The sequence below is a fragment of the Bos mutus genome, chromosome 2, assembly GCF_027580195.1.
Source record: "Bos mutus isolate GX-2022 chromosome 2, NWIPB_WYAK_1.1, whole genome shotgun sequence".
NCBI classification, from domain to species: Eukaryota; Metazoa; Chordata; class Mammalia; order Artiodactyla; family Bovidae; genus Bos; species Bos mutus.
In genome coordinates, this window is record NC_091618.1 from 7999049 (window position 1) to 8141003 (window position 141955).

The window sequence follows — 141955 nt, forward strand, 5'->3', positions numbered from 1 at the left end:
ATTCACCTGTAAACCGGGAAGGATGAAGATGGTAGTGTGTGTTAAATCATATGTGGATTAACTGAGTTAATATGCCTAACATCCTTGGCATGTGGTATGTTCTGTTATTGTTCAGTTGCTCAGTCATGTTCGATTCTTTGCAACCCACTGGGCTGCAGCACTCCAGGCTTCCCTGTCCTTCCGTATCTCTCAGAGTTTGCCAAACTCTGGTCCACTGAGTCGGTGATGCCGTCCAACCATCTCATCCTCTGTCTCCCCCTTCTCCTCCTGCCTTCAATCTTTCCCAGCATCAGGGTCTTTTTCAGTGAGTTGGCTCTTCTCCATCAGGTTATGGAACGTCAGCATCAGTCCTTCCAAAATGAATATTCAAGGTTGAGTCCCTTTAGGATTGACTGGTTTGATCTCCCTGCAGTCCTATGTGGGTATTGGTATTACTACACTGTGCAGAGGGTAGTCAGTGATCTGAGATCTGTGTAGAACTGTAATGCAAAATGCATTTGTGATTTTCAAAAAATGCAAACGTGGTTGACGTGGAAAGTGAGTTTCTTCTCCATCACCTACTCTCACACTCCAGAAATAACCACTGAGAATAGATCAGTGGGCCACCTTCCAGAACATATGTAGGGACTGTTTTCTCTTAAAAGCATTACATATTGTTCTGCAATTTGCTTTTTCACTCAGGATGTTATTGAACATACTTCCATGTCACAAGGCGCAGAGACATGGCTGTTAAATTTATGCCTTCAACTCCCCGTAAATGGACAGTTAGACTATTTCCATTTTTTGACTATGCAAAGTACAGCAAGGAACATCCCTCTTTAGAGTTTCTCATTCCCAAAAGAGTACCCTGGGAGGAGGGCGTGGGGGGCATGAGCTGCTCATTGCTCCTACCCTGGGAAGGTCCTGTCAGTGCCACTGAGTGTTCTGAGTGGATCTGCTGTGTCCCCCATATCCCCAAAGGAAACAGGAGTCCGCCCAGGAGGGTCCCTCCTGGAGGTGAAGACAGCAGAGCACCTTGAGGAGAGGACAACGGGCACTCAGGTGACTCAAGAGCCCCTTTCTCACCATTCCCTTCTTAAAAATTATTATTTGAATATCTTTATTATAAAATTATCAAGCACATAAAAAGATGCAAGACTAGTCTAACATATATGCATACAGTAGTAGTAGAAGTGTTAGTTGTGTCCCACTCTTTGCAACCCCACGGACTATACAGTCCAAGGAATTCTCCAGGCCAGAATACTGGAGTGGGTAGCCTTTCCCTTCTCCCCAGAATCTTCCTGACCCAGGGATCTAACCTGGGGCTCCTGCACTGCAGGCAGATTCTTTACCGATGAGCCACTGGGGAAGCATACATGCATACATCTACCATTAAATGTGACGACTGTTGTCACGTGGTCACGTGTGTTTCCCCATTTATATTATACCTTTCTTTATCTCTAGCCCTACAGTTCGGCTGGAATATTTCAAAGTAAGCTGTAAACTTCACAACATATCCCTCCTAAATAACTCAACATTCATCTGCTAAGAATATAGATATTCTTCTATATAACCCAAGACCTGAGGAAATTAACAAGCATTTCCTAATATCATCTAATAATAAATGGATTTTCGAATTTCCCGAGTTGTCCTCCATATAAATAATTTTACGAACCAGGCAGGCTCCAGTGACCCGGGGCTGGATGACAGTCCTTGGCAAAGGCTGATACCGGCCCCGTGATGGGAAGTAGCCTGAGCTCCGCAAAACCCGTTGCTACCCGTGTGGTGCTTTTGGAAAGAGTAGAAAACATGGCCCTTGTGGGCACAGCTCACATGCCAGCGTGCCTGGCTCAGTGGAGGCAGGTTGGATTCCAGGCCCGACAGTGCCGCCGACAGCACTTTGTGCAGTGCGCAGACTAGGCAACTGCATGTGGCAATCCGACTGGGAGGGGCAGTTTGGTCAGCAAGGCAGGGCAGAGAGAGCTTCCAGCCTGAAAGTGAGCAAGGTAGTGGTTACCAGCAGGCTGCCGAGCACCCAGCGACTGCAGTGACAGCAGCGGTGTTTACTGGGCGTCTCTCTGGGCTGAGCCCTGCACTGGGCGCTGTCTCGAATTGTTTCATTGGTGCCAGTATTACCCTCACTCGAGGGATGAGAATACAGGCTCAGAGAGGTTCAGTTGTTTGCTCAAGGCTGCGCTGCTCATAAGGGGCTGAATCAGGGCTCCATCCTGGGTCTGTTGGCTCTTGGGATTGTGCCTTAAGAACTGTGGCCTTGTTAGGGGCCCAGGGGCATATTCCAGGGCCAGGACATTAGGGGTTCTGTTTCACAAGTCCAAAGTGGGGTCTGTGTAGTCAGGTTTCGAATGAGGCCCTCTCCACCCACTCCAGGGCATACTCATGTGCCCCCCCACCCCCACCATTTAGGAACCACTGGGCGACAGAAATATCTGGAAATCCAGGGCCCCACCCTCTCTTGGAGACCGTTGGTGGCTGTGTGCTGACCTGTAGGTCCCCAAGGCAGAAGTCCCACCACTCGGAGGTGCAGAGGGGCGTCAGGAAGGCGGTGGGGATTCTGTGCTGGGGCCACAACGGGTCCCAGTCTTGTCGCTCCCCGCTCCCTGGGGCATCAGACATGGGGCAGGGTGGCAGGAAGGAGGTGAGGTTGGGTGTGACCCACAAAGGCACCCAGTTGTCCTGCCTTGCCAGCTGCGTGGCCCCTGAGAGACTGGGGATCACAGCTTGCCCTGGGCTCCCCCAAAATGCAGTGATGCTGCTGGTTCCTCTGGCTGTGACCATAACTGGGGCCTCAGAAGCCCTGCAGAGGGGGGTGCAGATGCTAAAGTCTGCGGCCCTGACGCCACCCCCCGCCCGCCAGGCCCCAGGCCGTCTTCTAGACAATGAACAGTTTACCACCCGCCTGCCCAGAAGTTGGCTTACAGGGATGTGGGTTCTGACGGGCACTCCCTCTTGGCAGAACCCGTTGTTAACTTGGATGAATTGACTACATGGCCTCTGCAGTCTGGGTAGGTGCTTGAGAAGGCTGGGGTGCGGCCTTGAATAATTTCAACTCTGCACTCACCAGCCTGGGACTTGCCAGGTTACCTGTTCTCCAGAACAAACATCAGAACCCGGAGCTGTTTCTCAATTGTCAGATAAAGTGATGTTTTGTATAAAGGGGTCCTAAAAGAAACCAGGCGGGACTTCAAGGAGATCCACAGCAGACCCAAAAGACACTTGGATCATGACTCCTGGACTGTTTGTTTTGGAGGGAGAGGCAATTAGAAATTCTTGGCTGCTGCCTAAGCTAGGGAGGCTTGGGGTGAGGCGGAGGGCACAGGTTTGGGTGTGCAGGAACCACGCTTGGTGGGGCCAGTGGGAGGCGTCAGACTGAGCCACAGATGGCGGGCATGAGGGACCCTGAGATTCTCAGAGAGGAAACTGAGCCTCGGAGTGGTCAGATGTGACCCCAGGGTCACACACTTTGGGGCAAATCTTCTAAATACAACTGAGCAGACACCAGACATCTTTCCAGGCCACTCCCTGTCCTTCCTCCTGACAGACCACCCCCTCCCCCACCACCCATGCTCAGACTCCATCCTCAGGGGACCTGGGGGGTCCCTGCTCTCATCCATGTCCAGTTTTCCTTTCTGACTGCTGTCTAGGTAACCTGCGGTGACTCAAGCCTCACCCCAGCTTCCTAACCTTACTGTGGACCCTCGCTGAGTTCCTTGGATGGGCCTGGTCTCTGCTGGGACACTGCTCAGCAATCCTTCCCTGATCCCTTGTGCTCCAGCTTCCTCAGTCTTCTTCCATCTCCCTCACCTCCCCCCACCTCAAATACAGGGTCTCCCAAGGTCCCTGCTGATGATAATAACATGACATAAAAATAATATCTCCCATTTACCAAGACTGTACCAGGCCCTGCAGCTGAGCGCTTTCAAGTCTCATCGGGCCCTCAGGCCACATCACGTGGGGAAAACTGTCTCTTCCTGCAACCCAGGGGGTGGGGTGCTGGCAGTTTTGGACACTACCCCTCACCCCCCCATGGAGGACCTTCTGATGGTTTTGACGGTTTGGTCAAGATGTGTAGATGAGTGTGAGGGAGAGAAGTGGAGCCAGGCCCAGCTCCTCCGCGCTTTGGGAGGGGCAGGGGGACAAGAAGTGAGACCCGGCTGTCCCGCACGGGTGACCCTGCCCTGGAGGGTTCTAATCAAGGGAGTCTGCTTGGGATGGTCCCAGAGTTCTGACCTTGCAGGTATCTTTTCTCCCTAACCCCTTTCCTCTGGGACCGGTTCTGTGTGTGTGTGTGTGTGTGTGTGTGTGTGCACGCGTGCGTTTGTATCCACCATGATCTGATTTCCTGCATCTCGCAACTCGCCATCCCCTAGACTTTACGGAGTCGTCCTCGTTAGCAGCCGCATGGTTCGTCGTGTGAGGGGATTTAATGCGGCTTGTAAAACACCGGCTTGACGATGTTTACTTTTCCCCGCTTTTCTCTCTCCTGGCAGCCCGGGTTTCTCCCCTGCATTTGGCAGATCTATAAAATAAATACATCCACTGCACGGGAGGAAGTGACCTTCGGGTCTGGGGGCCTTTTTAATGGGGCCTGAGCTCTGCTGACAGCTCCTGGCTTCCCGGCTTTACCCGCTGGGGTAAAGCCTTGCGAAGCCCTCCAGTCACCCCCATTTCTTGCTCCAAGTTACCAGCTGAACCTCTGTTATAACTTCTGACAGGTTTGTGCTTTCTTTCTTTCTATTTTTTCCTTTTTTCAAGTAATAAAAAAATGTCTGTCTGTCTTTAAGACTGTAAAGAACCCAGACCCGAATGTCCTCGTCTCTTCTTGTCTGAATGGCCTGCACTGTCTTGGGAGCAGGTATGGATTTATCATCCCTCGTCTGGAGTAGAAATTGCTTGAGGCCCCTGTTGGAATCCTCTATGCTCCTCCCATCCTCTGTGGCGAGTGCTTAGCAGGGGGCTTATATATCCAAGTCAGGAGGTGGGCATGTGTCTGAGGACATGTGTCATTTCCTCGAAGCAGGAAGCCTGGCTTGCTACAGGCCCCTGGCAAAGGTTGAGTGAATGAATGAGCAAATGAAGCAGTGAATGCATGAGTGAGTGAATGAATGAGTGAGTGAATGAATGAGTGAGTGAATGCATGAGTGGATGAAGGTGCGCTGAGCAGCCTGTCCCCACGTGGGTGGATCATCCCAGGGGACACCCTATTCAGCTTTCCTGTGGCTCCACCCCTTCCTCCTCTGTAACCTGGGGCAGTTGTCGTTTCTAGAAACTTCAGTTCTTCCATCTGCTGACTGGGGATATCACCTGCCTGTTTCCCATCGGGGCCTGTGAAGGTCAAGGTAGAAGGCAGGAGGGAAACACGTCCTGGAAGCACCAGAATGTCTCTGAGACAAAGTGCTGATGGGAAAATAAAGTTCAGGCCAAGCCATACAGGATGGTGATGCTCATTTTTTTAACTCACCGCCCCCCGCCGTGCCCCTTCCCCTGCCTGTCTCTCCAGATGCAGTGGAAAGGTCAGGAATGGAAATTACTCACCAAGCCAACAGCGGTTGCTAGGAGCCCATCAGCTTTATTTGCAATGCTTTGGTAACAGGAATGTACTGAGGTTGTACTTTTGTATTGAAAACCTTTTAATTTATTTGCAGAAGAATACATAGCATTAATCATGGTCTCCATTGATTGGACTCTGGCTCTGTAGCAGACTGTGAGTGTTATTAAGATGTCCATTTTCCAGGTGAGGAAACCAAAGCTCAGAGGAGTGGGTGACTGTCCCAGGGTCACACAGCCAGGAAAGGCCGAGGCCTATTCTGGCCTCCTGCACAGCTGACCCCTGGGGGACAGTTGGTCCCTAAGCAGACCTTGACCACAGCAGCCCCTGGGTGACCGGCTGGGCAGGGCAGGACTCAGTGTGGCTTCCTGGCACAAGGCGAGAAGCAGCCCACAGAATGTGTTACCAGGGCCGGAATTCACAACATCCTGTCGAAGAGCGGGCAAGGGCTTTAGCATCAGAAAGACAGGCCTGTGTCCGGTCTGCCGCTTGCTGGCTGTGTGACCTCAGGCAGACAGGTCCCTTCACCTCTCTGAGCCTTTGTTCATCTTCAGAAGGGACGAGAGACCACCTGCTGCTGGGCTTGTGTGGACTGAATGTGTGGTGGGCTGGAGGGCAGCGTGTAAACTGCCAAGTGCTGCTTATGTGTTCCTGAAACAAGCATCTATAACACTCCTGCTTTCGTGCCTGGCAGGCCCTTCTCACAACAGACAGTCCTGGTCCCCCGAGGTGACCTCCGATGCTGGGAACCGACAGTCAACCCGGAGGCCAGGGAGAGTTTTCCAGGCTGGTGACCCGGTGTGGGGTGGAGGGTGGGCATGGGTGGGAGAGCTGCCTCCAAGGCTGGGTGCTGAGTGGGCGGCCAGAGAAGGCCTCTGGGGAAGGTGACCTCCGACCGAGGCCAAGACGTGGGAGGTCAGTGTGGGAAGCTCTTCAGGGGAGTGCCCGGGCAGGGGAGGAAGGGAAGAGCTGGTGTGGTCGAGGTGCTAGGAAGGCCAGGGCAGGGACAGCAGAGAGAGAGGCTGGGGGCCGGGCCGGAGCTGGAAGGCCTAATGGGAACAGTAGATGGCTTTCCCGGGGTGCTCGTGTGCCTCCTCGATGCCCCCCATCCTCAGCTGGGGGCCCTTCACAGGGGGCTTGTGTATCCATCTCAGGAGGTGGGCGTGTGTCTTAGGACATGTGTCATTTCCTCGAAGCAGAGAGAGGCTATCCTGCTGAGATCGGGGAAGAGCAGGAGGGTTTTGGGCAGGGCTGCTGGGAGGCGGGAGGAGGAGACATCCATCCAGAGGCCTTGGTCCCCGGGAGTGGGCAGGGTGGATTAAAGGGCGGCAGTGGGGTGCAAAGTAGGGGAGCTCAAGGGGCAAGAAGAGCCTAATGTTCCCAGATTTGGGAAGATGTGAACAGACCAAAGTGGGGGGCCAGCGGGGGACCCAGGAGGCCCCCAGAAAGGGGCTCAGAGACGTGCCCAGGGAGCCTCTGGAATGTATTCTCCCAGGCACCCCCATTGGAGGCAGGGGTTTGGACTGGTCCCTGGAGTTGCCACACCCTCAAAAAACCCCAGACATCTAATGCCCATCCGCAGCTCATGATCCTTAGCAAGATGGGTCTTTCTAGAAATGCCATTTTCTCCCCAGTGCAATCGGTCTGATGGGGGTGCCCATGGGACATCTCTAGGAAGGCGCTCTGCAGGGGTGGGGCCTGCCAGTGTCACTCTGGGACCCTGAGTTTCCTCCCTGCCTGCGACTTTGCTGGGAGGCTTGAGGGACTTGTGCTCGCAGAGCCCTCTGCTTAGCACTTGGCCCAAAGTGAGGAACCGGCAGGGGGCTGTTCCAGTCCTGGGTCCCCCAGTCACAGGATCACAGACTCTCAGGGTGGAAGGGAGGTCCCAGAACCCACCCCTCCATCCACTGACTGGTCACTTCTACAGAGTCCTGCTGGGCATCACCCACCTCAGCTTGGTCTCCTCTGATGACAGGACGCTCATCCCCCACCCCTCAAGACAGCTCAGTCCAGTCTTAGGCAGGTCTGTTGGCAGTTCTCTCTTTTGCAGAGCCCAGCTTTATATCCTTTATCTCCTCCCAGGGGCTCCAGTCTTTCCTCTTGGGACTGCACAGAGCACGTGGGGCCTCGTGCTTAGTTGCTCAGTCGTGTCTGACTCTGTGACCCCGTGGACTGAGCCCGCCAGGCTCCTCTGTCCTTGGGATTCTCCAGGCAGGAATACTGGAGTGTGTTGCCATGTCCTCCTCCAGGGGATCTTCCTGTGTCTCCTGCATTGGCAGGAGGATTTTTTTGACCACTGAGCCGCCTGGGAAGTCCCCACATAGAGCACATCATGTGTCTAATCCACACACAGATTACGGCTACCTGGGTCTGTTCTCTGGTCCCCCCAGCCACCCTCCATCAGGATGCTCTAGCTCTGATTCCCCACCTCCCACCCCTTCATTTGCCTGGATTCCTTTTCCATGCAGGGCTAAGCATGAGACTAGGTGCAGAACGCAGAGAAGACACAGGAGCCTCTGACCTCCTCCATGTACGAGGTAGGCTTATGTGACATCGGGGCCTTTGCCAGCCCTCTCCCATCCATTCCTTTCTCTGTTGTCCTAAAAGCACAGACACAGCTGTCTGGGGCATGGAGCGGGCTCCTAGACTGCCCCTGTCCTTAGCCAGAGGAGGGTCAGGCTGAGCCAGCCACGTGCCCGGAGACCAGAGGAGACTCCAGCCAACCGTGGGCATTTTAAACTGAAAACGTGTTTTCTTCCTCTCGTCTTTAAGTGACAAAAATAAAACAAGCTCGCTGTAAAACTATGAAGCAATTCCGAAGTGTATAGAGTACAAAGCAAAGGCCCCCTTTCATAGCTCTCTCTCCCCAAATCTTAACCTCTGTCGACAGATTGGCGGGGCGCCTTCAAACATTTTTCTTTCCTCATGGAAGTAAATCTCTTTTGCTCCCAAAGGGAGCACTACCCACAGTGATCGTTCATTCATTAGGAAGAGGTTTTCGCGTCAGCACCTTGAGCACAACCTCATTCTTTTTCTTAAAAAAATCAAATATGAAAAACAACTTTACTGTTCTTAGAATAATGCTGTGCCCATTTCGGCCATGTAAATAGCATAAAGGATTTATTGTGAAAACGAGTTATCCTTCCATCTCATCCCTTACCCCCGCCCCCGCCACTGACCTTTGCTCTGAGGTCTCTGCACCCCAAACACACAGGGCACATCGAGTTTGGTCAAACAGCTGCCTAGGGGTGGGCCGACTGTGCTTTGTGACTGAACTCCTGCTGATGTCACTTAAGTTATCTCTAGCTTTTCACTTCTGTTCTTGTATTTTTGGGGCTGCTCCGTGGCATGTGGGATCTTACTTCCTTGACCGGGGATTAAACCCATGCCCCCTGCATTGTAAGCGATAGTCTTAACTGCTGGACCAGCAGGGAAATCCCTAGCTTGTCACTTTTAAAAACTTAGGGCTGTGTAGAACACCTTCTCAAGGGGGGCTGGCCAGGCCACTGCAGCAGCAGTCCCTGCCAGGGTGCCAGCAGCCCTAAAGACCCCTGGGAGGTGCCCGGGCATAGGACAACACAGGAGGAGAAAGGGCACCAGGCCTGGGTTTGGAGGGCGCCACTTCCCCATTCTGACCTCGTTCTTCCTCCTCGAATGCGGATGCTGGCCCAGAGGGCACTGGTGGATTTTCCGGGCTTGCATCAGACGCCAGTGTGTAAAACAGCGCGGTCCCCTACAGTGCCCTGCAGTTATTCCCAGCCATTCAGAAGGACTCTGTGCTCTGGTGGCCGCGAAAGGCTACTGGGCTTGTCTGGTGGTTTAGAGGAGGCTCAGTCTCTGCTCTGGGACCTACCTGTCAGGGTGGAGGCAGCCGGTCCGGTGCCACATCAGAGGGAAGATGGCACTGGGATGGGAGGGGAGGACCCGGGTGAGAGTCAAAGGCTTACGAAGGACCTTCTGGATCAACCTCTATCCCTGATTTCTCAGGACAAGGCTTTTCATGTGGCTTCAGTAAGGACTTCCCTGGTGGCTCAGACTGTAAAGCGTCTGCCTGCAATGCGGGAGACCTGGGTTCAATCCCTGGGTCAGGAAGATCCCCTGGAGAAGGCAATGGCACCCCACTCCAGTACGCTTGCCTGGAAAATCCCATGGATGGAGGAGCCTCGTGGGCTACAGTTCATGGGGTCGAAAAGAGTCAGACACAACTGAGCGACTTCACTTCACACTTTCAGTAAGGAGTTGTGTCATTTCAGGTTTAGTTAAGTAACAGACACACTCTAGATATTTCAGATTGTTGTCGTTCAGTCACTAAATCTTGTCTGACTCTTTGTAACCCCATGGACGGCGGCACGCTAGGCTCCTCTGTCCTCCACTGTCTCCTGGAGTTTTCTCAAATTCATGTCCATTGAGTCGGTGATGCTATCTGACCGTCTCATCCTCTGCCGCTCCCTTTTCCTCTTGCCCTCAAACTTTCCCAGCATCAGGGTCTTTTCCAACGAGTCTTTTCACATCAGGTGGCCAAAGTATTGGAGCTTCAGCTTCAGTATCCGTCCTTCCAATGAATATTCAGGGTTGATTGACTGGTTTGATCTCCTTGCAGTCCAAGGGTATTTCAGATAGATGTACTTAAAACAGGGTGCTGGTTCCCTAGGTTGTTTATAGGGGAGCTGAGAAGCCAAAGCGGGGAATGATGAGTCAACCCAGAGATCAGCCATCGTGGGAAACTGCCACCACCCATGGGTGGAGGGACCAGGGGAGGCGCTGGGGTGTGCAGGGCCCAGAATCCCGGGCTGCTTGGTGCCAGCTGGAACCTGGCTGGGTGGAGCGCAGAGGAAACACACCAGCCTCCAGTGACCCGCCCCTCCCCACCCCACCCCCGGGGCAGACTCGAATGTGGGAGGAATAGTCCATCTTCTCCCTTCATGCCCCCCTCCTCCATCTGCCTCGATGGGGCAGAACGTAACTGAAAACTGGCTGGCAAGGGAGCCTGGGCAACAGAGCCCACAGGCATCAACCCGCTCTGCAACATAGACAGGAAAGTGTTTGAGGCTGGAAGCCCACACCTGGCCTATGACTATTTGTGCTTAAATGCTGCAGGTGCCAGGGAGCTCACTCTCTAACCTTAGGGGCAGCAGCAGGAGTCCGTTTCGCTGCCTGCTGAGTACGAACACTGGCTCGGGATAAAGGAGAAGTGTCTGTGACTCCCCTCCTGAAGATGAGGGTTTGTCTTTGTAGCAGGAACCCTTTGTGTAAGACAGTTGCCTCATGCTTCCCAGCTTCGCTAGTGCCGCCATAACTGCCAGGAATGCCCCTTCCACCCAGTTGACTCTCACCCATCTGATGAGATTCGGCTCCTCCAGAAAACCTCCCAGCACCCCATACTGGGTGATGGCACCCTGTTGCCCATTCAAAGCACCTCGTGCTTCCTTTCCTATTTAGCACTAAGTACATGACGTCAGGCTCGAATCTCCCTGTTGGTCTGTCTGATTCATCAGGGAATAGAACTTGACAGACTTGACTTTGCTTCCCCAGTGCTACTTTGCATATATTATTTAATTCTCCCAACTACATGAAATTAGCTATATTATCCTCATTTCTCAGCTGGGGAATCTGAGGTTCAGAGAGGAGAGCGTCCACGCCCACTTGGCTCTGGGAAACAGAGCTGGGATCTGAACCCACTTCTCATCTGTGAAGGCCTGGTTCCGTAAGTGCCAGGCCAGCCCACATGGTCTTGCCCCGGTACGGCTGGGCAGTGGGGTGGAAATGCACAGGATACCTTCCTGGGGACGTTTTCAGTTCAGCTCTGGTGCCTCATCCCTCACCCTCCATCCAAGCCCCTACGTCAGTCCCCTGCAGATGAGGAGGCCGTTCCCATGGCCACTTCTCCATTCTGAAATGACCAAGAGGCTGGGGCTTGGGCGGCAGGTCTAACCACAGATTGGCAGATGTTTCCACGTGTGGAAGTGGAGTTTGAGCCTTGACGTGTGTTTTCACGGTTCCCTTTTCACTCTCTCCCTTGGGTAATGTGTCTAGTCGTGGTCTTGATGCTCTGAGGTGTTTCATGTCTGTTGCACACACTCCTTAGACTGTTCTTACCACTTTTTCTCGTTAGCAGAGCACTTTCTAGTTTGCATAGCACTTTTATACGCAACAGCTCAGTGGATCTTCCTGGCAAACCTGGGACCTGTGTCTGTTTGATAGATGGAGGCTCAGAGAGACTAAGAAATGACAGTGACAACAATTTGTTGCCCTTTGTTGAGCTTTTTTATGCCTTTCTAAAATTAAGACTCTCAATCACGCTGCAAACAGTTCTCCTTTAATCTTCCCAGCAGCTATATAAGGTAAATGATATTTGCGACCCCATTGACTGTAGCCCACCAGGCTCCTCTGTTCATAGGATTTTCCAGGCAAGGATATTGCGGTGGGTTGCCATTTCCTCCTCCAGGGGATCTTTCTGGCCCAGGTATCAAACCTGGGTCACCTGCATTGCAGTTGGATTCTTTACTGACTGAGCCACCAGGGAAGTCCCCAAAGGATATTATCATCCCTATTTTATTTTATTTTGGCCACCCCCTTGGGGAGGCATGTGGAACTTTCCCAACCAGGAATCGAACCCGTGCCCTCCTGCAGTGGAAGCTTGGAGTCTTAACCACGGGACTACCAGGGAATTCCTCCTCCTTATTTCAGAGGTAGGAAAACTGAAGGTCAGAGAGGATAACTGACTTGCTCAAGGTCACACAGCAGCAAATCTAGACCTAGAACCCATCTTGTGATTGCTGGCCCAGAGTTCTAACCAGCTCTTGAGAACAGCCGTAAAACTGGAAAAAAGCACATTAGTATATTTCAATAAATCCACATGATTGAACATAGACATACTAGTATTTTATATATCTTAGGAAATAGGAATGCTGTCAGTTACACTAAGACATGGTACTTTATCACTTAGAGTTTGTTTCCTATTTAGTGAAAGAACCCTTTTAGACTTAGATGCATATCGTATGTATGTATATTTATATACAACAGTCTTGTATATACATAAGAGGAAATTTGTATGAAAACAAATTTATGTGAAAAGAAACTAAATTTATATAAAAATAAACTTCTTCACATACAAAATCTGACTCCGACTCAGGGAGCAGCCAAGGCTCATGCTTTTTCACACAACATCATCCGCTGAGCCGGCCAGCACTGGTGATACAGACCTCACTCTCCCTTTCTGTTTTTTAGAAACATTTTATGGAACCAAAGTTCTCATATAATAATATGCACAAATCGTAAGTATTTCTGATGGGCTTTTACCCATGTATGTGTACATGTATGATCAGTGATGGGCTGATTGTTAAGTAATAATAGCTAGGACTTTTGCAAACCAGTTTTTAAATTAAACTCTTAGTCGCCATGGTGGGAATATTTACACCATGGAAACTGGCAAGTGCTATAGTTCAGGGCTCCCTCTCCCCACCACCCTCAGAGGTTGGTATACCAGCACCCCCTCATTGACTGTAACCACCATCAGGAGGTGGGGCAGAGGATGAGATGGTTGGATGGCATCACCAAATCGATGGACATGAGTTTGGGTAGCCTCCAGGAGTTGGTGATGGACGGGGAGGCCTGGCGTGCTGCAGTCCATGGGGTCACAAAGAGTCGGACACGACTGAGCGACTGAACTGAACTGAACCGAACTGAACCATCAGGGTCAGGAGCGAGTTTTCCAGCTGCCTAGAAGGCCCCTCTGTGCTCTCCTAGCCCATCTCCACCAAGGAATCTCTGAAGCAGCACTTTTTTTTTACAAGAATTCCACAGATAGACTGAGAGGTGAGGGTCCTTACACTGGCCCTGCCTTTTGCAGCTCTTCCCACATTTGATTCCCAGTGAGGAATGCGGCTGAACACGTCTGTCTGCTTTACCCACGATGGGGTTGTTTCCTAAAGGTTAAAAGAATGCTTCTCTATTGTCTCCAGGGTTTTCTTCCAAGCCACAGAAACCCATCCCAGAGTGCTGGGCAGGCAATGGTGACTCCATCCAGAGGGCTCCTGGCCAGCAGAGACTGGGAGACGCACCCTGATTTCAGAGCTATTAAAATGTGAAGGCCATGCCTCTTAGGATGGCTGAGATACAGGGTATTATTACTGTTTTGAACATCTTCCTTTGCGGAAGCAGTTTCCTTTGAGAAGTCGCTTGTCTTGATGGTTAAGCCCCGTGGAGCGGAAGCATCTCGATTTCCTCGTGGCCAGCAGTCTCAGTGGTGATCCAGTCCCTAAGCTGCTGGCATCTGCCCATTTCTTCAGGGTCAGCTGGGTGTTACTACCTCTGGCTCTGACCTGGAAAGACAGGGAAACCACGGCTCTGACACCAGACTGCTTCTGGATCATCTTTTCTGGGTACAGACGAAGGTAGGGCTTGTGCCCTCTGGGAATGGTTCAAGGTGTTCTTATGGGCTTCCACCACAGACACACCCCTGTGATGACTATTTCAAAGGGTCAGCGTCCTCTTCCCAGCCTAGCAGTGACCTTCTGCAAATCTGCGTGTGTGCGTGCCAAGTTGCTTCAGTCGTGTCTGACTCTTTGTGACCCTATAGACTGTAGCCCACCAGGCTCCTCTGTCCATGGGATTCTCCAGGCCAGAATACTGGAGTGGGTTGCCATGCCTTGCTCCAGGGGATCTTCCTGACCTAGCAATAGAACCTGCATCTCTTATTTCTCCTGCATTGTCTTCTTTACCACTAGAGCCACCGGGGAAGCCCCATATATTATGTTCCTTCAAAGTCCAGCATGCCATTGACGTGGAGCAAGTGCCAGGAAATATTTAAATGAAGGAGCCCATGACAGACCTGGGTGGAGAGATGTCATTCTGCAGCCTGTCTGATTCCTTGCCCTGGAGAAAAACCACTTCTCTGAAATTAGCAGGAACAACTAGGATGGTGTGCATCCTGGCTTCACCCGAGCTCGGAGGGGTTCATTGAAAGCATTGTGTGACCCCTTTGGAGACCTCAGGACCACTCCTTCCTTCTGTGTCTTGGTTCAGGCTGGCCTACCCCAACCATGCCTGCCAGGGCCAAGTCCTGGGTCTCTGGCAGATGGGGCTGAGAGTGACAGGGAGGATCAGGCTGAGACCTGCTCTGGAGCTGGGGGAGGGTGTGGTAGGACGCAGCATCCAGAGTGAAGCCGATCCAGAGCAGTGGGTTTAGATCAAACTGCAGAAGAGCAAGGAGGTTGCTGGAGATGGACTGAGTGGGTTGGAGCACTGGGAGTTTGGAAAGGACCTAGCATGTTCTTCAGGAGCTGGGGGGCGGGGGAGTCAGAGGGAAGTGCATGGACCAGAATGTCCAGGCTCAAGTCCCAGCCTGGCTCCCTCCCATCGTCATGCCTCCAGGTGGCTACTGCCTTTTCTAGACCTCAGTTTCACCACTCAGATAATAACCCTGGTTCTGCAAACCTCCCAGTTGTGGTTGTGGGGAAGAATTAAAATGTGCTTATGTGATAGTGAGTCCTTGTTCAGGGGCCAGACCCACAGCACTTTTCATGAATTAATTCATTGCTTCTCAAAGTGTGGTCCCCAGACCAGCAGCATTATCAGCATCACTTGGGAATTTGTTAGAAATGCACATTCTTGGGCTCCTGCTGAATCTGAAGCCCTGGGAACACGGCCAGCAGTTTGTATTTGAACAAACCCTCTCGGAGATTCTGCCGAAACCTAAAATTTGAGAACCGTGGCGTTAGCTTCTTGGTCTGCTCATTCTGCTGTGAGGTGAGTGTTGGTATTGTGAAGAGTAAAAGCCTCAGTCCTGCTGGATGGTGCCCAATTTTTCCAGACTCAAAATCAATTCTTTGACAAACGATATGATTCATATATTGTAGAGTTAAACCTTTCACAGAGTGTGCAATTCAGTGATTTTTAGTGTATTCACATCATCATATAGCCATTACCACTAATTTCAGACTATTTCCACTGACCCCCAAAGAAATGGTGTACCATTTAGCAGTCACACTCCATTCCTCTTTCCTCTGAGGCCTTAGGAACCATTAATCCATGCTGTTTTAAGGATAGACATTTCTGGACATTACGGACAATAGACAATGTTAATGTCAATGTCTCTTCTGGATATTTCCAAACGGGATCATAGTAATACTGCTCTTTTGTTTCACTTAGCATAATGGTTTCGAGCTTCTTCCACGTTGTACTGGATTTCTTTTTACGGCAGAATAATACTCCATTGTATGGATATACTACATTTTGTTTATACTTTCTACTACTGATGGGTGGTTGGATTTTTTTCCATTTTTTGTTAATCTCATTGTGCACTGAATGTACAATATTACACAACCATCACCTCTACCTAGTTGCAAACATTTCATCACCCCTAAAAGAGACCCTTGCACCTACTTCTCATTCCTCCTTCCCCTAAGCTCTGGCAACCACTCATCTGCTTTCTGTCTCCATGGATTTAACTATTCTGGATATTTCATATACAAGGAATTATTCAATATGAGATCTTCCGTGTCTGACTTACTTGACTGAGCACAATGTTTTCAAAGTTCATCTATGTAGCTAGCATGCCTCAGTCCTTCAGTTTTTTTAATGGCAGAATAATAGTTTATTGTACAGATAGACCCATTTTGTTTACCCATTCACCCACTGATATTTCCGTTGTTTCCGCTTTTAGCCAAGGTGGATAGTGCTTCCACAAACATTCATGTGCAAGCACTGGTTTGACTACTTATTTTCAGTTCTTTGGAGTATACATCTATATGGGTCATATGGTAACCTTGTGCACAACTTTTTGAAGAAATGCCAATCTGTGTTTTCAAAGTAGCTGCACCATTTTACATTCTCACCAACAATGTATGAGGGTTCCAATTTCTACACATTCTTGTCAGCACTTTCCATTTTCTCTCTGTTTTAAACATTACATCCACTCTAGTGGATGTGAAGTGGTATCTCATCATGGTTTCGATTTGCATTTCCCTAATGATTGCACCCATGCAATTAAAAGACACTCCTTGGAAGGAAAGTTATGACCAACCTAGATAGCATATTGAAAAGCAGAGACATTACTTTGCCAACAAAGGTCCGTCTAGTCAAGGCTATGGTTTTTCCTGTGGTCATGTATGGATGTGAGAATTGGACTGTGAAGAAAGCTGAGCGCTGAAGAATTGATGCTTTTGAACTGTGGTGTTGGAGAAGACTCTTGAGAGTCCCTTGGACTGCAAGGATATCCAACCAGTCCATTCTGAAGGAGATCAGTCCTGGGTGTTCTTAGGAAGGAATGATGCTAAAGCTGAAACTCCAGTACTTTGGCCACCTCATGCGAAGAGTTGACTCATTGGAAAAGCCTGATGCTGGGAAGGATTGGAGGCAGGAGGAGAAGGGGATGTCAGAGGATGAGATGGTTGGATGGCATCACCGACTTGATGGACATGAGTTTGGGTGAACTCCGGGAGTTGGTGATGGACAGGGATGCCTGCCGTGCTGCAATTCATGGGATCACAAAGAGTTGGACACGACTGAGCGACTGAACTGAACTGAACTGAACTGAATGATTAGTGATAGTAAACAACTTTTCATGTGCTGCTTGGCCACCTGAATATCTTCTTTCCAGATTGTCTTTTAAGTCCTTTGTCCATTTTTGAATTGGTTTGTCTTTTCATTGTTGAGTTTGAGGAGTTCTCTATATATTCTCAATACTAATCCTTTATTAGATATGTGACTTGCAAATATTTTCTCTCAATCTGCAGTTTGCCTTTTTACTCTGTTGGTAGTGTCTTTTGATGCACAACATTTTTTCATTTTGATGAAGTCAAGTTTATCTGCTTTTTTCCTTTTGTTGCTGTGCTTTGGGGTCATATATCTGAGAAGCCATTGCTAATTTCAAAGTCATGAAGATTTAAGTGCTCACATTTAGCTCTTTGACCCATTTTGAGTTGGTTTTTGTATACGATGTGAGGTAGGGGTCCAACTTCATTCTTATGCATATGGGTAGCCAATTATCCCATCACCACTTGTTGAAGAGATGAAAAAGAGGCAATAATTTAAAGATAAATGTGAAGTAAAATACTTATGAAGCTGATATGTGCCAGATATGCAAAAAGTGGGGATGTGGTACTTGAGTAAGTGAAGTTTGGGTGAAGCTCTTACTAGTGGATTTTTTGCTCTTTGAAGATTTCTTCTGGCCCAGGGGGATGCTCTGTTTAGTAACAGATGCCAGGATTGAGGTGACATGGCTGCTGCCTCCCACCCAGAGGGACAACTTGGCAAGATCCCAGCCAAGCTTCTTTTCTGCTACTCTTCTTAGGCCAAAACTCATGACTAGGGTCTCCAGGAGCAAAGAAGAATGACCCCCCGTCCCTTGCTCACCTGGTACCCGTCTGCTCCTTCCTCTTCCCCTAATTGGGCTGTGGTCCCACTGCCAGGCCCAGCGCCTCTCTCATCTGGCCAAGTGCAGTTCCAAAAACAACCTCTGGAGCACCTGAATGTGTTTCCAGCCCAGACTAATGGTGCTTCCATCCATGGCCCAGATCCAGGTCTCTGTTGGGTGGGGCAGCAGCTCCTCATCTCCTGGAAGGTGATGGAAGCATGTGGTTTTGCTTTTTCTCATTTGTTTTTGGAACATAAATATCTTTCCAAGGCTCTCTGGCCAGATGGGGACAGTGCGGGTCAGTTGGCTTCTTTGTCAAAGCCAAGTGCCTCTGTGAGCTGCGACTTCTGCCCATCACCCAGGCCCTTCCAGGTGTGCTCATGTCCTAGGGCCGCCATAACAAAGGACCACGAACTGGGTAACTTATAACAGCAGGAATGTACTTTCCCTCAGGTCTGAAAGCTAGAAATTCAGAATCAAGATGCTGGCAGAGTTGATTGTTTCTGGGGGCTCTGAGGGGGGAAGTCTGTTCCATCTTCTCCTCGAGCTGCTGGGGGCTGCTGGCAAGCCTTGGTGTCCCTCGCGTCCCTTGTTTCCGCCTTCTTCACCTGAGCTTCTTCCTGTGTCTCTGTCTCTGTGTCTTTTCTCCTCTTTTAAGGACATCAATCATAGTAGATGCAAAGCCCATCCCACTCAGGGGAATTCCCTGGTGGTCCACTGGCTAAGACCCCATGCTCCCAATGCAGGGGCCCTGGGTTTGATCCCTGGTCAGGGAACTAGATCCCACATGCTGCAACTAAAGATCCGGCATGCAGCAATGAAGATCAAAGATCCTGTGTGCTACAACTAAGACCTGGTACAGCCAGAGAAACAAATATTTTAAAAAAGAGGACATTGCATCTTAAAAAAAAAAAAAAGCCCACTCTATTCATCTAATGCTAATCTTTTGACCTCATCTTAACTAATTACATCTGCTGTGATCCTATTTCCGAATTAAGTCACATTCTGAGGTTCCAGGAAGAACATGATTTTGGAAGGGACGCTATGAAACCCCATGCCCGAGGCGAGGAGCTGTGGCTCCTGGGAAACTCACTGGAGCTGACATTCTGTGTCTGTGAGCCCCTCCTGGCTGCCTTTGCTTCTAACAGCCTGCAACTGCAGCTCTGTCAGCATCCCCTTGAGCTACTAGAGCTGTTTTGTTCACACATACACACACACACAGATCCAGAAGTGCCTGGGCATTTATGTCCTCTGGGCCGCCTTAGCATGATAATGACTGACTGGTCCTCATGCAGGAGTTTGAAAGCCCAGCTCATTTGCCTTCAGCTGGGGACTAACTCTGAGGTGGAGCTGACACTCCAGAGCTCCCCCACAGGTCAGGGTAGAGCTGACTAATTCACTCTCCATGTCCAGTTCCCCCAAATCTGTTTGTGACTTGTCTTAAGAAATTGGCTTTCATAAGGGTCCTCTTCTCAAAGTCTGTTCTGGGCATCCCAATCTGAGACGGATACACATACTTGGAGCCTGCTATGGCCAGGACTGATGTAGGAACCTAGCCCAGAGGAGCCACAGAGGGACCCATCTCACAGGTCCTGAGACTCAGTGACTTGTGACTGGTGGTGCTTTGAAAATGGACTTGACCTTTGGGGGCACTGAGGCATCTCCCACACATCCTGCTGAGACTGGTCTTCCCAGCCACGCCATCTGAGATCTAATCTTGTCCTTTCAGGCTTCTGGCCATCCAGTTAGTGCCTATAGGTGGTCCTTCTTCCTCCATGTGAAGGGAAGACCACATGGATAGCTCATCACTGTGCACCAACACACAACTTGGCCCTGACTCCTTGACTTCTCTGACAGTCGACTGTAGAGGACACAGGAGAGTGTGGAGGGACAGGTATAGACGAGGCACAAGTGGGTGACCTGGGGCCTGGTGCACCTCTTCACAGAGCTTGCCTGGATGCTCTGGACCACTCAGTCCCCATTCCAAATATATAATTTTAATTCTGTAATGGATCGCTGCTGTGCCTCCCTAATATTATGACCTGATGGATTTGATAATACCCATCTCAAAAGGGTCACTCTGGAGAGAGCTACCCTATAGCTGCTGAGTGTCTCATGGTCAGGCATGCAGTCCCAATTAGGAATCAGGAGAATGTCAGAAACTATTTTTTTTTTTTAAGAGTAGTTCTCTGCTGCAGGAAACCTGAGGAGTGTGCCCTAGCACTCTTTCACTGCTGCTGCTGCTGCTAAGTCGCTTCAGTTCACTAGGGTTTGCCAAAGACTCTGTCCAATATCCCTATCTAGCACTGTGGAATCTTCTTGGTCACATGGCTTAAATAACAAGGCAGCTTGCATTGCAGCCTCAGCCTCTACAGAGTTATCTCTTTCTTTGTCTCAGAAATGACAGTTTTTTAAAAAAATAACAAATGTTAGTGAGGATGTGAAGACACTGGAACCCTTGTGCACTGTTTGTGGGCATGTAAAGTGGTACAGCCACTGTGGACAACTGTGTTGTGTGTCCAGATCATCTTGAGAAAGGAGAACAGAGTTAGAGGCATCACAGGCTCTGATTTCAGACTATACTACAAAGTGACAATAATCAAAACAAGATGGTACTGAACAGACTAGACAGCCCCAAATTAAACCAATACAGTTATGGTCAACTAATCTATGACAAAGGAGACAAGAATATACAGTGGAGAAAAGACAGTCTCTCCAATAAATGGTGCTGGAAAAACTGGGTGGCTACATGTAAAAGAATGAACGTAGAACATTTTCTCACATCATATACAAAAATAAACTAAAAATGGATTAAAGGCCTAAATGAAGACTGGAAACCATAAAACTCCTGGAAGAAAGCATAGACATAACACTCTTCAACATAAATTGCAGCAATTTTTTTGGGATCTGTCTCCTAAGGCAAAGAAACAAAAGCAAAAACTAAATAAATGGGGCCCAAGTGAAAGTGAGGTCGCTCAGTCGTGTCTGACTCTTTGCGACGCCATGGACTGTAGCCTATCAGGCTCCTCCATCCATGGGATTTTCCAGGCAAGAGTGCTGGAGTGGATTGCCATTTCCTTCTCCAGGGGGTCTTCCCGACCCAGGAATTGAACCCGGGTCTCCCACATTGCAGGCAGACGCTTTACCGTCTGAGCCACCAGGGAAGCTGTCACACTTGGGGCTAATTAAACCTAAAAGCTTTTGCACAGCAAAGACAACTGTCAACAAAACAAAAAGACAACCTATAGAATGGAAAAAGATATTTGCAAATGATAGACTGATAAAGGGTTAATACTTAAAATATATAAACAGCTCGTACAACTCAACAGAAAAAATCCAAACAACTCAATTGAAAAATGGGCAGACATTTTTCCAAGGAAGACACACAGATGGCCAAGAAGAGCATGAAAAATGTTCTATATCTAATCATCAGGGAAATGCAAATCAAAACTACCTTGAAAAATCACAACTGTCAGAATGTCTACAGTAAAAAGGACCAGAAATGACAAATATTGGCCAGGATGTGGAGAAAAGGGACCATCTGGTTATTGCTGGTGGGAATGTAAACAGGTGTGGCCGCTATGGGAAACTATGGTGGTTCTCAAAAGACTGAAAACAGAACTTCCATATGATCCAGCAATCACTCCTGGATATATTTCTGCAGAAAATGAAAGCACTGATTTCAAAAGATCTATCCCAATGTTCACATGTGCTAAGTCACTTCAGCTGCGTCTGACTCTGCTACCCTACGGACTGTAGCCCGCCAGGCTACTCCGTCCATGGGATTCTCCAGGCAAGAATCCTGGAGTAGGCTGCAGTGCTCTCCTTCAGGGGATCTTCCCGACACAGGGATCAAACCCCTGTCTCTTATGTCTCCTCTGCTGGCAGGCGGTTTCTGTACCACTAATGTCACTGTTCATAGCAGCATTATTAACAATATCCAAGATACGGTAGCAACCCAAGTGTCCTTCAACAGATAAATGGATAAAGAAGTCGTGGCGTATATATACAATGGAATATTACTCAGGCAGAAAAAAGAATGAAAGTTTGCCATTTGCAACCAAATGGATGGACTTTGAAGGTATTATGTTTAGTGAAATAAATTAGCTCAAGGATATATTATACAACATAGGGAATATAGCCAATATTTTTATAACTTGAAATGAAGTATAATCTATAACATTTTTGAAACACTATTTTGTACACCTAAAACTATATAATATTGTAAATCAACTTAAAAAATATCTCCCTCCCCTAAGTATGGTGGCTTCTCAAATAATTAAAAATAGATTTACTGTATGAGCCAGAAATTCCATTTCTGGGTATATACTCAAATGAATAAAAAGAGGGGTTTTGAAGATATATTCTACACTCAGTATTATTCACAAATAGTTAAAACATGGAAGCAGTCTTAGTATGCATCAATGGATGGATGGATGGGCAAAATGTAGTGTATCCATACAGTGGTACAGTAGTCAACCTAAAAACGAAGGAAATCCTGTCATATACTGCAACATGCATGAACCTTGAGGATGTTAACGCTAAGTGAAATCAGCCGTCACAAAAAGTCAAATACAGTATGATTCCATGTATATAAGATACTTAGAGTAGTCAAAACCATAGGGACAGAAAGTAGAGTGATAGTTGCCAGGGTCTTGGGGGTTATCATTTAACAGATATAGAGTTTTCCATTTGCAAGATGAAAAGAGTTATGGGGATGGATGGTGGTGATGGTTATAGGATAATGTGAATGCATTTAATACCACGGAACCACATACTTAAAATAGTAAAGATAGTAAACTTTTGTTATATGTATTTTAACACACACACACAAAGTTGATAACTTCCTCATCACCTAATAAACAGATCCGAGTAATACTCCCAAGTGTGGAATACACTGTTTCGAAATTCAAAGAGGCCAAAGAAGGTGGCTTAAAACAGTAAGAGTTTACCCTCTCAAAGTTCTGCGGGTCAGAAGCCTGAAATCAAGGTGCTGGCAGGGTTGTGCTGTCTCTAAAGTCTCCAGGAACCATCCTTTCTTTGCTTCCTCTGGCCTCTGGGAGCTCCAGACACTCCTTGGCCTGTGACTTCTTTACTCCAATCTCTTCCTCTGTCATCACGCTGCTTCCTCCTTTGTGCATCACTTATAAGGATGTTTGTCATTGGATTTAGGACCTGCTCGGATAACCCAAGATTATACTCTCATCTTGAGATCCTTAATTACATCTGTAATGACCCATTTTCCAAATAAACTATTCACAGGTTTCAGGGATAAGGATATGGATGTATCTTTTGGTGGGAGGACTTTTTTTTAAGATTTTTTTTATGAGGACCATTTTTAATCTTTATTGAATTTGTTACAATATTGCTTGTGTTCTATGTTCTGGTTTTTTCGCTGGGAGGCATGTGGGATCTTAGTTCCTGCAACCCCTGCATTGGAAGGTGAATCTTAACCACTAGACCACCAGGGAAGTCCCTGGTGGGGAACTTTTTGCCTACTATGTGGTTAAAGGTGCAAAAATGTAGCAACTTCTCTTAGAGGTGAGGGTGTGACCTGCCTCAGCTCCATGTTCCTCTCTACAGCAGCATTTTGGACCCCTGAATTTTCACGGAGGTTTCCCACCCTCTGGCCATGTTCTTGCCACTTCCTGCTTCCCCAGCAGCAGGGGCATGGGGTGCGGGCCCAGGGAGGAGGGGTGGGTTATGCTCTGATAGCATTCATACCAGTGTTCTTGATCCTCTTGATGTTCCTGACGCTACTCTGGCCCGCCAGGTCGGCTCTAGCAGCTCGTATCTTCCCCCTCCTTTGGAGCACTGCACTCTGTCTCATCGCAGGGAGCCTACCAGGGAGGTCACTCCCCTGTGAGGGGCCGGTCAGTCACACTGGCCGCCTGGGGGGCAAGTCAGTGGTGCAATGCACCCTCCAGAGTCCCCCGCAAGACCAGAAGGAGGAAAATCTCCAGCCCAAATGCGTCACGGTAATTAGCTTTCTTCTCGTGCTCTGTCCTATTTGTCATTCCGCTTCTGAAACCCCCCTCCCCCCACAAAAATCCCTGCCTCTGGATCTGTGTCTAGGGTGCCTGAGTAAAGACAGCCCTGGGATTTCCCTGGTGGCACAGTGGGTAGGAATCCACCTGCCAGGGCCGGGGACACGGATTTCGATCCATGGTCTGGGAAGATCCCACCTGCCGTGGAGCAAGTGCACCCGGGCACCACCACTACTGAAGGCCGTGTCCCGAGAGGCTGTGACCCACAAGAAACGCCACCACGATACAAGCCAGCACACCGCAGCGAAGAGCAACCCCTGCTCACGGCAACCAGAGAGAGCCCGTACGCAGCAACGAAGACCCAGCCCAGCCAGAAATTAATTAATTAATTAAAGGAAAGGGAGAAAAAAAAGATAGCGCAGAGGAGCGTTGTTTTGATGATCAGATGGGGCCGGGAAGAGGGTTCTGTGGCCCCTGTCGGGTATAGGCAAACTGCTTTGCCCCCTCTCTGCTGTGGGACCTCGTGAACAGAGTCGGCCATATCAATGGCTGTCTGCCAGATTCCAGACACGCTGGACACCTTCCAGACGTCTTTCAGGGAAGATGCCACCTGGCACAGAGATTCGGCTGCACCTGGCTGAAGCTCCTGGCAGCCTGAATCCCCTCCTCAGAAGGCCCTTTGCTGACCACCTTTTCAAATGTCCTCCTGCAGCACTGCGTCTCCTGCCATCATATTCTCCCATCTTATTCTTTGTAGCCTTTATTCCTTTCTGAAATCATGGCACATGTTTATCTGCTTGATTATGGTCTTTCTCTCCTACTAGGGCCTAAGCTCCAAGGGGCTGAGGATTCTGGCTTATTCACAGCTGCATCCCAAGCCCCCATCCTGGTAGTAGGTGGTGAACCAATATGTGTCAAATGAATCTAAGAGTGGCCTGTGTTCCTTCACTTGAAATCAATAGGAGGCAAGCCAGAGGGTTTTCTGCGGAGATTTTAAAGTAGAGGCCACTTCTGGGGGTCACTGGGGTGAGAGAAGGGAGGTCAAGGTGGGCTGTCTTCCAGGTGGTGAAAATCCCCTTGGCCCGGCGAGCCCCTCCCTGGCCCGGGCTTCTTGTTGGGTCTGGCGCAGACCTCAAGGAAACATAACATTTTTAATAAAACCTCAGAGTCAATAAAGCCAAATGGTCCCGGGTGCCCCTCCTGCCGGCCCTAGCTGTTGATCTTAGAAGTCAAGAGGTTGGGGAGTCGCCTAATTCCCGCGTAGTTCGGGAAGACGTAAGCTAGAAGGGCCTGGCCCATTTTCTATGAAAAAAAACACACACGCACACACAAAACAAAACAAATCTCACTGGTCCTGGAAAGATTCCATCGCCAGCCAGAATCAAAGGTCCATTCAGAGCGATAGAACCACTCACATTCGCTGCTAATGAAAACCAAATTTCTCGTCCCCCTGAGCGTTTCCAGGGGCTGCAACTGGAAGGGGCTGCTGTGGGCTCCCGGCCACCCCTCCTGCCGCCCAGAGGGCCCCGTCATGTTAAAATAGTTTTATGATAATATGGGCCGCGTATTTTTCTAGCTTCAGGCGTCGGTGATTTAGAACTGAGTTGTTTTCATGGAAAGAGAAATAGCACTTGTTTGAGGAGGGGAAGACCGCCCCCTCAGCTGGTCGTCCCACTGTGTGTCCCCCTGCAGAGTGAGGGAGCTTGCCGCCAGGGGCTCCAGCCCCCCAGGGAGGCCTCATTCACAGGGCACCCTCACCCTTGAGGGTGCAGGATGGGCGGTGGGGTCACCGGAGGGTCTAGAGATGTCATTTCTGTCTTGATTTCATGCCTCTGTCAAATTTCAGGTTCACAATTCAGAAAGACAGATGCATTATTCTCAGATGCGGAGAAAGGGCTGTAAGTCTGTGTGCTTTCCGTTTCTGCTTTCCTTTTTTTTTTTTTTAAAGGCATATTCTCATAACTTTTTCCTTTCTTTCCCCCTTTAATGGGCAGCCTTTATGTCAAAGATGATTCATGGGGCACAAACTCAGGTGTGCAAGAAATAACAACTTTTTCCTAAAGTCAAGTCTTACTTTGAGCCACCTATACCTTTAGTTGATGGGACATTTAAGCCCAACTTTATCAGGTATCGAAAGAAGAAAGAAAGAAAGAAAAAGTCGCTCAGTTGTGTCCGACTCTTTGCAACCCCATGGACTGTAACCTACCAGTCTTCTCCGTCCATGGGGTTTTCCAGGCAAGAGTACTGGAGTGGGTTGCCATTTCCTTCTCCAGGGGATCTTCCCAACCCAGGGATCGAACCCAGGTCTCCCACATTGCGGGCAGATGCTTTACCATCTGAATCACCAGGGAAGCGCTTACTAGGTATTTTTCTACCCTTATTAGAAATAGGAGGGGATTCCTTTCTTGTTTCTCAGTTTTTTCAGCTTTAAAATGAGGATATTGATAGTATAGACCTTAAGAAGCTGAGTTAACATGGCAAAATATTTATAATAGTGCCTGACATGCAATGTTAGCTATCAAAGTTATTGTTTTTCCAGTAGTCATGTATGGATGTGAGAGCTGGACTAAAAAGAAAGCTGAGCGCTAAAGAATTGATGCTTTTGAACTGTGGTGTTGGAGAAGACTCTTGAGAGTCCCTTGGACTGCAAGGAGATCCAACCAGTCCATTCTGAAGGAGATCAGTCCTGGGATTTCTTTGGAAGGAATGATGCTAAAGCTGAAACTCCAATACTTTGGCCACCTGATGCGAAGAACTGACTCATTTGAAAAGACCCGGATGCTGGGAAAGATTGAAGGCAGGAGGAGAAGGGGACAAGAGAGGATGAGATGGTTGGATGGCATCACCAAATTGATGGACATGAGTTTGAGTAAGCTCCAGGAGTTGGTGATGGACAGGGAGGCCTGGCATGCTGCAGTCCACGGGGTCACAAAGAGTTGGACATGACTGAGCGACTGAACTGATACTGATTATTATTTCCAAGATAAATGCAGAGAAGGCCCCAAATTCAGCATGAGGTTACCAAGGAAGGCTATGTAGAACAGGTGACACCTTAGCTAATGTCAAAAGAGTTGGTCCAAGCATGATTTTGAACTCCTCTGCTTGGATATTTATCAAGGTCTAAAAGTTTAATACACTATGCCCCTAACAAATGTGCTCACTTTAGAAAACTTGAAAAAACACTGAAAAATATAAAGAAGAAAACAGGAAACAGCTATAACCACAATCTTCCAGTGATTTCACTCTAGATTCACTTGTTTTTTAATAATATTAACTGATATTCTGTATATACACTGTGTACTTGGCTAGAAAAAACTTTATTCCTGGAAAAATATTTATATATTTATAGAAAATAAAGATCTGCACGGAGGAAAAATTCCTGAAAATATGAACAATGGTTATCTTTGGAGAGGTGGGATTATAAGTAACCTTTCTTGTGCTTTTTCTTTTTTCTTGTGCTCTTTTTGATAACCTGTATAATCTACGTTTTCTCCCATGACTATGTATTATTTGGTGTAATTTTAAAATGTGATCTTATATCTGTGAGTCTGCTTTGTATACACATTCATTTGTATTCTTTTTTAAGATTCCACGTATAAGTGATATCATAATGTATTTGTCTTTCTCTGTCTGACTTGTTTCACTAAAAGGGTTTTCCAGGTGGTGCAGTGGTAAAGAATCCATCTGCCAATGCAGGATGCAAGAGACGCAGGTTCGATTCCTGGATCAGGAAGATCCCCTGGAGAAGGAAATGGCAACCCACTCCAGTATCCTTGCCTGGGAAATCCCAGGGACAGAGGAGTCTGGTGGGCTAAAGTCCATGAGGCTGCCAAGAGTCGGACATGACTAAACACGCACAGGCACAATATTCTCTAACAAACTAGAGGTTAGCAAAGGGGAGAGGGCAAGGGAAGGGACAAGCTAGGGGTATGGAATTGACAGATATAAATTACTATGTAGAAAATAGGCAAGCAGCAAGGATATACTATATAGCACAGGGAATCACAGCTATCCAGCTCAGTCCAGTTCAGTTCAGGCGCTCGGTCGTGTCCAACTCTTTGCAGTCCCAGGGACTGCAGCACACCAGGCCTCCCTGTCCATCACCAACTCCCGGAGTTTATTCAAACTCATGTCAGTGATGCCATCCAACCATCTCATCCTCTCTCGTCCCCTTCTCCTCCCACCTTCAGCCTTTTCCAGCATCAGGGTCTTTTCAAGTGAGTCAGTTCTTCGCATCAGGTGGCCAAAGTATTGGAGTTTCAGCTTCAGCATCAGTCCTTCCATTACAGCTATTATCTTGTAATAACTTTTAATGGAGTATCATCTGCAAAAATACTGCAAAATAGAGTACACCAGGCTACATACCTGAAACAAACATAATATTCTAAATCAACTATACTTCAATTTTAAAATTTTGATTTTAAAATTCAATACACAGAATCTGGGAACCTCAGACATTAGATCTTACAATCATTACATTTTTGAGGTGCCAGGACCAGATTTTGAGCCCTGGACTCTTAAGTCTGAGAGGCTGTATGTGACCTCAGGGATGGTGAGGGGTTGTCGTGAGTCAGGACATAAGGCTTCACTAAGACCTGTTCAGGGTAGGAGCCCAAGGATCACGGAGAGGGCAGGGCTGCTGTTATTACACACGTGGCAACAACAAAAACTATTATCAAAACTCTGTCCCCAGTGGCTCCATCAAATCCCATGAACCCAGGAAACCAAGAGACACTTGAGTCTGAGGTTTGGGGCACTGGATTCTTCCTGAATAAACCCTGAATATTCACTGGAAGGACTGATACTGAAGCTGAAGCTCTAATACTTTGGCCACCTGATGGGAAAAGCTGATTCACTGGAAAAAACCCTGATGCTGGGAAAGACAGAAGGCAAAGGGAGAAGGGGGCAGCAGAGGATGAGATGGTTAAATAGTATCACCGACTCAATGGACATGAATCTGAGCAAGCTTTGAGATAGTGGAGGACAGAGGCCTGCATGCTGCAATCAGTGGGGTAGCAAAGTGTCGATCGGACATGACTTAGTGACTGAACAACAACTACAATCCTTCCTGTGACTTTTGTGCTGGAGATGCCTCCTCCTCCAGCCATTTCGCACAGGCATCACCCTTCTTTGTCTGGACTATTGCAGTAGCCTGTGAGCCAGTCTCTGCACCCTCGTGCAGTCCACAGTCCCAGCTGCCGTGGTGATCCCCCCAACACACACCCATCTGAACATGCCCCCACTCCCCAGTGCCTGCAGAACCAAAATCCAGGCCCCTCAGCTCGACCTTCAGCCCCTGCGAGCTCCTGGGCTGCTCGCCTCCCATATGGTCCCCTCACCATTCCTCCGTGCTCCCCACCATCCATTCCAGCTTAGACGCACCTCTGTCCTCCAGGTGCTGCACGTGTGGTTCCCTCCACCCAGAGGCTCTCCTACTGCTTAGAGAACTTCTGTTCATCTTCCCATCCTGTCTCACTCACACCCTGTATCCCCTGGCTGAGCCCTCCTGTCTTCCTGCCCCATGAACTCCCCGGGGGCACACCCATGGGCCTTTTTTCCTCGACGGTCCAGCCCGTGGGGGTGGCATGGGGCTTGCGTCTCTGGTGAATGAGTGAATGAACTCTGGCCAAGGCCTCGAAGATACCAGCTCAGAAGAGCAGAGTGGGGTGTGTGGCCCAAATGGGTGCCACCCGTTAGGACACCCATGAGGCCACCCCGGTTTCAGCAGCTGGCCTGGGCACCAAGGGAGGATGGCTCCAGAAAGCGGGCTCTAGGGCTTGCTCCCCTCCCCTCCGCTCAAGGGCTGCCTCCGGGCCGGGCTCAGGGCCGGCTCCCTCTGCGGGCGAATATAAATGTATAAAACAAACAGCAGGCCTTGAGCTGCAAAACTAAAAATAGGAAGCCTGGAATCCGGCTCCCCGGCTCCTCTAGCTGTTGGGCCACACAGGTATGGATGCAGATGCTGGGGGACACGGCCCCTCACCCCGGCTCCCCTGGCCCTCATGGGGAAGAATGGGGGCACCCTGAGTTTCCGCAAGGAACAGTTCATTCTTTCACTCTGGCGCCCCACCCCCACCCCCAACCCGTCCGTTTGACAGCTCATTTCATTTACGACCCCAAAATGAACCGACCCACTGAGGTGCATTCCCGGTTCACATGGCCAATCTGGGTGTCTGGGGCAGCTCAGCACTGCCCCCTGGGCCACGCCACGGGGGCGGGGGCTGGCTGGCTGTGTTTATGGGGTGCAGTCTGGGGCAGCGGGGGAGAGAGGCAGGTCTGAGGCCCTTCCCCATAACACCGGGGCTGGCCCCACACCAGGCCGCCCCTCACTGCAAGTCTCCTCTGACCCTCACAGCTGCCCCCTGACCCTGGGCCTGGAGACCCCTGCCAAGGCGTTCATCTCTCACAATGAAAGTCCAAGTCTTCTCCAAGGCCAGAAGCCCAGAAGGCTAGGAGTATATCTGGGGCCACTCCATCCCTCAACAGGGGGTGTCAAGCACAGCCCGGTGCCCAGCAGGCCACCCCTGGGCGTCCCAAGGCCTGGACCACCTCTCTCAGTCTCTGGCCAGGCCGGATACAGGCCTGTGGGGCTGGGCAGGGGCCGATGAGCCTGTAGGCACTTTCCAAACTGGTCCAAGTCCTCGAGTCTCAAAATGGAATTCTAGGGTTCCGGGGCTCACAGACTCTGGAACAGAAAGGCCTTACCCTGGCTGGGAGGTGCAGGAGGTGGGGGGCCTGGGCCTGGGCTAGGGCTCCAGTAGTGGGCTGCAATTGCCGGGCCAGGGACATCAACCTTCCCTTCAAGCCAAGTAAACCGCTGTCCCAAAGCGGGGCCTCCAGGGGTCATGGGATCTGGGTTCTGCTACACACCTGGCGCATAGTAGGTGCGTATGTAATGTCTGAGTGAAAAGGGAGGCTCAGAGAGGGACAGGGACCTCCCACGGCCACAGAGCTCAAGAAGGAAAGAAAACCCTTTTTCCATATAGAGACATTTCCCAGGCCCTTCTGGGATGACTCTCCTGAGGTTAGGAAGTTCTTCTTAATACCTAACCTGAATTCTGACCGTAAGTGAGGCCACGTCCCTTTTCTTCCTTCTCTGAAGGGGAAGGTCCATGCTGTCTGCTGCCACCTGCAGGCTGATGTAGTCACTGCAGCGCTTGCCTCAACAGCCCCAGAATTGTGTGACCTCAGGCAAGTCCTCGACTTCTCTGGACCTCCCGTTTCCTTCTGGGAAGCTGAGTGTACTGGTCTGTGCCTTCTGGGGTGAAGGCGCTGGAGCTCTGAGTCAGGGGCTGTGGAGGCCACACCTCCTTTTCTCTCAGCTGTGGCACCCACATGTGGCTGGCGGGAAGGAGCTTGAACTGGGGCTCACTCAGAACCTCCCACATCCCCTCCAAGCCTGCTAAGTCACTTCCGAGTTGCATCCAGCTCTTTGTGACCCTGTAGCCCGGCCGGGCTCCTCTGTCCATGGGGATTCTCTAGGCAAGAGTACTGGAGTGGGTTGCCATTTCCTTCTCCAGGGCATCTTCCCAACCCAGGGATGGAACCCACGTCTCTTACATCTTCTGCTTTGGCAGGCAGGGTGCTTTACCACTAGCGCCACCTGGGAAGCCCTCCAAAGTGCCCCCACATAAACACATACACGGAAGCAGAGTGTTGGCTTATTATAGATGCTGCTTCGGGACCAGTCCTGCTCATCCGGGCAGAGGGCACTCAGAACACACCCACAGACCCAGCCTGCCACTCTGGCTGGACTCCTGCTCAGAGAAGACTCCGCTGGCCCTGGGGCAGAAGGGGTGCTGCAGGGCAGAGGGGCGGGGATCAGGGTTTGGCTGGGGAAAGGGGAACTTCCTGCTGGGTGTTGGGTTTCGGGCAGACCAATCTAACTGAACAAGGCAAAGTCTTGGGATTAGCTTTTGAAGTCTTTTTGCTCAGAAATAAGGTCTGTTTTATGAAATTTCCCCTCCACAAGTCCCAGCTGGACAGGCACGGCGGGCCAGGCCTCCTCGCTGGTGGGATGGGGAGGGAGGCAGCCCAGCCGGGTCCCCACACCATCACACCCACGGGCCCCGCCATAGACCACAAACAACTCTGCGGAGAGGCGGAGCCAGATGACACCCCCTCTTTGCACCTCAGTCCCCTCATCCGCATGCTGGAGGAGCTGCTGGCGCCCCTTGCTTTGTACTTCTGACTGCTGCCAGGTTGTCAAGTGTTGCAGCAAACAGTTCCCATTGAGGGGCCCTCACCGAGGCCACTTCACAGACCCGCCTTGGCCCCTCCCTAACTCAGGGCCTGGGGGACGAGCTGGAGGAGGGGCTCTGTTTGTCCTGTGGACTCGTGAGAAGTCATGGGTCGCCTGTGACGGGAGGAGGGATGTTGGCACCTGCAGACGTCAGTTTCCCTGGTGTTCCAGCCACACCAGGAAGAGGCTCGCGAGCTGCCCTTGCCAAGGGTGGCCATTCCTGGTGGAGCTGGGTGCAGGGAGGCCAGGGTGCTGTAGGCGGGTGGGTCTCCAAGACAGCGAGGTCAGTCCTGGTCTTGCCCCCTGGCTCTGCCCTCTTCCTCCTTGGTCATGGTGGGAGGGGTCCATCCTCTCCCACTGCCCCCCCACCCCCACCCCCAAGCCAATACACACAGCCCTGGAGGTCTGGCACTAGGCTCCTTTGACACCTCTCAGAGTCCTATTATTGTAACAAATCAGCCAAAATTCCATGTTACAGTTAAATAGTATAGAAGACGGTTTACTGTACAAGCAAGTTGTGCATTAAAAACAAACACACCAAGCAAATTATAGTGCAAAGCAAGTTTCCATCCCTCCCCCACCCTCTTCCCGGCCCTGGGACGGTTTTACGGAAGGTATGCGTATAGCAGGTATGAACACCTCAGCATGACAATATGTCACAACCAATCTGTACCCATCACCAATAGGCTTACAGTAATATGGTACCCAAACCCCTTGATTCCTTGTGCTCTCTGAGTCAGTGTTTGCCTCGTATGACTTTAAAGCAGCCTTGTACCACCCCAAGCTGTCTGCACCCACCATGGGCATTAAAAAACAAGACTCAGCACCGCTACCATCACTTTTAATCGGGGACTGGGCAGGGGGCGAGGGGGTCAATTTATTTTCCGGTCCCTGCCCCAGCCAGGGCTTGGATATCAGGAAGCGGGTAGTCATCTGTTGGGGGGGGCTACAAAGTGCTGGGCCCTGGGGACCCAAGGGTGCCTCCCCCTGGGGCCTGGGGCCCGTCCAGAACCACAGGGAACAGGAGAGAAGACACCAGGGCAGTGAATTTGTAGCTGCTTCCTGAGGAGGAGTGGGGAGCTCGCCACCCTCAGAACCTGCGCCCCGCCTGAGAGTCAGTGGAATCCCCCAGAAGCTGTTTTGAAGGGAGGAGACGTGCTTTTTTTCCAGAAGACAAACTGCAGCAAGAGGGGGGTTGAGTAAGACCACCAGAAGGACTTCCTAACCTGCCTGAGTGTGTATCCCGTGTGCTTCTCTGGCGGTTGCTGCAGGCTGGGGTGACGGGCCGGCCAAGGGCTGTTACAGAGACAACCGCCAAGGGGCGCTGTGTGGAGGAGATTCCCACCTGCACAGAAGATGGGGCCGAAAACAGTGACTAAATCCACATGCTGCCCAACGCTTCTAAGAGTTTTCTTGTCCTTTTCCACTTCTGCCTTTCTAGAATTAAAAAAAAAAAAAAAAAACCTCAGGAGTGGGTTTCTTATGCCTTTCTAGAACCAGAGCACTCAGACGTGCCTAAACCCGGGGGCCAGGACTGTCTTCCCATCTGCAAACTGTAGCACTTCCCGTGAACAGAGCTGGGGCTGAGGCTGCCAAGCCCTTCACAGCTCTTGTGATCTGCCGTCACTCAGCCACTGCGCCCCAGCTCACACCCTCTAGAACAAACGCCTGAGCGCCACAGACGTTGAGATTCCAGCCTTTCACCAGCGCCTCCTTTGTTCCGCAGCAGGGTTACCCTTTGGTGGCAGCTGGTGGGATGCTGCTGAAGGAATGTGACATCTTGAGGAGGTTTTAGGGGGGGCGGCTAACAATTCCACACCCTCGAGGGGGTGGGGGGAGTATCATTCACTATCATGGGACCTTTTCCTGTAAGGGACTGGGTGTCTGAAAATGTTTGAGAAACTTCTTTTTCTAAAATCAGCTTTGACAACTGGTTTTTTATTTTGCTGTTGTTCAAAACTGCTTTGGGAGCAGACTGGTTAAAGATGGAGGGTGTATGTCAGAGGTTGGGAGGTTTGGCGGGGCCTTCTCAGGAGGCTGGGGGTCAGGGGTGTGTGCAGCTTGGCTGGACCTAGGTAGGACAGGGAGGCTGACATCTGACCCCATGATGACCCCTCACCCCAAGGCTTTCTGCTGGGACCCGTCCAGTTCTGGTGCTCTCTCCAAAAATGGCAACGTGGAGACCAGCCTAGGGGAAAAGGGACCCTTCCCAGTCCACCGAGAGGAGAGAGGGCGCGTGGCTTGGATTGGTAAAGTGCACGGAGGACCCGTCTGCAGGTGCCTGCCCTGGTTTCAGGGACCTGCTGTCACAGGTCAGTCTGCTCTGGGGCCCTGGGACCAGGTTGGGGCCTCTTAGAGTTGTCAGGGAGCAGAGCTCGGGGAGGGGTGGGGCGGGCCTGGGGTGTTCTCTTTCCATCTCTGCTAGTGACCCCCTGGGGCCTCTGGAGGGGTTCCTTCCTCTTCCATACCATGAGGAAGCCCCCCTTTCAGGGCTGCGGGAACCTTCCAGTTGCGACTTGTGTAAGTGTGGAGGGAAGGGCTGGGCCCACGGGGTGAGGGGTCTCTGAGGAAAACTGCAACGGGAGGTCTTTGTAGGGCTCGGTGGATAAGAGGGCAAACCATATGGGCCAATACCACCTCTCTTTGGGAAAGAGATGGTCTCGGTCCAGGGGCCTGGGCCCCTGACAGCAGTGGGCATGACTGGGGGGGCAGGGGGTGGGTGGCAGGAGGGGGCTTCTCCCACAGGGACATGGGATGAGATGAACAGGATCTGGGCTGGGGGCGGGGTCCTGGAGGAGGTCCCCACCCCTCTGTACAAAATCGTGGCTCTGGGATGAGACGCTCTTAGAGCCGGCCACCAGCTCCGGGCCGCCTCTCAGGACAGTGGACCCGTCTGGGGCCCACGACTGCCCTGGAGCGTTAAGTCCAGTTGGCGCCCTGAGCCTTGGAGCTGGGCCAGCCGCACTTGTCTGGAAGGGTCTCGGGGGTATCCCCCCGCCGCGCGCCGCCGGCGAGAGCCGTCCACTCCGCCGCAGGCGGTCAGTAGGGCCGCCACACGGCCTCGTCCATGCGGCCGGGCGTGCTCAGCGCGGTGGGCGAGTTGCTGTGGCTGCCGTCGGCCTCCACGCCGTCGCTCTGGCCGCCCAGGCTGGGGTTCATGAGGCTGCCGGTGGCGACCGCGGCGGCGCTGCTGGTGCAGGAGGCCAGCATGCGGGTCGGGGAGCGGTCGCCCCCGCTGCCGCCGCCTCCGCCGCCGGCCGCCATGGAGAACTGGTAGGAGCCCGAGGACGCGCCGTAATAGAGGTGATAGGGGGACGGGCTGGCCGGGAAGGGCCCGCTCTGGTTCTGCGGGGCCCCGGGGTAGGGCGGCGGCAGGTAGGTGTGGTGGAAGCGGCCGCCGGCCGGCATGCTGGCCACGCTGAGGCTGCTGATGCTGGTGCCCGAGGGCGTGGCGCTGTACGGGAAGGCGGCTGACATGGCCCCCGGGTAATGCATTCGGGGGTCGGAAAAGCGGCTCTCCGTGAGGGGCGGCAGGAAGGAGCGGTCGAACTGGCGGGGGTCGGAGAAGGGGTTCAGTTCCGAGGTGCCTGGTGGAAGCGGGGGGGACAGCAAGGAGGACCGGTCATTCGCAGCCCGACGCCCACCGCCCTCCTCCCGCCCGGGGGCCCTTCTTCAAGGATGACCTCGGGCGACGGCCCTGGTTGGTCCAGGGATTAAGAATCTGCCTGCCAGGGCAGGGGACGCGGGTTCGATCCCTGGTCTGGGAAGATCTCGCATGAGCAAGGCAACTGAGCCGTCTGGCCAGGCTACCGAGCCTCTGCTCTGCCAACAAGGGAAGCCACCGCCGTAAGAAGCCTGTGACCCACAAGAACGGCCCTCACTCGCCACAACTGGAGAAATCCCACAGGCAGCAACGAAGACCCAGTGCAGCCAAAAATTAAAAAATAAATTAATTTTTAAAGAAAGAAAAAAAAAAGGACCTCAGGCTCTGGTTCGTAGGCCCGTGTGGGGGATCCCCTGGTTCTAGATCTGGCTCTGCTCTGACCCTTCTGGGCTGCTCGGGGGCTGGAGCCTGTGGACTCCAAATCTGGCCCCCACCTGCGGACAGGTGAGAGCAGGTATCTGGGCTGTGGGTGGCCGGGGGTCACCTGCCGGGACAGGGAGAGGAGGGGGAGGGCTTGTCTCTCTCCTCCCGGAGTCCTTGTCACAGCCTGGCCGGGCAGAGGCCCGTTGAGGGAGTGAAGCTGGGCTTCCAGCTGGGCTGCTGGTGTCAGAGACACTGAGGACAGGGCCAGCACCGGCCACCCAGCAGCCTGGCCCAACAGCTCCTGCCTCCCTCTCTCCCTCTGGGTTAAGTAAGAGCTGGGAAGACCATGGGTGCGAAGAGGGGCTCTGGTGGTTCTGCAAGATAAGGAGTTAGCCCTGCTTTTTGCAGATAAAGGAAACAGGCGGAGAGAGAAAGATGGCTTCTCCCATGCTGCACGGAAGGGACTGGAACTTGTCAGGGGCTCTCTGCTTTCTGCTCCTGCTGGGATGTACCCGTGTGCGTGCGCCCGCCTCACCTCTCTGCCCAGCGGGGCTCAGCGAGGCTACGGGAGCCGTCTGGCCTACATTTGAGGGGGCTGCGTCCACAGCGGTTCTGTCCTTTCCTGCCACCTGGCCTCTCCCTGGGCCTGTCATCTCCACGGCTGCCCGCAGGCTGGAGCTGCCTGGTGGCCAGACGAGGGTCAGATGCCACCCTCACCTGCCTCCACAACAAAGTGAGATGCACATAGAGGGGTCTGGTGGCCTGGACTCTGCCCTCATCGCAGAGAGACCCAGGGTCCAGCCCAGGCCCTGCCCTGACTCCTCCCGGGTTTGGCTCCAAGACGAGGGTATCCTCACCTCCGCCTTGCCTTTTGTAATCACAGACTCCCAAACCCTCAACTTCCCAAGAGGCTTCAGGAATGAGTCCAAATCCCTTAGTAGGAAACCTGAGACTCAGAGAGGGTGAGGCACTCGCCGGAGGGTCACACAGCAGGACCTGGCAGGGAACCCGGGGTTCTTGGTCCTGAGCACTCACACGTGCCTGAGGGGGAGCTGTCCCATCTCTGAGGCAGCACATTGGAAGTTAACTGTATCGTCTCCAAGCTTAGATACAGATCTTAGTTCTGACACTGACTAGCTGTGTGTTCCTGGGCAAGTCACTTAACCTCTCTGTGCATCGGGCTGTCCCACATGAAAAATGGAGACGATAATAGGCCCTAGGGATTTAATGCATGCAAAGTGCTGACACTGAGCCCAGAGCAGGGGCCTGATGAGGGCCTGTGCTGCCGCTGTGGCTGTGACACCTCCCGTTCTTGGCACCCAGGAAAACCGGCCCATTTGGGGCCCAGCAAAGATGAGCCCCTGACCCTGGTCCTTCCTTGTACCCTGGCCACAGGGGTGACTCTGGGCAGCAGTTGGGGGCGGGCAGGTGAGCTCCCAGCAGCAGTTCCACTGGGAAGTCAGTCAGTCCCCAAGCCCTTTGTCCACCAAAAACTAGGGGCCAGAGAGGACTCGGGAGGTGCCCAGCCCTTCCCCTGGCCAGCTCCAGGCAGGCACTTCTTGCAGGGCCTGAGGCACGGCTGGGATAAGAGCTGCAGGTGCTCTCAGGCTTTGCTTTCCCAGATCTGCCTGAGGCGCTGTGTGGCCTCAGATGACACCTGCAACCTCTCTGGGCTTTGGGGTCTTCCCGGCTCAGCTGGGGGTTGCTTCCTCAGCAGCAGGCTCTGGTCCTGGACATGGACCAGAATGTGACGTTGCACCCAGGCTCCAGGTTGGGAAGATGTGGGGGGCGAAGGTCCGGGAGACTGGGGTCTTCTGGCACACCTGGTACCCTCCCTAACAGATCTCTTGACTGGTCAGTGCTGCCCCGAAGCCTAGGGGGTCAGGGGAGCCTGGCTCCTGTCCTCACCTCCCAACCCCGGGGGAGAAGCTTTGCGGGCATCGCCTGGCACCCCCCGGAAGAGCCAAGCATGAGACTAACACCTTGCTCTGAGCTCAGGGAAGTGAGCGCTGCCCCTATGACAGGGAAGCCTTTTTTCAAAACAAAGGGAGGCCAAACAGGGACCCCAGGATGCGAAGACAGGACTGCAGTCTGGGAAACACAGGGGCTGTGCCGGGTGGGCCTGGGTGTATGTGGCACTCGGAGGGTCCCGTGGGCTGCAGGCAGGCCTGCCTGGATCTGCCACCATCCCCTTCTGTCTCCCTCCCAGGGCAGGGTGGCGGGGAGAGCATCTGCCCTCAGCACCCTTCAGCTCCTGCCCCCCCACCACCCTCACCCCCTCCAGCCCAGTAGCCCCAGGAAACCCGAGCTGGCCAGGCCGCTGTCGAGCAGCCAATCCCAACACTGGAAGGAAATGTTTATTTTCTTCTCCAAATTGCCCCAGCTGCTGCATGGTGGCTGAATGAGGCCTTTGAGCTGTGAGAAGCCCCCATTGTGGGCGGCTGCAGCCAGGGGGCTGGGGGCTGGGGTATGGGAGGGTTGGGGCCTCAGCGCTGCTTGCCAGTGACCAAAGCTGGGGGGTCAAAGCTGTTAACAGGAACCAAGAGGAGTGGTGGGGGGCGGGTGCCCTGAAGAGGACCCCCAGGATGGAGTCTGAAGGCAGAGATCTGTCCCACCAGGAGGGGAGGGTCAGAAAGAGGGACTCCCCAGACCTGGCTCTGCCAACAGCCCCTCTGTGACAGATACCTCCTTCTTCCCACTTTAGAGATGAGAAAACTGAGGCTCAGAGAGGGGAAACGACTTGCCTGAGATCACACAGCCAGTGCCTGTTAGAGCCTACCCGACTGCAAAGGTCAGGCTCCTTCCCTGGTCTTGGATGTCAGAAGCCCTTCCTCTCACTCCAAAGGGGTAGGGTGGGGTCAGCCGGTGTCCCACACAGGCCTGACCTCCTCTCCTCCCAGGCCCCGGGGAGGTAGGGCCTCTGGCTGTTGCTGGGCCAGGCATGGCCCTCTGGGGCTAGACAGGGGTGAGTAGATCTGTCTCAGACTCCGTCAGGTGCTGCTTCCCAAACCTTGTCCACACAGCTGGAAAGGGGAGGGGGGCTACCCTTCCATGGGAGCTGCTGGCCGGGACACCACTCTGTGCCCACCTGCTGGGGTCCAGGAGCTCCTGGCTGGGCGCCAGCCCTGCCCATGGCAGAAGGCCTGGCATCTTAGACCACTTCACCTGCACAAAGGCCGGCCAATGGGCGACGGAAACACGGACAGCTTCTGGGTAGGGCTGGGCACGAGCCCAGAAGACCTCTCCCTGCCACCTGAGCTCAGACCCCTCCACCCTGCAATCCCCTGGGCTCAAGAGTTGCTGAGTGTCTCAAAAGTGGACAGCCCCTGGCCCAGAGCTGCAGGATGGGCCGGGGAGCGGGGGGCGCCTCTCCCCACCTTCAGGGCTCAGTAGGGCCAAGGCCCAGCTCCCCAGGCCAGAAGGGAGGAAATTTCTCTTCATGCCAGGGGGCTTCATCAAGTGCTTCAGTGTGGCATCATGCCTGGCACACATGGCCAGGGCTGAGGGCAGGGCCTCCCTTAACAGAGAGACCCAGTAGGGACCCCCTAGGCCCTCAGAAGTACAGGAGGTGCCCAAGGGCAGGTGCTGTGGACGTTTTGAATCTGGCCAGTGATGGTCTGTGTGACCCAAGGGTGGCCCTTCAACCTCTGAAGCCTCAGTTCACGCATCTGCCAAATGGAATCTAACCAGGGCCCGGAGGGCCGAGAAAGGACACAAACCCGCGGCGCCTGATGGCAGCCGGCCCTCCCGTCCTCGGCCAGTGCTGGGGATGGATGCGCTCAGTCCCCGCCTAGCTTGAGGGTCAGCTGTGCACTCAGCCCCCAGCACCCATCCTACTGGCCAAGAGAACCCGGAGAGCTGCGCGCCAGGCCCCGTGCACCTGGACAGTCCGCCTGAGGCCGGGGTCCCATGGCCTGCCGCGTCCATCCGGCCACGGGGGAGACACTCCATCCCCCACCTCCGCCCAGAGGCCGCCCTCCTCCTCCCCCCTGTCTGGGAAGTCTCTGGGTCACCGGGGACCTTTCTTAGGTCAAAGTTCTGTGTCCCTCCAGGGCTACAACCTGACTTCACGAAGTTTTTCTGAGCGCAGTGAGATCATCTGAACATCACCCAGGCCCGGGCAGAGGCATCCACCAACCACCTGGCTTTCAGATGAGAAAGGCGAGGTTTGGGGGCCCACCATGTCCTCGGGAGACAGGTGTCTGCCTCAGGCTCTTGGGGCAGGTCCTGTCCAACTCCAACAGGCACGCTGGGGAACCAATGGCTATTTCCCGCAGGGGACAGGGAGCTCCTGGCGGGGCAGGGAAGGGACTCTGTCTGCCTATTCACATTGATCCTTGAGGCCAGGCACTGTGATGGCACAGGGAGGGCGGCAGTATCTATTTGCTGAGTGAAGGAAGGGCTGAGCCCAGGACCGGGCCGAGCAGGCCCTCAGAGTGGGCCGAGTGTCAGAGCAAGTGGGCACCCGCACTCCGTCGTTAAGACCAGGGCGGTACAGTCAAGGACCTTCTGATGAGCTTCCGGTCTGAGGCCCGGGGACCACGCCCAGGCCGCCGCCCGCCCCCCGCTCCCCCGCCGCCCCCGCCCGCCGCCGTCCCTGGGTGACGTACCTTGGATGGGGGTCTGGGCCTGGCTGCCGAAGTGGCTGGTGGTGCTGAGCGAGCTCCGGGGGCTGGGCGTGCTGGGTGTCACCCGCATGCGCAGACGCTCCAGGTCCCCGAAGCGGTCGGGGAATCCCTTGGTCTGGTCCTCCAGCTTCTGCCGATGCCCTGCAGAGCATGGAGCCCATGAGCAGCTCATCCCGGGATTGGGGGTGGGGTGGGCAGAAACACCTTGCTCCGTTGGGAAGTTCTCCCTGCGGTCTAACCTTAGGCCTCTGCAAGGGAGATCCCATTGGCCGTTACCAGCCTCTTTTCTGAACAGAGAACAGTCAGTACGGGCCGCCCTGCGGCTGCCATGATTTTACCCTGACCTTCCGACGCCACAGGTGAGACTCAAGAGAGCTTCCAGGCCACACAGCCAGTAAGTTGTGGAGTCAAGATCTGAACTTGGGAGTTCAACTCAAAGCCCGAGATCTACACCTCTATGTTAAACTTTTTAAAAATATTTACTTTCACTTATTTGGCTGTGTCAGCTCTTAGCTGGGGCATGCGGAACCTAGCTCCCTGACTAGGGATCGAACTCTGGCCCCTGCATTGCCAGTGGGCAGTCTTAGCCACTGGACCACCAGGGAAGTCCCTATGTTACACTTTTTGGCAGAAGAGAAACCTGAGGCAACAGGCATGCATAGGGGCTCAGGCAGGCTCTGTGGAAGGCAGGGAGAGAACCCAGGGATGGTACCACTCTCTGCCCCCAGCATTCCCTGCCCCCGCCCCCAGCATTTCCATCTGCAAGAGGAATGAGACAAGGCCCAGAATGGGAGTGCCGGCTCCTGCAGTCCAGAGCTACCTGGGAACCCCCAGCACATGCCTTCTCCCCTCTGGGCCTCAGACAGGAGGAGAAATTGACCAGGATGCCAGCAAGTGCTGCGGGGCACTGTGTGAGGGGCCGGACTCCCATCTTTGTCCAGAAGCTGGGGACAGGGGATCAGTGCACCTACTTGGGGCACTGAGCTTGGACAAACTACCAGCGTTTTCCAGGATTCTTCTGCCATTACCATACAAGAAGGACCCCAGCCTCGTCTCCAAGACCCTGGAGGAGCTAGCCGGGTCAAGATGGCCATGTCCTTGCCTTTAAGCAGCCAGTCAAGGCCACCCTCAACCCTTCTTGAATGACATCAGGCTTACAGGGATCACCCCCTTACACACACTCATACACACACGCACTTTTCCAATTACTCATTTTACATTTCACAAGCAACACGTGAATACCTCCAAAAAGAAAAGCATTACAGGTAAGGCTAATGACTCCTCGGACCCACCCTAAATCCTACCCAGAAATCCCCAAGTGATCAATTTGGAGGTCTTTCTTTCCAGGCCTTTTTTAGGGTTTCATGTGCATGGAAAACACAGAGCAAGTTTTTCATAGAACTTTCTTGAATGGTCTCAGCCTGGTTGTATCATTCTGTAACTTGCTCTTCCACAGCCCACCTGGGTGGGGGCCCCTCAATTTCGTCATCTGATAAATGCAGAGAGTACCCCCGCCTCAGAGAAACCACAGAGTTTCCGCAAAACCTTGGGAACCCACCCTGGGGCGTGGTGAGGAGCCATGAGTGGGGGCAGAGTGGCCTTGCTGAGCCCGTGTGTGTCCCAAGTTCCTGCTGAGGCAGGCAGGCTGGCCTGGTCCTCTTTCTGTAAGACAACAGAGCTGCGGCTCAGAGAGGTAAAGAAGCTTGCCTGAGGTCACACAGCGAGGAAGTGGGGAGGATTTTCTAGACCTGGGATTCTTGGAAAAGAAGAGTGGGGAATGGGCTCGGGGAGAGGAGAAGGCTTGCCTGAGTCCTGGGGTCTGCCGTGACAAGAGGAATTTTCTAGCTTGACAGAGAAAGAAGACGACAGTCTCAGAATATGGCCCCCCCGGGGGGCCTGGGTAAGTGTGATGGCACTCTTCACTGCTGTTGGGAACGAGGGGACAGAGCTGGAGGCTGCAGAATGGGCCTGATTCCTGATTTTCAAATGAGGATGCAATGGATTTTGGTACCCACAGGCCCCCAGGCTGGCTCCACACCCCTGCCACCAGCTCACATAGGCATCTGAGAGCCCTGAGGAATGGAACCGGTTGTCCTGGGGGCCACAGTGGGCTCAGCAAGCCACCAAGAACCAAGGAACCCAATTTCTCCTCCAAGGAGGGCCCAGGCCCAGGCCCATGGGACATGTGGCAGCCAAAATGGGCCCACTTGGCACCAGCCAGGCCCCACTACTGCCTCCCAGGACCCCTGGAAACAGGAAAAACGTGGGCTGGGGTAAATGTGGCTGGAGCTGAGGCTGCAAACTCAGATGCCTAAGGGGACCAGGCAAGTTTCATAAATCAGGCAGATGGGATGGGTGGAGACTGGGACAGACTGGAGAGGGTGGGCCTTGTAGAAGGGGCAGTTGCCATCCAGCCCAGCTGACTGGTGCCCCGATGGAGGTGGGCCCAGTGTTGCCAGTTTCCAATTTACCAGAAGCCATAAACCTGCTTTTCCGTGAAATCTCCCGTATTATATATGTCAGCGATTAACCCAAATACTGAAAGGTGAAAGTCACTCCGTCATGTCCGACTCTTTGTGACCCCATGGACTATATACAGTCCATGGAATTCTCCAGGCCAGAATACTGGAGTGGGTAGCTGTTCCCTTCTCTAGGAAATCTTACCGCCCCAGGAATCAAACCCGGGTCTCCTGCATTGCAGGTAGATCCTTTACCAGCTGAACCACCAGGGAAGCCTGGTATACTGAAACCAACAGCAACAACACAATAACCCACTTGGCACAATATGTCCTGCTCAGGGGTTGCCAGTTTGTAGCCTCCAAGTTTGAGGTTTCATTTTCTGGTTGGCTGTCTAACGTGAGCCGTCTAGGGCTGACTAATGGATAGCCCTGGGGAAAGGGTCTCCAGGGGAGTGCCACGGGGCTCAACCTCGGTCCTGGCAGGCCTTGGAGGGCGTGCTCTCGCCCTAGCTGCTGCGGCCACTGGGGACGGCAGGGTGACGTGGATGAGCTGGATCATGGATGCACTGAGAACAATCTCAACAGGGAGGAAGCCGGCTGGATAGATGTGGAGACCGCAGACTGACCTGACAGCAGCTCGGGTGCAAAGGATCCGGGTGTGTTAGTCAACCACAAGCTTGAAGTGAGCCAATGGGGCTACACAAAAGCTGCTGCAAACCTCAGGCCTTGCTGTTATTGTCACTGGCGGATAGAGTCCCGTTTCTGAGTCACACTGAGTACAGAGTGTTTACAGAGGCGCCTGCGGGCCGACGGAAGGAGGGCGGGGTTCACAGCCCGCCTGGGTTCAAGGACCGCCCGCAGCCTGGTAGCCGGTAGCTGAGCTTGAGTCACACCCCTTTCCCCCACCCCAAGCCACAGTGGGAGGGCCACACGGTGCCCTTGCGGGTCGTGGTTCCGACCAAACAAGGTCTCTGGATGCTCTCCACCCTCCCAGGTCACTGTCCCCTGTGTGGTCACTTCTACCCCAGCTCACACCGAGGGCGGCAGGATTATCGTCTCCACGTGGAGACAGGGACACTGAGGCCAGGTCGGTGAGTCCTGTCTGGGACACAAAGCCAGGCCAGCACCCAGAGTCGGCGTCAGCACCCAGACCCCTGACCCCAAGTCCAGTGCTCCTTCTCTGAACACCCCCCTTTCGTCCCCATTGTACAGATGGGGCCACTGAGGCTTCAAGATGAACCCTACGCTAAGTGACTGGTCTGGGATATAAAGCAGGTAATGTGGTCCCGGAGCACATGTTCCAACCACATGCTACCCTACTTTCGCAAAGGGCAGAATTCCTGGAGGGGAGTTTTCAGGGCACGTGGGGGAACCGCTTCCGTGTTGCTGTGGAACCCCCGAGTCAAGGCCTGGGAGGGGCAAAGGGGAGCCCAGGCGGCTCCATGGGGCCAGGGTGCCAGAGAGTCTCAGAGCCACAGGGCCCCGGCCTTCACACTGGGAGAACAGAACTCCCTGTGCCCGAGGAAAGAAGATGGGCCTTCAGAATAGACCTCTTTCATTCCGCCACCCACAGTGAGAGCTGGGGGCGGGGAGCTCTGGCCCAGTTCACCGGGTCACCAGGGGCCCAGCCCTTTCACGCCGGGACTCAGTTTCCCCTCTGTACATACTGCTCCCTGAGGCCCCTCCAGCTTCGAAAGTCCCTGACTTTAGACTCCAAGAACTAGCCACTGGCGAGGAAGCGGGGGTCGCTGGCTCGGGGCCCCTCCGTCTGCTCCTTCTGTTCGCAGGGTTTCTCTAGTATTCTCTGCCTCGCACACTTCAGGGCAGCGGCTCAGGTACAGCCTCTGTCAGGAGTCTTCCTATCCTTTGGGGCTCAGTCCAAGAGCCCCCCACCCCATCTAGGAAGCCACCTTCTCCCAGCACGGAGCCCCACAGCTCCTCTGCAAGGCTAAGAGCAGTAGCTAGCAGGGATGGAAAGAAAAACGGTGGCTGACACTTACTGAGCGCTTTCTCCACTGCAGGGTCTCAGCAGCTGCCACACTCTGCCTTGTTTCACCTGTGTCATCCCCGTGGCGCGGGGCGGGGGGTGGGGGGCAGCGGGGGGGTGCAGGTAGGTGGGGAGGTGTCCCACCACTGTCCCTAGTACACAGGTGAAGAAACTGAGGCTCGGTGAAGGCCAGTGACATGCTCGAGGTCACACGGAAGCACCTGGCCACCTTGCCTTCCTGGAGCCCACCCTACAGGGAACGAGCCTGGCTTTGCAAAGTCAGGGGGGATCCAAACGGTTGGCTGTTAGGGCCCAGCCTAGGCCCAGGGCCCAGTGCCACGACGGGCCCGGGAAAAGGCAGATGAGAGGGTCTCAGTGGACCCCAGCAGGAGCCCCGCCCCGCTCTGAAGCCCAGTCCAACCTTCTAAACTCACATCCTGCTCTAACCCCCCAAGTCCCTCTCCTCCCTCTGGGCCTCGGTTTCCAGTCCTGTCGAGTGGTTATCATACTGTCTAAGCCCTGGGCTGAGGCTGAGCCAGAGAATGGGCCCCCAAGTGTTTCCGAACAGATGGAGGATGGGACGCTGGGGGAGCACGCCCCCCTTGCCATCTGGGCCTGGCAGCCTGACCCCCTGCAAGCAGCTGGGCTTAACTCACTGAGGGCCCCTCTGATGTCACCTCAATCCGGGCTCTGACCTCGTGTGTGAGCCTCCAGGGCCCAGCGACCCGGGGCCTGTCCCGGGCAGCTCTCACCCACTGGTGACTAGGGCAGGCCACTCTCTCTCCTGGGCCTCCGGTGCGTCATCTGTGAAGCGGAGCTCACACTCTTAACTCCTGAGGGTACAGACAGGCTGAGGAGAATGAAACACCCGGCCTGGCCTTGGCCCTCAAGATTCACAGCTCCTCTTCACTGATCTGGTCAGTGGTGGGGGGAAGTGTTGGGGGGAGGTGTGTGCATGTGGCCTCATAGGTGTGCAAGAAGGATCAGAGTTGGGGGACGAACACTGGATCCGGGCCAGATGGGTGACTCACCAGGGGGTCACAGCGGCAGAAGCCTAGGGACCAGGGCTGGGTTCCAGCGGAGGTGGAGGGGCCTCCCTTCTCTCTCCTCCCAGGCATCGCTCGTCCCTGGGCCAGCACTGGGTCCTCAGGGACTGCCAGGGACCTAGTGCTCCCGGGGGGAAACCTGGGGGCCATCAGGGCCATCACCCTGCCTTCACCCTGGCCTAACACAAGCCCCTCGAGACGAGCATGGCAACCACGTGAGCAGACGTTTTCGATGGGCCACGCACTGTGCTAGGCAGGCCACACATGTCATCTCCAAGGGCCATGATGATCCTCTGGGAGGCTGCTACCATCACACCCGTTTTCCACATGGGAAAGTGGAGGCACGTGGCGAAGGGCAAACCTGGAAGGGTGAGCAGGGTGCATGGAGCTCAGCTGCTAAGGTCTTGGCTTCCCAAGACCTCCGAGAGAGAGGACAGCTGGGCTCCTTGGCAGCGAGGCCGGACTGGCAGGAGGCCAGGTCCGTGTCCTGCCGTGGAAGGGGCGAGAAGGGCAGCAGGCCAACCGGAGCCAGGAGCCAGGAGCAGCAGCGCTGGGTGGGGCCGCGGGAGAGGCGCGGTCTGCGGGCGACAATGTGGGCCCCAGCCACGGGGCCCTTCTGCCATCTGAAGCCTCTCGGCCACCTCCTTGGCTACCCGGCCCGGGCCTGGTGCAGCCACAGCTCAGACACAGCGGCCACTGTCCGCCTGGCCGCACGGGTGGGGCACCCGGGCCCGAGGCCCGCTCTGTGGCCTGTCAGGAGATTTACACCCGGCTCTTAACAGCCGCGCGGCATCGCAGGCGGGTGCTGGGCCCGGGGTGGTCCGCTGTGAATCGGCCCCCTGTGAGCAGATGAAAGCCGGTCGGCGGCTGGGCAGAGAAGCGGGCGGGCAGGCAAGGGGCCAGCGGGTCCCTCCTGGGGCCACAACTGGGGCTTCCAGCGGCCTGGGCCTAATTAGGGGGCAGCCCCGGAGGTCTGAGGTTAACCCCTTCCCTCCTGCTGGATGCACTCCCTGGGGGTGGGTGGGTAGGTGGGAACTGGGAGCCAGGACCCTCATCCGGGGAGCACAGGAGGTCTGAGGTTAACCCTTTCCTGCCTGTTGGGTGCACTCCCTGGGGGTGGGCATCCTGGGCACCCCTCCAGTGCCCACACCTGGAATGGAGGATGGAACTGTGGCGACCTGAGGTTGGTGGCCGGCTCAGGGTCACTTGGCCTGCCCATGCTGTCTCTAGCTCCCAGCCGCCCCCGTGGCTGTGTGCTCACCTCCTTCAGGCCTCTGCTCCAACATCACCTCTTCAGGAGGTGACACTTCCCTGTGGGTCCCAGCCCTGCTCGCTCCACCCCTCCCCCAGCTTCGGTTGTCTCTGCAGGACTTCTCACTACCAGAAATCTAGCTAAATCATTTGTTTTACCTCGTTTATCCATTCAACAACTACCTACTGAACACCGACGACGTGCTCACGTCTGTGTTCCAGGGTCTACATCAATGTCTGGCAAAGCAAAGGACCACCCACCCCCCTGGGGTGGGGGTGGGGCACAAACAGTAATCAGGGAAGATGAAAAATAGGTGAAATAAATGCGTGAGCTATATAGCATCTTAGAAGGTGACAATAAAACGAAAGACAGGAAGTTTAGGGGAACGGGGATGTCTGTGTGTCCAGGGCTGTCAGGAGAGGCATGTCCAGGTAGAGGGAACAGCGGGGCAAAGGCCAAGAGGCCAGCGCGGCCAGAGTGGGGTAAGCAAAGAGGAAGGCGGAGGAGAGGAGGGTGGAGGGGGCCCAGTCACACGTCAGATCTGGGCTTCACGGCCGTGGTGATAGCAGCATGACTTACCATCTCTCCCCACCCCAAGTGTGTGAGACCTGGGAGGGCCAGAACCTGGTCTGTTGGGTTCAGTGCAGCCTCCTCAGTTTCTAGAACAATGCCTGATACAGGGTCGGGCCCCAGGAAAGTAGTATTTGTTGAAATCATCCCATGTATATTTTGGGGAAGAAAAGACCCGACCCCCACTCCCGCCCCAGGCAAGATGGGCCGGTGCCTCAGTGAGGAACCTGTGCCCCACCCTTCCAAGTGTGTGTTAGTTGCTCAGTTGTGTCCAACACTTTGCAACCTCAGTGTTTGCAACTGAGTTTGCAACTGTAGCCCGCCAGGCTCCTCTGTCCTTGGGATTTCCCAGGCAAGATTACTGGAGTGGGTAGCTGTTTCCTTCTCCAGTGATCTTCCTGATCCAGGGATCGAACCTGGGTCTCCTGCATTGCAGGCAGATTCTTTATGGCCTGAACCACCAAGGAAGCCCTCTCAAGTACAACACCCGTGAGCCTGGGAGATGGGGTGAGTAGTTCCCAACTGTGGTCCAGCCCAGGCCCGCTCGAGCACGACCCCGCCTGCCACCATGTTTCAGGATCCTGCTCCACCTGCTTCGTAACCAGCCCCTGGTGACTCTGAGGGACACCAGCCCTGAGAACCTCGGAAACCAAGGCCACACAGGCAGGAAGCCACCAAGCCAGCCTTCAAACCCAGCTGGCCACCTGGCTGCAGACTGGGCACGCTCTGCAGGGCAGCGGAGGGGAACGACCCAGCCACAGAACCCACAGCCAGGCCTCGGGGAGCTGCAAGGCGCCCGCTCCCTGGCTCCCGGGACCAGCCTCGACTCCCATTCCTCCCCACAGAAGGCTCAGCCCTCACATGGGGTTGGGGTGGGGGTGCGGTCCCAAAGCAGGAGAAAAGCCCAGAAGGAAAACCCGGCGAACATCCATCAGGAGAGTCTTGAGAGCCAGTCAGCGACAGACTCATGCAACGCTCACAGCTCCCCACAGCACAAGCTAACGCCATCCCTGCCTTACAGATGAGCACACTGGGCTTGGAAGCCCCTTCCATGCAGCCCTGGCTTCCCTGAGCCCCGGGTGGAGCCCCAAGGGTGTACCGAAGCTCACCCTGGGGCAAGCGGCTTTGTCTGCCGGCATGTCTCCTCCTGGGGTAGTTGAGGATCAGGTGAGAGACTCTGGGGGACTTCTCTGGCAGTCCAGTGGTTAAGACACTTGCACTGCAGGGGCGCAGGCTTGACCCCTGGTCTGGGAACTGAGATCCTACGTGGCGCACAGCGCAGCCCTCCCCAAAAGAGACTCTGCAAAGGGCCCAGCATCCCGGGAACGCTCGCTGACCAAACGCAGCTGAGCCGGCCTCTGACCACTTACAGGTGGGGAAATGGAAGCTGAGAAAGGAGGCGGCGGTGTCCAAAGGTGGCCGAGTGCAGGCCAGGTTGGAGCTGGAACCAGGGGTGCTGGGGAGACCCGCCCTGAGGGCCGGGCAGAGGGGAGGAGACCAGGAGGGCCACCTCCCACATTCGCCCTTTTCTATAAATGAGCTTCTGCTAAGATCAGAGGGCGGCAAAGGATAAGATGGTTGGATGGCATCACCAACTCAATGGACATGAATCTGAGCAAGCTCCTGGAGACAGTGAAGGACAGGGAAGCCTGGCGAGTGCTGCAGTCCATGGGGTTGCAAAGTTGGATATGACTTAGTGTCTGAACAACAACCAAGATTTTGTTTCAAGAAACTGCTTTAAAACCACTGATCTGGCCCACACTGACTTGCTTCTGACTCCAGGGTCTTTCAGAGCCCAGCTTCGTTCCTTTCCTCTTGCTGCCTCCAACTATGCCATCCCTGCCCCAACCAGCTCACCCCAGGAAGGGGCTGTCTCAGGTGTGGGAGACCTAGGGAGAGACGAGCAGACAAGGACTCGACTGGGGGGCTCTCAAGGGCAGAGAGCTGAGCCTCCTTCCTCATCCAGCGGCCTTAGTTGGGGAGGGTGGGCAGCTCTGGGCCGGGCAGGGCTGAACACAGCGGGTCCAGGCATTGGACCCTTCTGGAATCTGAGGGATCCAGGCATTGGCTGGGTCCTGGGACCCTTCCCATCAAGCTCCAAGTCCCCTGCCCACCGGCCTCTATGCACGGAAGCTCGCCGCTTTATGGAGTGGCTCCTCAGTGCTCAGCATCATGCTGAGCCCAACTGTGGCTCCCATTCATCCTGATTCAGCCCCTGGAGACTTACAGTAAAACAGCACCTCCTTCATCAGAGACTCAATACCTCTATTACTATGACCTGGGTTTCTCAGCAGCCACCCTGCTGCTGACCAAGAAAGGTTCAACCATTGACCAATGGTGGTGGTGGTGGTGGTGGTGGGAGTATAGGGGAAGCCAGACAACAAGGATTAACAGAACACCGGGGATCCAGAGACTCACAAGGACCCTCCCACTGCTACAGCCAGATACTATCCACATGCCATCACTGGCCAGCAGGCTGGGAGGTATCATCCCACTTCCTGGAGGAGGCAGCCGAGGAGCAGAGAGGTCAAGGACTGCCCCAAGGTCCCCCGGCCAGGCAAGCCGGGTCAGAATCTGCTCTCTGTACCAGGCACCTGTGGCTCACAAGGGCTTCCCAGACATCACCGCCTTGAGACTCTTGGGGTCACTGACCTCGTTCACAGATGACAAAACCAAGACCAAAAAGGAGACAAGACTTCTCTTGAGTCACAAAGCCCAAGGTCATAGTCATGGGCCCATCCACATCTAATCCCTGCAGGAAGGAACCAGCAGGAATTTGGCCAGGGCAGGTGCCAGCTGGGAGGTGAATCACTTGGGCCTGATGACTGTGATCAGGAGCCTGGGTGGAGGGGGTTAGAGGAGGTGGCCTTGACAAGCCTGCAGGGAAACACTTCCAGGGCTGTAAGACCCAGCTCTGAGCCCTTTCCCGGTGGCCAGGTGCTGGCGTGGGCTGGACAGATCAGGGGGCCAGGCCTGATTCCCCAAGGGGAGAGTGGCCCAGGGCCAGGCCTGGCTGGTCCTCACTGAGGCTGCCCTTGCACAGCCACAGCGCCTTCCCAGCCTCCTTCCTCAGGCCCACTTAGGCCTGGAATTGGAACTGAAAGCTATTTGTGGGAAGACAGGGCACCTCCCTACACCTAAGACAGTGTGAGGCCCTGGCCAGGTTCCCAACATCCCCAGGGCTGGATTCCTCCTTCTGGGAACCCAGTGACCCCCTGGTTCAGAATCCCATGAGACAAGAAATGTGAGAGGGTTTTCTAAACTGTAAAGGGCCTCAATACATCGATCATGCCACAAGTCGGGGCCAGTCCACATAAGAGCTCTGCTCTGAGGTCAGGAAGCAACCAGTCCAGAGATGACTGGCTGCTTCTTTGTTTCATTCATTCATTCCCTCATTCATTCAGGAAACACTGGTCTCTGGCCCACAGTGGCAGCTGCTCCTCCGGTTTCCCTAATCTGAATCTGAAACTCTGGGTCATCCAGCAGGCAGAAGCAACGAAACAGAAACCTTCTTTGATGCTAAAATGCACAGATGCCCTGCTCCCTGCAGAGAATACGTGCTCAATAAACATTTGCGGAATCAGATCTGCATTCCTATCTCAAGAGGTGGGTCCTGGGGTCAGAGTGTCTGGGCTCTATGAGACTTAAGTCACACCCTGAGATTCAAAGGAAGGGTTTCCAAGGAGGGGATATGGCCTCGCACCCCAAGCAGCACCTGCTTCGCGTGCTCCCTCCCTCCCACGCTGGCAGAGGAAGCTGGGGTGGAGTCAAGCCAACCTGGCCCCATCTCCACCCCAAACACACAATGCCCTCTCTGCAGTCTTTTCCATTCTTTCCTTTCCATATTCCCCCCAATGGGCAGTCAACTCGGGGTGGCAGGGTGGAGGTCAAGCTGATTCCATCACCTCCCCTTTGCAGCCTGGCTTCCTACAGCCCCAGGCTTAGCATCAGCACGTACTGCAGGGAGGCCGGGGTGCAGAGTTGAGCGGCAGGACTGCAGTCCCCCACGGCTCCAGGGATCCAGTGCCATCTGCCTGACTCTGGTGACCCCACTGGGCCCTCCTCCCCAACCCAGTTGGCTCAATGGCTTTGGCACTTACGTCTAGGCTCCCGGGGTCCATCCACGGTCACTTTGATGGCGCGATGGTAGGTGGCCACTTGCGTGGGGTTGGTGAACACGGTGATGGTCAGCGTGAAACTCTTACCTGGGGCGGAAATAAAGGCAGGAGGTTGGCACCAGGAAGCTATTCACAACAGCCTGAAGCCCTCATCTTCCAGAAGGGCCGGTCTCTCTCCTGTGACCCCGAGGTAAAGAGAGGGCTCTGAGTGAACATCAAGCTGCTGGGCTTGGCATTCAAGGCCCCCTGGAGGCCTGGCACCCATTTGATCACATTCCCCCTGCCCTGCGTTCTGGCCTCCCTGGCTTATTTCTTCCCTGTTTTTTGGCCTTTGTGCTATTCCTCAGAGACTCTCAGGATTTTGGGGAGGGGAGCCAGGATAGGTACATGTTTTTTCCTGAAAATAATTCATAACCTTTAGAGAAAAATTTGAGAATACAGAAAATACAAAAAAAAGAAGAAACCACCCACAGTTCCACTAACTAGAGAGAAACACTATTAACATTTGACTGTTCTCTCCTGCAACCCTTTTCGGGCGAGTGTGTGTTTTTACACAGTTGTAAAAATGACACTAAAGTAAATATTTCCGTACCCTCTTTTTTTTTTTTCTGTTCACTTAACATCACATCATAAGCACTTATGTCATTAAAAATTCTTCATAAACTTCATTTTTAATGGCTGCAAAATATTTCCACTCATGGAAGCCTCATCTTTTATTTATCCGTCTCCTTATCTTGGGTATTTATGCTGCTGCTCATTTCTTATTGGCATGTGCAACTGGGGCTTGAAAAAGGACTGATTTGGGAGCTACAGACATTTCATTTGTAGACACAACTGTTATTTCCAGAACTCTGTTCTATTTTTAGATAGACATTTGGCCCCAAAAGTCTCCATTCAAAATTCCTAAGGAGGAGAAAAAAAAACTTTAAAAATCATGATTTTTGTGTTACCGTTTAAAATAAAAGGAAAGTGACCTTCTGTTTATAAAAATCTTTGTCTACACCTCTGCTTATTTCCTTAGATTAGACTCCAGGCAGCGGTGAGTGATTTCATCGCATCAGAGGGCTGAGATGGATTCAGGGGCCCTGATCTCCGCAGTGAGATGACTCTCCAGAGAGAAGCATGGTGATCGGAATGGGGCCGAGTCTACTGTGATGTGCTCAGCATCTTCAGGACCAAGTCTATCAAGGCGGAAGATCTCTGAAACGCTCTTAACTTCAACACCTTTGTTCTATTATCAGTGAGACTGAAACGTTTCATGTGTTTATCATCTGTTCTCATCCAACACAAATGACTGCTTCACGGTCTTCCAGAGTTGTAAGGTTTTAACGCCTTAAACACACACACACACACACCCCGCTCTCTAGCAAGCTTCTTAACACTCTCCTTGTCCTGTTTGTGGCAATCGGTCTCCCACTTCACTGGCCCTTAGATTTCGCTTTCTGACTCCGAGCTGATTTGCATTTTCAGTTCTGCCTCTTGATTGGTGACTGCTCCTGTCTTTTCATGTTTGGGGAGGTTTCCCCGTGGAACAAGCAGATAAAGGGTACCTTCGATCAATATCATCCTCTCGAACTCTTACATCGCTCTTTGATTCTTCTAGGGATTTACCGGTTGGCCTGGTAGAAGGTAAAGGTTTTTCCTCAAAGGGCAACCTAATTTTCCCAGCACCTTTTCTGAAGTTGGAGTCTCCTTTCCTGCCCTGTTCTCCATTTCATCGAAGTCTCCACGATATATGAGGTTGGGGGGTGGGGGGTGCGCGAGGATACTGAACCCCAAGTCGCACTGGCCTCCTTCTGCTCTGCCTCTGAGACCCCTACCTCTGGTCCCCAGTTACGTGCCTGGGGACCCCCCGAGGGCAGCGGCCAGTGGCTCTGTGCACCTGCGTCCCCCAGGGCTGTCCTCATTTTCTCAACACCCATCCAGGACAGGCAGACCCAATTCCACATTCCCACTTCACAGGTGGGAGACAAAAGTTTGAGGAGTGTGTGTCGGTGGGAGGGACCAATAGCCAGCTTAGCATGGCTGGTACTTGATGATCCAGTGATGGGAGTGAAAATTCCAGCCCCAGAAACAGGACAACCCAGCGCAAAAGAAAACAGCCATAAAAAGGCACAAAACTGTGCCATTTGCAGAGACATGGATGGACCTAGAGACTGTCACACGGACCAAAGGAAGTCAGAAAGAGAAAAACAAATAGCGTATATTAGCACATATATGTGAATTCTAGAGAAATGATACAGGTGAACCTATTTGCAAAGCAGACACAGAGATACAGACAAAGAGAACAAATGTATGGACACCACAGGGCAAGAGTGGGTGGGATGAACTGGGAGATTACGACTGGCATATACACACTACTATGTATAACATAGAGACTAGGATAATGAGAGGAGAAGGCGATGGCACCCCACTCCAGTCCTCTTGCCTGGAAAATCCCATGGACGGAGGAGCCTGGTGGGCTGCAGTCCATGGGGTCGCTGGGAGTCGGACACAACTGAGCGACTTCACTTTCACTTTTCACTTTCATGCACTGGAGAAGAAAATGGCAACCCACTCCAGTGTTCTTGCCTGGAGAATCCCAGGGACGGGGGAGCCGTGTGGGCTGCCGTCCATGGGGTCGCACAGAGTCGGCCACGACTGAAGCGACTTAGCAGCAGCAGCAGTAGGATAATGAGAACCTACTGTATAGACAGGGAACTCTACTCAATGCTCTGCAGTGACCTAAATGGAAAGGAAATCCGAAAAAAAAAAAAAAAAAAAAGAGGGGATATATGTACACATATAGCTGATTCACTTTGCTTTACAGCAGAAACTAACAGCACTGTGAAGCAAGGATGTGTGTGTCAGTCGCTCGATCATGTCTGACTCTTTGTGACACCATGGACTGTAGCCCCCCAGGCTCCCCGTCCACGGGATCTTTCAGGCAAGAATACTGGAGTGGGTGGCCATTCTCTTCTGCAGGGGATCTCCCCCACCCAGGGATCGAACCCGGGTGTCCTGCATTGCAGGCAGGTTCTTTACTGTCTGAGTTACCAGTTCAGTTCAGTCGCTCAGTCCTGTCCAACTCTGCGACTCCACGAGTCACAACCAGGGAAGCCCCTAAAAGCAAAGATACTTGGATAAAAAAAAAAAAAAAAAAAAACCAGTCAGGCTGCTGGGGCCACACCAATGGGGGCTTCTGAGCCTGGGAGAGTGTGTGTGTGTGGGAAGGAGCAGGGTAAGGGTAGCCGTTTAAATTGAGGTGTGACTCGAACTGGGGCAGAGAGGGGCCTCTGTGGAGGAACTTTCCAGAACTGGCGGCTGGAGGCAGGGATGGAAATGCACCTGCGTCTGACCTGGCGTCTGGGCCAGAGAAACTAGCCTGGCCCCTCACTCTCAGACCACAGGGGCACTTCCATGGCTTCTGGAAACAGGGCGTGCAGAAAGTCTCTTGGCCTCAGGCTCTCCGCCCACCCCCTCCCAGGGACCCTTCTGCCCCATTACTGCTTCCTCTCATTCTGAGGTCCATTCCCTGCTGGACCCTCTCCCTAACCAGTCAGGCACTGTCCAGAGGTCACTGGGCTTCTGACCCTTCCCATTGCCTCCCTGGTACCAGGGTGGTTTAGGTGGCCAGCCCAGAGCCAATGGGCTGCGGGGTCCCTGCACTTGCCAGATCACTGAAGCCCTCTGCGTTTAACCTCACTTGCTTCAGGTCGTCACTGAAAAGTCACCTTCCCAGGGAGGCCCTCCCGGGTCACTTCATCTAAAGGAGGCATTTTTATCCTGGCACGCCTCTTAGAATTGAGCGGGCTTGAGAAGTGCGATAGGAAAAAAAGAAAAGGACAGCAACTGTGTCTTCCCTAGCCTCCACCTGGAATGTAGCATCTCTCTGAAGGATGAACGTAGGCAACAAACCACAGAGGCATGACAGCAGTCTCCGTGACCTTGTCGCCAACAGACGTCACAGATACTAACATATCACGTTACAGACGGTGCAGATTTCTTTAAATATCTTTTGTGCACGTCACAACTTCAAAGTCATAGTCATCATCAAACCCATTGCTAGATCTTGCTATTTAACAGGCTAACAAGACAGCATATTTATCACATAAAAAAAAATGTTTTGCTAACTGTGTTTTAATCTAATTGGCTTTCATCACCATCCTTTGCATTTTATCTCATTCTTTTTTTTTTCATGGTCCACTTTCTAAAAAAATTATTTTTAATTAGAGGATAATTGCTTTGCAATATTGTATAAATGTCTGCCACACATCAACATGAATCAGCCGTAGGTATACATATGTCCCCTCCCTCTTGAACTTCCCTCCCACCTCCCGCTCCATCCCACCCCTCTAGGTTGAAAAACACTATTCTGAGACTGTTAAAGGGGTTCCTGGAGCGATGAAAGGTTAAGAAGCTCACTGTGAAGCATCACAGACCTTCCCACTTCCACTTGCTAGGCTTGAATTTCCTCCTAAGGTTTATTACTGCTAATAATCCATCTACTTGTTTATCTTGTCTCCCTCCACTAGATGAAATGGTCGAAAGGCATCATCAACTCAATGGACAGGAGTCTGAGCAAACTCTGGGAGGTAGTGAAGGACAGGGAAGCCTGGTGTGCTGCAGTCCATGGGGTCGCAAAGAGCCAGACACGACTGAGCAACTGAACAAGTAGATGATACGCTCAGTGGGGGCCAGAATATTTGTCTTCATTGCTCTGTCCCCAGCCCCTAGGACAGCATCTGGCACACAGCATGTGCCCAAAGAATGTTTGTGAAATGAATTAAGGGCAGAGGTTACTGCTCCCATTTTACAGATGAGAAAACTGAGGCTCACAGCAGGGCAATGAGTTGGCCAGGTCACACGATAACCAAGCAGAACCTGGAAAGGTTAGCACTTACTGGAGCCTAACCCGCCACAATGACCCTAAGCATCTACTCCTTGGGTGTGAAAAACTCCACCCCACTAGGCAGCAAGCCACAGGCCAGCCCTGACATCACCAGCCCACCTCAACAGCTTCCTCCCAGTTTCTAGGCCTGACACCACCCTTCCCAGGTACCCACAGAGAGGAGGGAGGGAGGAGCTGGGACCTGGGAGCAGGAGTGGGAGGGGTCAGGTGTCAGGAGCCACAGGAGGCTGCGCCCCCCACCTCCGCGAACCAGAGGTGGGGGAAGCCATCTCCCAGAGCACCCCTCGCCTCTCTCTGTGCCTGGCAGCAAACCCATCCAGCCGTCTCTTAAGGGCAGGAAGCCGAGAGGACTTTGTGCAGGAATCCCAGGCTCACTTGCACATCAAGGTGCAACTCCTGGACTGTGGGCAGGTGGCCCTGCAAGTGGGGGCCGGAGTCCTAGTCTGGAGATTGCTGCTCTGTGGGGCTGAGAACGGCGTCCAGACTTCGCCAGAGGACCCGGGTTTCGGTTGCTGAATGCAGCAGAACGTGGTGAGGTCTGGCAGTGTGGTGCTGGGCAAGTCTCTGTCCCTCTAGGCCTGGGTTCCTGTGGAACGAGTCCCCGCCCCTGGGGCTTCATGGACAGGGGGAGGACGCATCTCTGGGGGCCTCTGGATTTGTTCAGGGTCGACCAAGAAGCCATCTACTCCTCTCCCACCAGCGGTCCCCCTAAGCCTGTGTCCACAATCGCATTCCAAATTTCTTGCCACACACTGAGGTTTCTTTTTAACCAGTTCATGACAGTTCAGTTCTTTTCATCTTCACCTAGGCCAGTAGCCCCCTCCTCAGTTCAGTTCAGTTCAGTTCAGCCAGTCAGTCGTGTCTGACTCTTTGCGACCCCAGGGACTATAGCACGCCAGGCGTCCCTGTCCATCACCAGCTCCCGAAGTTTACTCAAACTCAGGTCCATTGAGTCAGTGATGCCACCCAACCACCTCATCTTCTGTTGTCCCCTTCTCCTTCTACCTTCAATTTTTTCTAGCATCAGGGTCTTTTCCAGTGAGTCAGTTCTTCCCCTCAGGTGGCCAAAGTATTGGGAGTTTCAGCTTCAGCATCAGTCCTTCCAATGAATATTTACTGATTTCCTTTAGGATGGACTGGTTGGATCTCCTTGCAGTCCAAGGGACTCTCAAGAGTCTTCTCCAACACCACAGTTCAAAAGCATCAGTTCTTTGGTGCTCAGCTAAAAACCACAGCTTTGACTAGGGGCCATTTTGGGAGTTTATGGTGCGTGGTCCTCAAGGGGTGGGATGTGGTGGGTGGGGAGATACAAATATCAAGCACTGCACAAGGCAATGGATTATTCACTCCTTCTGTGTGAAAAGCAGCTTACAGACAGTCTCTGAGCCATGAGCCTAACTCAGTTTTACATAAAACAGAAGTTTTTGCACTCTTTTAACATCTATTGAATTTTCCAGGCAAGAAGATAGTTCCTTAATTGTTTCAAAAAATTTTTGCTCAGAGTTTTGCCAAAAATTTCTCACAGCTTCAGCAAATTGTGACCCTGGCGACGGTGCCACATTCAGACTTTGAGTCACGTACACCTGGCCTGTAGGGTTGGAGGTCACAGGGCTTCCGCTAGAGGTGCAAACATCCATCCACCCCACAGTGTCTGTCTGCTCCAACATTTACATATTCAAATAGATACATTGTGATAAGTTACTTTTCCTTTCTCTCCATTAGAGTTATGGAATTATATCAATTTTGAGAATGCATATAGGTGGATAGATTACGACGATATCATGCACATTTCAACCGTAGGATGGTAGAGGGCATGTTGCAAAAATCTTCTGTGAGAAGGGGTGCTGCGTCTGGCAGGGCGGGGACATCAGCCCTAATCACTGCAGGAGAATGACTTGGTTTCCTTCCCTTTCTTCTCTTGGTTTACACTTTCAGGCTTATCATGAGAGCTCTGTGGTAGTTCTGTGTATATGTCTTGCAAGGAAATCTCTTTCTTAGAATTAAGGCAGGATCAAGGGATAAAAAGCAAGGAGATGAACAGAAGTTTCCATCCGGCTTCTTAAGTTCTGGCAGAAGTCAGAGAGCCAGAGAAACGCTTGGAGTCCCAAACCCCAGGCTGTCCTGATTCCTAACGTGGCCCAAACTGTCTGTGTCAATGACCGATGCGTTCGTGGGAGGGAATTTCCCAATGGGCAGGCTGGGCGCAGCAGAGGTGTGGCTGCATGCCACAGGACCCCTGTGCCCTCCTTCCTCACTGCCAGCCGCCTCCACTTCTCCCACTCAACAATTCACATCTTCTGGTTTTCCCCCACCCCCGCCCAAACCACACCATAATCAGAGAATCAGTGACTGTCACCACTCAAAGAGACTTCAAAGGTCTCCTCCAGTCCCAGGCACCTGAAGTAACACAGTCTCTAACCTGTATCCCGTTCTCAGCAGGTGCCAACCGATACACTAGCACCAGTTTCCTTAATGCTCTAAGAAATCCCACAAGGGAGGTACGAGTATTGCCCCATTTTACAGATGAGGCAACAACCGAGACACACAGAGGTTAGTAAGCCATTTGCTCAGTGTTATCCAGCCAGTCACCAGCAGAGCTGGGACTGGAACCGGGTTGGTTGGTCGCAAAGCCCAGGCTGACTGATGAGCCTCCGAGGTCTGCAAGGCTCATCGAGTTCCATGGGCATCGGAACTCCCACTCAGGCCTCTTCTGCCTCCTAGGACCACTGAGATTGGAGAGAGAATGGAGTTTGTAAACTCCACCTCCTGCACCTCCCAGAGTCAGGATCCCAGCCTCCCTCCACAGTGCCTCCTCCAAGAGCCCGCGGCTGAATGATGCTTTGGAAACCTAGCTCCCGCTCTGTGGGCCTTGCGGGGTGGGTGCAGGTCTGTGGGTATAAATACTACCAAGAAATAATTTTCAGTGGAGGGGATGGCCAGGTGAGGTCTCAGGAACACACAGAATAACCAATTTGTCACTTTCCAGGAGAGGGAGTGGGGGACACTCCTGACGCTTCGCTGGGCTCCCAGCACTGACTGCCCCTTCTGCTGCAGCTCCAGGGGGCCTCCACAGCCACTGCTGGACCCAGCCACCGCCGGAGACCCAACCGCACCCAACCGCACCCGAACGAGCCCCCGCCGACCAGTGGCCCGACTCTCCACTTGGGGCTGGGGCTGGGATTAAGTTGCAAAAGGCTTGAGAGACTGGGAATGACAAAGGGGGCTTGGAGACTAATTAGGAGCAGCAATGAAAGCTTAATTCATAAAAGCAAACATTTTCCATCCATCAACCTGCAACCAGTTAAGGGCAACGTTTGAAAGAAATCTGTGCGTGGGGAAGGGAGCCAACAGGAACAGGAAATGTTTGAAAGAATGTAAACTATTTCAGTTTCATAAAAAAGTAACAAGTAAACAGTTATTACATGCAAATAATGCCCTGGTTTTAATTAATGCTGAAAAGTCAAAATATGTTTGACATTTGTATGTATACATTGAACGGCTGGAGAGGAAAAAATGGTGCCCAGATGCCCGTTTCCGAGCTGGGCTGGCGGCTCAGAGGGAACTAAAACCTTAAGAAGGTCTTGTTTATTGGTGATGAAAAGTACAATTCTGCCTCAGCCTCTGTGGAGACTGGAAGCAGAGGGAACCTAGCTAGCTTTCTTAACAAGCTGGAGGGGTCGGCTGGTTGCCTGGAAAGGACACTCCCCGCTTTTAGCTTTTCGGCCGCCTGGTCTTAAAGGGCCAGCAAGCCCTTAAGTCTCCATTTCGCCCCGGCCGGGGTTCTAGGATTTCTTAATCCAGAAGTGATGATGGGGTTTCAGGTCCCAGCCGCCTCCCACTCAATAGCCCCTGGCGGCAGCCACAGTGGCGTCTGGTCCTGCCTTCCCTCATAATGCCCCAGGAAGATCAGATAGGCAGGGTGGCATACCAGCCTTGTTTCTAGAGTGGAAGATGGCAGCCTTCAAGCTCTGCTTTCCAGCACCCAGCATCCTGCACTGCATTCGTTTTTTTTTTTTTCTTTTCTAAACCACCTTAAGGTTCAAAGGGGCTGGCGAAACTGTGGCTTCGGGAGACCACAGCTGGGGAGAGGCAGCCTCAAAGTGTCGGGGAGACTCCACCCCAGTGGAGAGAGTGGTTGGGGTGTTCGGGGCCCCAAAGACCAAGGATTTGTCTAAACCAGCTTCTAAGTAAAGCGCCACGCCATAAAGACCCACGAGGCCCCATTTTGAGCTTGTTGGTCCACGATCTCCCAGCATCTTTTGTGAGGCTGAGGTGCTTAATTGGGAAAGAGGGGAGACGCAGAAGGCTTCACAAGTTAGTAAACCCCAGAAACGGGAAGAAAACTGTGTCTTTTCTGGCCAAGGACCCTAACTTTCTCCACGTCTTCAAAAGGGTCTGAAACACCTTAAGGAGTTCCAAACTGCTGTTTTGGACAGAGCTGGGCCTGGAGACCTGCTTCGAGGGCTTCTGCAAGGACCCCAAAACCTCGTTCTCAGCTTACTTCCCTGCGCCTCTGCCATCGCCAAAGTCGCCCTTCCGCTCACCTCGCCCACTGCGGCCCACGAAGCGGAGGTCATTGAACCTGGCCACCTGGTTCTTCATGACGGCCGAGGCGTTGCGCAGCTCAGCGGAGTAGTTCTCGTCGTTGCCCGCCATCACTGTCACCACCGTTCCATCCGGCACGTCCCCCAGCGCCACCACCTGAGGGCACGGGGGCAGGGGGACAGCTTAGGCAGGTAGGAGAGGCCAGCGAAAGAAGGGGAGGGGCAGGGTCAGCAGCTCCCCTACGCGGCCCAGGCGCAGTGCGGATTTTTCAAATGTGGGGGTGGATTAGAGGCTTAAAAACGATAGACACTTGCGCCCCCACCCCCAATACCACAAAAATCAGAAGGCAAAAATCTCTACTTTCCACACCCAAATCCTACATCAACTGGTTAAGTCACGTCCCGAAGAACTGATCCTTTCAATGCAATGAAACCTAAGTGAAAGCGAGGAATGAGCACAGCCGCTATGTCCTGGGGTGCAGTTCCTCTCTTCCCTTCAGTTTGAGCAAAAGAGGAATCAACATGCTCCTAGCAACCGAGACTCTGAGTGAAAATAATATCAACAACAACAATAACGGGACTGCTCCCCCACATTCAATTAATGCAAGAGCCCTTTGGGGTATGAAATGGGGCCCCGAAATGCGGCCCAGGCCCAGTTTATCTGCCTCTGCAGAGCCTGAATTCGTTATGCAGGGAAAATGCAAAACGCAAAACAAACTGCTGTTTTGAGAGGGGCTGCCCAGAAATCCCCTTTAAAGTGAGAGAGGGGCTTCTGATAGCAGGAGGATGCACCTGCTGGGGAATTGCAAAATGAAGGTGGAGATGCCCCTCTAACACAGTCTTCCCCACCCCAGGCCCCAAGGAGCGTGGAGAGGCAGATGCCTTTTGCAAAGGAAATCAGACTGCAAAGGCAGTCACAGCCATTTAAACGTGGCCACCGCGTGCAGGGACTAGGGATCCAGATGGTAAAAATTTCAAGGAGAAAATGTTTGGGGTCTGATTAAAAAGGCCAGATTTCCTGTCAACATCCTGTCTTCTTTTAATTTCAAAGATTCCTTTTAAGCTCCAAGTGACAGTAAAACCTCCGATCTGAGGATTAAAGTCACACGGGCCTCCCCCTCCCCCTCCTCCCCGGGAGATTTTCCCCAGTGGTATTTTAAGATGTCACCCGGGAGACCTCAAAGAGCCACTCATCCCTTTTTCCAATTTGGAGGCGTCTTAATGGGACCGAAGACGGCCTCGGCTGCCAGGAGCCGCTGTTTCCAGCCACCTTGGGCACCCGCCACCCCCAGCCGCTGGCCCTTCCTGCGTTGCCCTTTCTCACGGCAGCTGTGAGAGGTTTAGGGGAAAACCAAGGCGTTTTCGTTTCATCTCGCTGCCCCCTTAAAAAAAAATGAAAATGAAACAGTCGCCTACTCCCCAGCAAAGAGAAAAAAGCTCCTCGGGATGGCTACTAGGGGCTGCCAGGGGTGGGAGCGCACCGCCCCCCTCCCCCAATCTCGGTCTGACATTCGGGTTCCCGGCCAGCAATCGTTTAGGGTTCAGGGCCCCCCATCACGGCCTGGAGCCTCCCGGTGTAAAATTTCAGAAGCCAGGAGTTGACGGTGTGAGCAGGAAGTGTTTTCTGAGAGCCGTGCAGGAGGAGGGGTGCGGGCAGGGGAGGGTAGGCCCTCTCCCACCCTCCGCACCCCGCCTCCGGGGTCCTCGCCCGGGTCCCAGGGCTCCTCTCTGCCCTGCTCGCTGCCCGCAGGGCTGTATCCGAGAGATCCGGTTGGGGAAGAGCGAAACCCCATCCGCCCGTTTCCGCATCAACGGTCTCTCCGCAGGGCCCCTCTTCTCCACCACCCCAAGACCGAAGAAGGCAAAGCCCTTAAAAAGTCATCCGTGCCGGGTGCATTCTAGAGTGTATGCCCAAGTCCCCGGGTGGAGCGCGCAAAAGCTCCGGGGGGCCCGGCGGCCGGGCTCTCACCCCTGGGGTCTCTCGGGAGCCTCCCTTCCCCTCCCTTTTCCGGGGCTTTGACTCCTGCAGCGGAGACGCCCGGAGCTGCCTGGCCGGTGTCCTCCCGCCCGGGGGTGAAGGGCCTCCCCCGCACTCACCTTGAAGGCGACGGGCAGCGTCTTGTTGCAACGCCAGTGCGAGGGCAGTACGGAGCAGAGGAAGTTGGGGCTGTCTGTGCGCACGAGCTCGCCCGCGTGGTCCGCCAGCACATCCACCATCGAGCGCACCTCGGGTCGGGCGCGCCCGCCGGGGCCCACGGCCGCCTGCGCGGTCAGCGCGCCGCTGTTCTCGCCCATCTTGCCGCCGCCGCCGCCGCCGCCGCCGCCGCAGGGGAAGGCCGTGGAGGGAGGTGTGAAGCGGCGGCTGGTGCTCGGGTCTACAGGAATACGCATAACAGCGGCCGTCAGGGCGCCGGGCGGGCGGCGGCGGCGGCTCGGCTCCCCCGGGGGCGGCCGGCGCGGGCGCCTCTCCTCCGCGGCCGCTGCTGCTGCTGCCGCTGCGAGAAGCGGGAAAGCAGAAGCGGCCGGGCTGGGGCCTCAGGTCGCCGGGGCGTGGGGTGGGATGGGGTGGGGTGGCGGGGGGCGGCGCCCGGGGACGCCCGCCGCGAGGCCTCACCGCCCCCCCGACGGCCGCGCCTCTGGCCCGGCCCGCTAGTCCCGCATCTTGGGGGTGTAGCGCGGCCCGCGTGCGGCCGCTCTTCGCGGCGGTCCCGGCGGCCTCGCTCAGGCTGCGGCGGGGCCCGCCGCCCGCCCGCCCGCCGTCCGCAGCCCGCTCGCGGCCGCCCCACCGAGTGGGCGGCCGCAGCCCCAGAACAAAATCCTCGAGAACCGAGTGGCCGCGCCGCCGCCGCCGCCCGCGCGGGGTTAGTACCCCCGGGGGCCCGCGAGGGCGGGGCCGGCCCGAGCGACGCGTAGCGCAGCCAATGGGAGCCCCCATCGCGGGCACCTCGGCTGCGCTTGCCGGGGAGGAACGGGGGCCGCCGAAGGCCGCCCAACGGGGAGGGGCGGAAGGCTCCGCCCGGGGAGGGCGCCCGGGGTCCGGTCTGGGCCCCCCGACTCCCTGCGCGACAGCCCTGGGCTCCTGCAGAGTTCTGGGAGCTGGAGCCGAGGCTGAGAATTTGTTTAAAACGTCTAGTCCTTCCTGCCACCACCCGCCCCCCACCCCCAGCTTCTTCGGGTGCCCTTCCCGGCCGCCGGCAGCCAGGCCTCCCCAGCTCCAGCTGCTTTCGGCCTGTGAAGCTTGCACCCCCCACCCCCAAGATGGGGACTGCGCGGGGAAGGGGGGGCGGACCTCAAGTCCGGTAACACCAAGCGGGTAGCGGCCCCAGAGTGCCTTTTCCCTGCCCCTACCTGTCCCGCAAATTATTTTGACCCCAGAAACTCCACCGCACACGAGATGACGCTCACCAGCCAGAGGCCTCTGCAGCACTGAGCCGTGCGCAACTTTCCTCGCGGCCCGGGGCCAGGGAGAAGAGTGTCCCCTCCGTGCCCGCATCGGCGTGGGGGCGAGTAACACCATTCCTCTCCGCTCTCCCCTCCAAAAATGACTTTCAGGATCGCGCAGGCCTCGCTGCGTCGTCGGCCTATGGCTCTTTGAAAAACACGACGGTGCCTGAAAAACGCGAGCGTTTCCACTCCCCCATCGCTCCCCCAACCCCCAAGCCCCAACCCCCCGCGGGCATGTAAACGCCGTCCTGCTTCGTAGGAGAGGACCAGAATTCGTGATGAGAAGGAAACCGTGCAGAGAACGCGCGGGAAAGGCTGCAAAGGATAAGGGCCCCGGCTTCCAAAGCAGGGAATTTTCATCCACCCGGTGTATGCAAACTGGCCCACGCGGGTCCACGCCCACGTCTTCCCGGGCAGTGCGCTCTGGCCCTGCGGCAAGAACGCAGACAGCTCTGCCGGGGCACCTTCTGCTCGCCGGCCCGGGGTCCTCGCTCCTTCTCCCCTTCTCCCCTTCTCCCCTTTCCCGACCGCGTGGCCCAACCGCTCCCGGAGGCAAAACAGGCAAACGATCCCCTCTCCAGCCTCTTACGCCGGGATAGCGGGCCTAGGGACAGGCTACACAGAGGAGGAGGACTGGAAAGATCAAGCCCCCATTCGCTCTGGATTATCGCCCCAGATGGACCCCCTGGAGTCTGGGAAACGAACGCGTTCAGAGTCTGCCCGCCGTTTTGGAGATCGGGTTGGATATTCGTTGTTTCCGGCCCTGGACAGGTGCAAAACGACGGATTCCAAGCCTCGGGAGCGAGCGGAGAAACATAGGATCCGATGGCGTCAGCAAGATCTCGCCCTGGATCTGACCCATCGCGGGCCACTTAGTCTTTGCCAAACGAAATCAAGCCCTGTATCGGGTCTAGGATAGACCGACCCAACCTGACCCAACCTCGACCACCTGGAGAGCTGGTCCTCAGCCCTGTCAGAGCCTCACACCAGTCCCCCTCAGACCATTTAGAGAGCGGGGACAACGAAGGTCCCTCGCTGGACCTTTTTATAGAGCCTGTACTTAGTTGCAGATCGCCAGGAGGGGCCTGCACACTCTCTGGAGCGCTGGCACTGGCTGCAGAACTGGAGGAAAGTGAGGAACAGGGGCCTTGGGGCGTCCGACCTCTGGGAGCTTCCCTCTGCAAAGGCCCACCTTGTCTTGTCCAGGTAGGGCCCGGGGCCAGGAAGGGCGGGTGACTCTATGCTGCCCCGGAGCGGCTTTGGGGGTCAGGACCCGCTGCATCTGGGGTTTGTAAATTCGATTTGTTGAGTGGTTTTGGTTTGCAGCCGTTCCCTTCCTGGTCTCTCCGCCTGATTTCTCCCTCTCGTCCTACGGCCGGTTTACAAATGGGTTTCCTGAGGATAGGACTCCTGTGGGTCTTAGCACCTGGCCACAAGTGCCCGCACGGCTCCAGCCCAAGAGAAAGGCGCTCGCTGCCGGTGGGCGCCTGAACCAGGAAACCTGGGTTTGTAGACACTTGGGTCCCCAGCCGGAGATCGCCGGGGCCGCGGGGCAAGGAGCAGTCCCGGGACCCACCGCTAGTTGACGCCTGCACTCTGCCAGCCGCGGAGGTTCTGGGCACAGATGTGCACCAGGCGCCACCGGCCGGCTCCTACAAGCCGCCCTCCCACCCGATTCCTCACCGTCTGTGCGGCCACATATCGGACAAACCAGTGGCTTTGTGGTAGATCGAAGGCTGCCCTCCCCGCCCCCCATGGACGTGGACGCTCTGTGCCTTATCTCAGACCTCGGAGCATTCCGGCACCCTCTGACCCCCTGCAGAACGTTCTCTCTGGTAGACGTGCGCAGTCTTGTCCTGTTCTCGGGGAACCCAGGGGAGGAGCACACACAAGAACAGACCAACTCGGTCCCAATTTCAACCTAAGACCAACCCATTTTTGTCCCCACCCTAGACTGACAGACCTAGCATCACACCTCTCTCTCCTCTCCCCACCCTGTCTCTCCCCATTTTCAAAAGACAGTTTCAATTGGAAATCTACTTCCCGCCCTGGGGCCCACAGATATCTCTCCCTTCACCATCTTGTGTGGACAGGGATCCCTTCTTCTTCTCTGGGACCCATTGACAGACACTGTCGAATAGCCCCCATCTAAGGGCATGCCAGGTTGTCTGCAACAGGGAGAGGAAGCCAGGACGTGCGGACCTACCTTGGCCCAGAGCTAGGTAAATAGAAACATAACCTGGGGCCTTGCAGAGTCTGGGTTCTGGGAGACACTCCTTCCCCAGGGGGAGGGAGTCAGAATGATCCTGTGTTGGGTGCCCCGTTCCTGCTGCTGGAGGGTGTTTAGGAGGGGCTTCAGCTGCGTTCCTGGCAGTGAGGTGCCTGCACGTGTCTCCCCTCCCACCAGAGAGCTTCTGAGAGTGAGTCTGATTCCCAGGGAGTCCCAGTGCCTGGGGAGGGGTGAGGATCCCCCGTCTGTGGCAGGTAGTGGATGCAGATGCTCTGGAAAACCTTCTAAGAGGTTCACTGGCTGTGGAAGGAGCTTGGGTCTGTGGTTCCCCTGCCTGAATTCTTCCACCACCTACCGTGATCTGGGGTAAATTGCTTAAAACTGTCCAAGCCTCATCTGTTTCTTCTGTGAAGTGGGAGTAATAACAGTGGTCTCTTAGAATCATGCGTAAAGTGCTTGGCACACGCCTGGCACATAGGTGGTGCTCCATCCATGCAAGCTGGTACTGTTATGCTCAAAAATAAGTCCTGATCACCCCTTGTACACGGCCTTTGGCAAGTCCCTTCCCCTCTCTGGGCCTTACATTTTCTGTTTGTGAAATATCCAGTCCTCACATTTAAAGCTTGCCGAGTCAGAGCCTGGTCCATGGTGGTCCTGTCCCGGATGGTTCTCCTGGAGGTGGTGGTGGGGTCCCCAGGGGAACTAAGGACTGCCTCCAGGCAGAGGCAGCTTGCAGGAGGGTTTTCAGCCACCACCATAGGACTACCCATGTCTTGATCTTGAGGACTCACCTTCCCCTGGGCTCTCAGACCCTCCTTCAGGAAACCCATTGGTCCCGCCCCCTACCTCCCCACAGGCAGACACTTTCCTAACTTGAAACTTGCCTTAGCCCCCTCTCCCTCCCCGGGAGGTGGTTGTTCCCTTTATTCCCTGGAGCCGCTCCCAGGAGCCCTAGTCCAGTGAATAACACAGAGGACTGTCAGCTAGAAGCTAATGACGTCTCCCAACCTGGCTTCCACACCCCCACTCCAGAGGGAACCATGGGGAAACCTGTTTCATGCCTTGTGCCCTGGAACTCCAGGAGGAACATTCCTGTCCCTCGATTTGCCTCAGTCTCCTCTACTGTGAACGGAGGTTGTTCTGATGGTTCCATTTTACAACCTGAAGGGGACGGGTATTGTGCTTCACCAAATCAGATATACCATCAGTTGTTCTATGTGCAAGAATAAGAAAGCAACTGTGCTAATTAAACTAGGGCTTGTCTGCATCCTTATTTCAGATATATGCATTTACACATATGTAAGTTTTAATATTAATATATATGCTATCCGGTAGTGGGGGTAGCTCAGCCGTGTCCGACTCTTGGCGACCCCATGGACTGTAGCCGCCAGGTTCCTGTGTCCATGGGGATTCCCCCGGCGAGAATACTGGAGTGGGTTGCCATGCCCTCCTCCAGGGGATCTTCCCAACCTAGGGACCGAACCCAGGTCTGCATCGCAGGTGGATTCTTTACTGTCTGAGCCACCAGGGAATATTAATATTTATATAATAAAATATACATATATAATTAGTGAGAAAGGGTCATGAAAGACAATAATGTGGCTGAAGGGTTGTCACCTTCAGGGCAGGGAGCCTTCACCCTAGAGAATCCAGCTCTGAGGCCACCCGCCCTGGGCAGCCTTTCAGGAAGGCTTCTGCTGAGAGGACTGGAGCAGGAAGACAGGTGTCCTCTCAAATTGTAGATTTTTTTTTCTTTTGGAAAGGGCCAGATTCTGAGAGGAGCTGGGGAGAAGACGGTGGGTAGGACACAGCTACAGGCTCTGCCGTTGGCTGGTTGGACTTCTGCCCAGGGCCTGCATCTCTCTGAACCTTGGTCCCCTGGATGGTAAAGTGGAAAAGCAGTAACAGCCACGTCAGCAGAGACGTTCCCATGTACCGGCACTGTGTTTGGGCTTGAAGTGGTCTTTCAACCCTCAATTGTCTGTGGTAGGTGTTAACGCCAGTTTAAATGAAAAGGAACATTGCCCAAGGTTTTCTGGCTAAAGAGGACCAGAACCAGATTAAAAGCTCAGTTTGACTCAGAATTTGGACAGGAGGCACCCCAAATGGCTGTGTACATTCCTTGCCTCCCCCCTCCGACCTTGCACTGGTTAAATGAAGAAACGGGAAGAGCCCGGCGTATGGATGGATACTGAAAGACCTCAATACGGTTCACTGCAAAAGGGTGGGGGGGGCTAGAGGCAATGACATCTGTTAAATAGCTGTGGACTGGGAAATGAGCAGACCCTTCGGACTCAGGGAAGGGGCTCCAGGAGTTGTCCACTGAGGCCCACCCACTGCCCGCTCTCCTTTCACCTCGGAACTAACCCACCTGAGAGGAGGCTGACTCAGCTGTAGTCCCCAATTTACAGATAGGAACAACTGAGGTCCAGAATGGGGAGAGACTTAACCCGTGTCACCGAAAAAGAAGAGGACTTGGCAAGGCTGGGGGCAGCACGGCGTGGCCCCCAAAGTGGGGTGGCCTGACTTCCGCCCACCCTGCTGGAACCCCGCAGGTGGAACCCTGGGCCAGAACCACACTGCACCCCACCCCCCCCCCCGGCTGGTTGCCACCCCTTGCTCCAGGAGAAATGACATGCTTCCCTGCAAGGATGCCCATGGCATCTGGATGCCCAGATTCCAAAAGGGAGAGGGTGGAAGGAGGGCAGGGCGCTGGTCTCAGCACAAGCCTGGCCAGAGGAGAGGAGGTGGCCCCATCAGTGGCCGGGGAAGTGGATTCTGGCTTCGGCTCCCCCCCCCGGATCTGGTCTTCCTACTGCCCTCTTTTTCCTCTCTTTGGTCATCTGTTGTTGTTGTTTAGTCTCTCAGTCGTGTCCGACTCTTGCAACCCCCATGGACTGTAGCCCGCCAGGTTCCTCTGTCCATGGGATTTTCCAGGCAAGAACACTGGAGTGGGTTGCCATGCCCTCCTCCAGGAGATCTTCCCGACCTGGGGATCAAACCCCTGTTTCTTGCATTGGCAGGCAGATTCTTTAGTGCTGAGCTTCCCACCAGGGAAGCCCATGGTCATCTATAAAGCAGAAATAATTCTGGCAGAGCTCTTCGGTCTATGATGAATAGTTACCCTAATTGATTAGACTCCTGCCGTGTGCTGGGGGTGCTACCTCAGTTATCACTAACCCTCACAATGCTTCTGCAGGGTTGAGATTTTGTCTTCTCCATTTTACAGATGGGGAAGTTGAGGTTCAGACAGTAAATAACTAATTTCCTCTGGGTCTCAGAACCTGAGAGGTTCAAACAAGAAGGTCTTGAGGGCCCTTCTTTGTTGTTGTTTTTGTGAGATCTTAGTTCCCTGACCAGGGATTGAACCCGAGGCCACTGCCAAGTCCTAACCACTAGACTGCCAGGGAAGTCCTTCAAAGACCCTTCTAACATGACTTCTTGGTGCAGAGTTGGGCTCTGTCTCCCCCCTGCTGGCTGGTCACAGGGCCTTCCTCCATCCACGGCAATGGGTGGGTGCCAAATGACCCGCTTTTGGACCCATCAAATCAGAGGACTCTTCTGTTGGGGGCAGAGGAGAGCCCAGTGTCTTGCAGCCCAAGATGGTTTCCGGGAAGAGCATGGCCCTCCCCTAGTCCCACCACAGGGCTTCAGCTCTGGCAGTCATGGAGGGAAAGGGCTCTCTGAGTGGCTGTTTCCTCTTGCAGAGTAGAAGAAAGATAGGAGAGTTTCCAGGTTCAACATGTCTCCAAACCTTAAGCAGGTGGCAAGAATGGGATTCCAAGAAATCGGTATGCCAAACCAATTTGGGGGATAGGATTGCAATCACACGATTACATTTCTGAGCATTGTTCATCATTACTGATGGCAGTTAAGTTCATCCATGCCTCCCAGTACTTTTATGGGAGAGGTACAGTTATCACCCCCTTTTACAGGTGAGAAAACCAAAGACAGAGAGGCTAGGTAAGTTGCCCAAGGACACACAGCTGGGAAACTGTGGTGCTCAGATTCCAACCAGGCAGACTGGCTGCAGAGCCCACGTTCCTGACTACCACACTCTGTTCTCATGGACCAGAATCAGATGCTTGAAGTTACAGTCATGGAATAGAATTAGAATCCTGGCATGAGAATTGTGGGCAGGATTCAGGATTTTATAATGTCAGTCTCCACAGGGTTCTGAGATAGCATATCCAAATCTCCCGTTTATCAAGGGGCGGAACCAAGGCCTGGGGAGGGGAAGGGTCTTGCTCAAGGTCACAGCCTAGGCCAAGGGCAGAGCCTTGGACCCCCTCTCACCGCCGCCCACTGACTCTGGTCCAGGGTAGTTTCCTCTCCACTGCAGGCCCTCCTCCCGCCCCCCACCCCCCCGCCCACCCAGTGGCTCCCGGGCCCAGCCAGTCCCATTAGGGATTTTCCACCTCCCCAAAAAGGTTCTAATGACTGTCAGTCCTTGTGAAGCCTTAATTAATCTCAGAGGCCGATGGCTCTGAGGAGACCGGGGGCTTTGGCCTTACGCAGATGAAGATTACGGCTCCATTTCATGTGGTGGTGGAGGAACGCCTCAGACATTCCTGCCAGCAATAAAAGCCACATGGCTTTCCAGCGTTGCCCTTGGAAAAGAAAAAAAAAAAAAAAAAAAAAAAGCTCTTTGCGGAAAGAAATCAACTATGTGCTGTGTGCATGGCATGAGATAAAAACGGGGTAGGACGAGGTGGAGAACAGTTGGTCTTTCATGCCGCCTCCGATGGCCACCGAGCGTGGCCGGGCCCAGTGGTCGTGATCCCAGCTGCAGCCCCGGGGAGAGCGGGTGGCCCTCCACTTGCTAGTGGAAGCCAGGGTGTCAGGGCCTCAGCCCCTCAACCTGAACCGAGTCTGAGCCATGCCAGATGTCCCCACATACGGGGCCAGCTTCCCGGGCCCATGAGCCGTGTAGTCGCCCAGACCTTGCCCTTGGCTTCCTGCCCTGCTATCCCTGTCTTGACATTTCTTCACTACTTTTTGAATAAGGGGCCTGTATTTTCATTTTGCAATGATATGACCGGTCCTGCACAACAGGTCCTCCCATCAGCCAATTGCCACAGGTCCCCCGGCCCCTTGCATGGATCCAGGCCTAGGGAGAGTGTTTTCTGAGCCACCTACATTGGCTGAGATGAACTTCAGAACAACTTTCTGAATTCGGCACATGTGGAAAACTGAGGCTCAGAGAGGTTTCCATGCAGCCAGGAAGCCTAGACTGGGAATCAGGTCCCTCTGAAGCCAAAGCCAGTGTCTGAACCGCTCCCCGTTCTGCAGTCTTTTACATGGGCAGGGTTTTTTATTCTCCCAAAACAGAAGGGATAACTTAGGCCAGACCAGTGAAGGGACTCATGGTCATACCCAGTCAGTGGGGAGTGGGGCACTCTCTGCCAGGCTGGGTAGCAGTGCACCTGCGCCTAGACACATAGGACTTGGGGGGGGCGGGAGTCCCAGTTTTATAGCTGTTTGTTCCACTTTTAAATTTATTAGGTCTTCTAGGTGGGTCATTGCCTTAAGTCTGGCCTGGGACGTAGTGGGAGTCCTGGCCCCAGCTCTCTGTTCTAAACATCTGGAAGTCCTTCGTGACTGACCTCCTCCACTCTTTCATGCTCCAGTTTTCCTCTGCTGCCCTCATCGATTGGGGAAGCAGTTGTGCCTTGCACCTTGATAAACTCAAACCAGTCCTCCATGAATCAGAAAGTTGGCGCTGAATGGAGCCTGACTGTGGTCGTGACTTATGACCTGGCTCTAGCCCCTTATTCCTTGCTGGTATCCCCAGGCAAGTTCCTTTCCTCTCTGGGCCTCCAACAAACCCCATCAGAGAGACAAATGCATTGGCACACACTTGATCCCCAGGAGGACTGTCCATCTTCAATGTTCTAGAATTCCATGTTAATCTGCAACTGGGGGCACTGAAGTCCAGGCAAGATCAGGGACTCGTTCAAGGTTACACAGGCAGCTGGACCCAACTCTGAGGCACTGGGAGGAGTTGAGGCCTGGCTATGGAAGTTTCTATTTGTTCTTAGTCGAGGGGCATTGACTCTCTAGGTGGTTTGTGAACCCAAAGCTTTCAGACACATCCCCAGTATCTGCTAACCTCCTTCCCAGAACGAGATTTTCCTCGGGAGGTAGAGAGTTCCCCATTGTGGGAGGTATTCAAGTTGAAGTCAGGATACTGTAGTGGGAATACAAGTGTTGGATGGAACTGGAAGCTGGACCAGGTGCCAGTATCCAGCCTAGATTGGCTCATAGTAAGCACTTATTGAACAAATGAGAGAATGAAACCAAAGTTTCATTTGTGACCTGACAGTTAGTGACACAGTGCCTACCAACTCTGAGTTCTTGCCCTGGCATTTTTACCTGCTAATGTGTGACTTTGGGCCTTCTCAAGCCTCAGTCTCCTCATCTGTAAAATGGGGAGAATTGACCATCTTTTTAGGTGGCACAGTGGTAAAGAAATCGCCTGCCAGTGCAGGAGATGCAAGAGATACAGGCTTGATCCCTGGGTTGGGAAGATCCCTAGAGGAGGAAATGGCAACCTGCTCCAGTATTATTGCCTGAAAAATTCCATGGACAGATGAGCCTGGCTGGCTACAGTCCAATGTGGGTTGCAAAGAGTCAGACATGACTGAACACACACACATGACCATCTTCCATGGTTTCCCCACAAGTAAACTTTAGTAGTTCAATGGCTCACATCCTTTATTTCTGCCTTTCAGTTTATTCCAAAGTATCTACTCATAAATGGAAAATGACGTTGAAAGCAAAAAGCATATGAACAAGATGATGGTTAACACAAAGACCAGGGGAGTGGGTGACCATGGCAGCAGGGAAGGAGAAAGAGGGATGTGATTGGGGAGGGGGTGTTGGTGGGAGCCCTAAGGTCCACTTAGTGGGGTTTTTAAAAAGATGGGTGGTAGGTTTATGGGTCTCTATCTTATTATTATAACTTAGATAATATTTTTATATACCCCGTTACTATATTATGCAGTAAAGGAAAGCAAAAGATAAAAAATATTTGAAAAGCTCGTCCTCCCTGAAACTTCTGAAAAAAGAATAGACAAAAATGCTTAAATTTGCATAGAGTTGCAGAATTGCCCGTGGTGCATCAAAATTGGGACTTGTTTACTCTTGGCGAGATCGTTGTTTCAACCAGATTGTCCTGTCCACCAGCTCACTCAGCTGAATCGTCTGGTGGACTCGAAGCCACCCTCATCATGACAACCCCACCATGCTGAGAATTTCAGTGTATCTAGCCCCTGCTAAGCACGGTCCCTACCGAGCTCATTAGACCTTACGAGTAGCCCTCCAGGTATCTGTCACTGGGCATTCTTTACAGGTGAGGGACTGAAGTGCGTTGAATAAGTCTCCTGGAGCCAGTTAGGAAGGGGTGGAGCTGGGATTTGAACCAAGGTCTGCTGCTGCTGCTAAGTTGCTTCAGTCGTGTCCGACTCTGTGCGACTCCATAGATGGCAGCCCACCAAGGCTCCCCATCCCTGGGATTCTCCAGGCAAGAACACTGGAGTGGGTTGCCATTTCCGTCTCCAATGCATGAAAGTGAAAAGTGAAAGTGAAGTTGCTCAGTCGTGTCCGACTCTAGCGACCCCATGGACTGCAGCCTACCAGGCTCCTCCGTCCATGGGATTTTCCAGGCAAAAGTACTGGAGTGGGGTGCCATTGCCTTAGGTCTATTGATGCTGAAATTGTGCATTGCTGTATGCAGCAGCCTAATCCCAGGGGCCAGGCCCTTCTTTTACAATAACTAATGCTATTCACACTTGACATATATCATATCATTTATCCTCACAGCCACCTTATGTGTTGCATGCACGAGGGCTAAGTTGCTTCAGTTGTGTCAGAGTCTGCGACCCCATGGACTGTAGCCCACTTGGCTCCTCTGTCCATGGGATTCTCCAGGCAAGAACACTGGAGTGGGTTGCCATGCTCTCCTCCAGGGGATCTTCCCGACCCAGGGATTGAACCTGGGCCTCTACGTCTTCTGCATTGGCAGGCAGATTCTTTACCACTAGCGCCACCTAGGAAGCCCACCTTGTGTGTTAGGTAACCTTATTATTACTTCCATTATACCACTAGGAAAACTGAGGCACAGAGAGGTTAATAACTGGCTCCAGTTCACACCCTGGGTGAAGGTCAGAGCTGAGCTTTTGAACCTTGGCAACCTGAGCTGCCCTGCCTGGCCTACAGAGAGCACAGACACCATGGATGCAAGACAGAGCTGTGGCCCCGATTCCACAGATGACGCCCAGGAACCAAAGGCCAGCAGGGGTAGATGAATGGGGTGATGCCAGAGCGATGCTGTGCATGCCTGCTCAGTCACTCAGTCGTGTCTGGCTCTTTGCAACCCTGTGGACTACAGCCCGCCAGGCTCCTCTGTCCATGGGATTCTCCAGGCAAGAATACTGGAATGGGTAGCCATTCCCCCCTCCAGGGGATCTTCCTGACCCAGGGATCGAACCCGTGTCTCCTGCGTCTCCAGAACTGCGGGCAGGTTGTTTACCGCCAAGCCACCTGGGAAGCCCAGAGTGACGCCAGTAACGTGTAGCGAGCAGTGTTCTGCCCCTCCTCGCCTAGCAGGCCTCTGGCCCTTGGGGCAGGGCTGAGGATAAGGGCAGCGCCGAACAGAGACTAGAGCAAGCTCATGGATTCCCACCTGGCATGTCTGGCCACAGGCTCAGACACTGGGCACTCTTTGTCATTTGCTGTTGGCGTGAATTTGTCACTGGCAAGAAGATGATGTTCATCACTTGTGACTTTTGGGGTGCCCCTGAGTGAGCTTCTGAAAGGGGATCCTAGAATGTGCTCAGAACCTGGGTGAGGCTGGGTCCTCCTCCTGCTCCATCTCCAAACTTCAGACAAACCAAGTGGGCGGGGGGGCTTGATGGTCTGAGAGTCCTTAGCTCACAGAACCTGGTCCCATCCCAGGAGCATGCTGCTGCTGCTGCTGCTAAGTCGCTTCGGTCGTGTCCGACTCTGTGCGACCCCATAGACGGCAGTCCACCAGGCTGCCCCGTCCCAGGAGCACAGGGGAGAATGTTCCTAGTCATACAGGGGAGCACTGCATTTGATGAGGGAAAGAGTGGGAAAGGAAAAGGAGAAATAAGCAAATGGATGGAGGAGGTGCTAGGTTCACTCAGTCAACAAACATTTTTTGAGCACCTACTATGTGCCGGGAGTTATTTTAGGTGCTGAGGATCCAGCAATGGACACGATGGCTTTGATTCCAGCAGGGGAGACGGGAGATAAACAAGGAGTGAATACATACACACGCCAGCAAAATTAGTATGTACGTGCTAAGTCGATTCAGTCTTGTCCGCCTCTGTGTGACCTTATGGACTGTAGCCCGCCGGGCTCCTCTGTCTATGGGATTTCTCCAGGCAAGAATACTGGAGTGGGTTGCCATGCTCTCCTCCAGGGTCTTCCCTACCCAGGGATTGAGCCCACGTCTCTTATGTCTCCTGCTTTGGCAGGTGGATTCTTTACCACCAGCGCCACCTGAGAAGCCTAGTGGGTGGGTCCCTAATTCCCTAGACGGGATGGGGTGGCTGTCAGTGAAAGTCTCTTGGAAGAGGTGACATTTGAGCCAAGACCTGAGGTTGAAGGACTCAGGATGGAGGAAGGGAGCGGGGAACATACGTGAGGGCCCACGGCGCGGCAGGACCCGCTGCTCCCATCTGCCTTCTCCTGCCTTTTCTGCACCGGGAGTGTCCGTGACTCTGAATCTTGCGTCTCCCTTCTTGCTTCTCCCACAGTAGCCCTGAGAAGCACGTGCGGGGTGAATCTAAGTAGCCCAACCTGCCGCTGAAGAAACTGAGCTGGAGCTGGAGGGGCTCGTATAGGACTCCTTCAAGCCCATCCCCAGCCTGGTGCTCCTCGGGCCAGCCCCCACCATCCAGCATGTTCTAAAACCTCCAAGTCCAGGCAGGCAGTAGCCAGAGTGGAGTCCGGCCCTGGGCACAGCTCCTCAGGAGTCACAGGGCTGGAAACGTGGGCCGCTGGGCAGGGCCCAGGAGGGGTGGTGCTGGGCCCCCCAACCCCGGGCGGGGGTCCCGAGCGGAAGGCGCCCAGCCCTGATTGGAACAAGGTGCCGGGCCTGGGAGCCCAGTCGGGCTCCATTGATCTTGCCCGGTGTTCCAGCCACTGGGCGGGGCCAGCGCCGGGCAGGCTGCCGGTTTTCCCAGGTGTGGGGACACCCTGGGGGAATGGTCTCTCATGTGGTTGTGGGGTAGGCCTGCCACCCAGCACGTGGAGGAGGCCAGGGCGTTAGGGGCACGCTGGCAGTGTGTGTGTAGGGGGGTGGGCCGGAGACTTGGAATTCCACAGCTGGCCAGTGTCAGGCTCCTGGAGGCAGGGTCTCGGACTCCGGGCTCCGAGACTCCAAGAACGTCAGAATCTTTGTCATCAGGATGCACAGCTTTTGAGTGTTCACTGTGTGCCAGGCATGGTGCTGAGCACATGGTACAGTTTAACTCCTGGCATCATCCCTCTGCCCAGGAGGCTGGGTTCTATGGTCACCCCACTTTCAGGCAGGCACACTGAGGTTCAGCAGGGTTCAATAACCTGCCTAAGGTCACACTGTTATGAGGCTTTTGTCCTGGAATATAAGATCCTTAAAATCAGAGGGTCTTAAGAGTCTGGGAATCACAGTGGGTCAACACAGGAAGGAATCCCAGGTGGCGCAAGTGGTCAAGAATCTGCCCTCCAATGCAGGAGACACAGGAGATGAGGGTTTGATCCCTGGGTTGAGAAGATCCCCTGCAGGAGCAAACAGCAACCCATTCCAGTTGCCTGGGAAATCCCATGGGCAGAGGAGCCTGGTGGGGTACCGTTGATGGGGTAGCGGAGAGTCAGATGCGACTGAGGCATGCCTAGTGTTGGGAAGACCTTGAAGATCCTTAAGTCTAATTCATTGGAACCCTTTTTCCTTCTCAGCTTGCAGTACCTCGGAGGGCACTTTGGCCTTTGATATGAGTGGGTATTAGCAGAACAGGATGGTCTTGGGGGCAGGGGTTGAAGGCAGATGAGGGTGGGGAGTGGAGAGGGGCATCACTGATTCTGCCCTTCCAGTCAGCCCTGTGGGGTTCTTCATGACCACACCCACCTTCCGTCTGCCTGTCCTCGTCTGTTTCCACTCTCCCCTTCCCTCATCCCGCTCCAGCCACACTGGCCTTTTTGCTGGTCCTCAAACACACAGTTATATCCCCACCACAGTGCCCTTGCGCATGCTGTTCCCTCTGCCTGGAAAGGCTTTACATTCAGTCCACGTGGCTCAACTCCCCACCTCAGTCAGGTCCCTGACACCCCAGTGAAAGGCCTTCATGGAGCCCCAGCAGCAGGTAGATTAATGGCCCCCAAAGATGCCCTTATGCCAGCCCCTGAAACTGAATACATTACTTCATGTGGCAAAAGGAACTTTGTAGACATGGTGAAGGTTTAGGACTTTGACATTAAGATTATTCTGGATTATCTGATGGGCCCAATACAGCACAACAGTCCCTGAAAGTGGAAGAGGGAGGCAGAAGAGGGCAGTCAGCGGGAGATGTGATCTGGAAAGCTGCGGAACCAGAGACATGGTGGCATGAGAAAGACTTGGCCCAGCATTGCTGGCCGTGAAGGCAGGAAAGGGCCAGTAGTCAAGGAAAGCAGATGGCTTTTAGAAGCTGGGCAAGATGAGGAAGTGGATTCTCCTGCAGCCCCAGAAAGAGGCACAACCCTGCCAACACCTTACTCTTAGTGAAACCCATGCAGGCTTTCTGACCCCCCAGATTTGTATGATAATAAATGTCTGTTGCTTTAAACTATTGCATTGGCGGTGATTTGTTACAGCAAATCTTTTTCCATTTGGTTTCACATCCCCAGTTAGACTTGCCAGATTTAGCAAATAAAAATACAGAATACTCAGTTAAATTGAATTTCAGACAAACAAGAAACACTTTTTCAGTATAAACTTGTCCCAGCAAGTGCAATCATTCAGTGTTTATCTGAAATTCAACTGACTTGGGTATCCTGTATTTTGTCTGATAACTCTGTTGCCAGTGATTAAAAAAAGGCTTAGGGTCATACTAGGATCTCAATAAGTATCTGTTGAATGACTGAAATAAATAAATAAATGAATGAACATTAAATTTTAGCTTAAAAATCCTTTTGGCTCCCAGAGTGCATGCAGGGTATATAACAACCAATCATGAAAGCAAACAGTTTCATGACCATTCCTGTATACCAAATACCATTCAGAGTGCATTACGATTGCTAACTTAGTTCTTGCAGTAACCCGATGAGGTCATTAGCCCATTTTACAGATGAGGAAACTGAGGCCCCAGAGGTTCAGTAACTTTCTCAGTCACACAGCCTGCAGAGCCAAGCAATTCAGGGCCCTTGAATTCCCTCACAGAACATTCTAGCTTTATCTCCTGATACACTTTCCCACAGAGAGCAGATTCTTTCTCTCTAATAGTCCATGGTGCTTTGTGAGGGGTGGCTTCCCGCTTTTCTCTGACTGCAGAACCCTTGCTGATACATCAAAGCCTGGTCCTAATTCCCCTTCATTGTGAGACTGTCTCTGATGCTCTCAGGAGGACTTGTCCCCTCCTCTGAGTGAATTATAAGGACTTGCTTTTGTGTCCTTTACTCTCCCAGACTGTGGCCACCCTGAGGACAGAACTGAGTACTTTCAGCTCTTTGGCCCAGGAACTTAGAACTGAGCATTCCTCTAGTGGGCTTTCCGGAAGGATGTAAGGACCAGTGGATGACTGAATGAATGAACAAGGCAATGAGTGAACATCTCACTCTGGGCCTCAGTTTTAGAGTCTATGAAAAGGGAAGAACAGTCTCTAACCTGTAGACCCCCATCTCTGGAAGCAAAACACATTTTTTTCTAATTAGAAGGATAATACACACTCATTAAAGAAAAATTGGAAAATAATGAAATTATGTACAAGAAAATTAAAACCATCCATAATCCTGCCACCCAGAACAATTGTTAATATTTTGGTTTTCAGCCTTCTGGTATTCTCACTGTATGTATAGATTTAATTTCTTCTCTCCCTCCCTCTTTCTTTTCTTTTCTAACGGTGGGAACCTATACTCCGTGTTTTGAACCTGGTTTTGAAACTCACCAACCTACAGTGTGCATTTCCCCATGTTGTTAATCCTCTCCTCACCTGCGGGGGATGTGACTGTGCTGAGTGGCAGTGGTGGGGATTAAGTATGGACAGACTCCCACCTCTGGCTGGACCACCAGGGTGCTCCCTTGTGGTCTGCCCTTTGGGGTGTTTCCAGATTTCAGTTGTGAAGACACTGCCTGGAATACCCCGGTGTGGACGCCTTGGGGGCATTCCTGGGTCCTCCCTTGGGGAACGTTCCAGGACTGGGAGGCCCACGTGGACACTGTTGTGCCCCCAACACCACCTGCCCGCTGCTCCCCAGCCCCACTCCTACCACTGGCCTTGGGAGGAAACCCTGGGGATCATTTGACCTCCTCAGAAGAATGGCCCCATCTACATCCAAGGCCTCTCTGGTTCCATCCAGGCTGAAGATACTCATGTACTCAGCCACTTGTCCATGTCATGGTCTAAGGCTCGTGTCTTCCATCTCAGACACTGGGTTCCAAATGCAGCAGCCTGAGACATCTCTGAGGGTGCTCACGGCCCCAGGCCTGCATATACATCACACGTGTTAATAATTCAGTGGCTGAATTTACCACGTAGCAGGCCCTATGCATTTCTGTGCACCCCTACAACTCTCCTTAGCGGTTGGGATGACTGTCTCCCATCTTACAGATGAGATCCCTGAAAGCCTAGAACTAAGTGGTTTGTAGAAGTAACAGAGCAAGGAAACAGGGCATCTGGGGTTCAGCTCTGGTTGGCCTGACTCGGTATAAAGCTGACTCTTCTGCCCCGCCCCCCAGAGGCTGCACCCCTGTAGGCCACTGGTTCTGCCCTAGAGAGCTGTGAGCCTTGTAATCTGGGTCTGCCCCTTCTAGCTACTGTCTGATGGAAGCCAGGAGGAAGCTTTGGTCTGCAAGCTGGGTGGGCCAGGTCCTGTCCTCTGTCCCGGTACATGCGTGAACCCTCACCCTCTCCATCTGTGAAATGGGAGAGCAGGGACTCGGAGGACAGCCTCCTGGGCGTGTGGCTTCTCTGAGCCCAGCAGTGGTGATACCTCAGTGCTGAGTCAAAGGGAGACAGAACTTTGTCAGACAGGCCACGTCATCATAGGCCACCAAGCCTGGTCCTCGGGGGGTTGGAGTAGGCAAGTCTCTGTCCTAGGCCAGGCTGGGGGTACCTAACAGCCCCAGATGGAACCTCCCCCCTCCAGCCCCGGCAGATGGGAGGCTATTTTTTAACCAACCCCACAGGAAGAAGAAGCCAGAAATGAGCTTGGGGGGTGGCGGGGGTTAACCCAGGTCCCTGGGGACCCCTCCTATTTGCATCCTCTTCTCCCGCAGCAGCCAGGGAGCTAAGTGGACTTCACCTGAAGCTCCCTGAAGCCTTCCAGAGCTCCCAGCAGATCAGGCTGCTGGATCTGGAAGGTGCCCGCGTGGTCCCCATGTGATGGGAGGGAAACCGAAGCCCAGAGGGGTTGGGCCGGGCCTGCCTTCCTCACTGCTTCTCTGCCATGTGCTCCCACCTCCTCTGCCTCTGCCTTTCTGGGGTGACCCAGAGTGGGACCTTCCTGCATGGCCTCAGTTTCCCCACTTGTAAGGTCCCCTCCGGGCACCTCTGAAGCATCTCCCAGCTGGAGAACCTACTTCTGAGCTGGGGCCGCCACTCTGTCCCATCTGTCCTGGGTTTCCCTAAGGCCTCATCTCTCTCGAAGCATCAGCCACATGGACACGGCCCAGTGGCAGGTGTCTGGGGACTCTCCCCCCTGCCCAGGAAGAGGATGAACTTCCTGGCCCAAGAAGCGGGGACCAGCCTGGGTAGGGCAAAGCTGCTTCCCCTGCGGTCTCCCTCAGACCACACCACCAGATGTCCCCGGGTCCCCACAGTCAGGGGTTCCTGAAAAGTCGGGTGTCTGTCACAGTGGGTGCAGCCTCTGATGTGTGTTTGCCTCTGTGAGTGGGGGTGTGGGGAGCATGGGGGGTGGTGGGCACACAGCCTGGGGGCCTAACGTAGAGAGAGGGTGTCAGACTTTGGCTGCTGAACTGGGGCAGCTTGTGACGGTGGCCTGACCACACCTACAGCTCCTACCCAGAGCCCTGGGCTGGGACTGGGCTAACCTGAAGGTGGGAAGCTTGTGGGTGAGGGGGGCGCCTGAAGGGCAGGAGTACAGGTGGGGAGGGGCACAAGTGGAGGGGGGTACATGTGGGGAAGGCGTGCCCGTGGGGGATGGATCACGGGAGGCAGTGGCATCTGTGGGTGAGGTTACTTGTTGGGGAGGGGTGCATGTGGGTGAAAGCACAGCCCCAAATGCCATCAGGGCCCCAAGGAGCTGGGACCCCAGTGAATGCTTGCAGGCAGCTGACTCTGACTTACCTCCTTCTTATTGTCTATTTCAAACAATACCGTTAATAAATAACGTTAACTGTGTTAGTCGCTCGTGCTCAATCACTCAGTTGTGTCCAACTCTTTGCGACCCCGTGGACTGTAGTCCACCAGGCTCCTCTGTCCATGGGATTCTCCAGGTAAGAATACTGGAGTGGGTTGCCAGGCCCTCCTCCAGGGGATCTTCCTGACTCAGGGATCGAACATGTGTCTCCTGCATTGGCAGGCAGAGTCTTTCCCACTGAGCAACTGGGGAAGTCGCTCAGTCATGTCCAACTCTTTGCAACCCCATGGACTGTGTAGCCCACCAGGCTCCTCTGTCCATGGAATTCTCTAGGCAAGAATGCTGGAGTGGGTTGCCATTCCCTTCTCCAGAGGATCTTCCAGACCCAGGGATTGAACCCAAGTCTTCTGCATTGCAGGCAGATTCTTTACTGTCTGAACAATATTAATTGAGTGTCTTATATAACACACCCCTGTCCCTGTGATACAAGTAATATGAGTGCAATGAAAACCTTGGAGAAATACAGAAAAACCACCTAAAAAATGTTAAAGCTGGAAATCTTAGCATCAAAGTAAATACCATGCATCTTTGAGGAGGAAGGAGTTGGCAGAGCTTTTTGATATCACCTTAGTTCTCACACCCTGAGCATTTCGCTGGGGCTACGGGCAGAGCTAAGCACTTGAAATATTATCTTGGTTAATTCTCTGAACTGTTATTTTCCCTCTTGTCCAGATGAGGAAAATGTGTGAAAGGGTGGTTAAATATATCCCATGGGGAGTAAGTAGCAGAGCTAAGATTCAGACCCAGGGCTGGCTAATTTGAAAGTGCAGATCATCCCAGGGTTGGGATCCAAGGCTTGGCTCCTCTGGGAAAACTGTGTTCCCTTATTCATTCCTCCAGAGGTATTTACTGAGCCCTCCTAGGAATCCAACCTAGCTTACCACTGGGAACCTGGCTGTGAACAAGACAGGCCCTAATCGGAGCCCCACATGGTCACAGACTGAGCCCCATCCCTGACTGAGCTGTAGTCCCTCCTCGCCTCATCAGCTGGGGCCTTGTGAGCTTATCGAGGAGGGCCACAATGTGTCCAAAGGCGAGGCCAGGTGCCTGCCTCACTCGTCCCATTGTCTGCTCAGGCAGGGAGAGCCTCAGGAGCCCACCCAACGCCCCAGGCCCACTACTCTGGGCCAAGCCCCCCCAACCTGGGGCAGGGGGGAGAGAAACCCAGCTTCCATCCTGCCTCGGCTGAATGGCAAGCCTCCACTCAGAGCATGGGGCCACCCTGGAGTCTGAGCTGGCATGTACCCCCAGCAGCCCCTTTTAGCCAAGGATAAAGTTATTAGCAATGTCAGGAGGCAACTGTAGAGCAGGAAACACAAGTGTGGGGACCTTCTGAACTTGGAGCACTGTGCCATCCATGGGTGGCAGCCCATGAAGCTGGCCCCGCCTGAGGGAGGGCCCCACTCAGTCATTCAGCTTCTACCCCAGCAACAAAGCCCCTGACATGCAGGGGTGCCGGGGGGCGTGTGTGGTGTGTATCCAGCATGTGCACTCAGGAGCTGCCTTTTGTGTCCTGTGCTGTGCCCGTGGGGGACCCTGTGGCAGTGGGGAGCAGAGCCTGGCATCCAACCCCAGCTCCACCCCCTACACACGATGTGAACTTAGGCAAGTGACTTCACTTCTCTGGGCCTTACTTTCCTCCTCTGCAAAATGGGGACAAAAATACCAACAGCTTGGGGTTTCAGAGTTAGCAGTGACATCAAGTGCTGAGCCCACAATTTCAGAGGTGACTTGGGGCAAAGGAATGTTCCCCTGGACAAGCAAGGGGGTCCATGAACTGGGGTAGAAGCATGTCTGTGAGTGCTGCTCACCTCATGTGGGGGACCCAGATAGAAAATTCCAGAGGACTGCTGCAAGATGCCTAGGCAGGAGGCTTGGGGCACAGTGCTGGATCACACAGAACCTGCACAGGTGGGAGGGACTCCAGGGAGAGGAGCCCCGGGGGAGAGGCTCAGAGTGCTCTTAGGAGAGGGGCAGCAGGGTCACTCCCTGCCAAATGGGAAAGGAGCCCTTTGCTCGCGCCGTGCGTGGACCTGGGTCAGCCATCGGACTTTGGCTTGGCTCTTGGAGTGCTCTCTGAGCTCAGCTTTGGCTCAGCTTTCCCCACCTCCGGGCTCCCACGGCTCCGTGTCTCAGTTTCCCCAACTATGCACTGATGAAGGAGACGACCGCCATCCATCAAGTGCCTTCTCCGTAGACCACGCTCTGTGTTTTACAAACCTCCCCATCTGGGTTCTCAAATGACCGCTGGCCCATTTCTCAGTTGAGGAAACTGCAACCCAGTGAGGGTAATGGCTTACCAGCAAGAAAGCAGCAGAGCCGATTCTGACTGGCTAGGCTTGCACTTTCACTTTTCACTTTCATGCATTGGAGAAGACAATGGCAACCCACTCCAGTGTTCTTGCCTGGAGAATCCCAGGGACGGGGGAGCCTGGTGGGCTGCCATCTATGGGGTTGCACAGAGTCGGACATGACTGAAGTGACTTAGCAGCAGCAGCAGTGGCAGCAGTGTATACATGCCAAACTTAATCTTCCAATTCACCCCCCTGCCCCTCCTTGGTAACCTTAAGTTTGTTTTCTACATCTGTGACTTTATTTCTGCTTTGTAAATAACTTACTGTACCATTTTTCTAGATTCCACGTATGATACGATATTTATCTTTCTCTGTCTGACTTACTCTACTCTGTCTGACTTACTCTACTCTGTCTGACAATCTCTGTGCCCATTCATGTTGCTGCAAGTGGCATTATTTTGTTCCTTTTTATGAGCCCCCTTCATTTCTGCTCGGCACCCGATGACATCTGCCGAACACACGTCGAGAGATGTCCCCCTCATTTCCTGGTTTCTAGGAAATGGCAGAGATGTGAGCAGTGCCCCCCACAGAGATGAGTGAGTGGTTCCACCTCTACGGAAATCATGTCCAGTAACTTGCTTCTACTGCTCAGCTGGTCCCCTGCGTTCTCATCATCACTGTCTGATTCAGTCCCCACAGCATCCTGGCAAGGTCAGTAGCATCACTATCCCCATCTTACAGATGAGGAAATTGAGGTTCACGGAGGTTAAATGGCCACACAACCAGCAAGTGGCAGATACAGGAGGCAAACCCACAGCTTCTGATTCTAAACCCCACATTCTTTCTCGTGCACATTGATAGGAGAAATAAAAATAGATCTCACTCTTTCAGGATCGATCTTCCCTGGTGATATGCTTTTAAAAATCTAAAGCCTCCCCACCATAGCACTGAATACATTACAAACTTAAATCTTCAGCAGCTTTATTCTGCTTACAAAAAGCAGTTCATGATGGTTGGGTATAAGACTTATCAAACATTCTGAGTTGGAAAATGAAAAACTTCATAACCTCACCTCAAGAGATAATGTGGGTTGACAGTTGGGCACATAGGTTCTAGGTCTAGATGGTCCAACATGTGCTATTTAAATAAAAATAGTTAAGGTAAAATAATATTAAAAATTCAGTCCTTTATTCAGACTCATTGTGGACCTGGGCCAGCCCATTTCAAGCATTCAGTATTCACACGCAGTGAGTGGCTACAGCGTGAGGCAGTAGAGACAGAACGTTTTCATCTTCGCAGAAAGTTCTATTGAATAGCATCGCTCTAGACTCTTGCAAGACATATCCCAACATATATCATATTGATTATCAATATATTTGGTGAAGTTCCAGAATATATCATAAGTCTCTGTATGGCCTCACCTGTAAAGGGAACAACCCTCTAGAGGCAAAAAAAACAGACACAGGGGAAGAGAGTCTAGACTGAAATACACTGAATGATAGCGGTTTTCTCTGAGTGTTGAGATTACAGAATTTATTTTCACATTTCCTAGGTCCTTCAGGTGATCAACAACCTAAAATGCAGGAAGGGTGGGCATTTGGTGAATTCATATTTTCCCTAAAGTTCTTGCTGGTTCTAAAAGCTTCAAGGGATGTGCTTACATAAGACTTCATTTATTATTATTTTTTAAATTGTGGACACATGAAGAATGGAAGCCTGCACAAGTCAAAGGTATGAAGCACAAGGAGGAAAAGCAGACAGAGGTTCATTTTCAGCCCAGGGTCCCTCCTGCTCAGGGCTGTTCTAGGCTGGTCGGCTGCACAGAAATGCAAGCCAAGCAGTCACAAAGGGTCCCTTGTTTAGAAGAGCCCCCACTGGGACTTCCCACTGGGTGGTCCAGTGGTTAAGAATCTGCCTTCCAGTGCAGGGGACTCGGGTTCGATCCCTGGTCAGGGAACTAAGACCCCACATGCCTCGGGGCAACTAAGCTAGTTGTGGCCGCAACCTCTGAGCCTGCACACCACATCTGAGACCCAATGCAGCCAAAAATAAATAAATAAATATTTTTTAAAAAGAAGCAGCAGAGCCCCACTCTTGGTTTCATTCTCGGTATTTTGCCATCCGTACATTCTTAATGGTTTTCAAACAAGGGGCCCTGCATTCTCCTTTTGCACCATGTCCTGCAAAGTTGTTCCATGGGCACGGGTCCCGGGATTCTCCCCGGAATGGGTCTCGTTTTGGCTGCTCTAAACCGTCGACTTGTCCTCGTCAGACCACAGACGAGCCCATCCATGGCGCACTCTACGTGCCTGAGAACAAGTTTGCTTTAGTTACTAAGATGTGTGTCTAGAGAGTGATAAAAATAGGACTTGCAAGCGGGTGCAGGAGGGCCCCTGTGGTCTCTACTCACACACAGGAGCTCAAGGCGCACGTCTACACTGGCCTATTTCAGAGACAGCAGCCCGGTGCATCACGGGATGCTGTGCCCCACATCACCGCTTCGCTCGGATCCTGCCTGGACCCCACTGCCTTGAAGGCCATGCCCAGCCTCTAGGCTTGGCTTACCTTCCTTCTAGCGTCTTCTCCCTCCACATCGCTGCAGGACCCCCCAGGCCCTCTCATCTCTAAGCAAGCGTCTCTACAAGGTCCTTCTGCCATATCTTTGCTGATGCCATTTATTCTCCCTGGAACACCAACGATCCTCCCTTCCAAGATCTGTCTATCCCAGATCCTATCCTTTCTGGGAAGCCTGGAAGTAAGTAAGAAGGGCCTGAAGATACTCTAGTAGCACAGAAGAGAATATGGATCACCTTGCCTGGAGGAATCAGGGAGACCTCCATGGAGGTGGCAAGCTGAGACCTTAAAGAAGAGATGTCTGCCAGGTAGAAAGGAGACTTTTGTTGGGTTGGCTTTGATATCAGACAGATTCTGATGTGAATTTGGGCTTTGGTGGTTACTAGCTGCGTAACTAGTTGGGTTAGTTACGTCCCTTTGCTGGGCCTCAGTTTCTTCATCTGTAAAATGGGGGTGACATTGACCGCACCTACTACATGGATTAGAGATTAACTGATTAAAATGGGAGCTCCCACAGTGCCTGGCACACAGCAAGTCATTAACAAACATGGTTCCCATCTCCCTTCCTTAGGGTCTTTCTTCTATGAAATGTTAGTTTCAGCCCATCACCTGTCAGTCTGCCTCTGTTTGTTCATCTCTGCAATGAAGGTAGTGGTGCCCGGCACACGGAGCTGTGATGAGGATTCAGCGGGGCAATGGGAACATTTACAGAGATCCCAGGAGGCTGAGATTCTATATCGATAGGAAGGGCATCAGCCAAAGAGGTGCTGGCCTTTCTCACTGGGGCATTTTCCTGAGAAAAACTCTTTCCATACATCACGGGCTCCAGGAGGGCAGGCAGTGTTGTCTGTTTGGTCCGCTCTTGAATCCTCAGTGCCCAGCACAGTGTTTGACGTGCAGATGGTACTCAGCAAATGTCCACTGAACAGCACCGGCTGGCCTACATCGCACCCAGGTCCTGGGCACTGGGCATGGGAGAATCCAGGGAAACCAGCCCTTCCCAGGGAACCCTGTTTTCAGACTGGGACCACGGTACAGGCCACTAGCATTTCCTGAGCACCTGTTATGTGTACGGCTCCGCCTGGCCCAGGGCAGACCCTCGCCCCACTGCCAGGTGGGAGAGAGCCCGGGAGGAAGGCGACAGGCAAGGGGTGTGGGGAGAGGAACAGAGACCAGGGCCGGCCGGCGGGGTCTTAGCTGGACGGGAGCAGACTAACCCCAGGCTGCAACCCCGACTGACAGGGGACCCAGTTCACCTGCTCCTAACAGGGTGGGGCTGCCCCTTCCTCTTCTTCGTTTTGAAAAACTAAAGTTCCCCCCCACTAAATTTATAAGCAATACGTGTTCAGTGTTTAAAACTTTGGAAAACCAGGCGTCTCTGGTGGCTCAGTGGTAATGAATCCTCCTGCCAATGCAGGAGACCTGGGTTCGATCCCTGATCCAGGAAGATCTCACATGTCCCAGAGCAACCAAGCCCGTACGCCACGACCATTGATCCTGTGTCCTAGAGCCCGGGAACCACAACTACTGAGCCCCCCTGCTGCAGCTACTGAAGCCCACTCGCCCTAGAACCCTTGCTCTGCAATGAGAGAAGCCACCCCAATGAGAAGCCTGCACACCACAACTAGAGAATAGCTCCTGCTTGCCTCAACTAGAGAAAGCCTACTCACAGCAACGAAGATCCAGCATGGCCAAAAATAGATAAATAAAAATTTTAAACATTTTGGAAAACCTACAACCATCAAAAGAATTAGAAATAAATGCTCCTCACTATCATTGCATCATGTAGCACAAACTACAGCATTTTTGTGTTTTCCTTCCAGTCTTTTTTCTAAGGCGGACTTGTTCCCACAGGTGGTGTCCTCCGCCCTCTGGGAGGGGACATGGCTGCTCTATAGGGGAGAACCAGGCTCAGTGCCGTGAACCCTTGCTACCTAGGACATGGGGCTCCTTGCTCCAACCATCTTGTCCCTGTTGCATCTTGCTGGCCAGAGCTGTGGGTGGGGGGCTCCCTCCATGGGGGGCAAGGAGGATGGAAGGAAAGTCCTCAGGGGGGGCACTTCTCAGGGCCATAGTGGCGTGTTTGTCTTTAGCCACAGGGCACCTGGGCGAGTTGAGTCTGAGGCAGGGGCATGACCAAAATGGACCTTCCTTCTCCTCCCCATCCCCTTTCCTTTCACCCCTTTCATTTGCGCTCCCCAAGTTTTCCTTCCCTTATGTCTTCTGCTTCCTCTACACCCAGCCATTGTTCTCCTCTTTACAAAGGTGAGCAGATCCCTGAAATTACCCTGCATTCTAAAAAAGCCCAGTGGGCAGCCCTTCACCCCAGAGGGGCCAAACGCCATGGAGGAATTTCAGTCAGATGTTCTAGAGGGGGCTAACTTCGGTCACCTCAGCAAATCATAAGTTATGGGCATCCGCCCACACGTAAGTCTGAACCTTTTGCCAAAAACACTTTTCCCAGACGCAAATGAAAACCCCAAAGAGGAACCTAAACCTTCACACGGCTGTGCCGATTGGACATGAGAGCTCAGACTCCCACCAGCAAGCGTTGTTTCAAAGAACGAGCCAGACGGTGAAGAGGAAGTAAGGGGAGAAGCTGGAACCCTCCTGAGAGTCTGTGTTGGTCCATCCATTCACTGGTCCTTTCAGCCCCCACCACTCCCTCCTCTAAGCCCAACCTGCTCCCAGGAGCACTCCCCTTGCCAGGAGGAGGGTAGGGCACTCCTGAGGCCTGGAGAGGAGAAGGGGGGGAACCCAGGAAGGCTCCCCAGAAGGGGAGGTCTTTAGACTGGGCCTTGAGAAGAGAGAGGTGGGTTTCTCACCTTCCCCATCCAGTTCAGAGTCAGACTCTTGCCCAGGAGGAACAGGAACACTAAATAGTCATAATTTCCATAATTGGGGAGATCTTGCCTCTGCGCCAAGCCCTGTATTAAGCATGCAATATACATGAGCTCATTAACCCACCCAGCATGCCTTAAAGTGGCTACCATTTGTTCTTCCCATTGTACAGATGAGAAAACTGAGTTCAGAGAGGCCACACTTTACCCGTGGCCACATAGCAAGGAAGTGGCGGGACCTGGCTGCCGCCTGGGCTTGTGACTAACTGCGTTTCATATTGGCTCTTCTCCATTCCCGTCTCTTGGAGCCATTGACAAGGGGCCTGACGGTCCTTCTTACAGGCTCCCTGCACTTTCCTCTCCAGCATTAACACCAGGGGTCAGTATTAGAGACAGAGCTGGGGGTTGAGACATGGGAATGTCGGCAAGTGGCAAGTTAGCGAACGGGTCGGCGCACAGGGCCGAGAGTTTCGAGGAGGTGGCCATGCCGAGCGAGCACTCACTATAGACCAAGTGCCATGCAGGCCTTCAGGGCAGGGTTGCCTCCTCTCTTGCAACCACTCTAGCCCCATCTTACGGAGGAGGAAACCAACTCAAAGAAATGAAGTCACGTGTTGGGTCACCCAGCTAACCTAACAGCTTCAACCTGGCCTGACTCCTGAGCTACGTGTGAGGTTGGTCCCCAAGTGGCTGGGGAAAGTCGGTGTTCCTGCTGTGTCCGGGCCTCACACAAGACCACACACCTCTCAGGACCTCAGTTTCCCCATCTATAAACCAAGGCGGAGGTGCTCTGCCTGCCAGCTCCAACGTTTCTCCTGAATTCACTCACTGTTCTTGCTTCTCGCCATGTCTCCAGGTAGGACAGTCTCGCTCCCAACCCGGCTGTGTTCCTCCAGGAGGTGCCGTTTCAAGGAGGGTGGGATGGAAGACTCGGGCTCCAAATCCACTGAGGGGGTCAAACCCTTCCTTCCCACCTCCCTCTGCCCCCCTAACTTCCAGCAGGTAAGGCAGGCTACTGGGCACCAAGGCGCGAGTGACTGACTGAGGCCCAGGCCAGCCTGGGTCTGAAGCACCCAGGAGGCCAGGGAACCCTGAGGGCCGCAGGGTCCTGAGGGATACTGCTGGCAAGAGGGGATGGGTGAGCTCAGTCTTGAAGACTGGGTGAGGTTCCTTAGCTGCCAGTGGGGCACCCCCCTGCTTGGTGGGTTTGAGGAAGGGTCTGTAGACCAGGTATCCCCAGGAGATGGCTGGAGGACCAGCATCCTTCTGCCCCACTGAACCCTGAGCCCGGACTCCAGTGTCCCTGTCGATGAAGGCATCCAGACTGGCTCCCAGGTGAGGATGGGGTGGGGTGAGTGGGGGGGTGCCACTGCCTTCCTGCTCTCAGAGCCTTCTGGAAGGTCAGGCCCTGTTGCTTGGGGGCATCCGACTCCTGGCCCCCATCTCCCCCGAGAGGCCCCCCCCGCCCCCCGAGTAGCCGAGGAGGCCTCAGCTTTGATGCGGCCACCTCCAGGCCAGGGTGTCAATGGGCTCTCTATGTGACCAGTGGGGCTGCTGGGGGCCGCCGGCCGCCGTCGTGGGCACGGGTGAGGCCTGGACACACAGTCCCACTGTGTGGGGCCGCCTCATGCCCGCCCAGACCCTGTGGCCAGTGGGGGGACTCCCAGGAATGCCCTTCCTGCCTGGGGGGTACTTTGGACAGGCAGGGTGGTCTGGGGAGACGGGCGTGTGCAGGGCAGCCTCAGGAGCCGCCGTCAAAGGGGCTCCGCAGAGGTGGCGCCAGGCAAGCGCCGGAGTGGGTGTGGGTGGCTGGCGGTCAGTCCCTTCATCTCCCGGGGCTGTGGGGGAGGGGAAGCTGCCAAGGGCACACTGCTCGGGGTGACCAACCATCGTGGGGTGCCCGGGACTTGGGAGAGTCCCCTGTTGTTTGCCCACTGCCTAGAGCTGAGCAAAGGACACAGTGAGTGACCTCTCTGGTCTGAGCAGCTGCCCCACTGGCTGGTGACCTCTGAGTCAGACTCTGCCCAGGGCCATTCTGTTCACCCCCTGCCTCTGCACAGGCCTGGCTGACACCTGAGAGGCCATTTCCCATTCCTTCCAGGTGTCTTCAGGCGCAGAGCTGCCGGTCAGCTGCCCACCGCTGTTCGGAGAACCCCAGCCAGACAGGCCCATCCTAGTCCCCTTCCAGCAGCTCATCCCTCATGGCGCCCCCCAGCCATCCCAGGAGGCGCCTGGCATCAACACATCCTTTGCTGCTTCCCCACCTTGCCCCTTGCCTGGGACATCCTTTCCCCGTTGGTCACCTCCTCAGCCTGCAAGGCCCAGCTCCAGCAGAACTGTCTGGCCAGTCGCCCTCTCTGATCCCCCAGCCCTCTTGTTCTTAGTTCCTTATAACATTTATCCCATCCCGGTGCAATTTTCAGTTCACCATCTCTTTCTACACCAGACCGTGACTTTTTCAAGGGTGGAGAGCCTGACCTAGTCACCCTTGCAGCTGAGCTCCCAGCACAAGGCCAAGCTCAGGATAATTTGAAAAATGAAAACGTTTAGCAAGCGCTTACTCTGTGCCAGGTACCCTGCTTGTTTAATTCTCTCCAGAGCCCATGAGGTTGGTGTAATCATCGCTCCCATTTTACAGATGGGGAAACAGGTACGGAGAGGTGAAGCAACTTGCCTCGGGCTATGATGCTCTGAAGGGCGGAGGCAGGGCTTGAGCCTGGAGTGTCTGATTCCAGAACCCAGCCTGAATCTCATTATCTCCTCCTTGATGAGCGTATGTGGAATTACTGAGTCGGGGAAAACCTCTACCTCCCTGCGATTCCTGCATGTGGCAGTTTAGACCCATTTCCTCCAGTTCCCTCCCTGGAGGGGCGCCCTCCCTGAGTGTCCTGGGGAGGGTGCATTTTGGGGGTGCTATGAGGGGGGCCTGCTGCAAGAGGACACCCCAGCGGGTGCAGAGATAGGCCTCGGGGGAAGATCCAGAATGAAGGTGCTGGCCCTCCAAGGGCTGTGGACAGGCCCCTGGGCATTCCCAAGCCATAGCCCCGTTTGTCCAGTGGGGACCCCAAGGCCCAGAGACTGGGCAGGACTTGTCCATAGTCATGCAGTGTGTTCTTAGGCCTCAGCTTCCCCATTTGTCAAAGAGAGGATTCATACCCCTTCTCCTCCCTGGGAGAATCCTCGGGAGAAGAGATGGGAGAAGGCGGAGAAATGCACCCCAGGAGCCCCCTTCGCCCCCTCAGTGCCTGGGATTCTGCCATCAGTCTGCCAGCTCTGTGGGGTAAGCATCGCCCTCTTCTCGTCCCCTCCTCACCCTCTAACTCAGGTGGGGATCAAACACCTCTCCACGCTCTCCCCATCCTCCCAGGTGGCTCAGTGGTAAAGAATCTGCCTGCCGCTGCAGGGGACACAGAACACCCAGGTTCGATCCCTGGGTCGGGAAGATGTCCTGGAGGAGGAAATGGCAACCCACGCCAGTATTCCTGCCTGGAGGATCCCATGGGCAGAGGAGCCTGGCCGGCACATGTGCACGCACGCCAGGCTCTCCCCAGACCTCGTCATCACAGAGAACTGAGAGGAGTTCTGGAATCCAGAACCCAAGTCGAAAAACCTCTCAGGAGGTGGTGATGTCCTGAGACCCGCTTGCTCTACCACTTCCAGCTAAGGAACTAGGCCCGTAGGCCTGAATTCAGGGCCTCCATGGACTCGGCAGGAAACACATGACGTCTTTCCTTTCACTGACCTCTAGCTAAAGTTTAGCATCTTTTTTCCACAGTGACTTTGTCGCCCGTGGAAATTGCAGACATCCTTCAGTCTCCTTAGGGCTGTCACGATTCTCCTGAAATACTGTGTATGCCCTTCCCTGTCGCATCATGGCCCTTACTGTCCCCACTGAGAGGCCCATGGTCACGGTGTCACACACTGGCTTTTTTTATAGTTTGAAGACAGCGTTTCTATAGATCTGAGGTTTTTTTTTTTTTTTTCTTCATAGTTCTTTGTATTTTGTTTTATGCATTTAAAAATACAATTCTGAGGCGTCCATAGGCTTCCTGAGAGTCCGCAAAGGTCCCCGGCTTCCGGCAGGTTAAGCGTGGATTAGCATGGAACGAGCGCTGCAGGACCCCAGGGTTGGATCTCTCTGGGGACAGAACTGGGAAACCTCTGGAGACAAAATTTGGGAGGCAGATCCGTCTAAGTGAGTGGGAACTGTTGGGGGGGATAGAACTGGGCAAGACAGGGGGCCAGATGGTGTGGACAGGACATGGAACTTCAGGGAAAGCTTCAGACGGCAGACAGAGCACCCCACCCCACCCCCACCCTAGCTTACCAGATCACCCTCCAGGGATCAGCACGCTCTACCGGGCAGGCTCCCAGCTCTGTGCACACAGCCAGCCCAAAGCCACCAGCTGTCCCCTCCCTCTCCCTCCGGGTCACCTCTACCATCTCTCAGGAGCCCACCCTAGGTGGGTGGCCCTTTAGTCCTGGCTCCTAAATTTCCTTTGTTTTGAGCTCAACGTTTCTCCATCTTGCTCACGGAGGGAGAAGTACAGATTACAAAGACCCAGCAAATGGTTTTTATAAACTCCTATTTTCTTGCCACAGCACTGCCTTTAATTAGCTCGCAGGACTACAAAGGGAGCAGCGTTATAATAGGAGCCGCTGGAAGGAAGGAGCCCACGGCGCTCGGCTCCCAGACCCAGGGCTGTTGCTGGTCACCGGCCACAAGCAGGTTTGACAGGAGTGCCCCCACCACAGGGATGGCAGCCCCCACAAACCGCCTCTCCCCAACTCAGCCCCCCGACTGCAGCCGCACAGCCTGCCTCAGCCCCTCTCCAGGGAGGAGGGAGCGCGTCCAGCCCTCAGACAAGCCCGTGCAGAAGCCTTTGAACAATAAGCACTCAAATGTGCCTCGGTCCCTGCACAGAGCTGGCTGCCCAAGGACTGGCTTGGAGTCAGTCCACAGCGGGACAGGCAGATGGGCAGATGGACAGTCAGACCGGCTACTGCATCTCAGCTGACCACCTCAGCAGAGCAAAGGCAAGGCCTGGACCCCAAACCCTGGAGTTCTGGCTTCCACTCCATCCCTCTATTCCAGAGGAGAAGTCGTCCCAGTGTACAACCCCGAGGCCCTGCCCTCACACACAGGCCATTCCCAGCCTCAGGCAATCAGAATGTCACAGCCAGAGGGGCCTTCATTTGAGGCACAGAGACGTTAAGTAACTTGTCTAAGGCTGCCCAGCAGGGTAGCCACTGATCTTGGCCTCAGGGTCTCTTGACCCCTGATCCCAGGTGCCACAGCCCCATCTGGGCTCCCACTAGTGAGGGGGAAGGCAACAGGGTGTTGTCTGAGGCCCGGGTACGTCACCTCGAAGGTCCAGACAGAGGCAGGAACAGTCTCCCCCTGAGTTCTAGCCTCAATCAGAGGTTCCCAGTGGGGCATCTGGGAACTAAATCCTTTTTGAGGGACATGACTTAGACCTCTGGGTCCCTCTAGGCCATATATAGAAACAACTGATTTCTCCCCATGACCAAATCCACAGACCTTCCTGAGGCCTGCTCCCCGCACTCTGATCCAGGCTCAGGGCCACCCAGAGCTGCATGCATTCCAACAAAAGCCTGGACCCCTTTCTCCCTCTGCTTCCCTAGTCCCAGGGGTTCCTCGGAAAATGCAGAGTTAGGGGAAGGTCCTTGGGAAGGTCTCTGAGTCCACCAATGTAAGACTTGCCCACTGCCTGCTCCGCGGCTCTGGGCAGAAGCCGGCTGGGCCCCTGGGGGATGGGAGAATCTGAGTATCTCCCTGAGCACAGGTAGAGGGTCTGAGCACCCCAGAAGGGCCAGGGGCTAGGGTTTCAGGGCCCCAGAGCCCCCCGGGGGAGGCAGGAAGCCTCGTGAGGTCACAGGGACACCCCCGTGTCCTCTCCACCTCACGACCCTCGGAGCTCTGGTCTTTGAGGTCTTGAGGTCTCGTGGTATCCATGACCCTCACCACGAACGGTCCCCACCAGCTGAGGATAAAAGTTCACAAAGATGTCCCACTCCAGGAGACCACGGAGGCCACCAAGCCCAGTTCCCACCTCCGGCTTTCAGAAGCCAGCGGATTTAGGTAACCAACCCTGGGCCCTTGAAGGCAGCCAGGGCGGGCGGTGGAGGGTCGTGGTCCGGGGCCTGGCCCCAGCTCCCCACCCAAAAGGGCGCTCATTACTCACCGCGGATGAAGGTCTGCGAGTAGGTCGAGAAGGAATCGAAGATGCTGTTCGATGCCATGCCCTGCTCTGAGGAAGGCGAGGTTTCAGCCCTTCTGAGGGTTGGGTTGGGATAACTTGGTTGGCTGTTGTTTTATTTTTTCCTAGCTACTTTTGAAAATAAAGTGGGGGGGGGTTGCCTTTTGTTTGTTTTTTTTTTTGTCGTTTCGTCCTTTTCACTCCCCCCCCACCCCCACCTACTGCTATGAAAAAGAAAAAAGGAAAGAACGCGAGAGTGTGTGTGTGAGCGAGAGAGGAAAAAAATCCCCAAGGAAAGTAAGTTTCTGTTTGTACCCAAGAATTTGGATTCCCGGTCCCACAGGAATGTCTCGCCACAAATTTTCAACAGAAGCGTATGCAGAGTGTATCATTAGATGGCGGGAAGGGGCCTTCGGCAGCCAGGGCAGGAGTCGCGGGGCGGTGAGAGCAGAGGCAGCCCAGCACCAGGCGCCACGGGAATGAATGAATGAGGCTCGCCCCCGTCAGAGCTCAGCTCAGTGGGTGCGAGGGCGGCCGGGGGTGGGAGGACCAGGAGCCAACCAGCTCCGGCGCAGGGCCCCCCGAAGGCGGCCGAGGGCCTGGCCTTGTGGTTCTGTGGTTGAGGGACCAGGCCTTCACGGTGTCAACCCAACCTCAGCTCACAGGATGCAAGAAGCCAGCTCGCGGCCTTGGCCCATTGGCTGGGCAGCAGTCACCTGGGCCGTGATGTCACAGCCTCTTAGAAGATCTTGTGGCTGCCTCACTCCCTTTTTAGAAAAAAAAAAAAAGAGAGAGAGAGAGAGAGAAAAAAGGGATGGCTTTTATTTGTGGGGCTGGCCTCAGCACGCGGCCCAAAAGCAGAACTGAAAGCGGCTGGGGCAGGAGTGGCTGGCTGGTGGTTTGGATCCTGTGGAAAACTCCTTTTTAATGAAGGCCAGTGTGGGCCCAGGTAGCAGGGAGCCCCAGGAGCCCGGATCCCTCCAGGCACCCCCAACCCTGGGCTGTGGGTGGCTGTCAGCCGGCCATCGTCAACCAATTCAGTCCCAGAGAGGTGTCCACGCGTGTGGCTGGGTGACACTTCGGGGAGCTTTTATGGGAGTTGGGATCAGGCACCAAGGGGGAAATACATGAAGGGGCGTCACCAGCGCTCACGCTGGAGCCCTTGGGCCTCCAGAAAGGGCTTCCTAGGGGCTTGTCAAGGGGCCTTGTGCAGAGCCTGGGGTCTGAGGGCTGCACTCAGTCATTCAAGGCCCTTTGCTCACTTTGCCCACCCGTGCATCTCTATGGGGTTCTCTGTTCCAGCCTCATGTGCCTGGACTTGCCTGCCTCTAGGCCTTTCCTCTTGCTCTCCGGTCCCCACTGCCTCCAACCCTCCCGCTCCCCCTCTGCCGGCTCCCAGTGTCCTTCGTCAGCCCCCTGAATCCTTCAACTCCCAGAGGGACTCAGAAGTAGAAAAGACATGGAGGATGATTCAACTCCACATTTCCGTGTTTTCCCAGAAGCCAGGTCAGGCTTTGGGGGGAGGGTGGAAGCTTCACCATTTCCCTGGAAAGCTCTACTACTCTCCCATTTCATGGGCCAGACCACTGAGGCCCGAGACATTGAAGTCAGCTCATGCAAGGCCACACAGTATTCTGAGTGGGATTGGAATGTCAGCTTCTGGCTCACCAGGCTGGGCCTCAGCCACAACACCCCAGGGCTCTGCAGTGTCCTCTAAGCCAAACCCCGAGGCTCCCAAGAGCCCTCTGCAGCCTGGGCGCCACCACCCGGCCTCTCCTAGGGAGCCCAAGCTTGGGCCCAGGCTCCGTCATCTCTGTAGGCTAAGACAGCGGAGAAGGGGCATCCGGGGGAAGAGGAGCTTGGCCCAGGTCCCAAGGAGACTTGCTTCTGCTCACCGCCTCCCTGGGTCACCTGGGAGTGGCGTGCCCTTGGAAATTCGCCGTCTGTGTCTCACCTGCGTCCTCCTGGAAACTCAGTCTTCTGTTCCCTAGTGGCAAGTTGCTGGGGGTGGGGGTGGGGTTCTAACTTCTCCAGGTAGGAAGCAGGTTTAAGTGAAATGTGCAGGGCTCTGAGGTCAGATTCAACTTCTAGTCCAGCTCTGCTGAACCCCAGCTGCAACGCCGTGGGGCCAAGTCACTGCCCTCCTCTGGGCCTCAGTTTCCTTTCCTGTAGAATGGGGATAACACATTTCTCGGAGGACACACAGCTAAGTGAGGACGCCGTGAAGTCTGGCTTCCTTGCCTGAGTCTGGGTGATGTAATTCGGGCTCCGTTATGAGTAAGTGCAGGAAAAGAGCCATCACGGTCACACAGGAGTATAGACTGCCCCTGCTGGAAACTCATTGGCTGGCCTGGCCTGGGCAGGGCTGGGCGGTAGGGATCGGGGTGGGTCAGCGGCACAGCCGGCCAAGGGGCCTTGGCCTCCTGGCTAAATTTGGAGTGTTTTGGAGTCTGCCATGTTGTGAAACTGATCAGAGATGAAAACAACTGGAAAGACCCCCCTTTAACAGAATGGAAACTGAGGCCCCCAGAGGGGCAGAGACGCACTCTGAACTCACCAGTGAGTCAGTGGAACCCGGGCCCCTTGCTTCCCTGCCCAGGAGCTGTTTCCACTCTGCCGCCGCCGCCTCGAGTTTCTAATGTACCACCCTACGCACTTGGCTGTTTTTTCCACACGTAAGAGTGGGCTCCCCCATAACACCTATAATTTGGTCACTCTGAGGGACTCCCCCTCCCTGGGAAGCTGAGTTCAGACCCAGGGAGGAGGGGGGCCCAAGGGGGTACATGTGTGAGGCAGGTGGCTTGCTGCCTTCCTGGGACCATGCAGCAAAGGCCTGCTGGGTAACGAGCTTGGTTTCTCCCTCAAGAGGCTTATAATCTCCACGCGCCCTTTCAAAAGCATGCACCAGTCTTTGCACGAACCTCTGAAGGCTGCCCAGGGAAGAACCTTCCTGAAGCCTGCCTTTGGTCCTTATGAGCTGTGAGATCATGGGCAAAGCCTTTTTCCTTTGAGCCCGCTTCCTCGCCTGTGAGATGGGACCCACTTACAATTGCAAAGAGGATTAAATGAAAAACATACTGTGAGCATGCCCGGCACTCAGTAGGCGCCCAGTTCCCAGGACTCCCGTTGCTGCCACTTCTGACCATGCACCCTCTCGGTATGTAGTGAGCAGTCGAGTGTCCTCTTGTTCTCCACTAGAAAAAAAATATCTGGTACCACAGACGCCTCTGAACCATTTAATCTAAAATTTTGGTTGAAGAAGGAAATCACTGAAAAAAAATAGTGATGCTCCTTTTTATATGTTTAAGTTTATCAATGTGTACCAAATGGCCTCCCTCTTGTTCTTCTGTCTTAAATCAACCCAGAAGGAGTCTCCTGCGACATCCAGGTTTGTCCTCTTTAACGTGGAACACAGACGTAAAAATGCTTATGAAGCGATTAGCACCGTAGCAGTGCTGAGCCTTTTGCCCAATCTTTCACAATGTTTCACCCACACTTAATTCAGCTTAGTTTTTAGCAACTTGCCTTCAATGAATCTTTCCAAGGTACTCAACCTTGGAAAGTGTTCATAGAGACAGACACCCCCGCTTTGCCTCACACCACCCATAACATCACATCACCGCTAGTGAGGGTCCAGTGACGAAAACAGAAGCCACTTAGGGTGACGGAAACTGAAGGAAGGACCTTAGTTCAGGGATTATTGGAAACCCAGGTGATAGAAGAGCTGAGAAGACAAACAGAGGTGGGGAGGAGCCCCAACAGCAGGAAGCCACCGCCACCCGAGGGACACAAGGAGGAGTGACGTCACCAGTGCCCCCAGCGGAAGCAGGAGCGTGGAGGGCCAGTCTCGCATTTACTGGAGCCACAGAGGAGGCTCAGCCGCCATGGAGAGGCCCCTGAGACAAAGAGTAAAGAAACTTCTCCCCTCCTCCCATCCTTCCGTCTCCTCCTGGTGCCTCCCGATGGCTGAAGGAGCTGGAGCAAACTGACTCAGTGGAATCAGATCTCTGCATTATAGAGTCAAACAGGAGAGGGAGTAGATAGATCTGAAGGCAAAGTGGCCCCAAACTGGCATGGTAGCCCCTGGAGTTCTGTAACCATGGAAACCCAATGGGGGTGAATGGGTATGGGAACAAAGCCAACTGATGTTTGGCAAGTTGACAGCTCAGTGGGCTGGTGGGGCCAGAAGGTGTGGGTCCCAGTGAGGGACCTGCCACCCAGTCATATATCCACTGGTATATTACCCCAGAATTACCCGTGAGCTCCATGGACCATTTACACTGGGGTCAGTTAAGAAAACACCTACTGTGAATGGTGACGAAATTCGTTTTCTTAACCTGTGTGCAGAGCTGATGGTTTCACTAGGGCTTTGGGTGACTGTGACTGAGGAATTACAAGCACTGGCTTCTAGGCCTGTCTGTGAACTTTACAAAGATGGCACATTTCTGAGCCCACTGGACCCTCCCAACCACCTGTGGGATAGGTGTGTCTCTCTTCACTTTTCTGATGAGGAAAAGACTAATCCCAGGGATTAACCCCACGTTTTAGTTTCTAGGGGTCAGCAGAGCCAGCTTGCAGCGAATAGCGAGCAGATTTGAGGTGGGCACTGGTCTTCAAGTTCAAACTCCAGCTTTCCAGCAGTCAATCACATTGCTGGGCCCAAGGAAGGTGCTGGAATGATATTTGATATCTACTGCAGGCTTCCCCAATGGCTCAGCAGGGAAAGACACCGCCTGCAATGCAGGAGAAGTGCATTTAATCCCCGGGTCAGGAAAATCCCCTGGAAAAGGAAATGGCAACCCTCTCCAGCATTCTTGCCTGGAGAATCCCACGGACAGAGGAAACTGGCAGGCTATAGTCTATAGGGTCAAAGAGTCGGACACGACTGAAGCGACGAAGTACACAGGCTGCCCAGGGGGCTCCACCTTCAGAGCTGAGTGCAGAGATGTCCAGATGAGATGTCCCCGCCCCCAACTCCATCTTCCCTCTCCCCACTAGCCAGGTCACCACCTCTTGATCTATCATGAGATCAGGGTAGCAGATGAGTTCTGCAAGCATGCTGCCTACCCAAGGGGCCAGGATACCCAGATCAATGATCATCAATGATCATCATAAGAACCTACCAGGTGGGATCCACATGATGAGAGCTTTCTGCACAGAATCTCCAGTGGTGGGCTCTCAGGACGGCCCCCCATGCAAAGTGGTCTTCCGGCCATCTCTTGGGAGCAGTCAGAGAGGCCAGGAGACCCGCCCAAGGGCACCCAGTTTGCAGGTGGAAGAAGCAGGATCAAACCCAACCTGCCCACCATCCGCTTTCTGGGCTTCTCCCCACCCCACCCCCAGTTTCTCTCTTTCCTGTTGTTTGTTTCAGAAAACTGCTCAGGGTGCCCCCTTCAGAACTGCCCCCTCCCTCTCCCCCACCTTCCGGTCTCAGCCCCCTTCTGCAGGCAGGCCTCCCTTCGCTGGACCCCTCATTGCCATCCCGTGGAGCTGCCAGAGGCTTGGGGGTACTGAGGACTATCCTGTAACCATCTTTACTCTCAGCATCTGCTTCACCAGGGACCTCCACAGCTCCACACCGTGGCTTTTCCTTCCGCCTGGAATTCCACCACTAGCGCACGTTTGGGCTTGAATATATTTCAGCCACAAGCTCTCTGTCAAAAGAGGCAGAGAGAAGTGGGTGGAGGAGTCACAGAGCCACCTGAAGAGGGAAGAGCCCAGGCTGGGCTGATCAACTGCCCCCTGGAAGGGCTTGCTGCCTCCCTCTCTGGACTGAGTTTCCTCACTACTTAAAATCATGACCCCCGGGTCCCCCATTCCACTGCCCCCCGCACGCGAACACCCTGGGCAGACACAGCCAAGATGGTTCTCTCCCTTTTACAGCTGGGGAAACTGAGGCTGGCAGAGGCGAAGGGCCTCACCAGTCTCAGGCGTGGTAAGAGGGAGTCAACAGCTGGTCTGCTGCCGCCACATCCAGCCACCCCCAGGGCCCCCCTTGACTTCCCTTGTCTCCCTCAAGTGCCCCACGAGGGAGGCCGAGGTGCTGGGGTCTTGGGAGTCAGGAGAGCTGGGCTCAGGTCCCAGCTCTGGCACTTCCTGACTGTGTGATGCTGGTGTCGGCTGGTCCTTTCCCAATCTCACTCCTTTCCCTCATCTTCGAGATGGGGGAAATCAAAAGCCTTTCTCTCCTCCCAGGGTGGGCAGGTGAGGAGGGACCACCCCGGGGAGGAATACACGTAGGCAGTTGGCTGGAGTAAGCTGTTTTCTGGCTCTTAGACGAGCCTCTGTAGCAATGCTTAAGGCTGCTGTGTGTGGGGTCGGGGGCAGGGCAGAACTGGGCCGTAGGAGGGGGCGTGTGGCTGACTCACCACTTCCCCAGGGTCCTTGGTGCCCCCCTGGCAGACCCCTGCCTCCAGCCCAGTCCCACCAAGGCCCTGCCTGGGTTCTGAAGGCCGACTCCAGTCAACGGCCACCTGAACCCAGGTCCCCAGGCTGTGTTCCTTTGAGAGCTGGAAAGCCTTGCCCATAACACGTTTCCTCCCTCGGAGTCCCAGGCCCCTCGGAGGAAGCAAGGAAACCCCAGGCTGTGGCCCCTTTTGGCTCATAAAACGATCTTTTTCTCTGGGTTTTTTCAGTGGAATAATCTATTTTTAGCATCAAAGAGCTCTGCCAGGGGCTTCGACCTGCGGAGGGACTGGCTTCGTGTGACCACAAACCCTGCTGGAGGTGGGCACCCCTCAGAGGGGTGGTGGTGGGGCAGGAGGGCAGCGAGGAAGGGTGTGCCCCCACCCCCGCCCCCAGGGCCACGCGCTGCAGACTCTGGCTCAGGGCTCCTTCTTCTCCTGTTCAGGGAAGGCTTGTTTGGGGCCAGGCCACCTCCCCACACCCAGTCCTTTCTCCCCACAAACCCGAAAATAATAATAATAACAGTAATCATAAACTAGCACTTCCCACAGGCCAAGCACTCTCCCAAGAGCCTCAGGTAAATGAACTCATCCTCATGGACAAGGAGACAATCTCAGAGAGCTTAAGCAACTTGCCCAAGTTTGACTCAGGACCGATGGAGCCGGGATTTGGTAGTCTGTTTTACCAGCCGTGGGTCTCATGTTACCGCTGAGGAAACTGAAGCTCAGGGAAACAATGAATGCGCTCAGAATCACCTGGACAGCAGACAGTGAGGCCAGGATCTCCCCAAGGCGGCCGACTCAGGGCTTCTGGCTCAGACCCGCACCCCAGCCCCAGAGCTTCCTATGGCCTCAGTTCACTCTCCCAACAAGTGGTGGTGTTTGGGTGTGCTGGGGGCCGTGAGGGCTGGAGGTACTGGAATCTCCCATCTTCCTGAGGAAACTGAGGCTCCACCAAGAAAAGGGACCCACCGGAGTTTGCAGAGTTAGGCCGTGGTGGTGAGCCTCATCTGCTGGAATTCCTGAAGGCTTTGCTGAGCTTGGCTGCCAGCTTCCCATCCCCCCATCCAGATACCACCCCCCCCCCAAATCCCTGCTGCTTTCTCTGAGGGGTTTGGGCCCCCAGAGGAGTCTGGATAGGGCTGCAATTTTTGAAAAATGATTTGGTCTTAATGACCCCCCCATCTCCCTCCCTTTCTCTCTCTCTCCTTCAATCATAATGACCCCGTTTGCAGGGGTGTGCCGGCCAGCAAATTTGCTGACCCAGGCAAAAGGAAGGGGGGGTGTCATTATGCGGTTGGGAAATGGTGAGGCATTTCATATGCCACCGATCTAGTATCCCAGGAATTTCTGCTGCCCTCAAGGAAATTAAAGAATTAGCTACCATCCAGGGCTGTGGCTTCCTCCTCACTGTGCGCGTGCATTTTCTTGACTTTAAATAGGATGCTCTGAGCATCTGCGTGTAGTGGCAGCATTATAAGAAGAAGAAGCGCTGCCTAGGGTAAGGAGAAAGTCCTGGCCAGTGAGGCTACAGGCTCAGAGAGGGGCAGGAACTTGCCCTAGATCACACTGCTGCTGCTGCTGCTGCTGCTGCTAAGTTGCTTTAGTTGTGTCCGACTCTTTGCAACCCCGTGGACTGCAGCCTACCAGGCTCCTCCGTCCATGGGATTTTCCAGGCAAGAGTACTAGAGTGGGGTGCCATCACCTTCTCCACTAGGTCACACAGCTAAGACCAAAAAGCGACACCGCCTGACTTGCGGCCAGATTTTCTTTCCACGATGCGAGGTCCTGCAAGCAATTTGCTGTGTGAAACCAAACAAGTTCTTTTCCCCTCTCAGGGTCATACTTCCTTGTATGTAAAAGGTAGGAGTGAGATCACTGTCTTAGTTCGAGTGCGTGTGTGCTAAGTCACTTCAGTCGTGTCTGACTCTTTGCGACCCTGTGGACTGTGTAGCCCACCAGGCTCCTCTGTCCATGGGATTCTCCAGGCAAGAATGCTGGAGTGGGTTGCCCTGCCCTCCTCCTCCAGGGGATCTTCCTGACCCAGAGATCAAACCCATGTCTCTTGTGTCTCCTGTATTGGCAGGCGGGTTCTTCACCACTTGTGCTGCCTGGGAAGCCCTGTCTTAGTTTTGGGGTTCCTCCAAAGACAGACCTTGAACCTAGGGAATAAGTGTAAGCAGTTTATTTGGGGGCTGGCACCAGGAAGCAGGAGTGAGGGATCGGGGAAGAGGCACAGGGAAGGGAAGGCAGCCCATACAGGGTGAAGGAGCAGCAGTTTGCTGCTCTGATCCCTGGAGATCCTCCCCTCCGGGAACCCTCCGAGGAAGAGACTGGAAACCACGCACAACTGCTTCGCCAGAGGCCAGGGAGCTGGAGTATGTATCTACCTACTCCCGTCTCTCCTTCATTGAGGGTTATCCTAGGAATAATGACCCTCCAACAGTTCTTGTCACTCCTCTGGACAACAGTCACTCAAGACCAGAAAATGTCCAGTCTGTGCTTTAGGGGAACTCTTTGGGGAGGGTGTGTGATTTCTAAGGCATCTCTTGGCTCTGGGAAATAAGGATTTCGTATTTCAAGGCATCTTCCTCAGTATCTTCTCAACCCTTCTGAGCTGTCACGACATCAGGGAAGTGATGTATTGGCACAGCAGTTGTTGTTCAGTCGCTCAGTCGTGTCCGACTCTTTGCGACCCCGTGGACTGCAGCACGCCTGGTCTCCCTGTCCATCACCAGCTCTGGAGTTTGCTCAAACTCCTGTCCTTTGAAGTAGGTGATGCCATCCAACCATCTCGTCCTTTGTCATCTCCATCTCCTCCTGCCTTCAATCTTTCCCAACATCAGGGTCTTTTCCAATGAGTCGGCTTTTCACCCCATTTGGCCAAAGTATTGCAGCTTCAGCTTCTTCATCAGTCCCTCCAATCAATATTTAAGGTTGATTTCCATTAGGATGGACTGATTTGATCTCCTTGCAGTCCAAGGGACTATCGAGAGTCTTCTCCAACACCACAGTTCAAAAGCATCAGTTCTTTGACATTCAGCTTTCTTTATGGTCCAACTCTCACATCCATACATGACTATTGGAAAAACCATAGCTTTGACTAGATGGACCTTTGTGGGCAAAGTAATGTCTCTGCTTTTTAATACCCTGTTTAGGTTAGTCATAGCTTTTCTTCCAAGGAGCAAGCGTCTTTTAATTGAGACATAATTTAATTGACACAGTAGCTGTGGCACAAAATCACTGCCTGCCTATCCCAGAGCTTGAACTTCCCCTATCCATGCTTCAGCATTTTGGACATTTTTAACAAATATGTTATTTATTTGGCTGTGCCAGGTCTTAGTTGTGGCATGTGGGATCTAGTTCCCTGACCAGGGAATCAAACCTGTGTGCCCTACACTGGGAGTGTGGAGTCTTAACCACTGGGCCACCAGAGCAATCCCCTTGGATCCTGATTTTTTAAAAGTGTTGAAAGCCCTGAGGAGCGTGGTGCCAGGGAGTAGGCTGAATGGAAGGAGAGCCTGTTCTCCATCACTTTGGCTGAAGAAGTCCGCTTTGTTTATTAATTTTTATCTAAACTTTTTCCCCTCGAAGTTACTTAAACAGTCAAGTACTTCTATAAGGCACTCTTCACCAATCCTCACAGAAAAACACATTCAACTTTTAGCACTTACTCTATTTCTCTAAGGGGCTTCTCTAGTGGCTCAAACAGTTAAGAGTCTGCCTGCAATGTGGGAGACCTGGGTTCAGTCCCTGGTTTAGGGGATTCCCTGGGGAGTGGAATGGCTACGCACTCCAGTATTGTTGCCTGGAGAATTCCATGGACAGAGGAGGCTGGCGGGCTACAGTCCATGGGGTTGCAGGGAACCCAACCCGACTGAGTGACTAACACTTTCACTTTTTTTCTGTGTCTCTAAATAACGTGTTCACCAAGCTCATTGTGATTCTTCTGTTTTAGACGTTACCTATGGACTTTCCCCATGGAAGAGGATTTATCTCCTTTTACCTGAACTTCTTACCATGCACCATTTCTATCCTTCTAAGATAGTAGTTATTTTGGTTAGATGAGCTGTCTGTTAATATTTCCTTTTTTCAGCTGGGCACATGCTTTCCCAGCTGGCTCATATAATATGCTCTGGTCACATTTCCTTGATTGCATAGCCTTTTGTTTTCCCTGGAGTTATAATTTGTTTAGCTTTTCATTTGCATAATTTTCTGTGTGCTTACCACAAATGTATTCCTAAACTCTCCACTAATTGTCCACATCTCCTATTATGAAATTCAATAGTATCTATTCATTTACAGAGTCCTCTCTTCTGGAATCCCCTAACCTGCTCTAGTCTGGACTGGTTGCTCTCCAGGTGTGCTGCTCAATTACCAGAGAGCTTTCTACACTGTTTTCCTAGAGTTCTCTTTGCCACTTCTTCCACCAGAGGCTCTGTTTTCAGGATCCACCCTCTTTCTCTTGATTCACTTCCTTGTTTTGATGGAGCACATCTACCAGTAGCTTCCTAAGAAAGGGTGCATAAGAGGTAGATTTATTTATGAGCATTTGATTATGTCATTAGTCATACACCATGGGTAGTTTGGCTGGGCATAGAAGTCATAGTTAAAATAATTTTCTCTCTTCAAAGGTATCTCTCCATTGTCTTTTTGCTTCTTATGTTGCTACTGATGAGTCTAAAGACATTTTGATTCTTAATCTCTGAAAATAGCTTATTTTTTTTTTCTCTCTGAAAGTTTTGATGATAGTCTTTGCCCAAATGTCCCAAGATTCCACAATTACATGCCTTTGTATGGTTCTATTTTCCCTCATTGTTCTGGACATTCCATTGATCCTATGACTTAGACTTTTATCGTGATCAGTCCTGGGCAGTTTTCATGAATGATTTCTTTGATAATTTTTTCTTTTTCACTGTTCTCTCTTTCTGTTGAGGCTTCCAAAGTTCTAAATAATTTAAGATTTTCATAAATTCTAAAATTCTATCCTCTCCTATTTTCTGTTTTCTTGTGTTTTTGTAGTCTTTCAGGGGGAGATATCTTCATCTTTCTCTTTCCATGTCTCTATTCTAACTTTTGTTACAGTAATTTGAATTTGTACTTTTCCGTTTTCTAATTATTACATTTCCTATCTATTCTTATTGCATAGATGCAGTACCTTCTCTTATCCTTCTGAAGATATTAATGATAGACTTAAAAACATATTTCATCTCCCTGCCTAGTGTGTTTCTTTTGAGTTGCTTTATTTTTCCATTTTATTTTGTCTTATCTTTCTTGGTAGAGGCTTTCTTCGTATGGCTGATGACCTTTGGCTGTCTGCCCTATTTATAAGGAAAGAAGCTCTGTGTAATTGTGTGAGCCTGACTCTGGACTTCATAGAGGGGTCAGACTAGATTATTCTCTTGGCCAGTATCTTTAGATCTTTCACCTTGGTCTGCTCGGATTCCTAGGGGTAGACTCTCCTAACGTGCTTAGAAGGTACTGGACTGACTGCCAGTGTTTGGGGGCAAGAGGGTTGTGAATGCCTATATGTAACATTCTCTTGATCCTTCATTTTTTTATGCCATAGCCCCTGCCTTTTATGTGGTTGGTCCCTGCCTGTCTAGAGACCCTCTGCTTTTTTTCTCTCCAAAAAGTAAACCTCAAGTATCCTACTGAGATAGGAGAGAGAATCTGGGGGTCTAACTGCTTCCTATAGATTTTCCTTATCTATCTATCTATTATTTATTTATTTGGCCACTTCGGGTGTTAGCTGCAGGACTCGGGCTCTTCATCGTAGTGCACGGACTTCAGCTGTGGCACACGGGCCCCAGAGTGCTCGGACTTCATAGTTGGCAGTACGTGGGCTTAGTTGCTCTGTGGCCTGTGGGCTCTTAGCTTCCCAGCCAGGGATCAAACCCATGTGGCCAGGTATTGAACCCACGTCCTCTGCATTGCGAGGGGGATTCTTAGCCACTGGACTGCAGGGGAAGCCTTCCTGCATTTCAAACATCCCTCCTGTTCTCAGTGCCTTCCCCACCCCATTTCTGGATGTTTCTCCTGCGCCCAATCCCTGAGTCTTTTGCAGTTTTGCTGTGTAAGATATGGAGCTGCTTTCTGCTTTCCCACGGCATGTCTGTGGGGATTTAGGCCACTCAGGTCTGCCAAGTCAGGGGCTTGCCCCACAGATGCTTTCTAGGTTCCTACACTTTACTGCTATTATCTTTTCTCTTGTTCTCTCTGACCCTGTAGTCAGATAACCTAAAATAACCCCTCAAACCAAAAAAACACACCAGCACCAATCACCTAGCCAACAACAGCACTCCACACCTGGGAAGTAGACGTGAACACAGGCCTTCAACCCACTCCTCTGTTTTCTAGATCGTGGGGAAGATTTTGATGGAAATAAGGATTCCAGATCGATCTTATTTGTGTTTGGGAGGACTCAACTTTAGAAAACGTGAGTGCTTCATGTTGAAGTTTGACAGAAAACAACAAAATTCTGTAAAGCAATTGTCCTTCAGTTAAAAATAAATAAATTTTAAAAATAACAGTGAGTTCTTCCCAAAATTCATTTATAAATTATATTAGCAATTCTAGGATTTTTCCATAAAACTTGATAAACTGTTTCTAAAGCTCATGAGGAAGAATAAGTGGCCAGGAAAAGACAAGACAGTTTTGTAAGAGGGAAGCAAGAAGACTCATCCTGCTTGATATCAGGACCTAGGACACGTTAAAGTCATCAAGTCAGAGAGGTACTAGCACGAGACGATTAGGCCAATGAAACAGAATGAAGATCCCAGAAATGGATGTCCCTGCAAGAGACCATCAGTCAGGATCCTGCAGGAAACAGGTGGTACCCCCCAAAGGCTTGGCTGAGCAGCGTTTAAAAGAGCAGAGCTTTGTGGAGCTGGGGCAGGATGAGGGAGCCAGTAAGGTGTGCTGATGTTTCCAGATTCTAGCAGCAATGGGACGCAATGGAAAACCACTGGGATGAGGGGACGGGACGTGGAGATGGTTCGGGAAGCCAATAGCTCTGGGAAGGGAGGTGCCTCACAGAAGGAATGCAGACACTGCCCAAACCATGGCAGGCCAGGTGAGCAAGGAGCCCCTCCAGCAGCGCCTCCCTCTGGCTGAACCCAGCAGGGGGGTCAGGGAGCCCAAAGACCAAGCAGGTAGGTCACAGATGGCCGCCTCCAGGTGCACAGAGCAGGGGTAGGGAAAGGTAACGAGCAGATCCGAGTGGGGGGAATGGAGAAAAACCAATACACGTGGAACTAGCCAACCATCTCCCCGGTAGTCCACTCAAAGTTTCCACAGATGATGCAAATGCCACAGCTCCCAAAGTGACTTCTTCAGAACCTACTTGTCCTTCTTCTGTGAGTGGCACAGTCATCCACCCTGTCCCCAGGCTAGGTCCTGGATCACTCTTCTGTCTGACTGTTGAATTTCAGTTCAGTCACTCAGTTGTATCCAACTCTTTGCGATCCCATGGACTGCAGCATGCTAGGCCTCCCTGTCCCTTACCAACTCCTGGAGCTTGTTCAAACTCATGTCCATCGAGAGGGTGATGCCATCCAACCACCTCATCCTCCCTCTGCCGTTCCCTTCTCCTCCTGCCCTCAATCTTTCCCAGCATCAGGGTCTTTTCCAATGAGTCAGCTCTTCACATCAGGTGGCCAAAGTATTGGAGTTTCAGCTTCAGCATCAGTCCTTCCTATGAATATTCAGGACTGATTTCCTTTAGGATGGACTGGTTGGATCTCCTTGCAGTCCAAGGGACTCTCAAGAGTCTTCTCCAATACCACAGTTCAAGAGCATCAGTTCTTTGGCACTCAGATTTCTTTATAGTCCAACTCTCACATCCATACATGACCACTGGAAAAACCATAGCTTTAACTTGATGGACCTTTGTTGGCAAATAATGTCTCTGCTTTTTAATATGCTATTTACCTTCAAAATAATCCCCGTGTTTCTTCTTGTCTGCTGGGATGGCAGCTCATCCTCCATCTATCAGCCAGGCAGGGGGAGAATCAGCCAGTATTCCGCCTATGCTTTCAACAACTTCCCATTTTCCGCAGGAAAACCCTGCTCTTTCCCTCCATCTTCCTTCCAGGCTGGGTGTGGGGTCCTCACATCTCCAGGACTCCACCCCCTCCTATAATCTCTCTCGAGAGGCCTGCCTGCTCCCAGCCCTTGCTTCTTGTCCGTAGAAAGCTCACACCTGCACGAAACTGCTCTGTCATCCAACCTCTTTGCTCGCTCCGTATCTCTAGCTGCTGTCATTCCTGTGTCTGGCCCCCTCCACCCTCTGTGAGTTTGCAAAAACAGGAAGTGTGTCTCCAGATCCCCGAAGCAAGCATACATGATGTTTGACGAACGAATCCATGATCGCGTGACCAAACAAGGGATTGAATGAAGGGCCCTCCTTTTCTGAAACACTGAAGACGAGAAGGCTTGAGCCATTGGGCTCGGTGTGTGTGTCATTTACTCAACAGTTGTGCATTGTGTGCTTACCATGTGTAACACTCTGTGCTTGGTACTGAGTACCCAGCGGTTAACACAACAGGTGCAATCTCTCCGCTCATGGGACTTAGAGGCTGAAGGGGGAAATCGACATTCGACAAGTAACTTCACAAATAATTACTTCATTTTAGCCACGGGTGAAGTGACATTTTACAGAGTCAGGAGCCATGGTGACCCATGGGTAGGGGTGAGGTCTGTGAGGAGCGGGCTAGGTAGAGGGCACAGCATGGGCTGGGGACCAGAGGAGGGCAAGGAGCCAGCCTGACCCGGGAGCTGCAGATCAAGGCTGTAGGCCCAGGCAGAGGGTAGGCTGAACAGGTAGGCGGGGACAGCTCTGGAAGGATGTCAAGGCAACCAGAGGTGAAGAGAGTGTTGGTAAGTCTTGGGGCGGGGGTGTAACACGGTCACATGTGCACGCGTTAGGTTTTCTCTAGAGAATTAGTTGAAGGGGGACTGGAGCTGTGTATACACACACGCTGCAGGCTGCACCCCTGTCACCAAGGACAGAAGGATGGGGTAACCTTCAACCACCCTCCCTCCCCACACCCCATGTGGTGGCTTCCTGTTAAGGTTAGCCCTGGGGCCCCTGTCCCCACCTCCCTGAGATAAGGCTGTCTCCTCTGAACCTGTCCCCCGACTAATACCCTCCATGAGGGGTCTCCCTGTCCCAACACCTCACCCTAGGCCTGCCTGCCTGTCATGGGTTGAGTGGTGACTCCCCGAAAGAGTCTCCGGAAACTGTGAAGGTTACTTTATATGGCAAAAAGAGAACATGGCCTTGTATGGTAACAATCATGCGTGCTCAGTTGCGTCCAGCTCTTTGTGAACCCATGGACTGTAGCCCACCAGGCTCCTCTGTCCATGGGATTCTCCAGGCAAGAATATTGTGAAGCAGATTGCCATTTCCTACTCCAGGGGATCTTCCTAACCCAGGGATCGTCTCCTGAAGCTCCTGCTTTGGCAAGAAAATTCTTTATCACTGATCCACCTGGGAAACTCGATATGGCAACCCAGGACTGAACCCAGGTCTCCCACATTGCAGGCGGATTCTTTACCAGCTGAGCTACCAGGGAAGCCCACCCTTATATGGTAAAAGGTGTGGTTAAATTACAGATTTTGAGCTGAGGTTATTTGGGTTTATCCAGTGGGCCCTAGGTGCCATCTTACGTGTCTCTGAGGCAAAGGGAGGCCACTCGGAAAAGAGGAGGCGGGGACCGGAGGGATGTGGCCGCAAGTCAAGGAACGCTGGCCCCACCGGAAGCGGGAGGAGGCCAGAGAGGGACTGTCCTTGAGAGCCTCGGGAGGGAGCACTGCCCTGCCCACACCCCTATTCGGGACTCCTGGCCCTCAGAACTGTGAAAGAATAGATTTCTGCTGTTTCAAGCCACCCAGTCTGTGAGGGTTCGTTTCGGCAGACCTAGGAGTTGAATGTGCAGCTGAGACCCCTACTCGCTGGGATCCTGGGCTGGCAGCTGGTGCTCTGTCCAGGGTCCGACAGCATGGACCTTGTGCGTGAAACACGACTGGGCCCCTGCTTCCAAAATGCCTACCTGGGGCTTGCCGCCTGTCGTGTGTTGCTCAGTGCACGGCTCTCAGCCGAACTGAAGTGACTTTTGCACGTGGAAAGGCACGGGCTTGCCAGCCAGGCCACCCATAGTGGGTTCACACCCCTTCTGCCATTTGCTCCACAGCACAAGATATGACTCTTGTGTCTATAAATGGGAGTGACCACAGCACCCATCAAGGCGGCGGGTGGAAAGGACTTGGGTTAAATTTGCAGCTCTGCCACCTGCTGCTGTGCACCCAGGGCGAACACCTCAACCTCTCTGAACTTGTACTCCAACTGAGGGTCAGGAGGACATCGGGGAACTGGATTTGGCAGGTCGTTTCAACAAGTCCCCTTGGCCCCACAGGTCAGCCCCACAGGCTCAGGTTTGCCCATCAGCCCACCCCAGGAGGCCCCTGCCGTGGCCTGTGGCCCCTCAGAGGACCAAGGACCCTTGGAAAATGGTCTTGTCCCTGGCGTGGGGGAAGGGGCCCTCCAGGAACCTGGAGGGGCTTAGGGGAAGTTGCCTACCCCCAACCCCAGCTCCTACCCACCCTGCCCCTCATGCATGGATGTTCAAGTTCCCTCTTTCGAGGAAATAGATCAAAGGGCCTGAAGCTGCCTCAGGGTAGGGGGAGGGCGGGAGGGGAGCTGACTGGGGGTTCAGCTCTGTTCGCTGGACTTTTACACGTTCCCTGCCCCTACTGCTCCATCCTCACCCGCACCTGCTGGCTAAGGTCACCCTTGTCCCCATTTAATGGATGGGAAACTGAAGCTCAAGCCAGGCAAGTTCCTGACTCTGCAGGTGAGGGGCTGCTCCACAGCCCTGAGTGGAGCCGGGCTCTGCGCCCCGGAGCCCCCCTCCAGGCCTGCCTGCCTGCCCTGCCCCCAACCCTGGGACCAAACCCCCCTCCTGCCTTCCTCCTCTCCTTGCAGTTAGCATCTCCCTCCCTGATTACAAAAGCCACACATGTACAATGCTGAACCCTTGGGAAGACCAAAGAGGAAAAAAAAAATGTAATAATCACCCCACACCTCTTACTTAAAATTAGACACTGTCAATACTTTGGTGTGTGTCTCTCTCTTGAGTCAGGGTCTATTTCTCTCTCCTTTTTTTCTTTCTTCTCCCCAGATGTCATCACCATAGCTGAATTTTCATGACTCCACAGCAGGCATTCTTCCCCTGAGTATACAAGCTTCGGGGGACCTGGGGACTCCTCGAAACCACACACAAAATCATGTCAGATATGTAGTTTCCAGTCCCTCGTTTTCATAAAATTCCCAAAGGAGCCCAGGGCCCGCATAAAGGTTAAGATTCCCCCTCTTCTGCCCGCTGGCCCAGGTCACAGATGGAGCTGTGACTGGGGAAGGCTCGCCCTTTGGGTGTCCTGGGATGGCCACCTTCACGGTGGGCTCCGCGGTGCCAGAGGGGTGCCTGAGGGAAGGAGCTCGATGGTGTGGGTCTTTGCGGGGCAAGGTCTGTGGCCCACGTGGATCTGGAGGTTGTCACAGCACAGATTCCCAGGTCTGCAGCCACTTCCACCCACTCCCATGTGACAGCTCTCCAAAGAGCCCTCCACCAATGTTTGAGGAGTCCCCTCTGGTTTCCTCGGAGAAGGCAATGGCACCCCACTCCAGTCCTCTTGCCTGGAAAATCCCATGGATGGAGGAGCCTGGAAGGCTGCAGTCCATGGGGTCGCTGAGGGTCGGGCACGACTGAGCGACTTCCCTTTCATTTTTCACTTTCATGCACTGGAGAAGGACATGGCAACCCACTCCAGTGTTCTTGCCTGGAGAATCCCAGGGAAGGGGGAGTCTGGTGGGCTGCCGTCTATGGGGTTGTACAGAGTTGGACACGACTGAAGTGACTTAGCAGCAGCAGCTCTGGTTTCCTTCACTTTGGGGAGCCGGGGCAGTGTGTCCAGCCACCTCGTGTGTGGCTCCTTGGGGCAGAGAGCTGAAATGGCAGGAGGCTGCATTGCTTTGTCCCACTCACAGGTGTTCATTTAGCACCTACTGTGTGCCAGGCACAAGTCTCAATTCTAAGATTCACAGTGAACAGAATAAAGTCTCTGTCCTCCTGAAGCTGGGTCCTTGGCGAGGAGAGAAATGGTCAAGAACAACAAACAGGTAAGTGGGAATCGTGCTGGGTGGAGCCCGCGAGATGACGAAATCGAGGCAGGAACAGGGACAAATAGAGAGGGAGGGGCTGGTCTAGGTAGGTCGTTGGGGATCTCTCAGCGGGTGACAAATGACCCCCACCCCGAGGGAACAAGGGGATGAGTCATGAGCATTTAGTCCAGAGAAGTGTGTTCTACCTGATGTGAAAAGCCTATTCATTGGGAAAGTCCCTGATGCTAAGAAAGACTGAGGGCAGGAGGAAAAGGTGGGGACCAGAGGATGAGATGGTTGGACGGCATCACTGACTCAATGGACATGAGTTTGAACAAACTCTGGGAGATGGTGAAGGACAGGGAAGACTTGCGTGCTATAGTCCATGGTTTCAAAGAGTCGGACACGACTGAGTGACTGAACAACAATAACAGTGTATTCCAGGCCACAGCAGCAGCAAAAACGGAGTTGTGCAGAGCAATGGTAAGAAGGCAGCTGGCTCCCCACCTTCCCGCCACACAAGGTCGGCTCCACATGCCAAGGGTCAACTGAGCCAGTCTGTGGTCAAGACCACTGGTGGCCAGTGGTCAGTGGACACAGCATGAGGTGGCTCTGGACCTCGGGTTGCCAGACTTGGCAAATAAAAATGCAGGAGGCAAAAAATCGCCTGAGATACACTAAAAAATGAGTCCAATTTATCTGAAATTCAGATTTAACTGGAAACTCTGTATTTGATCATCAGTCCTACCTGGGTCTGGACTGTGGACAGGTGGGCCTCAAAGCAGCAAAGGAGATTCAAAATGGACAGCCGGTACATCTTGCCACAGCCTTTGCCCTGAGTCCTGGGCAGGCCATGGGGAGCCATGTGGGGAACTGAGTGGGAGCAGAGAGGCTGGTTTGCATTTGGAAAGAGTTATGTGGGTGGGAAAAGGGGTTTGGAGATACCTTACCTATACCTAAGGTATCTGCCTGGAGGCAGGGAGGTATCCAGGCTTTGGTGATGCCAAGGCCTGAAACAGGACAGTGGCTGGAAGTGACAAGAAAGTGGGGAAATGGATTCAAGAGACACTTAGGATGCTGGTTAGAATGAGCCACGTGTGGCTGTGGCATTGTAGTCTGGAGGCTGGGTGGATGGTGGTGAGGAACACTGGGCTGGAGCCTGTCTAGTGGGAGGGCATAGGGTGGAACACGGGCGGGACCTGGGAGGTCCTGAGTTGCGAGGGGTCCAGGTTGGTCCTGCCATGTCTGAGCAGGTCTCCTGGAGAAGGTGTCCAGCAGGAAGGTAGAGGTATCGCTCTGCAGCCCAAAAGGAATGTGGGCCTCACCTGCCCACTCAGGGCCACGGAAGAATGGGTATGAAGAGATCCAAATGGAGGGCAGGAAGCTGGGACGCACCAGCCGGAGGGATGTGGGGGGTGGGGGACAGGTGAGCTCAGGAAGGTGACTGGGAAGGTAGAGGGGGTCCAGGCCAGGGTTTGGAAGGAAGGTGTCATGGATGGGAGGCAATGGGGCAGAGAGAACCTGAGACGTGACCGTGGATTCGGTTAGGAGGATGGCGGCGTTGGTGATTAACGGGGTGCAATTCAGGTGAGAGGGGTTCAGTGGGGGCAGCAGATGCCAGGTCATTGATTCACTCATCCATTTATCAACTCGTTCATTGTTTCAGACTTGGAGCAAAGAGGAAAATGGCCTTCGGGGGCCTAGGGCTGGAAGGGTGGAGGGGTGTGGCCAGGGGACCACGGCAAGGGTGCAAGTGAAGAGGTGAGCGGCCCAGAGGAGCAGAAGATTCCATGGGAGGCAAGGCGAGGACTCTTCGGGGCAGCGTCCGGAAGCAGCCTGGACAGTGGGGAAACGAGGGAGGGGCAGGCTCTCTTGGAGGGCTGCAGAGAGGTGGTGTACTCTGGAAAGAGTCAAGTTCTGAGCAGGTGGGAGGTGGAAAGAAACTCCCTAAGATGAACCATGGCCTGGGGGACCTGGGGGCTCCGTGGCAAGGGCTGGTGTGGTGGGGACAGGATGTAGAGGAATAGGGGGCGTGAGTGACCCACATGGGAGCTCTGCACCAAAGGGGGCGGAGATGGGCTTCAGAAGTCCCAGGGTCCCCATCTGTCCCTTCCCCTGCCTGATCTGTCCTGTCCCCCAACCTTTAGCATCTCTATGCTTTCCATCCTTCCCCTGTCAGAATCCACTCCCAGAAAAGCACCCAAAGGCCTTCCCTCTGAGGCCCAGACCACAGAGCCACCTTCCTCCCCTGCGCTCTGGTGAGTAGGCAGAGCAGGCTTTCGGCCAGCGGGGTGGAAGCTCAGACGGTGGGATTTCAGGTGCAGCAGAGACAGAGGGGAGAGAGAGAGAGAGGAAGCTTGTCCCAGCCTCACAGGGCCAGCGACTACAGTGGCACCAGGGGCCTGGCCTCGGTGTCATTCTGGGCCCTGCTGTTCCTGGTGGCCCGATGACGACAGTCCAGGACTCACACCCGCCCCCACTCCAATCCCCAACTCCAGCCCCTACAGTAATATTTCCAAAGCAGAGCAACCAGAAGCAAGAGAGAAATCAAGACACTTCCCTTGCCTGCTCTGTCAACTCTGTACATTAAGGCACATCAGATAAGCCTCTTGTCTTGAATGTGGTCGAGGTGTCAGACGAGCCGGCTGCTGTCTGCTTCCCTCGGTGGTTCGAACTGTTCAGCTGGGCCTCCGGGAAACCTGGGGAGGGCGTGGGCAGAGGCCGCTCACTCCTGGAGCCCGGGCTGGGATGGATTCTTCAGTTCCATTGCAGCCCCAGGGGAGGCAACACGCCTGGTCCTCTCCTGCTCTACCATCTCCCATGGCTCCCTAGGGCCCACCGTAACATCTCCCCACTCCTCAGCCTGGAGTTTGAGGCCTTCCAGGTAACCTTCTTGATGCTTTTAATTATGCACCTTGCACTAGTCAGGATAGGGTACGCTTTGCACCTAAAAAATTCAGATCACTGTTCACAGGGATTTTTCCTCCTGGAAGTCCCTCCCCTCCTTCTGCCACTGTCTAAATCCTTCTCACCCTTCATGACCCGGCTTTAGTGCCCCTCCCCCAGGAAGCTTCCACTCTTCCCTGCTTCTTGTAGCCAAGGCGTTAGCTTCTGCTTCTGGCGCCCCCTAAGCGTCTGGCACCGTGTGGTGTAGAGCATGGGCATCAGTGAAGGCATTCGCTGGATTTTCTACCCTTTCAGGTTTTGCTCACGTATATTAGGCACCTATTACATGCAGCCGTACAATTCACAAAACCAGCCTCTGAAAGTTACACGATGGTGTGGTGACGCCAGTACTAATGCCACCATTTCATGTTAGGAAACTGGGGTTCAGAGAGGCTGAGGGACACCCCAGAGTCACAGGCCAGGAAGAGTCAGCGTCCAGACTGAGCTGGCCTTCCTGAGTGCACAGTCTGGGTGTTTCCACTCCCCGCTTTATCTTTCCAGCGGAACATCTTCCATCAAATAGAGTTTTGGGGGAAGCAGACAGGAGTGATCAGATGTTTTCACACTGACTTTCATTTCCACCTACTCTTTCTTCTTTCTTATGTCTTTTCTTACAACAAGAGATATTTGTGCTCAGCTCTGACACTTAATCCAGGGCTCTTTCTAAAACACTCTATCACCTCTGTTTCAGGTGGAAAAAGACAGAAAGGTCACCTGGTCCATTCCCCTGCTTCTAGTCAGAACTCCCTTGGTTACTATAACTGAAAGTGAAAGTCGCTCAGTCGAGTCCGATTCTTTGCGACCCCATGGACTATACAGTTCATGGAATTCTCCAGGCCAAAATACTAGAGTGGGTAGCCTTTCCCTTCTCCAGGGGATCTTCCTAACCCAGGGATCAAAGCCAGGTCTCCCGCATTGCAGGCAGATTCTTTACCAACTGAGCCACAAGAGAAGCCCAAGAACACTGGAGTGGGTAGCCTATCCCTTCTCTGGTGGATCTTCCTGACCCAGGAATTGAATCAGGGTCTCTTGCTTTGCAGACAGATTCTTACCAGCTGAGCTCCTAGGGAAGCTCTATTACAAGTGACAGGAACCCAACTGTGATGGTTAATATTGTGTGCCAACTTGGCAAGGTGCTAGGACCCAGATATTTGATCAAGCACCACTCTAAATGTTGCTGGGAAGGTATTTGTAGATAAGGTTAACATTTAAATCTTTGAGTAAAGCAGATTGTCCTCCCTAGTGTGGGTGGGCCACATCCAATCAGTGGATGGCCTTAAGAGAAAAAAAGACTGACTTCCCCGGAGAAGGAGGTCAGCAGATGGACCTCCAGACGGTGCTGCCACTTCAGCTCTCTCACAGGTCTCCCTCTGCAAACTGTGAACCTTCCAGGCTCAACAGAGTGGACCTCTTCCTTAGAATCTCTCTGCTGTTCTACTTTCCTCTGTGTTGACTTCATTATTGAGCAGGCTTTCCTCATGAGGCACAAAGAAAGCTGCCTTATGTCCTAAGTCATTGTCTAAGCTTAGCAAACCATAGGTAGGGAGGGCTGCTTTTCAAATAATTCCAGCAAAAGTTCTGGGGTTGCCACTGATTGGCCTGCTTAGGTCATGTGACTTGTCCTGAGCCAACTGCTGAGACTCCGGCCAGGGGAGCAGGTAACCCTCCTTTCTGTGGTCTGACGATGACGCCTACGTGTTTGTTTGTTCCCTGCCTTGAGGTACATCCAGGGGATGGAATCACTCTGAACTGGAAACTGAAGATTTGAAGAAAAAACACACGGATGTGACAAAGCCTAGGGTTTCATTTGAACAGCTTTGGGGGTGGAGTCAGGCTTTGAATCGTCCCTTGGGAAGCAGTTTGGCTGAAACTGAAATCTCCAGGGAACTGGCTCATGATGCTTCCCTACTCTCCATGGAACTCAGGAGACTTTAGTGTCTGCCTCTGCCCAACGCTTGAGCCAGTTCTATACCATTTGCAAATGGTTACATGCCTCTGGTGACAGGGAATTCATTACCTAAGGCAGCCCATGGCATTTTTGGCTAGTTCTGACTAGGTGAAACTTCCCTTTTACGTTGGGCTGGAGTCTGCTCACTCAGTAGTCACAGTTCTGCCCTCTCCCACTCTGTCTCCCACCCCCTGTCCCTTTCTGCCCAGTCCAGCACTATGCTAACCCCTCACCCACTCCACAGTCTCCAGTCTCTAAGCCAGCTCTCCTATCAGCTGTTCTCCAGATGCCGAGCCATGCATGCTACTCATGTTATCTCATGCTCTTGTCCCTGAGTGGGCACTCCCATTGTGGGCCTTGAGATGTGAAGGGGTTTCTTAAGGTCACCCAGCCAATACAGGACAGAGTAGGAAGCCTGCTCTGACTCTAAATCCTGCAGGGTTTCTTTGCCACCAGGCTAATCTGCCTTCAACAGTTTCTCAAATGATATGGTTTCAAGAAACCCCTGCTATCCTTGAAGCTTTCTTCTGATTGTGGTTCAGTAGATAAAAGCTTCTCACAGTGGGATGGCCAGGACTGAGATGAGTTGGTAAGGACTTCTATGGTTCCATGTTATGGAAATTTCTCTCAGACTGGTCTAATGATTGGCTCATATAACTGAAAATTCCAAGGGGCTATGGCTTCAGGCATGGCTGGATCCAGAAGCTCAAACAGCATTATCAGGATAAGGTCTCCTTCTTCTTCTGCAGCTCCCCATAATGCTCTCTTCAGTCTTGGCCTAATTTTTGGGCACCCGTTTCCTCTTAGTTTCTGTGGCCTTCAGTAACCAAAATTTTACATTTCTTCAGTTGAGCAGTCCCAGGAAAAGAGCTCTCCTTTCCACAGATCTAGGCAAATCCCAGAACAGGTTCTCATTGGCCTGGTTTGGATCATGTGCTTGCCTTTAAACCAAGGGCTAAATGCACTTGGATTCAGTGCTCTCACTGGCCAGGCCCAGAGAAGTCAGAGAGATAATAAACCACAAAGCACAAACAAAGATGGAATATGTCAGATGGCAAAGAGCACTAAGAAGCAAACAGTATGCAAGATAAGAGGACTGAAAGTTACATGGGTGTCAGGAAAGGCCTCTCTGACGAGGGGACATTTGAGGACAGGCCTAAATGAAATGAGTGGGTGAGCCACACCGTGACCTGGAAGAACATTCCAGGCAGAGGAACAGCACATGCAACGGTCCTGAGGCGAGAGCAGGCTTGGCATGTTCCCAGGAAAAGTGAAGGAACCAATGTGAACCGAGCAGGTGAGCGAGGGGAGGGGAGGAGTCTGAAAGTAACACAGGCCAGGCTCGTAGGGCCTGAAGCCCACGAGGAGGATTTTCTCTCATCCTTCCAGGGTGGTGGGAGCCATCGGAGGATCTTGAGCAGAGGAGTGGCCTGATCTCACTTGTAATCAGATGATGCAGAACCACGAGGAGGGAGCAGGAAGGATGGGTGGTTCCTTACAAGAAAATCCAGATAGCGTTTTCAAAGGAAGACAGGACAGATGCTGGGGGTGCCCCAAACACGGTGTCCACTGCAGCTGCCTAGCTCTGCAGAGGAAGGCTGGCTCATGGAACAGGACTGTCTGGAAGGCAGCACTGGTGTTAGGGACCAGGGTCTCTGGGGACCCTCCTCCCCACTCCTCCTCGCTTTAGGCTGTCAGTCCTTGGAAATGGTCCTACCCTATGAAGCAAAAAAGTCCTGTCTCAGGCATTCAAGGGCCTGACTTCTCTTTCTTGCTCTCCTGCCCATCTCGCTTCTCCAGCCACTCAGGCTCCTCACTGCTTCTGAGCATGCTCCACCCAATCCAGCCTCTGGGCCTTTGCTCATGCCATTTCCTCTTCCTGGAATGACCGCCTGACCATCTGCATGTGTCGCGATCCAGCCAGCCTGCAAAGGGGACCACGACTCACTGAAATGGGCCACTTGTGGGCCTGTCTCCCTGACTTGCCCACAAGCTCCAGGGGGGAGGGGGGAACATGTTCTCCTGTGTCCTCATCCCCTCAGTTGGGCAGGTGAGCAGGAAATGCTGGCTGAATAATGAATGATGAACAAATAAATTATAATCTAATGATGAAAGGGGGAACGAGGAACGGAGGGAGGAAGGGAGGACAGCCCAGTTCAAATGTGACCTTCCTCGGGAGCCTCCCTTGATTTCCATGTTTCAAAGCCACATGTCACGTATTTCTGAGCATCAGTCATTTTGGGATATGCCACCTCATCTCTCCTTTCTGTGATTCTAGGAAATACATCTTCAACTCCATCTTTTCCTCTAGCCTCCCTGTTCCCTTCCTACGCTTAATATCTACTGAATTAAAATGACTAAAGGCCTGAGAAACATACCAATGTCCTCCCCTACCCGGAAGAGGACTACTTAACTACTGAATGACAAGAAGGCTTAAATCCATCTTCCTCTAGCAGGGGAACCTCAGACATAAAGGGGAAGCGAAGAGGGTGAAGAGAAACAGGGTTCCGAGTTCTCCAAGGGAAGAAGGGAGCATATGCTAGGTGTCTGCTGTGTGCAGGTGCCTCACACAGACTCTTACTTCATTTTCCCAACAGCCCTGGGAGGCCGGGTATCAGTCTTCTAACTGCACAGGAAGAGAAAGAGGATTAGAGAGGGACAAGACCACAGTCACACAGCTGTTAAGAGACATGGATGGAATTGAACTTCAGGCAGTGGTGTTCTGGCTTTCAAAAAAAAAAAAAAAAAAGAAAGCCTTGATTTGTGGCCAACTTCTATGGTGTAACTACTCCCACCAAGGTCCATGGTCAATTTCAAGTTACCAACAAAATTCCCAAGGGTTTCACAGTTGCCTCCTGCAAGCTCATAGCAACCAGCACCAGCTGGCTCAAGCGCACCTCTGAAGGTCTGTCTTACCCCAAATGAGGCCCCTTTCCACTGCCCTGAATGAGTAGGTGGTGGGAGCCCAGGCCGGTGGAACTGAGATGCGGGTGAGGATGGCCCTGGAGGTGGGGGTGGGGCTCCTCCCCAGGCTCAGATTACCCCTGTGCTTCTCTCAGCCCCCCTGGCTCCCTTCGCTACTCTGTTTCTCTCCATCACCTGCTGGTGCCATCTGATGCCTTCCCATCGTGGGCTCCTCCCAGAAGCCCCCTCTGCTCCATCTCTCTTCCTTTTTGATTCTTGGTCCTTCTGACACATTTCCCCTCCCATTTCTACCTGCAGGTTTCTCTCTCTCTCTCTCTCTCTCTCTCTCTCCTTCTCTTGACTCTCCCTCCCTCTCAGGAAACTTTTCAAAGTCGGCTTAAAAAACAACACAGCGACTCACTTTACAGGTTTTTTTCCCCTGTTCTTGAGAACAGGACGTGAGAAGGCCAGGTTGAATTTCCTGTGTGAAATGATGTGTGGGCTTTCTGAGCAAAACAAGGGTCAGGCTGTGGTCCTGGAGGAGCTGATGCCAAGGTCACCGGGAATCAGGTCTCAGACAGAGCAGCCCATGGGGCACCCAGGCCACTCCCAGCCTTTTGGAAGACAGATTTATGGGACATGTGCTGGGAGAGAGCTGGGACGGGCAGGGAACATTCCACTGTACACTGCTGTTGTGCCCCATTTATCCAGGTCCTCACCACAGAGCAAGAAGGGGCCCCGGCCAGTCCAGACTCTATTCAGCTCTTTCTGGTGTGGGTGTGACCTGAGGCACACAACACTCTGCCTCTCCAAGCCTCAGTGTCCTCATCTGTAAAATGGGGATGACTCTTACCAGTGAGAGACTAAATGGAGGTCATATACCCAGAAAAATGCCTGGCAAGTAGGTGGTGCTGAGGTAACAGTTATTTTGTCCAATGGGGAGGAAGCGGAAGGGAGGTGTTCTCTATAGATACTAACTGAAATCTCCACCCTGTATATGGCAAAACCTGGTTAATTGAAATTCTCTTGAAACGCCTAATAATTGGCTGTACGACCTTAAGCAGGTTACTTAACCTATTTACACCTCAATTTCCTAATCTGTAAAGTGGAGTTAATGACAGGACCTACCGCATAGGAATATTACATAGGTTAAACGAGTTGATACATGAAAAATGTTTAAAGCTGTGCCCGGCATATAGTAAGTGCTTAATTAATGCAAACTATTATTACCGTTGATTTTACATTCCTAACAGCCATTTGACAGGAGAACATTGTGACGCTTCTCAGTTAAATTTGAGGAGGCCCCTGATAGAGACGAGCTCCATACATTTTCCTCCCAGGCACCCGCCTTCAGAGGCTCTTAATGACTCAGATCTGCCCCAGTGTCCTCACTTGCTACATGGGGTGATGACAGCCCCCACCTGACAGGCTGGACGTGCGTACCCCCGTGGGCAGTGCTTGGAAATGATGGCGATATTACTCTTTCTCTTCCTGGTTGCTCAGATTCCAGGAGCTCCGGATGTGAGGGGGTAACCTCTCCGTGCCGTATCACTACCTGAGGTCCAGTTCCTGCTGTTCTGGTAGCCACGCCCCCATCTCTGGAGCCAACACGTGACCCAGACCTGTCCACCCAGAGATTTTCTGATTGGTTTATGGCTGGGCATGTGACCCAAGATGGGCCAATGAGAGCCCAACCCTGAGTTCAAGCTGAGGAATGGGTCTTGTCACGTGACCGGCACTGTCCCAAGCAAGTTTGGGCATCCTCTCCTTGCCTCTTCTCAGCATTTTTCTACTCATTTTACAGATGTCTGGTGCTGGTTTTGCAGCTGACTCACTCTGTGATCTTGGAGAAGGTCCTCATTTATTTACTAAACCATTCATTGTCAAGTGCTGGGAAATAAAACTGCTAACATTTACTGAGACCTGGCTATGCTCCCAGTGCTGCTCTGAATGCTTCACAGCTGAGAAAAATGCTATTATTTCCATTTTACAGGTAGGCAAACTGAGTCACCAAAAGCCCACACAGCCAATTTGTGGAGACCTGCGATATGAGCTCAGGTGTCTGATTCATGGTCCACGTGCTTAAACTACTCACTGCAGCACCTGTGCTGAGCCTGGGGGAGGTTGTCTGTCTTTGTGGAGCAAGGGTAATGGCTCTTGGACCCTCTCTCTAGTTTCCTGGTTGGTTCTGGTTTCAAGGAGGCAGAATAGGCCATGTCCCAGGTCTGGGAATCCCAGCTCTGACCTCACTCACCTGTGACCCTGAGGTCTTGGCTCCTCTCTGAGCCTCACTTTCCCTCTGTCAACGAGATGCATTCTCAGAGAAGTTGCTCCACATGCTTTCCACCTTCTGGGCTCTTAGCACCTCTCTGCCTCCTGCCCCAAACCCTGCTCCCTCCTCTGGGAACTCACTCTGAGAAACAGTGGGTTGTGTATGTGTGTATTTCCTGGCCTCTCTCCCTTAATATCCCTGGCCTCTCCCCAGACAGCTGGGGCAGGTGGGATTCCAAGGTCTTGGGTTGATATAGACCCACTGCCCACCCGCCGTGCAAACCTGTCTGGCCTGGCAAGGACAGGGCTATTTCTACTGATCTGTGCTATCAGCACAAGGAAAACAGCTGTTATTCTCCAAATCTAAAATTGATCGGACTCAGCCTAGCAGATGAGGGCAGAGGGTTTGGAGCCAGGAAATAATTCCCCTTGACTTTCGGAAACACTTTGCTTGGAGGTCAGCTGGCGTGGCCAGACTGCAGAGCATGCTGGGAAGCCCCAGCCTGTGAGGAGGAAAAGACAGCCCAGGAGACAACTTCCAGGTTCAGGGATAACCTTGATACTTTTTTGGGGCTTCAGCTCATTGCTGTTCCGCTCTAGCCCTGGACTTTGAACCTGAAAAATAGCCTGGTGGTGTGTGTTTGACAGCTCTGGCCTGGGATCATCAATCTGGTTCTAGCCCTTGCTCTGACATTGACCTACTGTGTAGCCTTGGGCAAGTTTCTGTCCCTCTCTGGGCCTCAGTTTCCCAGGGGCCAAAGGAGAAGTTCAGATCAATCATCAGTAAGGACGGTCAGCTCTGTTCTCCCTGATGGTGGTGACAACGTTCCCTGGTGTTTGGGCACGTTGCACTAGCCAGGGAAGGGGCTCATGGAGTGGGCATGGTCCTTGTTAGTGCATATCTGGTCCACTTCACAGCCTGACCCCTGCCATCCCAGTGTCAACTACTGTTTGCTTTCCCCCACTCCTACCTTCTCCTGGCAAGTTCCCTACAAAAGGCCTCGTGATACTTACCCCCACCTCCCACCCCACCCCATCCCCAGGGCCTGTACCTGTCTCCCAAGGTGTAGCCTCCCCTGCGGTCTTTGCTTGTCTATGGGGGTGGGGCTGACCTCCAGGAAGGGGACCTCAGGAGCTGAGCCTGCAGGCAGGGTCCTTATGATAGCTTCCAGAGCTGGGCTCCTGTATTTGCTGGGCAAGGAACACTGGGCTGAGGGTCTAAGCCTGGACACACCCTGGTTTCTGGCTTGCAGTGCCCACATCTGCAGAAGGGGTACACTGAGCTGGGGGCAGCGCTGAGGCCCCTCCAGGCTGATCTCACATGCGGCTTTCTCTGTTCTCTCCGCATTTTCTTGACTCTCCTCCCTTCCCTCCTTTCTCCCTTCCCTGCTGCTGCTCCACTCCTCCTACATCCCACCTGCAGCATCTTCATGGCCTCCTGACCCAGACTAGCCCTTCTGTCCCCCTGTTTCACTCTGTCCTTTAAGGTGAAATCTTCAAAAACGTGTCTGATCAGACCCTATCCTTCTCCCTGGCTCCTTATTGCCCAAGACATAGAAGTCCACTCAGCGGCTCTATGCTGTCTTCCCAGCCCTCCCTTCTGTTCTCATCCATCCCCCCAGACACACATTCCCCACCATGCCCCCAGCTCTCTAGCCATAATACACTGATCCTGCTTGTCAGGTAGGGCTTTCCCACCTCTGGGCATTTGCTCTTGCCCTTCCCTCCCTTCTCCTTCTGTCCACCCTGCCATTCTTCAGGACCCGTACATAGGTCATGTCAGCCCTGGTACCCAGTGTTCAGAAGCCCCATGGCTCTGGCTACAGCCTCTCCCATGTTGCAGGTCTGTGTCAAATTTGAGGTGGCCTTCACAACAGGGGCTTTTGAGCTGTAGTATTGGAGAAGATTCTTGAGAGTCCCTTGGACTGCAAGGAGATCTGACCACTCCATCCTAAAGGAAATTAGTCCTGAATATTCATTGGAAAGACTGATGCTGAAGCTCCAATACTTCGGTCATCTGATGCGAAGAACTGACTCATTGGAAAAGACCCCGATGCTGGGAAAGATTGAAGGCAGGAGGAGAAGGGGACAGCAGAGGATGAGATGGTTGGATGGCATCACCGATGCTATGGACATGAGTTTGAGCAAGCTCTGGGAGTTGGTGAAGGACAGGGAAGTCTGGCATGCTGCAATCTGTGGGGTCACAAAGAGTCAGACACGACTGAGTGACTGAACTGAACTGAACTGAACTCACAACAGGGGATCCCTCCATGTTATAGAGGCTGTCTCCCAAATTCTGGGAGACCATGAGGGCCCTGAGGACAGGACCTAGTCTCTTCTCATCCTGTTGTCAGGGACTTGTTTAATTCTGAAGAAAAGTTGCTTCTTCTTTAAAAAAAAAACAAAAACAAAAACACAACTTTATGTATGTATTTTTGGCTGGCTGGGTCTTCACTGCTATGCAGGCTTTCCTCTAACCGTGGTGAGTGGGGCTACTCCCTGCTTGTGGCGAGCAGGCTTCACTTGTGGAGCATGGGCTCTAGGGTGCACGGGCTTCAGTAGCTGCAGCACGTAGGCTCAGTTGTTGTGACTTTGGGCTTTAGAGCACAGGCTCAATGGTTATGGTGCACAGACTCAGCTGCTCCGCAGCACGTGGGATCCTCCCAGATCAGGGATCGAACCCATGTCTCCTGCATTGGCAGGTGGATTATTTACCACTGAGCTACCAGAGAAGCCTGAAGAGTAGCTTCTTAATAGCAACTTGTGGGATAGAACTGGGCTGGGGTACCCTTTGGAGGAAGCGCATGGGTAGTCTTTTTGGACCTGGACTGGTTAAACAGGAATGAGGTGGATTGGGAGGAATTATCCTAAACTAGTTGAAATAAGTTGAGTTAGGTGTGCTAGTCAGGCTGGGTGAGGCTGGGTTATCTGGGCCAAGTTGGAATAAACTGAGTTAATTGGATGGGGCCAGTTAATAGAGTGGGATTGGTTTGTTTCATTGACTGGACTGGTTTGGGGAAATGGCCGTTTAGTTGAATTGTGTTGGATTACTTGGGATTGAGAGACCTGAGGTGGCTTGGCATGGGTAAATTGAGTTGGTTTAAGCTAGTTGAGCTGGGCTATTGGCTTGGCTTTACTTGGGTCAGTTCATTTGGGTTGGGTAAGTTGGGTTGGTTTGGGCTGGTTTGGATGGATTTGGCTGGTTAGTTGGATTCAGCTAGGCTAGCTACATTGGGCTACTGAGTTGAGTCTTACTCAGCTGTGGTTGCTAAAACAGAATGCCATAGACTGGATGGTTGAAACAACAAACATTTATTTCTTATAGGTCTGAGGCTGGAAGCCTAAGATCAAGGTGCCAGCAAGGTTAGGTTCTTAGTAAAGGCCCTCTTCCTAGTTTACAACTGGACATTTTCTTTGTATATCCTCACAAGGTAGAGAGAAAGCTCTGCTCTCTTCATCCCTTTATAAGGGCACTAACTCCATCATGAGGGCACCACATTCATGACCTTATTACCTCCAAAGGCCCCACCTCCAAATACCACCATGTTGGGGATTAGGTATTGACATATGAATTCAGTCCATAACAAGTTGAATTGGTTGACTTGGGATGGGTGGGTTGAGTTGGGATAACTCATTGAATAAACTGGATTATGTGGGTGGGGCAGGGCTACTTGAGTTGGTCTGGTTGACAGAATTAGGCTTGGTTACATGGGCTGAACTCATTACTTGGCTTGGGTTAGTCGGTTGGGTGATTGGTTTGGGTTGGTGCAGGCAAGGTTAGTTGGGTAAAGCTAGTGGGATGGGATGGGTCACTTGGGTTTCTAGAACTGGGCTGGCTTAGATAGGTTGGGTTGCTTGGCTTGTCTGGCTTGGGCTAGACTGGCGAGGTGGGCTGGGTTGTAGGCTGACCTGGTCTGGCTGGGGTCCCAGCTGGCTGGGGTCTAGCCACAGTGCTCTGAGTTCTGCTCAGTCTCCAGCTCTGAGCCAGCACGGCTGGGGTGGGGTGTGGGGGGGGCGCCGTGGCCACAAATAGCTGTGGGGAGCACAAACAGCTTGGTCTTCAAAGACCTCAGTGGTGGCGGCTGTAACTTTCCACACGGCCCCGACAAGCACGCCTCTAGGCCTCGTGTTCAGGCCCAGCTGCTGCTTCCTCTGTGAGCAAACCGCAGCGTGGGGGGCAGGAGAGGTGGGGAGCAGGGGGGCTCCGAGCCCCTCCTTGCCAGGCGTCCCCCAGCTTACACGCTAGGTGCTCTCTACCAGGGAGCTGGAGATTGACCCCATGGCGGGGAGCATCTCGTCCCTATATGGGGCGCACACAGTGTGTGCCAGGCCCTGGCAGAGGAGGGTGAGACCAAGAAGGACCGCAGGGAGGCAGGAGCCTTGGTTGATGATAGTTAACTCACCAGGCAGGGGTGGTGGTTAAACTACAGGCCTGGGAGGGCTCAGGGTGCCTGGAACTGGTTCCTACACAGCTGTGGTGGGAATTGGGCTGGAGTTCATTCATTCTTAAAAGGAAAAAAAAAAAAAAAAACAACCATTTCTTGAGCACTAAGTGCAAAGCCCTGGCAGGCAGGAGTCAAAGGAAGGAGTGTTGGTGATAGCTATGAAGACAAACTGGCTTCCCGAAGGGCTGAGCGACCCTGCGGACCCCTGTTTTCCCACTCCCCCTGCTCCGTCCCCTCTGTTCTCCTTTAAACACACCCACCGTGAGCAGCTCAGAGCCCTCCCACATCCCAGCGAGATATGCCTGTGGGCAGACAGACGCACGAGGGTGACCAAACCCAGACACCCAGACAGCGGGGCCTGACGCTCAGCGCCCGCTAACCACCCTGCCCCCCAACTGCTTCTCCACCTCTGGCCGTTCGCCCCACTTCCCACTCAGGCCAGCCGAGCTGACCCTTCCCTGGTCCCTTGGGCGGGCAGGGCATCTAAACATCAGAGCATCTGGGGGCCTCAGTGGTTGTCAGGTCGAGAGACGAGAAACGGGCCCAGAGTCGGGGAGTGCCTTGCCTGAAACACACAGCACATGAGACGCAAAACGAGGGCCACCGTCCAGATGTCCCGATTCCCCACGCCAGGAGCAGCCACACGGCCCCGTGGAAAGTCCATGTGTTTGCGATTCAAGCAGCCCTAGGCTTGCTATTTACTGCTGTATGGCCTTGGAGAAGTGCCTTCGTCTCTCAGCCTCTCTTTTTCTCAAAGGTGATGGTTCTCAGGCCCTGGGGACTCTGCTCCTCTGGGTGGGGGAGGAAATGTTTGAAAATGTCTAGAGATGCTTTCGGTTGTCACAGCTAGGGGGTCACAATGAGTGAGCAGGAGCCAGGGATGCTTGTAAACATCCCTCAGGGCATGTTTACAGCCCCTCCCAATGAAAAAGAGCTGGTCGCAAAGATTGGTAGTGCTGACGCCAAGTAGCTCTGCTCCAGGGTGACCAACTGTCTGTTTGCTTCCCAGGCTCCGTCCTTCTGCGGCCTTTGCTCCCTCATTTCTGGGCTCTGCGCCTGGCGCGTCCTCCCAAGGTGCCCAGGTCCTGCTCCCCCATGAAGCCTCTCTGACGGGTCCCTCCCGAGAGAACTGTCCCTCCTCAGGCTCACCACCCCATCGTCTGGCCCGCACAGCAGAGCACTGCCCCTCAGGTTAGTTGTTGGGTGCTCTGAGGGCTCCGGGTTTCTCTTCTTTGCAGGCAACTCAACTCATTACCCTGGATTTAACTGATTCCCTGCTCATGTCCCGACCAGAGAGAGCGCCCCAAATTCAGGGCCTCGTCGAGTGTGTGTCTGCACCCACTGTCCAGCTCAGGGCCTGGCACAAAGGGGACAAATGTTCACTGGAAACTTTCTACCAGGTGCCAGGCTCCACTGTCTGCATGTCCTGGAGACTTGTCTTCTTTCCCTGTCATCCCCTTCCTCCATCATGCCCAGCACGGGACTGGGACCAACCAGTCCAGACCTAGGTTTTCTCAGCCCTGAGAAATGTCAGGACGGAGATCATAAGGCGTCAAGAGGTTCTCAGCACACGGAGGGAAAGGCCGATTGCAGAACAGTTATGTGGGTGTGAGCTCATCTCGGTTACTTACGTTCATATGAAGGACATGTTTTCTCGATGGAACAATGCACTTTGGCTCTTGAGGGTGACATCGGCAGGGCCTGGCCACTTCCCTGCTTTCCCAGGTGTAAACTTGGGCAAGTTTTTCCATTTCTCTGGGCCTCAGTTTCCACATCTGTAAAGTGGGTATAAGAGTGTCTCCCTCCCTGGGGAGTCAGGAGGCACCCATGAGCTAACGCTGTGAAGGGTCTGTACAGTCAGTGCCCAGTGGGTGTCATACTCTGTTATTACAGCTCTGAGGATGTGCTTGGGGTGCAAACTCCCCCCCCCACTTTTCTTTTCCATCCTGCCCTTCCGTGCAAGCGCTCCCCAACAACAGACAGAGGCCTGTACATCCCAGCAGAGACCCAGCTCTGAGCCCTTGTGGTCCCTGGATCAGGACGGGGCTGTGGGCTTGTCTTCCAGCCCCTTGAAGAGGCCACACAAGATCCCAGAGCATCTGCCCTGGTTCTCCCTCCCTGCACCCGGCGATGGCTGCTGCCTGCCGTGCCTATGCGCGGAGACAAGGCTAGCCTCTCCACAAAGGCTCGGACAGGACAGGGTGGGTTTATTTACTCCTCGCTGATGCTGGTTTCTCTGTCCCCAAGGTGAAGTCCTGCTGGTTGACCGTGTTTCCTGCCTGGGTTTTCCCTGCCCAGCCCGTCATCCATCCGCCCCACCCTGGACCCCCTCCACCCCAGCCACAAGCTCTCCCTCGTTGTCCCCTCCCTGGCCACCGGAAATCAGACTCAGGAGCTCTCGGGTTCTTCCTCAGCAGGAAGTTGGCACCCTCGGGCAGCGGCCTCAGCCCAGGTCACCCTTTGGTCTGGGTTAGGATGGCCGCAGACTACACACTGGTTAGCCTGACAGGACATAGCAGAACTACCCTCCTGCCAGATCCAGCCAGGCAGCTCGATCTACAAAGAGATGCTCTCTGCCATTGTGAGAGAAGAGCATCCTGAACTCGGCCTGGTGGCAGGGACCCGACTTCAACTCCCTGACTTTTGGCTTGATGACTCAGGAAGAAACAGAGCCACACCCCGCTCTGTGGTGAGCTGTCCTCCCAAACATGCTTTTTTTTTTTTTTCCCAAATTTCAGTCATTCCAGTAACAACTTCAAGACGTTTCTTATTCTAAACTCATATTGCACATAATATTCTTTACTTCATGTGTTTTAAAAAATGTATTCATTGTTTTAACTTTAATAGATTTAACCTCATCCTAAGAAATCTTGTCTGTGGAATCGCAGGTTTGATTAAGTAGAGACTTTGCCTGCAATGCAGGAGACCCAGGTTTGATCCCTGGGTTGGGAAGATCTCCTGGAGAAGGGAATGGCTACCCACTCCAATATTCTGGCCTGGAGAATTCCATGCACAGAGGAGCCTGGCGGGCTACAGTCCATGGGGTTGCAAAGAGTCAGACATGACTGAGCAACTAACACTTACACTTTCCACCCTAAAATACATGAAATGCCGTGAAAATAGCAAATACTGATTAGTGCACCTCTATAACACAGGCCTTGGAGAGCAATTAGGATGATTATCCCGAGGGAAGACCCCTGAGCGCCTCTCTTGTCAGACCCCTGAGATGGCACAGCCCGGCCCCTTCTGAGCCACCCCCAGCACCAGTAACACTGAAAGCTACTTAATGCCACGATAATGGATTGGGAACCCGAATCCAGTCTGCCCAACCTGTGCGGGTACCCAGAGGAGTTACAAAGTCCAGCTTGGCTTAGCTCAGGAGGCAGGATGAAGAATAACAATCCCAGGCATTAGCCCAGCACTTGACAGTTTGCAGAGTCCGCTCTCAAATCCTAGGCTCACCGTGAGCAGCCCAAGGCCATGTAGGCACAAAGGACAGAGCGGAGATTGACGGTCAAGGTCACCGAATTTTTATTTAATCATTTTTTAAACTTCATTTTTGGCTGCGCTGGGTCTTTGTTGCTGCGTGGGCTTTTCTCTAGTTGCAGCGAGCGGGGGCTACTCTTCATTGCATTGCGCAAGTTTCTTATCGCGGTGGCTTCTTTTGTTGCAGAGCACAGGCTCCAGGGCACGGAGCTTCAGTAGTTGCAGCTCGTGGGCTCAAGGGTTGCGGTTCCCAGGCTCTAGAGCAGAGATTCAATAGTTGTGGCACACAGGCTGAGTTGCCCTGCAGCACAGGGGATCCTCCTGGATCAGGGATCAAATTCAAGTCTCCTGCACTCGTGGGCAGATTCTTTACCCCTGAGCCACCAGGGTAGCCCCAAAGTCACAGAATTTAGTCACTGGAAAGGCCTAAGTGCTATCTGGTCTCTGAGTTGTTTCTGGTGCTTGTTGATGGGCTCTGACTCCAGAGTGAGCCAGGAATGCCCTTTTCTATTCTCATTGGTGCCTCTGATTCCCATCAGTTAGGTGCTGGCAGGGGGTCTTTAACACTGTTGTTCTTGCCAATCTTCCATCCAAACAGAGGGTCTTAGAGTCAGAGGCTTCCACACACCGTAGTATCCAGCTGGAGTTTCAGAACCTTTGTGGTAGACAGCTTTCTCAGAGGCCCCCAAGATTCCTATCCACGCCATGTGTATTCCTGTCTCATTGACTGTGAGCAGGATCTATGCATGTGAGCTCATCAAAGGAAGTTTATCTTGGGTGAGCCTGGCCTAATCAGAGGAGACTTTCAAGGAAGATAAAGTGCCCAGAAGTGACTTCTGCAGACCAGGGTGATAGCAAACAGCCAATGGTGAGCTGCATATGGGAGGCTACATGGCAAGGAACTGCGGGCGGCCTCCAGGAACTGAGGGCCGTCCCAGCTGACCACTAGCAAGAAAGCAGGCAGCCCCACAGCTACGATGAACCGAATTCTGCCACCACCAGTGTGTTTGAAAGAGGAGCCTGGGCCCCGGTTCTGCCAACACCTTGGGCAGGGGAGTCCAGCTAACCTGTGCCTGGGCTGTGACCTGCAGGAACTGTGAGATAATAAATTTTGGTTGAGTTGAGCTGATACATTTATTAAACAGCAATAGGAAAGTAATGCAGTGTTTTTACTCTCCTTATATTCATGTTTGCAATTACTTTTGCAGTTGCAGTTTCCTTATATTTATTTTTGATGTTGGTTTTCTGTTTAGTGTGGGGATATAAGTTTTTCCTAAATTTTTTAACAATTAAATTAAATTTTAAAAATTCAATGTGGCAGATTAGAAAGTATCCTACATTCTTTGACACTCATATCATCAAGAGGTGGGCTTTATGCCCCCCTCCCCTTGAGTATAGGTGGACCTGTGTCTGCTTCCATCGACAGAATCTGATGAAAGTCATATGATGAGACTTCAGTGTTAGGTCGTAAAAGACCATGCAGTTTCTTCCTGCTTCTCTTGGGACCCTGCTGCTTAACAAGTCAGCTTCGGTGGAACACATCTGACTATCTTGAGGTCACCGTGCTAGGCCACATGGAGGTGCTCCAGTTGCGAGCATGGCTGAGCCCCGAGTCGAGACCCAGCATGGGTAGCCAGCTGTGGGAGGGAGCCCGCTTAGATGTCCAGCCCCATCAAGCCCTCAGATGAATGCAGCCCAGCCCACACCTGACTGCAGCTGCATCAGAGACCCCAAGCCAGAGATGCCCAGCCAAGCACTTCCTGACCACAACCTCATGAGCAAAAAAAAAAAAAAAAAAATCGTTGCTTTAAGCCATTGAATTTTAGGGTAATTTGTTATGTAGCAGTAGCAACTAGGGCAATCAGTGACACACTCACATGGTTCCAAAATCAAACAGTACAAGATTGTCTGGGATCAGTTGTAGATGAGGCCAGCCAAGGGGCTAGGGCTTTGATGAGATGCTGCCCAGCCCTTCCACTGCCCTCCCCATGTGCAGCCTCACCAGTGATAGACATTTGCTGAGAACCTGCTGCCTGCTGAGTAGTCAGCAAAGGCAGGCTGTCAGCAGTGCATTTATGGGCCTTATCATTTTTTAATAGCTAACGACTTCAAACACTTAACACATACCAGACCCCCTTCTAAGTATTTGAGAGTGTTGAAATCTCAAACCCGGTGGATGCTATTACTATTACTTCATCTTTCAGATAGGGAATTAGGCTCAGAGAGGTGAGATCACTTGCAGGAAAGTGGCAGAGGAAGGGCTGGAACCTAATCTTTTTGGAGCCCAGAGCCTGAATCTCTCACCCTGTCCTGCATCTCCAAGAGACAGCAAGGCTGAGCCAGTAGGGAGGACAGGCTAGGTGGAGAAACTACAGGAGTAAAGGGTCAAAGGCTGGAGTCTGCTTTCTGAAGCCTAGGGGAGAAGTGAGGGGGAGGAGTGGAAGGTGAAGCAGGGCTTGAATACCTAGTCAGGACGTCTGCAGGTAGCTCTGAAATGCATGGCGATGCCCCAGTCATTAGAGCCTGATTCTCCTCTCCCCTCCCCCTCCCCCTCCCTCCGCTTTCTCTCTCTCTCTCCTGGAGCCTCCCTTTCTTTGCAGAAATGTATTTTTTTAATATAAATTAGTGTATATATATATATATATGTGTATATATATATACACACACACACTTACATATATATAATTTATAAAAGTTTTATATATATAAAACTTAAAAAAAAAATCCAAAACTAAGGTTAATGTCTCTAATCAAAGTCACACCTCCCTACCCTCTGCACCTCACCCCCACCTCCAGGAAACATTTCAGTTTTCCAAATGTATAGAGAAAGAGGATCTGTCTTCAGGTTTCCAGCTCACCATCACTTTGGCCCAGGAAGGCCTTTGGCACAGTCGGGCTCGTGAGCCACAGCCTCCCTGGCAGTCTGAGTCAGAGTGCTGGAGAAGGGGGCTCAAGCACCAGGGCAAAAGGCCAGATCCTCAGGACAAGACAGAGTGGGGTCCCTTCTCCACCCCCATAGTCCCAGTCCCCCCGCTCTGCTGAGAGGCACAAATGAGCCTCATCTGTTAGAGCTGGTTCTGTTGTTGTTTAGCTGCTCAGTCGTGTCCAGCTCTTTGCGACCCCATGGATGATAGCCCACCAGGGATTTTCCAGGCAAGAATACTGCAGTGGGTCGCCATGCCCTCCTCCAGGGGATCTTCCCGACTTCGGTGACTGAACTCGCGTCTCCTGCAGTGGCAGGCACTGGCAGGCAGATTCTTGACTGCTGAGCCACCAGGGAAGCACAGGAGAGTTGGAGGGGTCCTTTGATTTCCTGTGCAGGAGAGGCCCAGGAAGGGGAAGGGACTTGTCCAAGGTCAGGCAGTCAGAGCATATGACTCAGCCCCTCCAATCAGGTGTCTTTCTCTGCACTGGGTTCCTCACGCTTAGGGATAAAGGGTCATCAGAGGAGAGAGACGGGCTGAGCCCAGGGGCTGGGGAGATGATGGAGTTTCAGGTTGGGTCTCCAGGCTCTCTTCATCTGGCAGTGTTGGGGAGGGACAGTATCATACCTCTAGGCATTAGTCTAGATCAGGCCAGCCTTGAATGGGGTCCTCCTGATACCTCTAAGGAGGATGGATGGGTGAGTGGGAGGGAGCAAGGGTGGGAGGAAAAAGAGGCTTATCTGGCCTGGGGAAGCCAAGAGAAAGCTGACATGGGAGAGCCAGATTTCCATAGAAACTCTGATCCGGGAGTCAAGGGTTCAGCGTCCAGGGTAAGGAGGCCACCGCCTCCTGCAGTGAGGTTAGCCATTCATTTCATTTACTCACTGAGTATTTGATGAGGGTCTGTGTGCCTGGCCTTGTGTGAGGAAAGGGGAGAGGAAAAACTTGTAGCCAACCTGCTCGGGTTCAGGAGCTCACAACTCAGCAGCGAAGAGAACGTATGGGAATATGTGTAAAATATAAAGTTTGACCAGGACCAGGAGGGAAAATAGAGACGGAGGGCTGTGAGGGTTGGGGTGGGAGAGAAAACTGACCAGGTGGGACATGGGAAGGGCGTTACCAGCATAGGGGCCACAGGGATAAAGGCTGGGTGGTGGGTGAGATGGGGTCCTACAGGGTCTTGCTCAGCTGGAACACAGTCCTAGGGAGGGAAATAACATTTGAAAAGTGTGCTTGGAAGCAGCTCAGAGTGAGTCACTTTATTCTTTAGGCAGCAGGAGTCACCAAAGATTTTTGAGTGACCACGTGGCAATAAGCTTGGGAAGCCAGAATAGTCACCTTTTGAAACGCCCTTTTGCTTCTTTAGAGTTCAGCTTCTTTATCAGAAAATTGAGGGAGTTGGGTTAGATTAGAGAAGGCAAATCCCCAACACATGTAATATTACTTCCCCATCCACATTCATAACAGGCATCAGCAGTCAATCCCTGCACTCTCTCTCACTGAACACACTTTCACCGAATCACCCCAGCCAGTCTCTATGGACTTGACCTAAAGGAAGGTGCTGGTTAACCATCTCGCAACACAGTCATGATGGGGATGCTAATTGCAATGAAGACAGCCGCACTTTATACCTTCTGGAGAGTTTTTGTCCTATCTTGCCTTCTGATTACTGGTTGTGGAGAGACAAGAAGACCTGTGCAAGGCCACTTGGCTTTCTGCAAAAGCCTCTCTCAGGCTTCCATCCCAGAACCAGGGGCTTGACCCGGGTTCTCAGCTCAAGCCCACTGCCCTCCCAGCCCAGATGAAGGGGACTGATTTGGGGGCACTGCCAGCCTTGCCACTGTCCCCAGAGCTGCTGGGACCTCTCTCCCAGCCCTGGCCGCAGTCCTGGTGGTCCTAGACACAGACTTGAGGAGCTTCTGGAATTGCTGGCACAGGACAGACGCCTAGTTAGTTAGAAAAACATGTGGCTTACTCTTCCCTCTCCAGACCCCTCCAGCAGCCACCACCTTCTAATTCAATTTCCCTTGAAAAACAATGGTTTCAATGAAGGGGGAAACAAGATTTTCCAAAACTTCGTAAAGTTTTGCAAAATAATTACCCCCTAAACTGGCAGCCTCCCTCCCTTTCTTCCTTGCATAAACGCCTCTAGGACAGTTTCACAGACCTCAAATCCCAGCTGGATTTGCCTCTCACCTCCCCCAGAAGTTGCCCACCCCCGATCAGATCCTGGGCATCAGCTGGCCATGGGGCCCCTGGGAATCATTGTCCTCCTTCCTGTTTGCCCACCTCCTCTTTCAGTGAGGACCAGCCCAGGGAATGAGGAAGGAGGAGGCCTGGCAGCCCTCCAGCCCTGGCCAGGGAAGAGGCCAACACTTGGGGTAGCCCCCTGAGCTGGCTCCACCATCATGGTGCCCCAGCCTTTCCCACAGAAGGGAACTGGGTACCAGACGGGGGGAAGGAGTCTGCCGGAGGTCTCAGCTCAATGCAGCCGAGGACAGGACCAAGACTGGACCCTGAACTCGGGGCTCTTCGTCCTAGCTCCCTCACTTGGAAGCTTTGGGTGGGCCTCTGTTGATGGGCCTGACGCCTGGGAGGCCTCCTGGGAATGCAGCCTTTTGGTTGGTCACCATCCCCTGGGTCCCTGCCAGCCCGCTGTGCAAAGTACAGATTCTTCTTCCTGCTCCACTTCCACAGGGGAGCTTTCCACGGGGCCTGGAGTGGCCCAACTGCAGGTCACTAGGGGGCTGTGGACCACCCCTCAACCAGCCACATCAGTGGGCAGCCAGCCCACCACGTTCTAATTGCCAGCCAGTGTCCGCCCACCAGGGTCGGAAGTTTCTCTTTGCTGTGCCCTTTCCCCCTGCATGCCTCCTGCCCTCTCCTGATGCCCTCACCTGGGCGCTGAGTGACCCCAGATGACCCTGAGTAGTAGGCCCCAGCTCCCATCCCAAGTTCCCCAATCACTGACCCACTTAAGTGCCCCACGCTTGCACTGCCCAAGGTGTCCCCTTTCTAATGCTCCCCCCACGATGGTCCTTTCTGGTCCTCCCCAGAAAGGCTGTTCCCTGCTGGGGAATCCCACCAAGTGCCCTGCTTGGCTTACTTTCCCTTGACTCTGTTTCCCACCAACTGTCATCCCAAATCTCTTTTTCTACTTCTACTAATTCATACTAAGGTGTGACCGATTGATCAGCCTAGCTCTCCAGAGTGAGGCTTGGTTCTGGGCTGAGATTCTGGGATGGGAAGAGCAGCTTTTGTTCTGAAGATGCAATGAGGTGCTGCAACGACAGACTTTGGTGCAGACTCACCTACCCCATGACCTTGGCTGGGTAGCAGCTTTAAGGAGCCAAATAGGAAGTGTCAAGGGCAGTGGGACAGCTGAAGGTAACTTCTGCTTGGTACCTGCACCAACCTCAGCCTCCAGCTGAAATAACACTAAAGGCGTCCAGCTGTGGATACAGTTTCCAAGATGGCCCCAGTGATCCTCACTTTCTGATATTCACCCCCTTGTGAAGTCCCCAGCCACACTGGGCAGGAATGACTTGTGTAGCCAATAGCCTATTGGAGAAATGATGGAGTATGACTTCTGAGCCTCGGTCATAAAAGAAATTGCTGTCAAAGAACTGATGCTTTTGAACTGTGGTGTTGGAGAAGACTCTTGAGAGTCTTTTGGACTGCAAGGAAATCCAACCAGTCCATCCTAAAGGAAATCAGTCCTGAATATTCTTTGGAAGGACTGATGCTGAAGCTGAAACTCCAATACTTTGGCCACCTGATGCGAAGAACTGACTCACTGGAAAAGACCTTGATGCTGGGAAAGATTGAAGGCAGGAGGAGAAGGGGACGACAGAGGATGAGATGGTTGGATGGCATCACTGACTCGACGGACATGAGTTTGAGTAAACTCCGGGAGTTGGTGATGGACAGGGAGGCCTGACGTGCTGCAATCCATGGGGTTGCAAAGAGTCCTGAACTGAACTGAACTGAACTTCTGTTTTAACTCTCTGGGATCACTGAGCAAAGCTGGCCACCATATCGTGAGAATACTCAAGCAACCATGGAGAGATCCACATGAGAAGCCCTGCCAAAACCCTGCCCAAATTTGCCAGTCATGTGATTGAGTCATCTTGGGAGGAGATCCTCCAGCCTCAGTAAGCCTTCAGGTCAATGCAGCTCAATCCGACATATGATTGCAACCTCATGAGAGACCCTGAACCAGAAATGCCAGCTGAGCCGCTCTCCTATTCCTGACCCGTAGAAATTGCAACATAATAAAAGTTGATTGTTTTAAGCCACAAAGTTTTGGGTAATATTTTACATCACAAAAAAATAATATGCCAAACAACCCTCTGCCACCAGAATCCCCCTGCAGCCTCTCACTGGAGCCATTTGCACAGCTTTGTAAGAAAAAGTATCGAAACTTGGAAACAGGCAAATAGAGGGCAACGTGTCTTTTCAAAGACATATTGGAGCGCTATATAACTGACCCACCAAGGGTGTTTAATTATCTGGAGGATTTAACTTTGACCAATTGGCACATGCTATTAAAAGGCATGACTTTAGAAGTTGTACGTTAACTGATAGATTTCTCTCTAGTAGGAAACACCCAAAGATTACAGATTTTTGGTCCTTTAGGACATTAACCAGTTTTGTATTTAACTGAGCTATTTTATTCCAATGTTCTTTCTCCAGTAGCCTGTAACTGTCTTCCTCTTGTTCTCCCTTGAAGCAGCATGACTGTCTTACTGGTTTTCTCATTCATGAGTTAAACAAACTTTTGATGTATGTTCAATCTATATTTGAATAAGAGTCATACTTCTTTTCTAAAACGTATACTCTGACAGCTTACCTACTACCAGGAATGAGGAACTCACTACTCATCCAGGAACCCAGAAATCTTAGCAGCTTAACAGCCCCTAGAACAGGTTGAGGAACTCCTCTTTATCCTTATGGCCTTCCTAGGTGTCTCAGTGGTAAAGAATCCAACACAGGAGATGCAAGGCATGCGGGTTCCATACCTGGGTTGGGAAGATCCCCTGGAGGAGGAAATGACAACCCACTCCAGCATTCTTGCCTGGAAAATTCCATGGACAGAGGAGCCTGGTGGGCTACGGTCCATGGCGTTGCAAAGAGTCAGACACGACTGAGTGACTGAGCACACACACACTTACAGCTACATCCTATACACCTGATTCTCCATCTGATGAGAAACCCAGGAAGTAAGCTAAGCCCCTAATTCCCATGGCAGCCCTTTATATTTGGTCATTCCCCATGGTTCTGCACTATAGAGTACATATTTTGTATTCAGGAAAAGAAGTTATTAAATAAAAAGAGACTGGTCTAAATTTTGCCTCTATGAGTTGATGAAGTTTATGGAGGAAGAGCCATTTACTGATGCTGCTCTGTGCCCATGGCTATGCAGCTAGAGGAAGCGGTCCACTCTGACCCTCTACCTAATCTCTTCTCCCCAGGCTTTGGGGGAAATCTCACTAGGTAAGACCTTCCTGACTCTTCCCTGGTTTCCTTTCATGGCCTGTGGCTTTGGGGGATGAAGGCCAGATTCCCACCATGACCTCCTGTATGGCCTGGTTCTGCCTCCATTCCCTCTTATCTCATACCAAGCTC

The 141955-nt window shown here is 53.1% G+C and overlaps 1 protein-coding gene across 1 annotated transcript; it reads right to left on the bottom strand.

Moving 5' to 3' along the window:
• Nucleotides 1-32617: 32617 nt before the first annotated feature.
• On the bottom strand, nt 32618-97276 carry RUNX3 (RUNX family transcription factor 3). Its single transcript, XM_070383114.1, has 6 exons — nt 96822-97276; nt 63749-64026; nt 61652-61808; nt 52199-52303; nt 40767-40925; nt 32618-35716 (listed from the first exon to the last, which is right to left on the bottom strand). The coding sequence occupies exons 1-6, from the start codon at nt 96877-96879 to the stop codon at nt 35169-35171; spliced, it is 1305 nt and encodes a 434-aa protein (XP_070239215.1). The 5' UTR covers nt 96880-97276; the 3' UTR covers nt 32618-35168.
• Nucleotides 97277-141955: the final 44679 nt, after the last annotated feature.

Excerpts from the sequence above, each read along its gene's own strand:
- RUNX3 (XM_070383114.1), bottom strand. The coding sequence starts at position 96,879 with ATGGCATCGAACAGCATCTTCGATTCCTTCTCGACCTACTCGCAGACC. Across the intron at positions 40,926-52,198 it reads TGGACCCCGGGAGCCTAGAC|GGCATCGGCAGAAGCTGGAG; the intron begins GTAAGTGCCAAA and ends CATGCTCTGCAG. Across the intron at positions 35,717-40,766 it reads GGCCCAGACCCCCATCCAAG|GCACCTCGGAACTGAACCCC; the intron begins GTACGTCACCCA and ends CGCTTCCACCAG.